Source organism: Sinohyriopsis cumingii, chromosome 1 (genome assembly GCF_028554795.1).
Source record: "Sinohyriopsis cumingii isolate HCF-2022 chromosome 1, ASM2855479v2, whole genome shotgun sequence".
Lineage (NCBI taxonomy): Eukaryota > Metazoa > Mollusca > Bivalvia > Unionida > Unionidae > Sinohyriopsis > Sinohyriopsis cumingii.
Genome location: NC_142961.1, coordinates 65,504,798 through 65,634,046, shown reverse-complemented (window position 1 = coordinate 65,634,046; position 129,249 = coordinate 65,504,798). Strand labels below are relative to the sequence as shown.

General features: G+C 36.3%; 2 protein-coding genes across 4 annotated transcripts; one reads left to right on the top strand and one right to left on the bottom strand.

Moving 5' to 3' along the window:
• The first annotated feature begins 60,266 nt into the window (after window positions 1–60,266).
• LOC149807026 (lysosomal-associated transmembrane protein 4A-like) lies at window positions 60,267–89,234 on the top strand. Its single transcript, XM_089960863.1, has 7 exons — window positions 60,267–60,437; window positions 65,209–65,416; window positions 68,916–68,992; window positions 76,312–76,440; window positions 79,263–79,358; window positions 84,655–84,756; window positions 87,937–89,234. The coding sequence occupies exons 1-7, from the start codon at window positions 60,339–60,341 to the stop codon at window positions 88,018–88,020; spliced, it is 795 nt and encodes a 264-aa protein (XP_089816989.1). The 5' UTR covers window positions 60,267–60,338; the 3' UTR covers window positions 88,021–89,234.
• Window positions 89,235–96,961: 7,727 nt separating this feature from the next.
• LOC149807025 (uncharacterized) lies at window positions 96,962–114,972 on the bottom strand. 3 transcript variants are annotated; one of them, XM_089960842.1, is made up of 6 exons: window positions 114,856–114,972; window positions 113,293–113,554; window positions 108,421–108,508; window positions 105,674–105,824; window positions 99,848–99,927; window positions 96,962–98,283 (listed from the first exon to the last, which is right to left on the bottom strand). In XM_089960842.1, the coding sequence occupies exons 2-6, from the start codon at window positions 113,544–113,546 to the stop codon at window positions 98,155–98,157; spliced, it is 702 nt and encodes a 233-aa protein (XP_089816968.1). In that variant the 5' UTR covers window positions 113,547–113,554; window positions 114,856–114,972; the 3' UTR covers window positions 96,962–98,154. The 3 variants fall into 3 exon arrangements, with proteins under 3 accessions (XP_089816968.1, XP_089816976.1, XP_089816980.1); XM_089960850.1 differs by having other exon boundaries at window positions 113,293–113,609; window positions 114,856–114,967; XM_089960854.1 differs by lacking the exons at window positions 113,293–113,554; window positions 114,856–114,972 and adding an exon at window positions 112,997–113,251.
• Window positions 114,973–129,249: the final 14,277 nt, after the last annotated feature.

Sequence of the window (129,249 nt, the reverse complement as noted above, 5' to 3'; positions counted from 1 at the left end):
CTCCAGGAATCTCTCCTAGTGTCCACGTAACCTCACTATCCAATAGCTCGTTTGGAGTGTTTTGATCCAATAGTTCGTGTGGAGTGTTTTGATCCAATAGCTCGTTTGGAGTGTTTTAATCCAATAGCTCGTTTGGAGTGTTTTGATATGTCAAAGTGGAATATCAGATAAAGTACTCTAAATTCTTTGATTGAAATTTGAGATCCGCTGATAAATTTGCGTAGCTTCCATATGATACATATACGCACGAGATACGTTTTTATCTGCGCCAGCTGCAAAATTACATTCGATTGCGCTTGCTCTGGGTACTGTTTAGAATTTGTTCTGACAAACGTCGTTCTTGTTGCTGAAACACGATAAATACATGACACGGCAACGTTTCACTTGGCGCGGTTGTTATTCTCCATGTGTTGTCAGCTGAATTAAGTACTGCGGTTTGATAAATCTTGTCAAAATTCAAAGTATCTGTTTTTGGTAAACGTGGTCAACATCGCCTCAAGTTCGATTGTTTCAACTATAGATGCAATAACTCGTGGCATCCACAGCGCTAGTCGTGAAATTTCAAACTGATACATAACACACCTTCAGCTCTCATCAGACAATCGTTCTGATCTTCCAGTTAAGTTTAAGTGTATGTTTGATACCACGAAACACTTTGTTGTAGTCGCGGCAAAACCCAAATATTTTGCTAAATGGTAGCATCATTATCATTTGACTTGAGCTAGTTGCTAACGCTCTTCGTTTAGCACATCCCTCATTACAGATTTTATTTCTGGTATTTGTTATTATGTTCACGATGACTAGCAGTGCAGTTGCATCACCTACAGCACCTAGTGCAGTAACACCAAGAATATTACACTCGGCAGTCAACGAGACTCTTACAGCATCAGCAGCTACTAGTGCATCTAGTGCAGCAATTCTAACTGCAGCAGCATTTGCGATAAGACAGTTTTTAACAATTATAAGATTGGCAGGAGCATCAGCGTGATCTGCAATTGCGGTATTATATATAAAACTGTCCGTTGCAAAAGCTCCAATTCCAGTATCTTTAAACCAAAGCATATTTGTTGCAACAGATCGTGAATAATATTCACAAAATGACACAAGGGTAAGAGTAGTACTCGCTACTGCCAAGTGCATAAGAATATATTCTACTGTTTGATTAGCTAGTTGATATCTTGTGCTTTTAAACAAACTCTAGCATTTTTTTAAAAGTGCTATTTGTGTTTCAGCAGCAATATTACCACCAGCTGTAGTTTTCATGCTTCCTCGAACTTCAAGTACGGCTTTATGCGGCAGAGGAAACATATCTTCAACACGTGTGTTAAATGTTCGTATAACCATCTTATTAGGCTCGTTTGAATTTTCATCGAGGTACTCAACACACTCAAATTATGTTGCTGAGTTTTCTGCAGTTATTTCTTTGTTAAGGTCAGGATAATTTTTCACAGACATTCTTTATCTGTTATTGTTAGACAAAGTCGAGAGCGTTTTACACTCAAACACGGCAATTTTATACCACATTCGAACTGGAGGTTTTGTTTGTTTGTTTTTTCTATCAATTTTCCCATAATTTCTTCGCCTGACGGTGATGCAGATGTATATGTGTATATATATACATGTATATATATGTATATGTGTATATATATATATGTATATATATATATATGTATATATATATATGTATATATATATGTATATATATATATGTATATATATATATATATATATATATATATATATATATATATATATATATATATATGTGTATATATGTATATATATATGTATATGTATATATATATGTATATATATATGTATATATGTATATATATATATATATATCTATATATCTATATATATATATATATATATATATATATATATATATATATATATATATATATATATCTATATATATATCTATATATATATCTATATATATGTATGTATATATATATATATATATATCTATATATATATATGTATGTATATATATATATATATATATATATATATATATATATATATATATATATATAGATATAGATATATATATATATACATATATACATATATATATACATATATATATACATATACATATATACTTTGATTTATCAGCAGCCTTTGGACCGCTAGCGTTCTGAGTTCATCTTTAGAAAATACTCCAATAAATCCGTTGATATATTTCAGTTTATCTAGAATCTTAAAGTTGTTTAGTGGAGCTATCTCCGAGTTCCGGGTAGCATCAGACCTTTCCCTTTCGTTTGCATCCCACGTCATATCCCCAACAGACGGGGAAGTAAACTTCCCGCTATTCCTGCTAGCATTGGACCGATGAATCGACCTTGTTTTGTCTGTGAGCCGCTTTGCGTACTCCTTTTTTTAGTTGTTGCTCTACGTTTCATTGCTGTTTTACGTTTTCGAATACTTCGTGTCTCATGCATTTTTTTAAATTACTGTTTTAGAACAAATCACACAAGTTGTTTTATTCCATCACCGGAAACAACCTTTATTGTTGCACCTAATGTTCCTAGTACTGGCAATAGTTTTGGTAGTACCGCTTTTGCTATAGTTGCGAGTGCAGATCACAGAAATTCTCAACTTCGTGCAATTGCAGTAACTTGTGCTGCCAATAAATTCAAAATAAACGGCTTGTGTTTTTTTTATATTGATTTGAATTTGTGTTAATATCAATTATGTTGGCTGTGGATCGCTCTGTGTTCAGAAATATATCTTCAACGAAACAGACTGTCGTTTAACGATAGCCTGTATTAGTATTTTTTAACCTGTCCCGGCGATAAGGTTATTTCGTGCATAATATATTTCATTGTGTTTTATTTTCCTTTTATTTGATAAAATTGTGCCACTTGCTGTAAAGTGCAGAGCACTTCACACCTGTATAGTCATTCTACCGTTTGGAGAATCTGTCGTTAAGAATATTTTAGATACAATTAGCTCATATGCATCATACGTAACAGCTCCAGGAATCTCTCCTAGTGTCCACGTAACCTCACTATCCAATAGCTCGTTTGGAGTGTTTTGATCCAATAGTTCGTGTGGAGTGTTTTGATCCAATAGCTCGTTTGGAGTGTTTTAATCCAATAGCTCGTTTGGAGTGTTTTGATATGTCAAAGTGGAATATCAGATAAAGTACTCTAAATTCTTTGATTGAAATTTGAGATCCGCTGATAAATTTGCGTAGCTTCCATATGATACATATACGCACGAGATACGTTTTTATCTGCGCCAGCTGCAAAATTACATTCGATTGCGCTTGCTCTGGGTACTGTTTAGAATTTGTTCTGACAAACGTCGTTCTTGTTGCTGAAACACGATAAATACATGACACGGCAACGTTTCACTTGGCGCGGTTGTTATTCTCCATGTGTTGTCAGCTGAATTAAGTACTGCGGTTTGATAAATCTTGTCAAAATTCAAAGTATCTGTTTTTGGTAAACGTGGTCAACATCGCCTCAAGTTCGATTGTTTCAACTATAGATGCAATAACTCGTGGCATCCACAGCGCTAGTCGTGAAATTTCAAACTGATACATAACACACCTTCAGCTCTCATCAGACAATCGTTCTGATCTTCCAGTTAAGTTTAAGTGTATGTTTGATACCACGAAACACTTTGTTGTAGTCGCGGCAAAACCCAAATATTTTGCTAAATGGTAGCATCATTATCATTTGACTTGAGCTAGTTGCTAACGCTCTTCGTTTAGCACATCCCTCATTACAGATTTTATTTCTGGTATTTGTTATTATGTTCACGATGACTAGCAGTGCAGTTGCATCACCTACAGCACCTAGTGCAGTAACACCAAGAATATTACACTCGGCAGTCAACGAGACTCTTACAGCATCAGCAGCTACTAGTGCATCTAGTGCAGCAATTCTAACTGCAGCAGCATTTGCGATAAGACAGTTTTTAACAATTATAAGATTGGCAGGAGCATCAGCGTGATCTGCAATTGCGGTATTATATATAAAACTGTCCGTTGCAAAAGCTCCAATTCCAGTATCTTTAAACCAAAGCATATTTGTTGCAACAGATCGTGAATAATATTCACAAAATGACACAAGGGTAAGAGTAGTACTCGCTACTGCCAAGTGCATAAGAATATATTCTACTGTTTGATTAGCTAGTTGATATCTTGTGCTTTTAAACAAACTCTAGCATTTTTTTAAAAGTGCTATTTGTGTTTCAGCAGCAATATTACCACCAGCTGTAGTTTTCATGCTTCCTCGAACTTCAAGTACGGCTTTATGCGGCAGAGGAAACATATCTTCAACACGTGTGTTAAATGTTCGTATAACCATCTTATTAGGCTCGTTTGAATTTTCATCGAGGTACTCAACACACTCAAATTATGTTGCTGAGTTTTCTGCAGTTATTTCTTTGTTAAGGTCAGGATAATTTTTCACAGACATTCTTTATCTGTTATTGTTAGACAAAGTCGAGAGCGTTTTACACTCAAACACGGCAATTTTATACCACATTCGAACTGGAGGTGTCTCTGATTATTTTGTTTGTTTGTTTTTTCTATCAATTTTCCCATAATTTCTTCGCCTGACGGTGATGCAGATGTATATGTGTATATATATACATGTATATATATGTATATGTGTATATATATATATGTATATATATATATATGTATATATATATATGTATATATATATGTATATATATATATGTATATATATATATATATATATATATATATATATGTGTATATATGTATATATATATGTATATGTATATATATATGTATATATATATGTATATATGTATATATATATATATCTATATATCTATATATATATATATATATATATATATATATATATATATATATATATCTATATATATATCTATATATATGTATGTATATATATGTATGTATATATATATATATATATATCTATATATATATATGTATGTATATATATATATATATATATATATATATATATATATATATATATATATATATATATATATATAGATATAGATATATATATATATACATATATACATATATATATACATATATATATACATATACATATATACTTTGATTTATCAGCAGCCTTTGGACCGCTAGCGTTCTGAGTTCATCTTTAGAAAATACTCCAATAAATCCGTTGATATATTTCAGTTTATCTAGAATCTTAAAGTTGTTTAGTGGAGCTATCTCCGAGTTCCGGGTAGCATCAGACCTTTCCCTTTCGTTTGCATCCCACGTCATATCCCCAACAGACGGGGAAGTAAACTTCCCGCTATTCCTGCTAGCATTGGACCGATGAATCGACCTTGTTTTGTCTGTGAGCCGCTTTGCGTACTCCTTTTTTTAGTTGTTGCTCTACGTTTCATTGCTGTTTTACGTTTTCGAATACTTCGTGTCTCATGCATTTTTTTAAATTACTGTTTTAGAACAAATCACACAAGTTGTTTTATTCCATCACCGGAAACAACCTTTATTGTTGCACCTAATGTTCCTAGTACTGGCAATAGTTTTGGTAGTACCGCTTTTGCTATAGTTGCGAGTGCAGATCACAGAAATTCTCAACTTCGTGCAATTGCAGTAACTTGTGCTGCCAATAAATTCAAAATAAACGGCTTGTGTTTTTTTTATATTGATTTGAATTTGTGTTAATATCAATTATGTTGGCTGTGGATCGCTCTGTGTTCAGAAATATATCTTCAACGAAACAGACTGTCGTTTAACGATAGCCTGTATTAGTATTTTTTAACCTGTCCCGGCGATAAGGTTATTTCGTGCATAATATATTTCATTGTGTTTTATTTTCCTTTTATTTGATAAAATTGTGCCACTTGCTGTAAAGTGCAGAGCACTTCACACCTGTATAGTCATTCTACCGTTTGGAGAATCTGTCGTTAAGAATATTTTAGATACAATTAGCTCATATGCATCATACGTAACAGCTCCAGGAATCTCTCCTAGTGTCCACGTAACCTCACTATCCAATAGCTCGTTTGGAGTGTTTTGATCCAATAGTTCGTGTGGAGTGTTTTGATCCAATAGCTCGTTTGGAGTGTTTTAATCCAATAGCTCGTTTGGAGTGTTTTGATATGTCAAAGTGGAATATCAGATAAAGTACTCTAAATTCTTTGATTGAAATTTGAGATCCGCTGATAAATTTGCGTAGCTTCCATATGATACATATACGCACGAGATACGTTTTTATCTGCGCCAGCTGCAAAATTACATTCGATTGCGCTTGCTCTGGGTACTGTTTAGAATTTGTTCTGACAAACGTCGTTCTTGTTGCTGAAACACGATAAATACATGACACGGCAACGTTTCACTTGGCGCGGTTGTTATTCTCCATGTGTTGTCAGCTGAATTAAGTACTGCGGTTTGATAAATCTTGTCAAAATTCAAAGTATCTGTTTTTGGTAAACGTGGTCAACATCGCCTCAAGTTCGATTGTTTCAACTATAGATGCAATAACTCGTGGCATCCACAGCGCTAGTCGTGAAATTTCAAACTGATACATAACACACCTTCAGCTCTCATCAGACAATCGTTCTGATCTTCCAGTTAAGTTTAAGTGTATGTTTGATACCACGAAACACTTTGTTGTAGTCGCGGCAAAACCCAAATATTTTGCTAAATGGTAGCATCATTATCATTTGACTTGAGCTAGTTGCTAACGCTCTTCGTTTAGCACATCCCTCATTACAGATTTTATTTCTGGTATTTGTTATTATGTTCACGATGACTAGCAGTGCAGTTGCATCACCTACAGCACCTAGTGCAGTAACACCAAGAATATTACACTCGGCAGTCAACGAGACTCTTACAGCATCAGCAGCTACTAGTGCATCTAGTGCAGCAATTCTAACTGCAGCAGCATTTGCGATAAGACAGTTTTTAACAATTATAAGATTGGCAGGAGCATCAGCGTGATCTGCAATTGCGGTATTATATATAAAACTGTCCGTTGCAAAAGCTCCAATTCCAGTATCTTTAAACCAAAGCATATTTGTTGCAACAGATCGTGAATAATATTCACAAAATGACACAAGGGTAAGAGTAGTACTCGCTACTGCCAAGTGCATAAGAATATATTCTACTGTTTGATTAGCTAGTTGATATCTTGTGCTTTTAAACAAACTCTAGCATTTTTTTAAAAGTGCTATTTGTGTTTCAGCAGCAATATTACCACCAGCTGTAGTTTTCATGCTTCCTCGAACTTCAAGTACGGCTTTATGCGGCAGAGGAAACATATCTTCAACACGTGTGTTAAATGTTCGTATAACCATCTTATTAGGCTCGTTTGAATTTTCATCGAGGTACTCAACACACTCAAATTATGTTGCTGAGTTTTCTGCAGTTATTTCTTTGTTAAGGTCAGGATAATTTTTCACAGACATTCTTTATCTGTTATTGTTAGACAAAGTCGAGAGCGTTTTACACTCAAACACGGCAATTTTATACCACATTCGAACTGGAGGTGTCTCTGATTATTTTGTTTGTTTGTTTTTTCTATCAATTTTCCCATAATTTCTTCGCCTGACGGTGATGCAGTTTCTTTATTGTTGTCATCAGAGCTCGTGTTGTTTCTGATGGTGCTATTTCAGAAATTACTTATTTTATATCTGTGGCACCTGGTGCAATTTGCTGCTCAGATTGTCTCTTGATTTTATCAACAATATTTTATCCGACAGTTGTACTTGCTGCAGATGCAAGCTCCTGTTGCAAAAGCTTTTAATGCGTCTATTTCAATTGGTGCTACTTTATTTGCAATTCCATGTACATTTTCAACTGTTTTAGTGAATATATTTCCAAAGAATCCTCCTACAATTTTTCTGCGATAAAAATTGTTTCATCTTGTTATACAAAATTGCACGATAAAATTTATCCCGGTGAGCAGAGCTCACTGCGACCTCAAGTGCAGATAATATGTTACAATTTCGTTGTTGAGATTGAGCTGTCCCCTTGATTGATCAGTCAGCTCATCGTGATAGAAGATATTTGATTTTCGACGTCTATTGGATAATATATTATTTGCCGTTAACTTACTTGCATCAGCGATCCGGGTGGAACACCAGGAGAAAAACTATAGATAGTTTGTCCTCTACTGCCACGTACCATATTTGATCCGCTAGCAATCAAACAGTTTACTAAAATAGTATTTACCTCTGCTAATGCGACTGGTAACTCTCCTTCATACGAAACTGAAGCAGCAGCTGGATCGCTTTGCGATCTAGAACCGTACTCTGATGCTGTTAGCCGTACGGAAATCAATAGGAAAATTCAACGTAATTTTGGCACGTAGCGTATTCGGGGAAATTTCAAAATTGTCGGCCGCGGACCCAACTCCACTTGTAATCGACGACTTTATTGTTTTGTTTAGCTCTATAACGTTGTAAACGCCTTGTGGTATCTTAACAGTTATCCAAGCCGAGCCAGCTGGCTGGCTCGATTGAAATGTAAAATCGTCATTTACGTTATTTTTTATATTTGCCATAGCATGCCAATTAGTAGACGAAACCAAATATATTTCCTATTGTGTCCCTGGGCCAAGTTCAATTGGATGACTATAAATAACACACAAGTTTGCGCTGTCCGACGTAGTTTGAGATGAATCAAGTAATAGTGTAGTGGATAACATTTTTATTTTATCTGATAGATAAAACTCGGATTTATTTGCGGTTAATAAATCAAATGCTGAGAATTAATTTACCGCAATAAGATCACTATGTAAAATATAATATTCGTCGGATGTTAGATAACCTTTGATCGCAAATAATCTAAAATTTCAACAATTTCGTTGTGGATTTCTGTGCTTACATTTCCAGCTTATTTTGATGAAATTAGTAGCGTCTTAACTCCGTAACCCGGTCGCTCTTCACGATTTAATTTACAATGAGTAAAAACTTCTGAACGTCCACGATTTGTCGTATTCTATTTCCCTAGTTCTATATTTATCCGCAGTATACAACATAACACCAGCAATCATCCCAGCACGCATTTAATTATACGAATTTTAAAATTCTTCGTTGGTTCCTGCTTTATCGATATTTTCTTCAGCTTGTTTGCCTGTTTTACCAATTTTCATCAATACCTGAGTCAAATTATTATATTTATCGCCTGGCCATCTGCGAATTTTAGAAACATCATGCTGATCTTGATCTATATTATCTTTCAAAACAAATTTAAAATCTTCATCGCTTATTAGTATTCTTACATTTTTAAAAATAAAACTTAATATATTTGGCGGACATCATTGTACTCACAGTATCAGCAAAATCATTTCTTTACCTTACTAACTCCTCCTGTCGCCGCATTGACTCAGATACAAAATATTTTAGTTCTTCGGGATCTGCAACTTCTTCAAAAATTTTAGTTTTCCCTTCTTCAATAGTACCTGGCATTATTTTTTCTTTCAATTTTTCAACAACTTCTGGTGATACCGCAAAAAATATCAGGTTGCTTACCAAGTAGAGCTTCGTTACTGGCTTGAATAGTCGTACGGTTTCTTCTGCTGTTTGTTTTTGTCCTCTGTGTTCTTGCTAAACTTTTTTCTTAAATGCAGCTCTTGTTGCAACAAAGTTTCTTTAGAACCTCTATTCGTTTCGCGTCCATTTTCACAGATATATTAGATTAAGTTTTGGATTGCTCTAAAAATTTAAAAACTTGTTTATTCCACATCTAAACATGTAATTGTGACCTCGTACAAGTTTATCAAACAAGAACAAGTTGTGCTTTCCCTGTCCAGTAGAGTCATGATGAAGTTCAGCAAATTTATCTTTTATTACAACTCCGCACTGTTCTCGTACTATATTTTGTACATCAACGTTGTCGAGTCTAGCAAATAATATAAAACAACCTGTATTTAGCGTGATAAATCGATCGACGTCATGGAAACCTGTGCTAAACTGAATTACATTTTCTGTTGCGCGACAATGAAATGTATGATTTTTTCTTATTCATTTTGTTGCTTAGCGGGAAGTCATCAAATACAATTATCTTATGCTCATCCGAATCTAGCTCAGCAACCGGAATGAGATCTTCAGGTTGTCTTATGATAAAAATATCATGGCCAACTCGTAGTTCACATTTTAGATATTCGTCATACTCGCTAAGCAGCTCGAATTTGTCCTGCTGTTGGTTGAACGTGTAAATATTTACCCTATCGTAGTTGAAGATGTCGTTAAGCAACAAATTCATTAACAAGTTAGTTTAGCCCAATCCAGTTCGTCCTACTATCAGATAATGACAACCTGGTAGGTTGTGGTTGTCTTGATGTTCGATTAATCGCTCCGTGTCAAAGTTAATTATGCTAATTCTATATTAGGTATTCACAAAATTTTATCAAACGTTAAGAATAAGAATGAGCTATTACAAAAAAGTTGGTACGTCAATCGGAAGCTCAACAGAAGCAAAAACAACAACTGCAGCTGGCGCAGATTTAACAAATTACCTCAAAAATCCGAAGATACAATGACAGGTAACTTAAGTATGTCAGCAAGTGCTACACCTAGAAACAACATGTCCTCCTGTCAACGTAAATAACACACAGGCTGTAAGTTATGCCCATGTTAAGACGATCGATAGGAGCAAGTTATCTCTGAGAGGCAAATCAATGACTGGATCAATAAACATAGCAGGTAATAAAATATTAAACCTGGAAACGGAATACCCTCCTGCTGGCTTAAATAACACAAAAGCTCTAAGTTATGCACAGCTTAGGGCGATCGTTAATAAGTTTTCACTGGTGGAACAATGGCTGGAAACATATATATATATATATATATATATATATATATATATATATATATATATATATATATATATATATATATATATATATATATATATATATATATATATATATATATATATATATATACATATACATATATATATATATATATATATATATATACATATACATATATATATATATATATATATATATATATATATACATATATACATATATACATATATATATACATATATATATATATACATACATATATACATATATATATACATATATACATATATATATATATATATACATATATATATATATACATACATATATATATATACATATATATATATATATATACATATATATATATATATATATATATATATATATATATATATATATATATATATATATATATATATATATATATATATATATATATATATATATATATATATATGGCAGGTAAAACAATAATAAATCTAGAAATTACATATCCACCGCTGAATAAAATTCCAGCTCGAGCTGTGAGTTTAAATCAATTTAGCACTGTATCAAGCTTAAAAATAAATGAATCTGGCGACACTGTGGTTGGAAATCTAGACATGGGCGATAACAACAATGTATGTACCTATCAATGGCTCTGACCTAACAAACAAACTGTATATTGACGCAGTTATTGCTGCCGCAAGGAAAGCCAAAGATGCTGCTTATCTTTAATAAAAACAGGTGGTACAATTCCAGATGCGATCGACATGGTTGCCAATAAGATAACTTCTACGTATGTACGTGTTGCTGCATCTGATCTTGTAAATAAACAGTACTTGGATATTGATGTTGCTTTTAGTACAATGCGAGTTCAGAATAGTATCGGTTGCATTCCATATCTCATTGATGCAAAAGATAATCGCTGGGTTTTTGTTACAAGTATGCGAATACAATATCCTTGAAATAATCCAAATTGCTTTTAACAGTGCTATATCTGAAGGATCGGAATGGACCACAACGGAGAAGCAAGTCACTTTTGGATTAAAATGCAATGCCCGGCAGCTGTTACGATTCGGAAATTTCAACTGCGAGGTAGATTAAGTGTTAATGTCGAGCGTATATACAACTGGAGATTAGAGGGATCGACAAATAATACAACCTGGACAACGTTGTTCACAGTGATAGATGTTTATATTTCAAGGAGTCAACAATTCACCATCGCTGATGTTAACACTGTTAACAAATATCCTTACTTTAGGATCTATATTGTCAATGATGAAAGTCCTTACCCAGGTCTTACAATGTTTCACATATATACAGATGACGATTTTATGTAATTGTAGTCTATATTGTCACAAGCGATCTCATCAGACCCACCATCGATCAAAGTAGCTAAAGAGTTTTATAATTTTATACTTGATCCTATATCAAAATAAGCGGTAACTGATGTTGATCAGCTAGGCCTAGAAAGTGCTAACGAGGCTCGAGCGGTGAATAGAATCGAGAGAATGAAAAGTGTAACACTCGAATCCCTTGATCTAACTGAGAACTAAGATAATTCTGTTAGAGTTGCAGGAATGAGAGGTCCACAGCTTTAAAAAAGACTTTAAGAGCTCTTGATATTATTAGCAAGTACTGTCATCCAAACGATTGCGAGGAACAGCGATTAAAAGTTGAGTCGCTGTTATCAAATACACTGCTTGAGATTAATAAAGAAAATTCTGTGATAATTAACAGATACAATCTTATAAAAACAAAATCTCATGGTAGTAAGAAACCAAAACAGGAACGAATAAAGAAAGTTCATGATGAACTTGACGAACTAGGTGAAACAAGGAAAAATAGACTAACAAAAAAATCGCAGGATAAGAGACACTTTTGCTAATCGTCGTATATTTCGTGAGTCAGGTATGGACTATCATGATAGAAAAACATGATTTGAGGAGCTGATTATCCTGATGACGCTAATCCGCTGTCGAGAGCATATCTGATTCTAGCAGATTCCCTGACAAAAAGCGATTATAAAAAATAGTCTGGTCAACAGATAAACGCCGCATCAATAACAGTAAATGCTATTGAGTCAAAGATTGAGTCTTACGGCGATGCTAAACGAGATGTATTCTATCAACACGCTATGATATGACATGTTTTAGTAATATTATCCAGCCTATTGCATACGATATATTCAATTATGATCTCATCAGAAATATTTCACTAAAAGACTATAAAAAGGAAGCTGAAAAGTTGCTGACGGAAAACAAATATAAAAATATTACAGATCCGACTTTGTTTGGTATCTAAACTTGATAGAGAATGCCATTAACTTTGACAAAGATAAACACCGACGTCTTTTGCAACTGCATATGCTATACTTGCACAACGTCTGGTACTTAGTAATTTTAGCTTAGGAGATAAAGATTTGTATTAGGTTATATTAATTACACAAACGATTTTATCAGGATAGTGTGAATGATATCACTGAAACACCAACGAATTTTGATCCTCCTACTAACGTGATTCTATGATGATGTAAGTTATGGAGATACATCAAGATGCGTCATCAGTGGCATATAATGAATATAAACATTTTATTACTGATCCTGTTAATAGCAAATTTCGTCTGCTGATTGATAAAGCTGCTGAGGGAAAACGTTTACTTTTAATCAATAAAATTAATAAAACAGATTCATAATGACAATAAGAAATAGTCGATTTCAATCACATTTCATCTGTTCTCTCAGAAACGACACGGATGAGCTGATCAAATGCTACAAGTACTAGCATGAAAAACTTTACTGCGTTAGATGCCAGAAAATATTACTGCAAAATAAAAGGCATGCTAAACTACATTCCAATGATACTAACAACAACTGGAATAGCATCAGCAGGTGAAAGAGCAATTCCACTACTGTTGATACTGTATTATCAGCAATTAATAAAATAATCGAGCCAAAATAGGAGAATAAAAATACTTCGTGTAAAATAGCAATAGCTACCTACAACAAAATTCTCAACCAATTTAGAGCTTATCTCAGAGGGGAAAAGTTTATCATGTTGGATCTGATACAAGAACGTTGATGATACCGAACAAAATTGTGAAAAACGATATTCAGTAAATTTTTTGTAAAAAGATATAATTTGGAAGATATTGCACTAAAGGATACTATGTTAAAGATGAAGGAAAAAAATATTTTCCGGGGTAACGAAATGACGATTAAGCTTGACAATGAAAAGTACAGCATGTTGTTCAAAAACAGAAACAAAATCAAGTTGTCTCTTGTTCGTAAAGATAATAATTCAGATTATCTTGATCAACTTGCTTTGATCGTAGACGCACTTTCTGATACTGTAAATAATCTTTACAGTCCAATATAACAGGATAAAAAAACTAAGATCACAGTTGACGATGAGCTTAAAAATCTTATGTCGAGAAGACAATAATCTCACGTGGAAATTTTATTAAGACGCTGGAACCTGGTTCTCTTATCAGTGGCAAAAGTAACTCTTACATGCTTTGTCATGATGATTAGAGTTATATAATAGCAAAAGCTGAGACGCTAAAAATATCTCGAAAGTTACTGTGTAAAAGTTTGTGTGTGAATATTACAAATAAATCGCTAGCGATTTCATCTAAAAACCGCAGTAGTCTTATATAAGGGGATTGTTTCTGAGCCAACCACGACGATGATGATTTTTCATGATGGTCCCATGTGGTAATCAACGATGTAATCGATTTTGTTGCCTCAATAAAAGTCGCTTTCAAATTGAAAGTTCCAATTTTTATGTTTCATTTAATACAATAAATTTTCATTCATTGAACTTAAAGTGATACTTTAAGCATATATTTTTAAGAAATCGAAGATTCGATCTCTTTCGAACATGCGTACAAGAGTTTTAATATTCATTTTTGGGATATAATTAACGTGTGTGTGTGTGTGTGATTTGGATTTTTAACATAGCTTTTAACAATTTTTCAGTCATATCGCTACGATGTCTGCAGTGTGACAGTTTATAGTGATGTCTAGCACTGGGACATCATGCCGCAGACATGTAGCATGATGTCCCACCCAGTCACATTATCCTAACACCAGGCCGACCAGTTCTAACCCTAACCTCTTAATGCTGAGCGCCAAGCGAGGCAACTATTAGTACCATTTTTGTAAGTCTTTGGTCTGAGTCAACCGGGGATCGAACCCACGACCTCCCGCATCCGAGGCGTACGCTCTAACCACTAGTGCATTCTAACCAATATTGCAGTATGTTTCCATTTTCTTCTCTTCATTTTATACTTAAAACAATCGCAAGAATGTATAATGTAATCATTAACCCATGAATGAAAAAGTCTCAAATCATTGTAAAAAGATGTCATTTTTTCTAAATTTACGTCACAATCAAAAGAGCTCCAGCTCTCTGTGATGCGGATACCTTTATGTTGCAAATGTTTGACAGTTTTATCGTCAGATCTTTAAATAGATTCGATTCCTCCGCAATTTTAATAGACAAATTGTAAATCCCTCCACTTAAAATTACTCTTGAACAATTTAATTCTTCAGACCATGTTTTTAAAACTTTAAAACTGAAATGAAATTTACCTACGTTTGTTCGCTTAGATGACTAACATTGTGGGTTGTCTGTTGGGAATTAAACATGGTGTAAGGGTTTTCCAAACGTGGGTCATTTCTAACCATGCCCTGAATCTTCACATGACTACCTGTATCTCTTGTTTTGACTGGGTTTTAACAAAATTCAATACAATATTTCAGCGACAAAGTACTCTCTCTCTTTCTCTCTCTCTCTCATGTTTGATGTCTCTTTGCACACTAGCTTCAACTGATCAATATTTCTTTCAAAACGGTGTTGTAAACCTCAGCTAACTCGAATTTCTAGATTCTGCAAAACCGAAATAATAAGCCCGTTGCTATGTCTCCTTCTCTGAGTTCCTCTCTTCAAAAAATCAGAAATAGAATCCTAGTGGAAATCTTTGCTGGTGTTATGTGTTTAACGTGTCCCTAAAAATCAAATCGTTTTTTGGGGGGTGGGGGCGATATCTTTGTTGTGTATTTGTCATCGGAGCAGTCACTGGAAATTTGAGCTTGCAATTAGGAGACAAACACATGTCGACAAGCGTAATCATCATTTGTAATGGTTATCATCTTCCCAATTCGTTGTTGAAATATACCGACGATAACAACTAAGATAGCCTTGCTGCTAACGCTAGTCGCCAATCTTTCAGCGCTCCTCCTTTGGAACATGTTGGAAAATCATTCTCCATTTACCACGAATGGTTCTGCAGCAACCAGAACCATCCAGCTTTGAATAACGAATTTTATTTAACCTTACCCACTGACCGTTGTATGGACGTATTTCCCAATAACACATTATGTTTTTGCATGGCCAAATTATCTGTGTCTATACAGTTGGATCAGGAAACTCATTCCGAAGTAGCTTTGGTAGAAATTATTCGTCCTACTCAAGCGCTCAGTATCGACGAAGGTCAAAATACCTCCATCGTTGGTATCCTGTACAAACAAGTTCAAGAACACTTGGGAAAATAGAATCCTCTCATTTACGAATCCACCCAAAAAATCGCCAGACAATTTTAAGTCCAACACCTATACCAGGAGAATCCATAATGGATTAACATCTCGTCTAAACGATTTCAGCTAGATTCAACTATCCGTTTGACAAAGCAGTGGCGAAATCTCATCGAATCCTAATGATCGAGTACCTAAAAGTTATTCATCTTCTTAAAATGTATTTCTGAAAGCGAAACACAGTCAACTACTTTTTGGCCCTTTTTGTTTGCTATTCGCTCGTTTGAAAGAAATTCAAAACAACGATGGATTTGACAAATATTTTCTCTACAATATGGAATTGAAAGAAAGATTAAATTAACTCTCTAAACTTCGATGTGGTCGAGTACAATATCATTGGAAACAAAGTCGCACCGTTGCTGAGAGTCAGTCCTTTCAACGTGAATTTTGCCACAGCTGTTTAAGAGGAAGGAGAAAACGCGTACCTCGTTTTCGGAAAATGTGTACATCCTGATTATCTTCCTGTCAGTAAATCGTATTTTGACAACAGTGCCAGTGTAAAAGCGACGGTGTAAGTACGCTGTCTCCATTGAATTGTAACAGGTGTATCCTGTGGACAAGTAAGTTGCTAGACAACGAGGACATTTTTTAGGAGATATGTAAAAAATCAGCTTTCTGTAAGATAGAACCATTCTTAAAACCGATGATGACTCGAGGATTGCATGCTTTAAGACAAGCAGATCTGACGCAAGGAATTTTTTTTAAAATGTTATCATCGAAAAGCAAAGTTCTAAAGTAACCTTCATGGCAGCAGGTAAAAACAAGTGTGTTGCCTTTCCTATTCGGCATACCAGACACCACTTTATATTCACCTTGCACTTCTATCCAAAGCCTTATATCTTCCTGTACGCCACAGCAAGGACAAGGCAGAAAGAAATGCAGGAAACTGTTAAAATCTCATAGACAAGCCCAGAAGATGAATGAGAAAAGAACATAATCTATCATAGAATTGAACGTTTTTTTATTACTAACTGGAAAAATATATGATGCAACGAGAGTCTTTGCGAATATTTCATGTCAGATGTCGATTCGCTTACCATGCCACTGATGATGATGACCATACAAGAATCCCAGTAGATATAATTTCATCCTTCGTCGTCTTTGACTAACTCAGCACGTATCGACAGATCTGAGAATCAGTTTCTTGTATCTCAAAGTCAAAGTTCACAAAACGGACCATACCAATCCAGGCGTCGATGCCAGCGCAACTCTCGCCAATAATTTCATGCATTCGTTGATTAGCAAAGTGGATTTGTGCTTGAGCAACAAATATGTCAACAGCAGCACTTACACTTCCGCTTACGGAGCTTACCTTGAAAATTTCTTGGTGTACGGATAAGACGTCAAGAACACGAATCTATATAAATCGGCGGTATGAAAACCTAACACGTTCGATATGTTCAACAACAAAGAGTTCACTGCTTGTGACGATTCTCACAATGTTTGATTTAACGAGCGTCGAATGAAAATCAAGTAAGGACGCAGCGTAGAATTTTTTTATGATGGATCGTTTCCATCTGGACATGGGGTTAGAATAGAAGAAATTGTTGATTTCAGAACAGGTGCGTTTGTAACTGAATTGAAGTACTTCCATGTTCATTTGATGATTAATGCTAACGAGTACAAAACAAACATTGAAGAAGTCAGACTTAACGTGCGCCATGCGGAAGTCTTACCTCAACTGGGAGACAACATTAGTCAAACTTTGAGCAGAACGATAGCCATGTGTCCTCTACGATGAATGGAAGTGAAAACTGCCACCATTGCTTCTAGGCTCTGATACAAGATCGCGGATAATGTTTCCAAGAACAGCTGCCAAAACGTTTGGTCATTGGCATCGGCAGCAACGTGACCCTTAACGGAGCAGTCGATCAAAATCATTTCTAGTTCCAACGCTTCAATTTAGTCAATTTCGAGTGTGCCTGCTCGTATCTCTCTGCCATGCTGGCGATCTCTTGGAACGTCCGGTGTTCTCTCTCTCTCTATGTTAGAAAGACTGTCAACTCGCAACGGTAATTCCTCAGGACATGCCCCTTGAGTATGACCTCGCGTAGTCCGTCGTACGATCGTTCGACGTCGGCCATCTTCATCCACTTCTCAAATAACCCTCGAACACGGGTGTGGAATTGAGAATGGGTTTCCGTTGTCTTTTTCGTCGAACCCCGAAAAAGTTTACAGTACGTTTCGGCGGTCAGCCCATAATGGCAAAGGAGGGCCTTCTTGAGCGCGCCGTAATCGTCAGCGTTGTCTGCATCTACGCTGTGGTAAACTTCGCGAGCTGCACCTTGCATAAAGGCTGAGATGTTAATCGCTCAATGCTGCGAGGAAATTTTATGAGCGACCGCGAGTTTCTCAAATTGCACGAGGAAATCGTCAATGGACTCTTCTTTGTCATTGAACCGCGGAATACTTATTTGTACCATTCGGTGATTGATAAAGGTCGTACACTCCCTCCAGGAATCGTACTGGGGTCGTCCCTATCGGTGTCCCTAGCTGCTAACCTTACCTTCTCGATTTCGAGAGCGTGAGCTAGTCTGGCCAGCTCTAGCTCTTTCTGTGTTTCTCTGTCCGCTGATATTTTGGCCAGGTTTTTCTGTGTTTCTCTGTCCGCTGTTATCTTGGCCAGCTCCAGCTCTCTATCCGCTGATATCTTGGCCAGCTCTCTGTCCGCTGCTTTTTTCTGCCTTCCATTTCTTGATTCTTTCCTCTATAAACGCTGCCAGGCTATCTCCCTCGTACCCGAGATCTTCCGAGCCTATGACACGGTACTCATTAATCATCTGTCTTTCTGTAGCCATTTTATTATGATACTAATAGTAAGTGATACCTTGTCTCGACTTACTAAACAATTGACAGATGTTACACGTTCCTAACCAAATATTTACCTGTTGCCACCATTAACTTCGCTCAGGTAAGATAATTTGCCCGATATTTGCTTCATAATTACTGCAAGTAATTAAAGATCTACCCTGAATGCTAAATATCAAATATAAAATACACAAGATGAAAAATCATAAAAATTCAAAATACACAGGATGGAAAGTATCTCACAACTATCTCACTAATACTTTCTAACAAATAAACTTTAGGTCGTAAAGATAATATTTATGTCTAATTCATACCCCGGACGAAGCGCCCACTGTGGCGTTTGGTAGGTTGGGGTGGGGTGCTCCCAATATATTATTTATACTACTTATGATACAGAAATCAATAAATTGCGTCACATCCGTATATATATATTCTTAATCTTATCATACTGAACAATATCACAGCAATCAGACGCATCTCTGTACATTACACTCCCACAAGTGTACACAAATATTTAAAAATATCCATATTAACTAATTTTACATACTGCAACCATTTTCCAAAGTTACAATTCAATTCAACAGTTGCAAATTCTAGAATATCACATGAATAAATGCACTAGTTTACTACGAATTAACCACATAACGAATTACAATATTAATTCTAACAGCGAGCTAACAATCTGCATGATTCTTTACATAATCAATCATAGCTCATTTCTCAAATACGCATGTAAATTAAACACTACAAAGGTAATTCTACGTACTAACGATTCTAGTAATGAAGCATACGTACTGCACATAATTACAATTACAATGCCGTAATATTCTGCAACAATCGAGCAAATAACTCACCGACCTTTACGAAGCTTTTTCGTTTCTTAGAATTTCCTAAGTTTTCCCGCAAATTCACGAGTGCTTGCTACAACTTCTCAACACGATGTTTCACAACGACTGGGGTTTATAGTCTAAAGTACTCAGTTAAATTCGGGTTGAAATGGTGACAATATCCTCTCTCAATTCCGATTGGATATCGATTCTACCCTGTTCTATTCAACTTAGCAGACAATGCTCTGGCCGTCTGTCAACGTGGTGAGATTTACGAGGCCAGTAAGGTCCTTTGTTCTTGAACAAAGCTTTCAGCGTCCACATGTGATTTTTGACACCCAACAAAGCTGGGCTCTCGTAACAAATACGAACAGGACCACTATAGCCGCGGGGTCTAACATATATACATGGATTCTAACCAATTCCTTTCTTCTTGACTTACGTAATCGCGGGCAGGCAACGTGACAACTACATTGTTGGTATAATAAATTATGTCAGAGAGTTTAACATCAATGGCTGGTGGACTTACAACAAATTCATTAATGGGTATATTTATGTTTCTGCTAAAACTCATAAACAATTCTACATGATTAGAATAATCAGTTCTAAATGAGGTCATTTCATTATTAACTAAAACTAACGAGTTCATCATTGGAATGTTCTTATTATCAATGTATTTCTTCGTTACAACGTCACTGTCTGATTCTGGTTCTCCAATATCAGCACTTTTTTATTAGACATATTGAGAGAACCAGTGATTGTATCACCGGATTTTGGTACTCGACCACGAATACTATCCATTATCGCTGATATCATAACACCGGTTTTAATTTTTTCATTATTATCAAACACAGCTACGATATTTTCGGTTACTCCATTAATTCTAGCAATAATATCTTGCAATGAAAGATTGTTCGTTTTTTAATTTTCCTTGCTTATCCACTTCATTTGGATCTATATTTGCAAGATTTAATAATTCGAATATTTCATATTTCATCTCCAATCTGTTTACTCGCATTTTCATGGGTTATTCTGTCGGTTTTTTTTGTTTTTGTTTTTGTTTAGATGATGATCTTCCGTAAATATCAACCATTATTCTTTAAGATCTGTTTAAAACGATTAGCTGTTTCTTGTATACTCGTGTACGACGTTATGAGGCGGTAACGCAGATGAAGATATAGCGTCGAGTACAGCAATTGCTTCACGCCGGCATATTGGCGGATCGGTTATTGTTTGTGTTTGTAATGTTGAATACCAGACTAGAGTTTTTATTATGTCTACGTAAATAAAAAAAATTATTTTGGTGGAGCCAGTCCATACGAATCAAAATAAATAATTCAACGTGGATCAATTGCGTATGCAACCCATTGAGTACCAGGACCAGAACTTTTATCAAGATTTTCAATATTGTTTGGTTGTTTTGGTAATTGATCACGCATAAACACACCTTTGAAATTGTTTATATTTAATTTTTTTAGCAGCATCAAGGAAATCAAAATTTGACATTGGAAAGATTAACGAAGTGTTCCTGGAAGTCTAAGACCTTTTCCGCATCGATAAGGAGTTCCTGGTAATCTTAGACCCTTTACCCTTTTTTAAAATCCTTTTCCTGTTGCTTTCTTTAATGCCATCCAAGCAGCAGTTTCAACAGCACCAAGTACATCTGCTTTTGCAATGGCTGGGGCTGCAAAGGCTATTAACGCTGGTATAGCTACAAGAAGTTGAAATATACAGCCTGTTTTAATTGAGTCTTTAACCGCACCAACAGAGAGATTGAGTTTAACGCCTGTTTTTTTTTTTTTTTTTTTTGGCGCTATTGAAATGATTAAGTTGGCGTTCACTTATTGATAATTTATTTTGGTCACCTGTGATCTGATCTTTTTAGTGATGTTTTTATTCCACATTTCTTTCCTGAATTTGACTGAAGATTTTTAATCTGACCAGGAGTCAGACTGACACTAACATGATGATATGATATTTTTCTAAATAAGTAATAGGTTACATTCAACTGAAAATGTTACATGTTTTCCAGCGCCTTCATGTAACATTGCTTTATCACTGAGTATAACAGCGATTGCTCTATAATTAACACCAAGTAGGTTTACACGAGCTCGAAAGTGAATATCAACGAAAGATTGTTTGAATAAATCATTATGATCCAATGAAAAATAATAGATCGGATACAGTGTTGTAAAATCCCTCTGTGATATTTGTAAACCAGCATCTATATTTTGATCACGTCCCATGAATGTCATCAAACGACGATACGCACGTGCTACATGATTTCGGTCAAAATTTAACAATATATCTTCAGATGGTTCTTGATGTCCATTTATCCGTAAAGAAACTTCACTAACTGCAAGTGTGTCAAATATCATATGGGTACGTTCTTGTGAATCTTGTCGATTAGTATTTTGTAAAGTGATAAATATATGCCTCTGTGCAGAAACTCCTTGTTGTGATGCTGTATGCCATGTAAATAACTCATTGTTAACCATAATATCAATGATGTCCACCTGAAGTCATAAAACTAATTAACTTATCTTCTTCAGCAATTGTTGGAGTCATTACTGGCATCCACAGTGAATGTTTTCTTAGTCTTACCATACAACTGTGAGTAGCAGCAGGACGCCATATTGCATCATTGTCAGTGGTTTTATCTTAGAAGTACAACTGTATGTTTAGCTCTAAAAATAAATTTTCTGACATTTCTACAGAATCCAAATATATGTGATAGTGCAAATGCGCATGAAAAAGCTTCTTCGTCATTTAACATTGATCGACGTACATCAAAGCCTAAGTTGAAATTTTTATTCATGTCCCCACATGCATTCATTCTAACGTTTAAATGTCCAGGATGGTTAGATGTATATTTAGCAAACATCATTGATGGGCCTGCTGATCTTGTATAATTATCTGAATATCTTGCAAGACCAAGCATTGTTGTAGCAACATCAACGCCCTTTTGAATTGTTTCGACATTTCTTCCGTCAATCACGTACGTAGCGCTGTCAAACAACGCCATAATACCATTGTTAACAAACCCAACTATGTCACCAATTGCAAACTCCTGTAACATCGTCTTGCTAAATGCTACCTTCTACTTCGATAAATGCTTCAGTAAGTAAAATAATTATGTTTGTATCTTGAACTTGTAATTCGATTCGATCACGTTGGTCTGGTACACGTGCGTCATAAAATAATACTGATAATCGCGTATAGATTCATCTCTAAGAATTGGTGCGTCCATATCAAACGCTGGATCGGATATACGCTTAAACATTTTATTATAATTGTTATAGTCTAACACGAAGACCACTTACTGCTACTAAACTGAATGTTATATTTTTATCTTTCTTTTTCTGACTGGGGTATATTAGCCAACTCTGTTAGCTTCTGATTTGCAGCTTGATTTATTATTATTATTATTTATTTTATTATTTTTCTTCGTACTAATCGATCTAATCTTTCTTTGATTGGTGAAAATGCTTTAGCGGCAATATTACCAACAGCACCAATACTTTTATCGCTAATAGCGTCAATATCTTTAATTCCTAATTGTTTTTCAATCGGTATTGCTTTTAGAGCTATTCTCTTAAATAAACCTTGAACAACATCACCAAGTCCATCTCCGTAAATCGCTTTGTATGTTGGCAATCGTGAGTTTACTACCCTATTACAGGACCACGTTGAGCATTGTGTATAATCATTTTTAAATTACATGCTGATTAATTAATTGTTTTCAGTCGCTGTGATAATCATCGACAATTTCTTTAATGAGAGAATATTATTATGTATTATTGTGTACGGTCCATAACACCGCCTGTAAATAATCTTAAGCATATATCAGATATTTCATTATTAACTTGTGGAGAATTATTTCCTGGGCATTTTCATCCGATCAGAATTTCTAATCATCGGCAAGAACATTGTCAGGACAAAGTCCCATTCCACTTCCGGTTTTTGGTTCAGGTTTTCCAACCAGTTGAATATAAAAATCTTCATCTTCTTCTTGTTTCAATTCTTGTTCTCTTTCTAGTACACTACTGCGAAATGATTGCTGAAATATTTCATTATCTGCAGCTTGAGGAATTAAGCTGATTAAAGATATATTTTTAATACAAATATCTTTTGTCAAAGATCTATATTCAGGTTTAAATAATTATCTTTTTAATTACAGTTTGCAGCAATATATATTATCCCAGATTAATCTGCGTCCTTGATAGTTTTTAAAGCCATAGGTGTAAATGTACTGATAGCTTCAGTTACAACTTCTGGTTCAGGTTCAGACTGTGGTTATTTTTGCGGTTGAGAAGGTTGTTGTCGTGGTTGAAGAAGTTGAGGAAGTTGCCGTGGCTGAGGAGATTGTTGAGGAAGTTGTGGTAATTGTCGTTTTTGAATTTGTTGTAATTGCTTAACATCTTCATACTTAATTACTTGTCTCATAAATTTATCAAGTTTTTCAACTAAAGCTTGACCTTCCTCATCATGTACACGAAATACTCATCTACACCATTGATTATAAGGTATACCTTTAACATATTCAGTTTTTAAGTATTTTTTTCGTTCTTCATAACCATCTACAACAATTTTATATAATTCTTTACTCTTTCTTATCTCTTGAATACCTTCTTCGGTAAATTTATTAAGAATTTCGATTCATTTTTTTAAAAATATATTTTGCTTTTGATTCTTCTTTCGATTCTGGTTCTCCACCAACAGAGCCTTTAAGTTCTTCTTCAAGTTGAGTAGGTGGAGGTTGAGCGGCAACTATAGCTGGAAGATCTATTAAAATCTTTTTATCTGTTTAGTTCTTTTTGCTATCTTTTCAGTTTGCTCAGCAGTTTTTTTAACGTTGGAAGAAGCCTTTCAGTAGCTTCTGCAACTCTTTCAGTAACCTTTGTAACAGGTTTAAATATTTGTTCTTTATCTTCTGCATTTTCAACTTGTGCTTCTTGTCGTTCTTGAGATCATAACGAACAGGAAGATATCTTCTAATTGCTTCTAATCTTTCTCGAGCTAATCTACTATTATAAGATTCTATTATTGATATAATAATGATTTAATTAATAGCAACAGAGGAGGTAAGACCTCAATGAAACGTCTGGTGGGTAAACGAACGCACATACAAATTTAGAAAAAGCACAAACGACAAAGATAAAGTAACAAAAAAAAAAATAGCCCAATTAGAGAAACTCTCGGTAAGTTAGAGGCTTCGGTTTGGCGTTATTAACCTTATATTTTTCATTTTCGTAGGAAGCCTTATCTTAAAAGAAATGACGTTCCAGTAAAAGGTATGTTTAACTCCTCTGCTGCTGATTGCGTATCCCATATGAGGCTAGAAATTTGTTGTTGCTGTTGTTACAGAGTTGAACGCCATTTTGCAGCACAAGATAGGCTATACATGGCGGCCAGTATTAATGGTGGAGGAAGAACCCGGGAAAACCCCCAGAAAGAACCACCGACCCAAGAGAAGCTACCGGCAAGCTTTTTCATACATCCACGATGCAGAAATTTTTAACATGGAATAGACTATAATAATCCACAACTCATCAATGTCATTCCGATGTGATGTCTGGGTGCTCCCCCACCATGTTAAATTAGTACCAATGCCCCCTCCTAGATCAGCAAATTGTTCACTCCCTTTTTTTCTGGTTTACTGGTTGCCATCAGTAATGTTTTTAAAACAAATGGCGTTGAACAACCGGTTGGTCTATACTGCCCCTACCTCCGAACACACATCTCATAGTTCTGGTTGACCCTATGAAACCGATTGAGGCCAATAATATTTGTGGTCAACAATTCCTAACATGTCTACATACATACATACATACATACATACATACATACATACATACATATACATATATATATATATATATATATATATATATATATATATATATATATATATATATATATATAGATATATATAGATATATATATATATAGATATATATAGATATAGATATATATATATATATATATATATATATATATATATATATATATATATATATATATATATATATATATATATATATATAGATATTATATATATATATATATATATATATTATATATATATATATATATATATATATATATATATATATATATATATATATATATATATATATATATATATATATATATATATATATATATATATATATATATATATATATATATATAATGACGTTTTTCGAAATAGGAACACCAGCTGTATTTAACATATTGGACACGCTGAATTAAGCATTCAGATTAGTTCTCTTGATTTGTATTGTAGCCATGAAATAAACTGCAAGACGGTGATAAGCACATGCTCGTGTTTCAACAGTGTGGATGAAGCATGAGCAGCAGGGAGGGCAAACAGCCTCTAATTGGTTCACCTATATTTCGCCGAAATACGACTTCCTGGGGGATCGCAAAAATCGTTAAAAAAATGCGATTATCCAGCGTAAGACAACTCCGTCAACGACAAACTGGCTTACTTGTTATTGATGGTTTTTTTTTTTCTTTGTTGCGTCGAAGGAAAAATGCGCGATAGTGTTGGTGACAAGTTGGAGGTTCGCCCTCACTGCTGCTCAATTAAATTTTTTTATCTAACCCGATTCGATACCGTGTTCTGGGATCGTATAAGTTTATTGTTATGAACCCATGCGGGGTTATTTTAGCACGACTAAAGAAATTTTTTAATTTTTTTATGTACATATCGCCGCTACACCAGGTCTGATGAATATTTCGTAACGTGTGAGTATCAACTCCGTTAAAGACAGTAAGAATATTACAGTTATCCCTGATCACTTTAGGAATTTGTGTATACCTCTGGGTTACATAAATTACATCTGTGTTTTTGTGTCTACCTCTGGAAAATATCCTGGCAGGATTTGATTGTTTATCCAACATCACATCATCGTAAGCAACTAAATTGTTAATTGACCCATCAATATCATCAATACTTGGCGCTTCATTAATGTCGGTTATAAATTCAACAACATTATCGCCGTTTTCATTTAACGATTTTGCCCTTTCATTAAAATCTTTTGTTACATCATAGCATCGTTGATCATCAACTGATGGTGCTACCAAATACAACTTATCCCACTTCATCCACTTCATTTTCAAGTTAAGTAACAGCTGTGTCTGACCGCTTCCAGATGGGCCTATAATAATCATATGAACAGAATTTGGTAGCGCTGCGTGATGCTTAACTGGTTCTCGTCGTTTTGTAGCAGAAAAATCAGTGATCTCCTTTAGAATAATATAAAATAAATATGGATTTATATTGTGTGAAATGCAGGACGCGCACGCCAACAAGTGATCTAACAACCATTACAACAAAATACAACAGATCTGCGGTTACGGGCAAGTGTGAGCGATGCGGTACAAAGAAATTTAAATTTATCTCCACTGACAAGTCAGTGCAGTCAGGTGAAAAACCAAAACCAAAACCAAAGTCAAAACCAAAGTCAAAGCCAAACCCAAAGTCAAAACCAAAACCAAAGTCAAAGCCAGCGTCAAGTAAAAAAAAAAAAGCAACACGGAGGTGATATTGCAACAAAATTAACAAAACTATCTGGAACTCCGTGGGCTAAATATCCATAAGAAAAACACCTCCCAGGATATAATTTCTGTGGCCCTGGAACCAGACTTGATATCAGACTTGATGACCAAGATCAACCAAAACCAGGTGAGTATCCGATAAACGCTATTGATAAGGCGTGGCATGCTCATGACGTAGCTTATAAAAGTGAAAGTCTACAAGATAGGCATCTCGCGGATGTGAGATTAATTCACGCGTAAAATTCCATCACTGATAAATCTTTCAAGGAGAGGTTAGCTAGTTGGTTAATAAAATCCGCAATGAAAGGTAAATTAGCGTTTGGTGCTGGTAATTAATTATAATGGAGTCGATTTATTATTCCCCAAGAGGATACTGGAAGGGTAGCGCAGCAATTAGTAAACTCGCTGAAGCAGCAAATGTTACACGTGTTACTGCTAAAAATTGGTTATCGCGACAGGCAATATTGCAAATTTACCAACCACCGCCTAAACAAATTCACTTTACACATTTTGATGTTAGTGTTCCTAATGAAGTTCACCAAGCTGATATATTATATCTGTCACATGTTACTATTAAAATCCGAAGACGTCAAATTACATACAAGTACGCGTTAACTGTAGTTGATGTTGCAAGTAGATACAAAGATGCAGAATCGTTAACGACTATAACAGCATCTGATGTTGCTTCTGCTTTTGAACGAATTTATCAACGAGGTGGTCTACGATGGCCACAGTTGTTACAAGTTGATCCTGGCAAAGAATTTCAGGGTGCAGTGTCATCGCTGATGAAGCAACATAATGTCAACATTAGACGAGGACATACTGAAATTCACCGTGATCAGGCAATTGTTGAGCGATTTAATCGAACACTTGCTAAGCGGTTATTTGGATATCAATACGCGAAGGAATTCATTCAGGACAAGAGATCACGCGAATGGGTTGCAAGATTACCAGGTGTGATAGCTGCATTAAATAATGAAATTACTCGAACAACCAACATGAAACCCATTAACGCAATTACCAAAAACATAACCACAGCGACGTGATTTTTCAGCACAACCAATACTGGGCGATGTCACTGTGAGATATTTATATGAATCAGGTGAACTTGAAAAGGGTAAAAAAAGAGCGACTGATCCTATTTGGAGTATTACCACACACAAGATATCTGGTATAAATAGATCTACTGGTAGACCATCAATCTACAAACTAGATTCAACTGCTCCTCAACGTGGATTTACACGTGAAAAACTACAAGTAATTCCCGAGGACACACAATTACCGCCCAGATCACTTAACTAGCACCCCGACGTCGATTGCACTCAAGACAGGTCAACATCACATTCTCTCGTGTATGACCAAGACGATTATCTTTTCTATCTACGGTGAATTGTTTTGGATCATTACTCAAATACTACCACAACATTATACAATTACAGCCTGCACAGTGATTATTCTGCTGTTGCTTTAGTGTCATGATAAATTCAACATCAAGGTCAAAATCGCGATTATTTTTTGTCACTCTGTTTGTAACTAGTTAATTTTTTTTTATTATATCGACTTGACATTTATCGTTCTCATCAGCCATTGACTCATCCAAGACAATCCTTCGCAGTTGAGATATTCTTCTGACTCTGGGCACAGCCAAGTAAACTAAGTTTGACCACTCGATACGATCATCAATGATCCAAACAACTGTATCCGAGATAGTCAGTCCTTGAGATGAATGTATCGTCATTGCGTATCCTAGTGTCCACGGGGATTTATCGGCGCGCAGTACATCTTCAACAACATTAACATCAACTGCGACAATATCATTTAATACGAGATTTTGTTTTTCGGTCTGTCCTGGTATATCAACGTCGATATTCTGTAACCGCGAATCAGCTGGTCTATAACACAATGGCAATGGCAGTGTTAGAAATTTTTTCTTATGTAACTGAACTAACTGCTGTTGAAGTGTGTCTCTGACTATCTTTCTACTTGCCACTATCAAATCGTTTGGTTTCCACGTTTCCCAAAAGTCGTTCAAGGAAGTTTCTGAAATCACCTTGCGCCTTATTTCACATTGAATTTTATTCGGTTGTAGTCTGATTAATGTTTTAAATTCCTTTAATTCTGCATCAAGGGGTCTGTGATCATCAGCCACTACTTCGTAATAATTAACAAAATTCTTCAACCAATCGTGTGGGGATGGTCCAACAAACGGAGGTGGCTGACCGTGATCGCCACACATAACTACTGCAGTATTTTTTGTTAATAACCAATCAAGAAATGTTTTTAATGTTTCTAACGGCACTGTGCACACTTCATCCCAAATTATAACTTTTGGAATATATTTCTCTCCCATTCGATCTGGAGTCCACACACCACCGCTGTATTTGAAAAAAATGTGATAAGTACAAGAATTGACTCGTTGTTATTTCATTTCCCTGGAAAGTCTGTGTGTTCGTGTTAGCACAATCATATCTGAATTCTGTCGAAATAATTCAATCACTCGACTTGTCTTACCAGAACCTCCCGACCCGTTCAAACCCGTTCAAATAAACGGTTTTGTGTCTGGATACTGGATCATACACAGACGGCGCCGACGACATTTCTGATAATTCTGATTTGCAATAACTATCTTTAACCGCAACATTAGCGGATTCACAATAACAATGTAACATTTCCTTTTTTATTCTCCACGAACTCCATGATTCGTCATTGCTTGTGAAACGAGCCAGTAATTCTGAATATCTTTTATTGATATAAAATGAATCCGTTGCAACTCTAACTGCAGTGTCAGGAAATCTATTTATCATCGATAGCAAATTTATAGAAACATAAGCAAGCATTGAAGATGTGTACTGAGGTGATTCTCCATTAATGTAACTAACAATTGTGCCCAACCGTGTTCCGTCAGACAAGTAAGCATCTTCCCGATTACAAAGTATATTTCTCGCAGTGGTATCATTAATTATAAAATCTAATTCAACATCATCCATAATGAATCGTGAGTGATGCCGTTTATGATCATATGCACCACCCTGAGTAAATTTACCGATTATTCTTCTACCGAGATCTTTTGTTGTTTTTTTCATTGTTGTTGAGCTGAATCTTAAGAATATTAGGAGCATCATTAATAATGACATCCGCGGACATGTCTGGATATTCCTGCGCATATTCTGCGATGACCTCATCGAGACTGATACGCTCCGGTGTTGGTAACCAAACCGAAGTCTGCGACCGATATGATATAATTGCTTCACTGACAACCAACGATATCAATATTTTACTGTCAAGCATACATCGTAATAACACTATTGGCGCCCAACGTTTCTCCGAGAAGTGTCTGCCAAACCAAACATAACAGCAAGGATGAAGATTCGTAGTGAATTCAAACGACACTACACGAGCAAATCCTGTCAGATCAAAACTGGGTAATGGACCATTAATTGATACTCTTACCATCTCATGACAAGGATGACCAAATCTTTTAAAATATCCAGCACACTCACCCATCCCAAGAAAACTTCCGGGATAACACGCGGCCATGTCCACGGAAATCATATCGCTGATATTATACTCGGTGTTCCACAAACCACCATGTCCGTATTCGATACAACTATCCTGGACATCTTCAAGGAATTCAGCGTGTGTTGGTCTCCATGAATTTCTCTCTCTCTCTCTCTCTCTCTCTCTCTCTCTCTCTCTCTCTCTCTCTCTCGGCGTGGGCAGCAACTCACGGAACTGTAAAACAATTAGTTAATAACTGCTCAGTATTTTCTGAGTGTCTCTGTGAGATTTTTCTCATTTCTTCGTGGAGAGATTCTTTACGATATAATTCGCCATTAGGTCTTACAAATTGATCATACTCGCCATCTTCGGAACTTTTAAACAACCACACTGACACAAGGTCGTTTCTGCTTATTCGGCTGATAGCATCGAACATTCCACCCCAAACGCTCTCTGACGAGTAATATCTCACAACACGATTTCGTGGAAATATTGTTTCTGCGTTAGTCCAAGCGTGAGCGTTATGGTCAATAATTTCAATTGGTGCTCCCTTTGACTTACTGGTTGATTCATATAAAACCTCCCCCGTTAACGTTTTTACTACCATTGGAAATTTTAATTTACTTGATAACTCAGCGACATCGTTTATTGACGCTCCTGCATCCTTAACCGATTCAGCCCACTTCGCTATTTTTTTCACGTCGCAGATCTGTTAAACCGTTTCCACGCTTCGCATTTTTAAAATGTTCCATTATTCGCTCGGCTACACAATTCAGCTTTGAAAATCTCATCGGGGTAAGATCGTTAATGTTGGGTCTATCATTTAGCTGATAGATTCCATAAATGACCGCTGTTACAGGATACGCTCGAGCGTAATATGGTCTGTCAATCCCAGTTAACATTCCTGGTTTGGAATCTTTACTTAACAGAGCGGTTTTTCCATTAGCAAGGACAGGGTCACGTTTGTCACGGATAATCCACCTGTCATCATCCGAACGTACAATAAACTTTATTCTGAAATGATATTTCTGATTGAGGTAATCGATGATCGTTTTAGCTCGTGCATCGCTCATTATGGCATCAATAACTTCTTCCTTGACTCTGTCAAGGTGTATAATTTTGAATGGAGACCACACGTGAGATGGTCCATCATTACGAAATTCTTCTTTGGCATCTCTGATAATATCAAACAGACCAGTCAGGGCTTGCCTCCGCAAGTCAGGGGTCAGTCTGTCAAGATCAAATCTAGAAGCTTTCCGGGGCTTGATTGCAGATAATCTCTCAAACGCCTCCATATTATATTTAAGACAAACATTTAAATAAGAAATATTATATATATATATATATATATATATATATATATATATATATATATATATATATATATATATATATATATATATATATATATATATATATATATATATATATATATATATATATATATATATATATAATGCCTCAAACCAATCAGTGCAAGTGGTTTAAAGTGGGATCCGTAACTCCTTGTAACAAATCCTGCAGGAAAGAATTCTGCGGAGAACATTCACAAAGCATCCGAAAAGGGAGTTTAGGACCAATACCGTGTCTGCGATGTGCTATTGGAGTCAGGGGTAAAACACAGTTATGTGCAAGTTTCGGTGGTAAGCGATACAGGAAAGTAAAAAGATATTATGATTAAAAAAATAATAATGATGCGCTGAAATGTGACCGCGATTATATAACTAAGTTTTCAGACAAATTATAAATTAGACAAATACATTATTATATAAAATGAACCAGAAATTTGTCAGACACCCCATCATCAAGAATTACGAAGCGAATCGTGATGGAATAGTTAGGCATTGCAGGTTGAAAAAACAGTTGGTGTTGTTACTAATACTGCTTATCTCCAATTTACCGCTTGGGGTAAGAACAATTATCTCTGTCATCGTTTTGTGTTTGATGTTTTTCATTGGGTGATCAAAGACGGTCTTGTGATCGATCATATTAACGGAGATAAACTTAATAACTCTATTCAAAATTTACAAGCTATCACACAAAAGGAACATTCTCCACGTGGGAATGTTGGGGGAAGCAGAAGGCCTAAGATGGTTCAATCTTTAAATATAGCACCCGGTGAAGAGAGAATTTTTCAGTCAATGGGCGCGGCTGGCAAGTACTTCAGTATTCAGTCGCGATCGGTCCGATTTGTTGCAGATAAAGTGCAAAAATCATCGTTTTCATACAAGTTTAATAACTGGATTTTATTTCGTTATGTAGATGCAGATAACGGAGATTACTCTACAGCGACTGTGTAAAAGTCAATGATGCAATTATCTCCCCCTTGACTCGTCAAGGTGACTTTGTCAAGGTAATTGCGCAACACACTACCTTGCAGGTATTATTATCGAGCTGGCAGAACTGTATACAGTTTTTTTTATATTTTTTTTACAGCTTATTATAACCGTCTTATTGTATACACACTGCGCCGCAGTCTATTTCAATAACACTTCCGCGTTTGATAAAATCAAAAATTGTCAGTACAGGTAAGTGTTATTTTCACAGTAATGCTTAAAATCCAGTTCAGAACTTAAATTCAGCAGTAATATTCAGAATCTATTTCAGAACTTAAATTCAGCTGCAGATTGTTGACTGTCTGTCAATAGTTACCTATATGATAATTTTTAAATCCTATATCATTAGATTAGACTATAGTGCAGTGGTAAATCAGCTGACTCTCGTCCCCGACTCTGTCAATGCCAGTGGACCGAGCCTCGTAACGGACATTATGTCGAGGGTACCGATTAATATGGTTTTAATTGGGGAGCGGCAGCAGAAGCCGTTCATGTACATATCTCTCCCACGTCAAATCGTGGGGGTGACGTTTTTCAACCCTGGGATTTGATCTCGGGGGGGGTATGTACATGAATACAATGCACAAACAGCCTTCTGAATACTCTAACATTTCGCTTCACTTTCGCTTAGAGAATTCGCTGGAGGTATGTTTGTGACGCGCCCCCCAAAATAAACAATAGCCGTGGATGCATAAAACTCTACGTCACATGGGTCCCACAAAAACAAAACATTCAGAAAGAATGCGCCAAAAAGAAACGATCACGAAGGATGCTGAGAATCTATAAGAAAAGATCTGTAAGAAAAAAGTCTCAACCGAGATAAAAGTCTAAAAGGACCTCGTGGAGTATACATAGGCCAGTGCAAGACCCATGATTGATAACCGCTCATCATGGCTACTGTTTATTTTTGGTTTATTTTCTTTTGAATATATAATTATATAAATAATGAATTACGAAAATATCAATGAGGTAATTTCTGGTATTACAAAATTAGAAGAAAACGGAATTAATATATATGATGAATTAAATCCTAAAAAAATTATTACTGATTTTGAAGCATTGTATGAGGCTAAATTGGAAGGCGGTATATTTTGCCTTCCCAGTATAAATTTATAAATAAAATTGAGACGGAGTTATATAAATCACTGGCTGCAAAAGAAGAACGGCGACTGGATGAATTTGTCTGTCTGTGTCGTGCAATCGAAAAAATTAGATCAGCATTATCTGAAGAATACGAAGCCAGGAGGGTAATTCATAATCGTGTAAAACAATTGAAAATAATTATGTCAGATCGTGAAGCGATTGAGAGTTAGATTGGGAAATGGAAGTCAAATACGTGGAAATGAAACTGAAAGTAGAATGTCAGTCTAGTTGCACTGACAGTAAAAAAAAAAATTTTTTTACCTGCATCAATCTGATACAGATAATATATTTTTTACCTGTATCAATCTGACCTGCATCAATCTGATACAGATAATATTTTTTTTACTTGTATCAATCTGATGAGTTATTTTTAGTTGTATCATGATTTAAATAATATTTCCTTAACCAATCAAATTTAATGCAGGAATGGGCATAATTTAAAATCTGGTCTCTGTCACATGTGATCATAGAAATACGTTTTTGCCGCAGTTCATCTAACTGTCCCTGCGTTAACGAAAAATCTTCATTACCGAATACATCAATAACTAAATCAATTGTACTACCGGGGACTGCATAAACACCTCTTTGATGTAGTTTTCAAGTGCTTGTTTGTCTTGCATGAAAACCTTCACATGGTGGTACATTATATAATACTCGCTTGATTAATTAGAAATCAGAGTCTGTCAGTAAAAAATAAATTTCTTTGCAGATATATTTTTTGTTGCTTTTTACTGAATTCGCATGATTTTGACTAGCTAAGTACCTTCAGAATTAGCAAATCGGACGATTTTTATGATTTGACCAGTAAACACTCCTATGAAATTAGCAAATCGGACGATTTTCATGATTTTGACTAGTTAATTACCCTTCAGAATTAAAAATCAGTCGATGTGTATGATTTTGACTAGCTAATTACCCTTCAGAATTGAGAACGTTGACAGATTTTCAGTAAAAAATAAATTTCTTAATAATTCTGAGCGACAGTAAAAAATATCCACCTTGACTGTCAGGAGAATTTTTTTTTTTAATGAGATTTTTAGGATAAAAGTCTTAAGACAAAATCCTTAGGATTTCACAAGTAAATTAATATGTAATGTTTCATGCCTTAAATCCAGAAGGTGGCCAGATTGGTCTGTTAATCTGAAATTTATTCTTGATAACAATGGACTATAACACCTTAAATAAACCTGATTGTTCGGCTCTTGCACAATCAGATATCCAGGTGGTTCTTTCGGGGTGAATGAATAAAGAACAAATCCTTGCTGGGCTTGATTTGATATTGTAGTGTCTGTGCTGTAGCTGCCATCAATGACATCACACACAAGATTGACCGCGACCACAGGGGTTATATTTACCATTTTCCGGGGATACATGTCTTCCTGTCCCTTCTGTGTCATTTTTGTGCCGGAGAATAGTTGCTGGTGGTAGTGTTTTTCTCCATTATGCGAGTATGTCATGAAAGAACTCATCAATGTGATCGCTGACTGACTTTTTTTGTTTGGGGACACTATACTGAGGGAATTTGTAATTTGGCAGATCTGCTTCTGTTAACAGAGCGCGCAGTGAAAAATCGGTGCTTAAAATCATCGTTATCTGAGAGAGAAATCATTATCTGAATTACTCGATAGTTGATATATTCCATGTCGGATGCGAGTTGATTTAACATTTCTACGTGTTTAATAATCTTGTCGCGTGAAGTTATATCGGAAAGATGTTCTTGAAAGAGTTGCCGCAGTTGCTGTAGTTTTTTTTAAATGTTCTTGATTAATTTCGCTGAAGTATCTAAAAATTTGATTTGGACTAAGTAGGTTTCTTTCAGCACCAAATGACCAAAATTCGGTTCCATCACTCTCATCCATATACTTAATAGCAATTCCATCCTCATCCAACGGTGAATTTCTTATTCTAAGTAAAAGATCCTTGTACGATGGTGCCATATCGTGATACGAAATCTTATCCGTGACATAATCAGACTTTTTAGGTTCTGGTGGTATCGATGGCGCTTCAGGTGGAATTTCAGGCCATCCTAACACTGTTCTGATCGAACTCTGATATATATCCACAGCGTAGTCGGGGTGCTTATTTCGATTGCAGAAGACAGGGTTGGTTCATGAACGGTTATTTTTATCTTGGATTCTTTTCCTGTGATATTTTTTATTCGACGTTGTAATTCCTCATCGATTTCATCAATTTGATAAGACCCGGTTGGTATCCCAATGACGTTCCAGTCGGGTGTACCATCTCGTAGGTTTTTATTTGCAAACACAAACGAATCATTCGCTGGCAATCCACCAAATGATTTTGATCTGATATTGGGCCAACTGTGATATGCTTGTAATTGTGCTAGTGCGATTTCTTTCACGGGAATTGCAGTTGGAAAATTAATACTAAATTATGGTGTAGTCGAGCTTACCGTTATCATTGAAGTTTTTTGGGGGTTTGTATTTTCGACTATGTCGAGCAGAGCTCGATGAAGTAATTCTGTCATTATTTATCTTTGTTGTTTTTAAATGGCAGGTGCAGTCTTCGTATATCTTAACCATTAACGCGAATTCGGAATCTGATCTTGTTTCGTCGTTGAGGCTTGATGATATCAGCGACGATAATTTTGAGTATGCGGACGTGGCTGTGTTTATTTGTATGACATAATCGTGCAATTTTGCGCTCGTGCATGAGGATATTTTTTTCGCGCTTATGTTAAAAACACCTGCAATTGCCGCTGATGAAGAGACGCATATTGTTAGTGCGATTGCACTTGTTACTGGCGTTAGTGCTGATAATACTACTCCGGTGGATGCAACTAACGCGGATACTGAGTATGCTAACGCATCCAGGATGACTGCTTGTCGTTTATATTTTTTTACTTTTAGGTTGTATTTGTCGATGAGGGTTTTTAACTCTGATTGTCATTCGCGTACTCGATCATATCTGTATTGTTGCGCATCTAATGTTGTCGTTGATGCTGTCAGGGCCATTTATTATTTTACTCAGTAATCAATTGAGGTGTTTCAGCTACGAATTCCAAACACCACCAGTAAGATGTTGCGTTTAATATCTTATCGGCTGCTTCCAGTATAAATTCTTCTTCGGTTCCCTTGTTTAATATGATAGTAACAACCCCGGAAAACTTGTCAGTGGAATGCCTCCAAAGATATGTTGTGAAAATCTCAAATTTTGCAGCACTGAACACAGACAGACTATACACACCAGTAACTGTTGCGGTGTATTTGATAGTTTTATTTTTGTTTAGACCATGTTGTGAATCCAGATGATACCATGTATACTATGTTGGTAAAATGCCCGGGAGTAACTCCAGGTGGGATTTTAATCAAACTGGTTTTGTTAACGATATCAGGAATCCCACTTACGATATCTTGCTGTGTTTGTTTGATCGTGTCAGTGTTGGTTTTGATATCAGTAAGTTTGATGTCAACGGTGAGTGGATCACCAAAAAATTCCTCTGCGGTTTCATTAATTTTTCTAAAGTTTCTACGAAGATTTGTAAACGCGTTTACGTGAACGTCATACTCGGCCCACAACGTGGATAATTTATTGTCAACGGTGTCAACATATTTTTTTGTTGCCGCATCCTCGTCAGATATTGGATCTCTTAAAACAACTATTTTGTTCCCGTTCATGTTGAGTTCACCTGTCATTGTGTCACCGGTGTTTTTTAAACGATTTGATAATAACGCTCCGAGGGCTGCGAAATGCGCGTCAACATGTTGTTTATTTGAGGCATCTTCCGGGGATGTTGGATTTCTTAACACTGTTATCTTGTTTCCGTTCATGCTGAGTTCATCTGTTATTATGTCGCCGGTACTTTTTAAGCGATTAGCAACGCTTTTTGCAATTTCATTCCTGATAGTTGCAACGTTTTTTGCAATTTCATCTCTGAGACTTGCAATCGATATACTTGAATCCCTGATTTTTCCGTTGTCAGTAAACACAGGAATGTTGTCCGGAACAGCTCCAAGAACCCTGCGAACTATGTCATTCCATTTGATATCACTGGTTTTTAGTTTTCCGTTTCGGTCCTGAAAAATAACAACCTCATCTGGGTCTATCCCGGATAACGATAAAAGATTGTCGATTTCATCTTTGGTCGCTTATTTTGATAAATGTATATCGCGTTTTTTTGTCTTTGTTTCGATGAGAGATCTTCCGTAAATATCTACCATTATTCTTTAAGGATTGTTTAAAATGTTAAATCGACCCGCGGTATACTCGTGCACGACTTTATGAGGCGGTTTGGTTGATTTTGATATCACGTCAAGCACATTAATTACTTCACGGCCACATATTGGTGGATCGGTTAGTGTTTGTGTTGGTAGCGTTGAATACCAGACTGGAATGGGAATGTTTCGTGCGTACCTGAGGAATTCAACTGGCGGTGCTAACCCATACGAATCGAAATAGATAATTCCACGTGGATGTATCGCGTAAGCAACCCAGTGAGTTCCTGGACCATCGCTGTTATCGAGATTAATAATTCCAGTTTCAGGATTATTCGGTTGTCTCGGTAACTGATCTCTCATAAAAACACCTCTGAATTTTTTTATTTTAAGTTGTTTAGCGGCATCGAGCAAGTCAAAATTTGACATCGGTGTGAGACGCTTTGCGTCTGTTAGCGGAGTTTGGGATACCATGAGGGTGGAGTTCCTGGAAGTCTTAAACCCGCTCCTCTTTTTTTGTATCCTTTTCCAGTTGCTTTCTTTAATGCTATTCTAGCAGCGGTTCCAACAGCTCCTAACGCGGATGCTTTTGCGACAGCTGGGGCAGCAGCAGCTATCAGCGCTGGTATTGCTGCGAGGAGTGGAAATATACCACCGGTTTTAACCATATCCTTGATGGCTTTTGGGGCGAAATCAAGTTGAACTCCGGTTTTCGCTATCTTTGCTTTATTGACATGTTTTAGTTGAGTTTTAGTCAGCGATAACTTGTTTGGGCCGCCATTAGCAATTTGATCGTTTTTTAGTATTATCGTTGTCCCAAATACACTCGCGCTCTTTGACTGTAATTTTTTTATCTGACCAGAAGTCAAAGTGACATTAACGTGACTGTATGACATTTTATAATTAATGAGATTGATCTAATTGTCTACATGTTTTCTACTGGCGCATCAATGATTCTCATTCGGGCACTAATACCTTCAAGTAACATTGCCTTGTTACTACGTATGACCGCGATTGCTCTGTAAGGACCATAAACAATTGGCGCGCCTTCAGCAGAAGTAATTGGTGGAGTACCGACACGAGCTCGGAAGTGGATATCGACGACAGATTGCTTGGATAAATCAAGATGCTCCAGCAGAAAGTAATAAATCGGGTATAGATGTGTAAAATCAAGCTGTGATATTTGCTTCCCAGTATCTATATTTGTGTTACGCGCCAGGAACGTCAGCCAGCGATAATATGCGCGCTACATGATTTGTAAAACTTAATGATATATCTTCGGATGGTTCTTGTTGTCCGTTTATTCACAACGAAACTTCGGTAACGTGTAGTTTGTCAAATATCATATGAGACCATTCCTGTTTATTCACCCGACGAATATCTTGTAGCGCAATAAAAATATGTCGTGGCGCAGAAACACCCTGCTGAGATGCTATATGCCAAGTAAACACATATGTGGTTACTGTTAACCACGATAGCAATGATTTACCACCTTGATTCATAAAAGAAAGTAGTCGCGGTTCTTCTGTGATTGATGGAGTTAATACCGGCATCCACAGTGAAAGTTTTGTTATATTTACTTTGCCAGCATTAGCATCACCAGCAACACCAGCTCCTCGCCAAATCGCATCATTATCATCGCCTTTTCTGTAAAGCACAATTGTGTGTTTAGCTCCAAAGATGACCCTTCTAATATCCCTGCAGAATCCGAAGATGTGAGTTAGTGGAATCGCACACGAAAACCTGTTTTTATCTTTTGAATTTAACATTGCTGGGCGTGTTGAAAATCCTAAGTTGTATTTGGGGTTAGCATTTTGTACAAGATCAAAAATAGCTGCTGGTTTATTTACGATTTCAGGGTCAGCATCAGCTGGTCGATCAGCTGCAGAATCTGCTTTTATTTTCACTTTAGCATCCAGAAAATGGTCGGCGTTGTCGGTAATATCTTTAACAAACATCATCGATGGCCCTGCTGATCTTGTAAAGTCGTCAGAATATCTTGCTAGACCGATTATTGTTGTAGCAACATCGACATCACTTTGAATCGATTCGATAATTTTTCCATCAATCATGTAGGTGACGCTACTGAACAGTGTCATAATTCCGTTGTTGACAAAACCAACTCGGTCATGTTCACCATATGCAGAATTATCCGCCTTTACAAGTTCACCTTCTAATTCAATAAACGCCTCACAGGGCAGGAAATATTTACTTGTATCATGAACTTGAAGTTCGATACGCCCTCGTTCTTCCGGTTTACCTGCATTATAGGAATAAAATTGATAATCGCGCACTGAGTAATCTCGCTCGACCGGCGCATCTATGTCAAAGTCTGGGTCGGATATATGTTTGAACATTTTATACTATTGCGTATTTTTCCAAATGGTGATTATCGTCGTCGCACACGAAGTCCACTTCCTGCTATTAAATTCGCTGTTATATTTCTTTGTGCGTCCTGATCTATTAACGCTGCTAGTTTCTGATTTGCAGCTTGATTTATCACCTTACTGACATCCGCGGAAATAATTTCGGTGCTTGGTAATTTTACCGGTGGCGATTTTCGTCGCATTAATCGCGCTAGTCTTTCTTTGATTGCCGAAGGCGCTTTACTAGCAATATCAACAATTGCACCAGGAGCTTTTTGGCCAACCACATTAATGGCTTTCATCGATAATTGTTTTGCGAGGGGACCAGCTTTTGGTGCTAACCCCGCAAATAACCCCTGAATCACGTTGCCGAGTCCGTCTCCGTAGGTTGCTCTATAGATTGGTAATCGTGAGTTTACTGCTCTGATCTGCATGGGCGTATGTCTGTTATATATGACCATGTTATGTTATTTACTATTGTTTAATCGGTGTAATCATCAACGAGTTCATCAACGAGTTCTCGGTATATACTAGCATCCATGACACCACCTTGAAATAATCGCCGACAAATATCAGCTGCTTCATTAATTATTTCTGGTGAGTTATTTCCACTCGTTTTCCTCCTATGAGAACTTCTAACCGCGAAACGTCATTGAAAATACTATCAGGACAGGGAATAAAACCACTTCCCAAACCCTCGCCGGATGCTTTTTTTATGCTAGTCGGCCGTGTTGTTATCGGGGTTGTTTTTAATGGTGTTTTTAACGGTGTTGACAGATCTGCGGTCACAATAGGGCTTGCAACGTACCTTGCTTTAACATCTTTCTCAAATTGTTCAAACTCATTTTCGTATTTTGCCGTGGCCCGCTGAATACCTTTATGTGTAGTAAACACAACCATCGCCATTGGTCATAAGTTAACGATGGCGAACCCGACTTCAGGTAGTTTTCATGATCATTAAATTCACCTACAAGATCAACCGCGTGATCGTAATTTTTCGTCTTAATATTTTTTCCACATCCTCGCTGATTTTTGCTTTACAGGGTTTGTATTCCGGCGGAGCTTCGGCTCCAGGTAGCGTTTCTGACGCATCTACAAAAACCTCTCCGGGCGGTCTTGTTGCTGCTATGTCAATTGGAAGATCTCGTAAAATCTTTTTTGTTTTTTTAGTTCTCGCAATTTTTTCAGCTTGCTCAGCGGTTTGTTTTAATATTGGAAGAATACCTTTTTTTCTTTCCTCGTCCACCTTAATATCATCCTTAGGATCTCCCAATAAAGCTCTTTCAGTAACCGCCGCATCCTTTTCAGTAGCTGTTGTAACGGGTTTAAATAATTGTTCTGTGCCAGCCGCGAATTCATCTTGTGCTTGTTGTAACGACTGTACTTTTTTTTTAACTCACCTTTTACGGGGATATATTTTTTAAGTGCCTCTTCTCGCTCTCTGGCTAGTCTAGCTGTGTAAGATTCCGAATGTACCATATTATTATATAACAATTTTTTAATTCATAGCAGTAGGGAGGGCGAGCCTCCAACTTGTCACCAACACTATCGCGCATTTTTCCTTCGACGCAACAAAGAAAAAAACCCATCAATAACAGGTAAGCCAGTTTGTCGTTGACGGAGTTGTCTTACGCTGGATAATCGCATTTTTTTAACGATTTTTACGATGCCCCAGGAAGTCGTATTTTGACGAAATATAGGTGAACCAATTAGAGGCTGTTTGCCCTCCCTGCTGATGCATGAACACCCATACTGGACAAAGTCGTTTGTTACTCTCTGTCTCTCTCTCTCTGTGTGATTAGGATTTATAACGTAGCTTTAACAATTTTTTTGTCATGTCGCTAAGATGTCTGCAGTTTGGCAGTTTATAGTGATGTCTAGTACTGGGGCATCATGCCGCAGACATGTAGCATGATGTCCCACACAGTCACATTATCCTGAGACCAGGCCGACCAGTCCTAACACTAACCTCTTAATGCTGAGCGCCTAGCGAGGCACCTGTTAGTACCATTTTTGTAAGTCTTTGAGCAGCAGAGAGACTGAGCCCACCAACTATTCGTTCCAACAGAATCCTCTATCGAGAACACTCTTGATAGAGAATCTTATTTCACAAAATAAACCCTCTATTCAGAAAGCTATGATAAATAAGCCTTCTCTGCTGACTAGAAGAGTTATTTCATGAAAAATAACTAACTATAAAAATACTTCTTGACTCCGTGGTCTACTAGACAAAACACTTGGTGGCTCAGTCCCTCTGCTGCTAAAAATGTAAATATTCTAGGATTTCTGTTGTGAAATAAAAATTTAAGTTAACAATAATGGCCAACATTGGAGAAGCACATTCTGCTAGACTAGCTCGAGAGCGACTAGAAGCAATAAAAAATTTCTTCCTGTGCGAGACAGTGTCAGAGAAAAATTGCAAGCGAGACAGCAAGCAAAAGTTGAATTTGAAACAGGTGCAGAAGAATTATTTTAACCCGTAACAACAGCTACTGAAACCGTTAAAACCGCTATCATAGGAAAACCCGATCCTACTGATCCTGAACAACCACAGAAAAGTTTGCTTCAAGCGATAGAAGAACTTAAGCGGGCTCAACCTAAACCGATTAAAGGATTTAATTATAAAACAGACTTTATTGAACATTTTGTGGATGAAATCAAAAATCGTCCAGTCAGAAACAGAGATGAAATAATTGCTTTTGGCGTTGACGCTGCTAGGGCTTATCACTCTCGAGAAAAGTTTATCCTAATCAAAAGGTATCTAAACAACAATTTCTCGATGGAATTTATAAAATAAAACGGGGTATCGAACGGTTAGGTACCAGTGATGTATTTTATCGAGAGTATATGTCAGGATCAGATCGATTTGATGTCCAAATGCGACAGACAAAACGACATAAAAAGCAAACTCCAAAACAAATGGCTAAGCCGCAAGTCGTCACAGATCCGGAACAGCAAGAACAACAACAAGAAGAACCCGGAGCTCTCTCTCGAGAAATTAAATATCCTCTGCAACAACAACAATTAACTCCTCGAGATATGTTTACAAGGGCAGGTCTTGATAAATTAGATAGTGCTATGTATCTTCCCGCTTTTGCTTTAAATAATTTTGATAATAGAAAAAAAATTTTAAGAAAAAAACAACTAGACAAAATAAATACTAATGAAAAATGGTTACGTGCGGTATATTTTGGTAGATATGATTCACCCGTTGATCCAAATAATTCTGGTTATATAAAATTTAAGGAGCAACTGGCAGAGTTAAACAAGCAACAACAACGACCACAATCACCCGAGGAGGAAACCATTCCAGAGGGATTTTTCGATGAACCCAAATCAATATCAGGAAAAGGTTTAGGGTCTGGTTTTATTGCCTGTCATGATAACATCATCAATGATGTATCACGGCTAGAAGTTCTCTTAGGAGGAAGGCGTGCCGGAAACAACTCTCCGGAAATAATTAATGAAGCAGCTGATATCTGTCATCGACTATTTAGCGGCGGCATCATGGATGCTCACATCTATCGAGAGCTCATTGATGAACTCGTGGACAGCGACTGAAAGTCGCCGCGATTGAAAGTCGATTAGAGAAATAAATAATTAAATAAAATGATCATACATGACTCTCATCATATGACCCGACGAGTCAGAGTGGTAAATTCGCGATATCCTGTTTACAGTGCATATTATGGAGATGGACTTGGAAATGTTATTCAAGGATTGTTTACAAGAATAGCTCCAAAGGCGGGGCCAATTGCAAAACAATTATCGTCAAAAGCTATTGATGTTATTAGAGATAAAGCTTCTGGTGTAATCGGTAATGCTGCCGGCAAAGTGTTCTTGACAATCAAAGATAGACTAGCACGATTAATACGCAGAAAACCTCCGCCGGTAAAATTACCAAGCACGGCAGACATGCCTGCAAATGTTAGCAAAATAATAAATGAAACTGCAAATCAAAAACTAGAGTCACTGATACCTTCCAAAGAAATAGAAAAAAATATAGCTTCAAGTTTAATAGCGGGAAGTGGTCTTCGTTTTAGATAATAATACATTATAATAAGATGTTTAAACGCGTATCCGACGTAGCATTTGATATGGATAAACCAGTCAGAAGGGATGAATCCTTGCGCGATTATCAATTTTATTCCTATGATGCAAAAACACCTAACGCGAAGGGAAGAATTGAATTTCACATTCAAGATACAAGTAGATATTTTCTACCCTGTGAAGCTTATATTGAAGTCGCAGGTAGAATCTTAAAAGAGGATGGTACTGGATATGGAATAGGCGAGCGTGTTGGCTTTGCTAATAATGGTGTGATGGCGTTATTTAGCAAAGCCCCATACTCGATTGATGGAAAAGATATTGAGTCGTGTTTGGACAATGTTGATGTTGCCACGACAATACTTGGTCTTGCAAGATATTCTGATGATTACACAAGATCAGCTGGTCCAAAAATGATGTTTGTAAAGGACACATCTGATCATCCCGAAAATAGAAATGTAACGATGAACGTGGCTGGGGATGCAGTTGCATCCATGAATGAAAATTTCAACTAGGGTTTTGCTGCGCATCGAGCAATGCTGAACGGCGAAGAAGAGTTTTCCTGTGCTATTCCACTATCTCACATTTTTGGATTTTGTAGAAATGTCCGAAAGGTTATATTTGGTGCCAAACACACAGTAGTGCTTGTCAGAAAAAACTCTGATAATGATGCAATATGGCGAGCTAATGGAGTTGATCCTGGTCAAGTAGTGTTAAGAAAACTATCTCTGTGGATGCCAACAATGACTCCATCAATCACTGAAGAATAACGGCTACTTTCTTTTATGGATCAAGCTGGAAAATCGTTGTTATCATGGTTAGCAATGACAACAGATAACACTCCTGTCAACGCTCCTGGATTGTTTACGTGGCAATTGGGATCACAACAGGGAATATCAGCAGCGCGATATATATTTATCGCGTTTCAGGCAAATTCTAGAATAAATAACCAGGAAGCAAATCCAATGATATTTGACACATTTGGAGTTTCCGAAGTTTCATTAAGAATAAACGGACATCAAGAACCCGCTGAGGACATCAATCTAAATTTTGAACAAAATGATGTTGCACGGGCATATTATCGATTGATGTCTTATGATGGGCGTGATCAAAACGTTGACACTGGGTTGCAGATATCCCAGCGTGATTTTACAACGTTGTATCCGATCTATTACGTTTCGTTGGAACATTTGGATTTATTCAGAAAATCTGTCGTTGATATAGTTATTCGTGCTCGCCTGGCTCGAGTACCAGCTGCTGTAGTTGGTTCACCAGCAGTTCCTGGAGGTGCTAGAGCAATCGCGGTCATACTTTCCGATAAAGCAATGTTACTTGAAGGTGCTGGTGGTCGAATGAGAATCGTTGATGCACCAGTAGAAAACCTATAGGTTTTCCGAAAATATGTAAGCAATTAGATCAATATCGTATTAAATAAAAATGTCATACAGTCATGTTAATGTCACTCTGACTCCTGGTTAGGTGAAGAAATTACAATCGAAGAACGCGAGCACATGTGGGACAACGATAACACTAAAACACGATCAGCTAGCGAGTGGTCCAAACAAGCTGTCATTAACTAAAACCCAACTAAAACATTTCAATAAAGCAGCGCAGGCAACGACTGGAGTTCGACTTGATCTCTCTCCAGCCGCGGTCAAAGATATGGTTAAAACCGGCGGTATATTTCCTCTTCTCGCCGCGATACCAGCACTGATAGCTGCTGCTGCTCCCGCAGTCGCAAAGGCAGCCGCGTTAAGGGCTGTTGGAACCGCTGCTAGAATGGCACTAAAGAAAGCCACAGGGCGAGGATACAAAAAAAGGGGACTCGCGGATCAGGGCTAAGACTCCCGGGAACTCCGGCGTCATGGTACCCAAAAAGGTTCTAAAAACACAAAGTGTTTTTACACCGATGTCCAATTTTGATTTGCTTGATGCTGTTAAACAATTGCGTATAAAGAACTTCAGAGGCGTCTTTATGAGAGATCAATTACCAACACGACCGAATAATCCAGAAACAGGAATTATTAATCTTGATAACAGCGATGGTCCAGGAACTCACTGGGTTGCTTACGCAATCGATCCACGTGGAATTATCTATTTCGATTCGTACGGGCTAGCACCGCCAATTGAGTTTCTTCGATATACTAAAAACATCCCCCTGACAGGTAAGGTTTGGTACTCAACGCTGCCAACACAAACATTAACCGATCCTCCGATATGCGGTCGTGAAGTATTAAATGTTCTTGATGCGATCTCGAAATCAGCGAATTCTCCTCACAAAGTCGTGCATGAATATACTGCAAATTTAAATAATCCTGTAACTAATAATGGTTGATATTTACGGAAGATCAAGCAGAACAAAGGAAGAAAAAAAAGATATCGATTTATCAAAGTATGTGACCAAAGATGAAATTGATGATCTTTTAAATCTGACCGGGATAGACCCAGATGAGGTTGTAATTTTTCAAGATCGACATGGCAAGCTAAGAACCAGTAACATTAAGTGGAATGACATAATTCGCAGGGTCCTTGGAGCTACCGCGGACAACATCGTTGTATTCACTGACAGCGGCAGAATCAGAGATTCGTCGATATCAATTGCAGCTCTCCGAGATGATATGCAAAAACTTGCACTAGCCCGTGTAGCGAAGACCGGTGATACAATGACAGGTGAACTCGGCATGAACGGTAACAAAATAACCGTTTTAAGAGATCCAACATCCCCGGAAGATTCCGCAAACAAACAATATGTAGACACCATTGACGGTAAACTAACCACGTTGCGGGCAGAGTATGATGTTCACGTGGGCGCGTTTACAAGACTTCGAAGAAACTTCGCAAAAACTGATGAGGCCGTGAATAAGTTCTTTGGGACTCCTCCAGTCATCGACATGAAACTTTCTGAAATCATACCAAATCTTGTTAATAACGCCAACGATATCAAAAAGATTAATACCCGGTTAGGTGTGGTCAGAGCAGATAGAAGTTTTTCAGATCAAATTCAGATAATAGAAAATAACATTAACACGATCAAACAAACACAGCAGAATATCGTATCGGGAATTCCTGAGATCGTTAACAAAACCAGTCTGATTAAAGTCCATACTGGAGTTACCCCCGGGCATATCACCAACATCGTATACACGGTATCATCGGGATTCGCAACATGGTCCCGACAAAATAATACTATCAAATATACAGCAACAGCCACTGGCGTGTATAGACTGTCTGTATTCAGTGCCGCTAAGTTTGAAATCTTCACAACATATCCCTGGAGACATTCCACTGACAAATATTCCGGGGTTGTGACTATCATATTAAACAAGGGAACCGAAGAAATATTTATACTTGAAGCCGCAGACAAGAAATTAACTGCAACATCTTACTGGTGGTGTTTGGAATTTGTAGCTGAAACACCTCAGTTGGTCACCGCGTAAAATAATAAAATGAAATCAGCATCAACGACAACATTAGATGCTCAACAATATAGATATGATCAGGTACGCGAATGGCAGTCAGAGTTAAAAAACAATATTGACAAATGCGCAACAAAGATAAAAAAAAATACAAACGGCGTGTAACTGTATTAGACACAATAATGTATTCGGTATCCGCGGTTGTTGCATCCACGGGTGTGCTATTATCAGCGCTGACACCATGACAACTGAAATCTCGATTACATCACAATTTCAGCATCAACGACGATTGCAGGAGTTGCTAATATAATTGCAAAAAAAATATCCTCGTGCGCGCTAACAAAATTACACGAATATGAAAAGTTAAACAACGCGTCCACAAGCACCTACTCGAAATTGTCCTCGTTGATATCATCCAGCCTTGACGATACAGTTATATCCGATTCCGAATTCACATTGATGTCCAGCGCATACAACGATTACAAAAACACAAAGAATTTTAATTTGAAAACGATGAAGATAAATAATGACGGAGATACTTCAAGAGATATCCGCGAACACAGCTCCGGTAAAAACATCAATGATAACAATATCTTCGACGCAACCAGAGTTTAATATTAATTTTCCAACTGCAATTCCAGTAAAAGAAATCGCGTTGGCACAATTACGAGTATATCACAGTTGGCCCAACATCAGGTCGACATCATTTCACGGACAGTTGCCAGATAATTCATTTGTATTTTCGTATCAGAATAACCCCGACGGCACACCAGATTGGAACGTCATTCATTTACCAGCAGGGTCTTATCAGATAGAAGAAATCAACAAAGAAATACAGCGTCAAATGAAGCGTATCACCGGAAAAGAAGCAAAAATATCAATAATCGCACACGAGCCAACGTTGTCAACGATCATCGAAATCGTTTCACCGGGTTACCACGTAGACATTTATAACAGTTCAATCAGAACAGTATTAGGATGGCCTGAAAATCCACTACCGACACCACCGATACCACCAGAACCTAAAAAGTCTGATTATATCACTGACGCGCAGTCATATCATGAAATTTCCCTGTCATACAAAGAACGACTGGATAAAGTAAAAGGTACAATGGTGAGTAGCTGGATTTCCCCACCTAAAGATGGCAGCGATATTGAGTGGCATTTTACTCATAAAATACAACGGGGGGGGGGGGGGGCGCATGAATCATTTCTTGTTCGTCTAAGCGAAATTACTGAATATTTTAAAATTGTTAATGTGTCACATAGAGCGCAACTAGCGCATCTACGGCAACGCTTCCAAGAACATCTTTCCGATGTGACAGGTTCACGTGAAGAAATTATTAAACGAATTGAGATATTAAATCAGATTGCCGCGGATATGGAATATTATAACCAGCGAATGATTCAGGTAGTAATTGACAGTAAACCCAGCGATAAACAAAAATTTCTAAATAAGTACTCGCTGAAAGAAGCTGAACTACCGAATTATAAATTACCAGGATACGTTTCCCCGGTCATATTAAAAAAATACGTCACTGATGTCATCGATGAATACTTCGATGACATACTTGAACACCACAAGCGAATATTGCCATCGCCAAATATTCTCAGATATGACAATTCCACAGCGAGCGATGGCAGACATATTTCTCCGGGAATCGTAAATATCACTGATGTCGTCGCGGTCAATCTTGTGTGTGACGCAATAGATGGCAGTTACAACATAGACACAACAATATCAAATCAAGCCCAGCAAGGGTTTATATTGCATTCATTTACTCCTAAAGAACCACCTGGGTTTTTGATTGTGCAAGAGCCAATCAAACCAGTATTTCTGCAGTGTTTAAATCCAGCGCTGACAAGGATGAATTTTAAAGTCACTGACCAACAAGGTAGACTTTTGGACCTAAGAAATAAAACTATTAGTATTAATTTGCTGGTGAAATCGTAGACTTTCAATTAATAATATCATATCATAATAATGTCCAAAAAATCTTCGAATTTCCGGAAGTACGATGATGATGATGAAAATCTCTCTGACAGTGATTTTATTGTTAGTGATGAGGATGAAAATGTCTCTGACATTTCCACTGACAGTGATTTTATTGTTAGTGACAGCGACGACGATGATGGCACTGTTGGTAACATCACCATCAATGACAGCACTGTCACAATAAATTATATTAAATGATAAAAAAAAATATAGCATGTATCAGCACGTGAAATGTTTCATATACGACAAACAAACACTTGAAGAATATATCAAAAAATTATTCAGCGGATCGTCGTCGATTTCATCAATGATGAAATTAGGTGAAGTTAAAATAGTTATTGATAAATACGGCAATGATAATTTTTTACTGACAGAATCGCAGTTGAAACAACTACAAGAGAATCATGTCATAGTGATCACATGTTTTCCAGACCAAATCATGAATTATGCTCACTCGTGTATTTCGTGGGATCATCTTGATAAGATACTGCGGTGAAAGTCAACGGGGAAAAAAATCACAGAAATCGGACGATTTCACGATATTTTTTTGTGCAGTAAAAATATTTGAAAATTCTAAAGAATTTTTACTTTATATATATTTTTTTACAACACTGACAATTTCACTGATTTTGATAGGGTATCAGCTAGTGAAAATCAACAAAACAGTCCAAAGTACTCAATTTTATAGGGTATTTGCTAGTAAAAACCAACGAAATTGTCCAAATTGCTGGTTTGGCAGGGCAATTGCTAGTAAAAACCAACGAAATTGTCCAAATTGCTGATTTTGATAGGGTATTTACTAGTAAAAATAATAAAAATCGTGCAGTTTGTATAAATTTCATATAATAATTATTTTTTCTGCGGGATTTTATTTTTTATTATAGTATTTTTCTGAAACAGTCCAAAGTCGCAGATTTGATAGGGTATTTGCTAGTAAAAATCAACAAAACAGTCCAAAGTCGCAGATTTGATAGGGTATTTGCTAGTAAAAATCAACAAAACAGTCCAAAGTCGCAGATTTGATAGGGTATTTGCTAGTAAAAATCAACAAAACAGTCCAAAGTCGCAGATTTGATAGGGTATTTGCTAGTAAAAATCAACAAAACAGTCCAAAGTCGCAGATTTGATAGGATATTTGCTAGTAAAAATCAACAAAACAGTCCAAAGTCGCAGATTTGATAGGGTATTTTGCTATGGAAACCAACGAAATTGTCCAAGTTGCATAATTTGGACAGTAAAAAAAGTAATATTTTTTTTTACTTTCGATTTCACTTCCTTGATTTTATCAAGGTATTTGACTTCAATGACGAAATCAAGGTGAGGTATTTACTTCCTCGTCAGTGACAAAGTCAGCGGACATACAATACTTTAATTTTCGAACGCGATTATTTATTATCTTTTTTGTTTCATACTCGGCTGCCAGTGCCAGCCTGATCTTTTCGATTGCACGAGACAGTGGAACAAATTCATTTATTTGTTCCTCCGCTACGCTGGCCAGCGATTTATACAAATTATTTTGGATCATCTTTATGAATCGATATTGAGCAGGAAGAATATAACGCCCTGCACATTTAGCTTCATATAATGATTCAAAATCAGACAGTATTGTTTCAGGATTTAGTAATATATTAAATCCTTGTTTTTCTAATTTTTTAATAGCATCAATCACATTATTGATATTTTCGTGATTCATATTTATATATATTTTTATATATTTAAAATAAAAAAATCACATCTCCTGAGCTTCTAGCTTATCATATGATAGGCTACCAAACTCAGGAGCGGAAACACTACCCCCAATGAGCTCCTAAACTATCAAATAACAGTCTAGAAAGCCCAGAGGGTGTGTTTGCGAACGACGAGACATTCCCCATTTGTGAACCTCCTAGCTTACCATTTGATATACTAGCAAGGTTCATATAGGGACAACACATAACATATAACTTATCCTAGTACTTAATTCTAACTTATCCTAGGGACGGTACAAACACATAGTATTTACAGTAGAAGCATATTTACAGCAGTTGTATACAGTAGAAGCATATTTACAGCAGTTGTATTTACAATATTTACAGTAGAAGCATATTTACAGCAGTTGTATTTACAATATTTACAGTTGCATATATAACTTATCCTAGGACGGTACAAACATATAGACAACACAGACAGATGCAGGGTTATATTCTACGTCCAACGAAGTTGCACCCCAACCCCGAAATCAATCAGGAATAAAATCATTCTTGACGCTGTCACCTTGATAAAATCAAGGGTGATAAAATAAAGGGAAGTTATTTACTTCCTTGTGCAGAAAATCGTCTGCTGTTACCTGTGAAGTGTTATAGCGCGCTGTCAAGGTGACAAGGGGGAAATAATTGTATCAATGACTTCAAAAATCCTTCGGATTTTCACACAGTCGCTGCAGAGTTATCTACATAAGAAAATATAATCCAGCTATCAAACTTACGTGAAAAAGTTGATTTGATAATATTTTCTGCAACACGTTGAACCGAACGGGGGTTAATACCAAAATGCTTCGCAGCTAAGCCCATTAAGCGAACTATATTTTCTTTATTAGTATTTTTGTTGAGAGATCTGACAGCTCTGGAAATTTTTACATATGTACCAGTGCCACCTCGTGCAGAATTCTCGCTCTGCGTGATGGCTTGTAAATTTTGGAGAGAGTTATTAAGTTTATTATTATCTTTGTGATCAATTACAAGACCGTCTTTGATCTCTCCGTTAAATACCTCAAACACAAACCTGTGAATGTTATAACTTTTTTCCAATAGTAAATCGGAGATAACCAGCATTATTAACAACACCAACTGGTTTTTTCAATCTGCAATGTCTCACTATTCCCTCACGTGATGCTTCATAATTTTTGATGGTTGGAAGTCGGACAAATTCTTGATTCATTTATATAATAATGTATTTGTCTAATTTATAATTTGTCTGAAAACTTAGTTATATAATCACTCTCGGATTTCAGCGCTTTTCCGTTATTTTTTTTATTGTAATATCGCTTGAGTTCCCGGTATCGTTTCCCCCCGCATCCCGCACATAATTGTGTTTTACCCCTGACACCAATGCCACATCGCAGGCAGGGAATAGGTCATGTGCTTCCTCGTTTGATGCTTTGTATATGTTCACCGCAGAATTCCTTCCTGCAGGGCTTACCACAGACCGTTACGGATCCAACTTTTAACCACTTGCAGTTATTCATTTATATATAATATTTCTTATTTAAATATTTGTCTTAAATATAATATGAAGGGTTTATTTGGTGCTGGGAGATTCGATCTTGACAGGCTAAACAGAGACTCACGACGACGGAATCTAACTGATCTGTTTAATATTATCAGGGAGGGTAAAAAAGAATTCCGCGACGACGGCGCTTCTCATGTATGGTCGTCATTTAAAATTATCCACGTCGTTGACGAAGTCATCGATGCTACAATGACTGATGCCCGAGCAAAAACAATTATTGATTACCTCGCTGATGGACATCAAAGTGATGAACACAGCAAGAAATATTTTTTCAGAATAAAATTTATTGTGCAAACAGATTCCGATGAATGGATTATCCGTGACAAACTCGACCCTGTTCTTGCTAACGGAAAGACCATTCTGCTAAGTAAAGATTCCAAACCAGGAATGCTGACCGGGATTGATAAACCATATTACGCTCGAGCGTATCCTGTAACCGCAGTCATTTATGGAATATATCCGGTAAAAAAATCAAAAATTGATAAACTCACCCCCGATGAAGACGTCATCAATGACTATGTTAAACTGTGGAACCGAGCGAGTAATGGAACACTTTAAAAACGCAAAACGAGGAAACGGTTTAACCGATCTGCGACGTGAAAACCTAACAGCATGGGCTGAATCGGTTAAGGATACTGGGGCAACAATAAATGATGTTGCTGTGCTATCAAGTAAATTAAAATGTTCAGTAACAGTAAAAACACAAACCGGGTAAATATTATGTAATTCCAAACATTATAAAAAGTCAGGATCACCGATTGAAATTATTGATCATAACTTTGCTCGTGTGACTTCGTTTGAATTCGCCGCGGGACTTCATGCGTGCTGTTATGTTTGGTTTGGCAGACACTTCAGTGAAAAGCGCTGGGTACCAATAGTGTTATTGCGATATATGCGCGACAGCCGAATACTGGTATCGTTGACTGTCAGTGAAGCAATCATATCATATCAACCGCAGACCTCAGTTTGGTTGCCAACACCGGAGCGTGTCAGTGTAGATGAAGTTATCAGCGAGTATGCACGAGAGAGTCCAAATACCCCGATGGATGTCATTGTCAGTGAGGCTCCTAAAGTTCTTAAGATCAAACATAGCAATAGTGAAAAAGCAGCAAAAGATCTTGGACGAAGAATAATCGGTAAATTTACTCAGGGTGCAGCATTTGATCATAAAATGCATCACTCGCGGTTGATTATCGATGATGCTGAATTGGATTTTATAATTGCTGACGCTGTTGCGAGAAATATATTTTGCAATCGGGAGGATGTGTTCTTGTCCGACGGGAAAAAGTTGGGCACAGTTGTAAGTTATATCGACGGAGAATCGCCTCAATACACACATCTAAGATCTTCAATGCTGGCTTATGTTTCTATAAATTTACTATCAGTGATAAATCGATTTCCTGACACCGCAGTTAGAGTTGCAACGGATTCATTTTATCTAAGTAAAAAATATTCAGAATTATTGGCTTGTTTTACAAGCACTGATGAATCATGGAGTTCGTGGAGAATAAAAGCGGAGATGTTACACGAATATTGTGAATCCGCCGATGTTGCAATTAAGGATGATTATTGTAAATCAGAAATGTCAGAAATATCTTCCGCACCATCTTTGTATGATCCAATCACCAGACACAAAACCGTTTATTTAAACGGGCCGGGCAGGTCTGGTAAGACAACTCGAGCGATTGAATTATTTGGAAAATCGGATATGATTGTGCTAACGCCTACACACAGGCTTGCCAGGGAGATGAAACAGCGAGGAGTCAATTCTTGTACTTATCACAGCTTTTTCAAATACAGCGGCGGTGTGTGGACGCCAGATCGAATGGGAACAAAATATATTCCCGAGAAAATAATTTGGGATGAGATATGTACGGTACCACTGGAAACATTAAAAACATTTCTTGATTGGCTGCTAACGAAAAATACTGCAGTGATAATGTGCGGCGATCGCGGTCAACCACCTCCGTTTGTCGGAGCATCTCCGCATGATTGGCTGAGGGATTTTGTTGATTATTACGAAGAAGTGTCTGATGATCATAGAGCATTTGATGCAAGAAAGAATTTAAAACATTAATCAGATTACAACCGAATTAAATTCAATGTGAAATTATACGCGAGATGATTCCTGAAACTTCGATGAGCGACTTTTTACGCGTATGGAAACCAGACGTTTTGATAGTAGCAAGTAGAAAGATAGTCAGAGACACACTTCAACAACAACTATTTCAATTACAACAAGAAACGTTTCCAATGCTGCCAACGCCGTTATGTTATAGACCAGCTGATACGCGGTTACAAAATATAGATGTTGATATCCCTGGAAAAACAGAGAAACAGAATTTAGTATTGAATGATATTGTGTTAATTGATATTAATGCTGTCAAAGATGCACTAAAAATGGATAAATCTCCGTGGACGCTAGGATACGCAATGACCATTCATTCATCTCAAGGACTGACTATCTCTGATACAACTGTCTGGATTGTTGATGATCGAATCGAATGGTCAAACTTAGTCTACCTAGCGGTGTCCAGAGTCAGAATAATATCTCAACTGCAAAGAATTGTCTTGGATGAATCAAACGCTGATAAAATTAATAATGAAAACAACAGCGACATAATAAGAAAAAAAACTCTCTGGTTACAAACAGAGTGACAAAAAAAAAATAATTGCGATTTTGAAATTGATGTTGAATTTATCAGAGCGCTGAAACAGCAGCAGAATAATCACTGCGCGAGCTGTAATTGCATAATGCTATGGCAGTATTCGGAAAAAAATTCAAGACAATTTACCGTAGACAGAAAAGATAACAGTCGTGGTCATACACGTGATAATATCATGTTGACCTGTCTTGAGTGCAATCGACGTAGAGGCGCCAGCGCTAGTTAATTCATTGAAATCACTGAAGTGATTTTGGCGGTAATTGTGTGTCCTCGGGAATTACCTGAAGTTGCTCACGTGTGAATCCGCGTTGAGGAGCAGTTGAATCCAACCTGTAGATTGCTGGTCTGCCAGTGGATCTTGTCACAGTGGATATCTTGTGTGTGGTAACGCTCCAAATAGGATAAGTTGCTCTTCGTTTACCACCTTCAAGTTCACCTGGTTCATATAAATATCTAACTGTAACATTACCCAGTATCGGCTGCGCTGAAGAATCACGTCGTACGGGTATATATTTTTTTGTGATCGCGATGGCAGGTTTCATGTTGGTTGTTCGTGTGATCTCGCTATTTAGTGCAGCTATCACGCTTGGTAATTTTGCAACCCATTCGCGAGATCTCGTATCTTGAATGAATTCCTTCGCGTATTGATATCCAAATAACCGCTCAGCAAGAGTTCGATTGAATCGTTCAACAATTGCCTGATCACGGTGAATTTCAGTATGTCCTCGTCTGATGGTGACGTTATGTTGTTTCATCAACGATGATACTGCACCCTGAAATTCTTTGCCAGGATCAACTTGTAATAGATTTGGCCAACGTAGACCACGTTGATAAATTCGTTTAAACGCAGAAGCAACCTCAGATGCTGTTTTAGTCGTTAACGGTTCCGCATCTTTGTATCTACTTGCAACATCAACTACAGTTAACGCGTACTTGTATGTACGTCTTCGGATAGTATCATGTGGCAGAAATAATATATCAGCCTGATGAACTTCATTTGGCACACTAACATCGAAATGCGCAAAGTGAATTTGTTTAGGACGCGGTAGATAAATTTGCCATATTGACTGTCGGGATAACCAATTTTTCAGCAGCAACTTTTGTAACTTTTGCTGCTTCAGCGAGTTTACTAATTGCTGCGCTACCTCTCCAATATCCTCTTGGGGAATAATAGATCGACTCCATTATATACCAGTACCTAACGCTAATTTACCTTTCATTGCGGATTTTATTAACCAGGATGCTAACCTTTCTTTGAAAGATTTATCAGGGATGGCATTTAACGCATGAATTAATTTAACATCCGCGAGATGGCGCTGTTGCAAATCCTTGCTTCGGTAAGCTACATCATGAGCATGACACGCCTTATCAATAGCGTTTATCGGATACTCACCTGGTTTTGGTTGATCTTGGTCATCAAGTCTGATATCAAGTCGGGTTCCTGGACCACAGTAATTATATCCTGGAAGATGTTTTTCTCCTGGGTATTTAGCCCACGGAGCCCCTGGTAATTTTCCTAACTTGGCTGCGATATCACCTCCCTTTTTAAAAAAAATAAATTTAAACTTTTTTATACCGCATCGTTCACACTTGCCTGTAAGCGCTTGTCGATTATTTTTTGTTGTAATTGTTGTCATATCCGCAGTTGGGGTATGTGCTCGGCATTTCACACAATATAAATTCATATTTATTTTATGATATATCTAATGGAGATCACTGACTTTTCTGCGTCAAAGCGACGAGAGCCAATTAAACATAACTCAGTGCTACCAAATTCAATTCGAATGATTATTATAGGTCCATCTGGGTCGGGTAAGACACAGTTGTTACTTAATTTAATAATGAAGTGGATCAAGTGGGATAAATTATATTTGATAGCCCCATCTGTGGACGATCAGCGGTGTTATCAGGTATTAAAAGATTTTAACGAAAGTGCAAAATCGATAAGTGAAGAAGATGTTATTGATTTTATAACTGATATCAATGAAGCACCGAGTATCGATGATATTGATGGGAGTATTAATAATTTAGTCGTGTACGATGATATCATGTTGGACAAACAATCAAACCCTGCCAGGATATTTTCACGCGGCAGGCATAAAAACACCGATGTGATTTATGTAACTCAACGTTATACACAAATCCCGAAAGTGATCAGAGATAACTGTAACGTTCTCGCGGTATTTAACGGCGTTGACGCACACACGTTACAAAATATTCATCGGACTTGGTGCAGCGGTGACATGGACATAAATAAATTCAGAAATTTCTTTAGTCGTGCTCAGGCAAAACCATACGGATTTGTAACGATAAATTTACATGATCCTCGGACACGGTATCGAGTTGGGTTGGATACAATTTTTAGTTAGAAATCCTGAATGATTAAAAATATTTACATTTTTAGCAGCAGAGGGACTGAGCCACCAAGTGTTTCGTCTAGTAGACCCCGGAGTCAAGAAGTATTTTTATAGTTAGTCATTTTTCATGAAATAACTCTTCTAGTCAGCAGAGAAGGCTTATTTATCATAGTTTTCTGAATAGAGGGTTTATTTTGTGAAATAAGATCCTCTATCAAGAGTGTTCTCGATAGAGGATTCTGTTGGAACGAATAGTTGGTGGGCTCAGTCTCTCTGCTGCTCTTTGGTATGACTCGGTTGGGGTTCGAACCCACGAGCTCCCGCTTCCGAGCCGGACGCTCTAGCCACTAGGCCACCGGAGCGGTCGTTTGTTACTGCTGTATTCTCTGCAAAGCCCGCATTAAACTTAAAAATAGTATCTCCCTTCCCAAAATGAAATGGCTAGTCTCAGTGGTGACGTATATTCCTTTTTCTATAAAAACAAGCATATTTCATGATCAGAAAACATCTTGGACACCTGCACATAGGGTCAAGGGAAGGGGGCAAGTGACCCTCATTTCATCCAATTTCATGGCTCACCACTACATGCCCGCCCCCCCCCCCCCCCTCAATTCTGCGAGCGCCCCTGGACTACATCAGATACAGCTCTAACAACACTAACGTTATGGTTGTCAAGAACAACTCGGTTCTGATCAGGATTCGAACGGAGCATCCAGCAGAGACGTTTAAACACAAGTACCATTCAGTCTTCAGTTAATGCAGTGATTAACACTTTAGGCACTTGGATTACCTTGAAACCCCGTCTGGAACTATTGAGAGTAGCAAATACTACACCTAATTAAACATATAGTTTGCCCTCTAATATATTCTAAAGACAAAAACTTTGTGTTTTTATTTAATGTTAGTGTGGTTGTGATTAGGTGAGTTTTGCACATATGTCAATGATGATGTTTGTCAATATTAAGTCAACTATTTTGCATTGAACAAGATAAACAATGTTATATAGTTTCTTTTATTCAGATTTGAATTACCAATCATTTCTATAGGTTTATATGAAAAGCTAAATTATTCCTAACTGGACGACATAACTGGGGTGGGGGGGCCTCAAACCACACTTGCTGAGCCTCAAAATCCCCCCAACACTGAGAAAATATCAGGCACATGCATTCACTGAGTCAATGACTACATTATAACATCACCTTCCTATTTTACCCATAATGACGTAATTTGCGCATTAATATTATTTGAGTATTGGTCAGGTAAAATAGTTCTAGATTTTCTTCTACATACATTTTAATTATATTACTCATACATGACTTTCAATTCGCTTAATAACTGTTTAAAACAAAATTAAATTTAAACAAAATGCATCAAGAGGCTTTACAGCCAAAAGTAATTTTCCGCGTGAGAAACAACAAAACGTTTTACTTCCGTGTCTAAGAAGGTGTTCCAAATGAAAGAACTATTTTTTCTTCATCCATAAAGAAATAGAAGTGATATTGTGAACTTAAGAATTTACAAAATGAGAACGAAATTTGACATTGGTGATCCCAGAGCTTTCAAATGCTGTTTTTGTTGTCACGTTAAGACAGGAACTATCATCCTTGGCTTTTGGCATTTGGTAATTACAAATTAAGAATGTTTTGTTGACATCAGAAATGACAGAATGAAATGGCATGTCCCATTGTACTAACATGAGTGCAAACATTCCTGAAATTCGTCATTAGGCTTACAACCGACCAACTTCGCTATATGTTGTTTGCTTGGTTTTATCTTAAACTGCGTTGAAGAAGTAAGTTGTTTTTTTTTTTAAAGTACCTGGCCTGTGTGAAATAAGGAGTAGGTAAAAAAAAAGTTTCATTCGGGGATCCAAACGGAAAAAACGAAACTGGTATTGTTGTTGTAGGGTTTAACGCCATTTTTCAGCACACGATAGGCTATACATGGCGGCCAGTATTAATGACGGAGGAAGAACCCGGGAAAACTCAGGAAAGAACCACCGACCCACGAGAAGCTACTGGCAAGCTTTCTTATGTACACACATTAGCCGAATCCGAGTCCGAACCCACACAGACAGAGGTGAGATGGCAGTGATCCGAAACGGAGAGCGCTTTAGACCACTCGGCCACTCGGGGCCCCTCGAAACTGGTATAGCCCTAGCCCTACATGTAAGACCTCGACGCTGATATTTATGTTTTGGGCATCAAGTGTAGCACTAAAACAAAGTTAACATGTGATATGCCTTACATTGTAGGACTAGTAAAGCCCTGACAAGAAAGAAAGTGTCCATTTGAATTGTATAGTTGATAAATTAGTAGGGAAAAGTTCATCATGTCCGACCTACTATCTGATGAATCAAAACAAGACATGTTAAAAAGTATGATAATTTGTATTGCATCAGACTTTCAGCTATGGGTAGTTCCAGTGGTGTAGTGACCACCCAAGCAACTCGGACAACTGCTGGTGGCCTATTCCATTTGGGCTCAAAACTCTCCTAAAACTTTTTTATTGGAAGGGGGTCAAGAATTTCTTGGTGTTTAGTTTAACCAGAAATAACAAGGTATAGCTGCTTTCTAAACCCAGTATGTTAGAATAACACTGCAGGCATACATGCCACAAACCTAGAGGTCCAGGCTATCTCAGCTGGTTAGTAAGTGCCCTCCCACATATGGGAGGTTTTGTGCTATAGATTTCCCTTAGGGTTTGAAACTGAAGGTTCTTTGACTCTTGGACTGAAATTTCCAGGAGTGAAAATTTGAACTCTTGAGTCAGAATCTTGAACCCAAGTCATGAGAATGATATGGAGAAAGAAATGTATTGTCAAAGACAAGGCATCAAAATGTCTTGTTGAATAAACATACTTTATTGAAATACAGTACTATAGAATACATATTTGGCATTGAAAATAATGAGTTAAAACTTGTTTTGCTTGATAGAGCATAATCTGTATCAAGAATCATGCATGCTGCTAGGCAAAGTGGGTAATTGTGTTGCTTGCAAAATGTAAACATTGCGTTCTTCTATTAGGAAAGAGAAAATTACTTTGCGTTGTCATTTGCTTTAGCTGTACACTGAGTGATGATGGTTTATGGCTTTTGAGATGCTCCCAAAACCCAGCCAAGTAGCTAGTGTTATTGCCTTAGGTGGAAGGAATAGCATGTGTTCATATCAGTTGTGCGAACAAACACTCTTTCACATTCACAGCTGTTTTTTAATAGCTGACTGATCATTAACTACTGCAGAATATCGCTGCATGATTCCATCATGTGAGGTTTTGATGACAATTTGCCAACTTGTGGTTCAAAACTAAAATATCTATATGTACATGACAGTGTTTTTTAAGACAGAATTGGTCAAAGCACTTCCAAAATATATGTTTTGAAGATTTTAACTGCTGTGCTTGCATTATTTTCTTCATAAAATCAGTTTGAAATTGTAAGTGAACTTGCCATAGGTTGAAATAGCAAACATAGTTGAGTCTTGGAAGTACATCTCCAGTAGACTATCTATATTCCTTATTCATTAGGCACATAAATTAAGGAAAATGTACAATTTGTGGAAAGCAAAGTCCAAATATGTGGTAAATGATTTGACCTAAAAATAAATAAAAGATTAGGTCAGAAACATATGGGACATTACTTTGTTGCGTAATTTAAAAAGAGCTGTAAGGTTTTGGTCATTTTCTTCTCTTTTTTGTGAAAATACAAACAAAGGCAGCAAAGTAAATAATGCAAGCAATTTTATTTTCAAACTTATAAAAACTTGAAAATGACAGTCCAAAAGATTTACATTTAATTTAGAATAAACTTCTCGACATGCAGTTGTAAAATTGAGTGGCCACTATGGTTTAAATGGATGAACACTAAGGTGTGGTCACATACACATGTTCTTGTATGTATGTTATGGTGCTTTAAAAAAAAAAAACTCAATTGAAATGTTTTGGACTGCCATATTCTTGTGAAGTTTAAGAAAGTAACAAATTTTAAATAATGTGACAGTTGGTTTAAGTGTTTTTAAATCTTTGTAATTACAGTACTATTATCTGGGTACTTCTGAGTTAAAATTAATTACAAGGCATGTTTTGTTGTGTGCTTTTGAAGTCATGGCCAAAATGCAATGCATATTTCTTTCTATTGAAACATACACACTTTCAGGTATGAATACGTGGCATATGTTGTTGTTGTAGTAGGGTTTAACGCCATTTTTCAGCACACGATAGGCTATACATGGCAACCAGTATTAATAGTGGAGGAAGAACCTGGGAAAACCCCGGAAAGAACCACTGACCCACGAGAAGCTACTGGCAAGCTTTCTCACATACCCACATTGGCTGGATCCTAGACTCGAACCCATGCAGAGGTGAGATGGCAGTGATCCATAACGGAGAACGCTTTAGACCACTCGGCCACTTGGGGCCCCTTATGGCATATGAGTATGATACATTCATATGCTTTCAAAATGTTGTTCCTGTGGGTTTAACATCCATTTTCAGCACATGATAGGATATACTTGGTGGCCACTGGTGGAGGAAGAACCAGGGAAACCTCCGGTGAGAACCACTGACCCATGGAAAGCTACTGGCAAGCTTTTTCACATAATGTCAGTTAAGTGTATGTACTTTAAGTGTAAGGATGTAAATAGCTTATAAGTTGTGAATCAAGGCTGAATTGGATGGGGCAAGAGAGATCCAGGGGAGAATGATTATTGTATAAATAACTTTGTTTTTGTGCTGTAATAGGGAACCAGTATATGTATATATGTCATTGGAAAGAAAGTTAAACAGCACCAATACTAGCACACAGTATGCACTTGAATTTGCAGTTTGAAAAAATGACACGTGTCAACTGTGGAAGTGAGTAATATCAAGTACACTTGGGTCTCAATTTAAAGTTGTGCCAGTTTTTCGTATTCAGTGTCTATACCATATGTGATAAATCCTTTGTGTGCAAATAGCAGGTTTCTCAATATTATTTCAAAACTGAAAACATTTGACCCTTGACCCCATAATCTCAGGAGTTGAAACTGTAGGCAAATGTAGAAATCATTTATTGTTTTTTTTACTGACCTGAGCACATAGCTGGGATTGTTTATTATTCGTGGAGCAAACTCGTGTTTAAGATTTGTTATTTCATGTTAGACGAAGACAAAATACTATTACAATTTTTCTAAGAAACAAACAAGCAGATGCTGAGACAGACGAGGCCATTACTAGTTTTAAACCATGGAAATTCACTTTTTTCTGCTTTTCCCTAAATTTCCTTACAACTTTAGCAGATTTATTTTCCTTTTTCTCAGAATAATTACTAATTTTTTGTTTCTTTTGAATCTGAAGGTCAGAATGATGATCACTGACAGCTCGTTTCTGAGAGTGGAATAGAACTTCTTTGATCCATTATGATGTAATAGTTCATAAATACATCTTATATAATAAAATTATCGCTGAGCATAATGTCCAGTAAATTCTTACTGAATGACACATTAATTAAGACACATTAATGTTTAAACTTTGAAGCAAAATAATAGCCAATGAAATAATTAAAGTTTGTCTGCTTACCTTTGGCAATGCCAGTATTTGGTAAAAAAAAGTTAATCCAGTGACGTTTCATTGTTCATTCCCTCTTCCCCATGATATCATACATATCAAAGACAATATCAAAACAATCTAACCTTAATTCAGTTATGCACACCTAAGTCTGTCATCATTGACCTGATAGCTCTGCCCACTTCATGTTGATTTTACGTGGGTGTGATTTTTGGCAAATACAGTGTAAAAAATAGTCTTGCAAATGACAATTGCTGGAGTTTACATTATGTACAGCATGATGCTCTAGTCCAACTCGACATGTGTCATAAAAATTCCCATGCATCAGAAATGGCTCACATTTAAATTTCAAGTGTATGTGTCTATTGAAAAACTTGAAATAGTCCTACAGCCTTTAATGAATCGTGCTGAAAATTAGCAGACATTATTGCCATCATTTGAATATGTTTTCATGTTCCCACGATTTTGTAGAGTTGCATCTAATTCATTTTTATAATCCATGTTATGTAATCCATTTTCATGTTCATACATAAAGGCATATGTTCTGCCAGCTGCACTGCACTTTTTTATTTGTACCACTAATTTAAGCAGTGGGAGAGGCATGGGTATCCTTGTCCTATGGACACATTATATTATACCCATTCCATACATTTGGATAGAGCATATAGTGGTACACATGTTCCACCATGGGGTCATGTCGTATCTGTCATGAATTTTGTTTGAGGTTTTACATTAAGAAGAATTGGGTCAATTTTGACGGGAACTTTGCCGTCTACTTGTATTATATTAGTGGAGACATCTCTGCCATATTAATACATTTTAATTCATTTTAAAATTTTCTTTCTTTAAGGTGGTCCATTTACTGGTGATTGGCTTCCTGATTGTGTCCTCTATTCATCCAGAGGTCCTGAGAAATGGATTGGAGCCAGGAACTTCCATGGAAATGGATGGCATACATGTCATCACACCAGAGAAAAATGAGATGAATGAGTTCAAGGAATCACCAGCTATCATTTATGAAACACCAAATGCCACAGCATACAGACAGTGGAGAAAAGGTTCTTAAACATGAAATGATATTCACAGTTCCATTTAATAGTGACTAAGTTATCTTGCCTTCATGTTCAGAGTATAATTTTGCACATTGTAGCCAAAGAATAGCTAGGTTAATCAGTTAGGTCATGTGATTTTGAAACAGTGATCTTGTTTTCTCTGTGTTGCAGAACGTTAATTTTGTTCTCACTTTTATTACCACAACTTGGTTCAAATGACTAAAAAATAACCCCATATAAAGCATTTGAGGAGATGTGTATTCTTATACAACCGGATCAATGAATGTATGAGAGAGGGTGAATTTTCCCAAAAGAATGCATGGATTACCTACAATTAGTGCACACTTGGTTTTAGCATGCGTGTGATTCTATCAGTGGTAGGACAAAAGTTCTGTTTTTAAGACTATTGTACATACTGTTTTATCATCAAAAATATCATTTTTTCGTGCCCAGAAATTTGAATCTACATCCTGAACTTTTTTCAGTAAAGTCATGTTTTGTTGAATTTTTTATTTCAGTCATTTTTAGTACACTGTAAAAAGAAATCCCAAGATTCAATGATACTTCAATCCATGAAAATGTCAGTAGTGCCTACTGGTGACAACATTTAAAAAAGAAATACCAGTGAAATAAGTTTTGTCAAATGAAATTTGTGTTCTAAGTTCTGTCTTTTAAGTTGGTTTCAGTGTAATCACAGTCAAGAAATGCCTGATTTAATTTAAACGTGTAAAGCTATCTTCACACAGTGTCAGTGAGCATTTATGAGGACCTAATTAAGTGCCATCTGGATTTTGATCTCTGATTTATAGAAGTGTTTGTTGTATTTTTTCAACAAATTGAAAGTATACATAATTAAAGTATCTAACATCAGTAGTTTATCCAACTAATTAGCAAACATGAGCAAGGATAGAAAGAGAAACATGTGAAAGGAGTAGTTGATGCATGAGAAACTTTGTTTACAATACATTATGGAGTAGTGAGCCCCAATGTTTGTAGAAAACTTAAAATTCTCAAATTGACACTGAGAGATTGGCTCAAGGATGAGTGGAATTTTCACTATTTTACTAATAGAACAACAATAAAAAAATAGAGTTTTAACATTGATGGCAGTTGTTTCACTTATACTATGCAAGTTGTTTTTGAACTGAAGGAAATTTTATTTTCTTGTGAATCAGCAATAACACTCGAATAGATTGATGTTCATATGCAAAGCAGTGATGTAATGCACAGTGTTTTCACACCAGTAACTGTGAAAATGTTGAAACCTCATGGACTAATATTTTTAAAGGTAGTTCAGTGGTTGATTATCGTGACAATAAAGGTAGTTTATTTTGAAAGTGAACATCTTCACATGAAAAGCTTTCTACTGATAATGATTTAAAAAATGATTACAAATCAAGTATTAGACCATTAAACATCCCTCTCCTGCCGTCTTTTTATTGTTGATGTGCAATGGGGATGGCATTCCCTTCCTAATTTATGAGAGGTCCCTTGTAACTCACTCCCTTGTTTATTCAGCTGTCTGTTTTTTTGGACCCCATTGTGCACGAGTTATCAAAGGAGAGGTAAACCTTACTTACCTAAGATAGTAAGTTTAAACGGGAAAATCCATACTTGACCTTTAAAGCATGGAGTATGGAGCTTTTGACATTTAGAATGGGATTCTTAGAATATAATTCTGTCCGATATTTTGTGATAGAAGGAGATAATGTCAAAAATATTTCCTGGATTACCTCAGTTTGTTTTCGTCTTAAGTCTTGCAGAACTAGGGCACTGATCTAATTTGGTAAATTGCCACAGGTTGAAATGTCTTGTGACTGATTGGTTGAAGCTTATCTTATATTACTGTGAATTAGATGACAAAAAAGGAATTTGAAAGAAATTAAAATAATTCACAAAATTCCTGATGATTATTACAATTACATAATACTTGTACTGTTTCAGATGAATTTAAAGAAACAATCTAACTTGTTAATACATATGAACAGATTTTTAGCATTTAAAGCAAGTGATACAGTAGAATGTGTCATGTTATCTGCAGTACTGTTACTTTTGTCAAGCCTTATGAAAAGATGTTTATCTCAGCAGTTTTCCTGGTTTGGCTCATTCAAGCAATTTTTTTGGACGCATTTTTTGTACCAATCGTAACATCATGTGTTGTCAGTCTATCAACATCTGCTTTTATTTGCTTGTCAGGAACTGTTGGCTGAATTTTGTATTAAAATTGACCTAGAGCATCCTGGCATGAAGGCCTTTAGAAAATATGCCGGTTGGATGATTGGTATAATTGCCTTTGCTAAAACAAAAAAAAATGTAAACAGCATCTTAATAAATGCTCAACAGAAGTTGTCCAAATTTGACAGCAAGCATGTGTACCATTAAAATGTGAAGTTACATGGCCCCATTACCAAAAATAGAAAATCTTGATCAGAATTTGACCAAATTATAGTTTTGAAGTTTGTACAAAAATGTTTCTGACCTTATATTCAGCATGTTTTAGTCAAATATATTTCAAATTCCATTACCATGGGGAAATAACCTCTGCTACCAGCCCTCCCAGAAAGACAAAAAAGCGTTATTTATATTAAGGGAGGTAACTCTCATCGATACAATTTTCTTGACCCCACTAGGTGGCAACCAGTAGACCAAATCTGCTTCCATTTTAAACTTCTGCTCCGACTGTTGACAATTCTTCCGGAAATCCATTGCATTTTATCTTCATTTTACATCAACATTTATTGTCAGTGGTGTAATAAGTCAAAATGTTGATATACCTAGTGTACACAGTGGTTGTCTTTTTCAGTGAATTTGTTGATATTCATATCGATGACACAATTTAAATGACATCCAAAAACAGCTGTTCAAAATTTGACCACACATCATTCCATTTTGTTTGCCTTTTCAATTGTTGACAAATAATACTGAGCTGCAGAAGATAATTAAAATAGAAAAGCTTCCAAACTTTTTTCATAACCAATCAATAGAATTTGAAGAAATCTTGGCAGAAAACATCCTGCTAACCCATATTTTGGGCTATTATTTGTTGCATTTGGCTATTAGGGAGAAATTTACAAACTGCAATCTCAGGCCCACATGGCTATTAGGGAGATGTTTGCAAACTGTGCAATCTCAGGCCCACATGGCTGTTAGGGAGATGTTTGCAAACTGTGCAATCTCAGGCCCACATGGCTGTTAGGGAGATGTTTGCAACTTTGTAATCTCAGGCCCACATGGCTATTCGGGAGATGTTTACAAACTGTGCAATCTCAGGCCCACATGGCTATTAAGGAGATGTTTGCAAACTGTGCAATCTCAGGTGCACGTGGCTATTAGGGAGATGTTTACAAGCTGTGCAATCTCAGGCCCACGTGGCTATTAGGGAGATGTTTGCAAACTGTGCAATCTCAGGCCCACTTCAACCTAGTTTTTATAATGACTTTTTACTTTTTTGCAGGACATACAAAAATATTTTCATACTGATCATTTTTTCTTTTTCTTTTTTCAGAGGACATGTGTCTGGCCTTTGTCTTGACACTTTGCAGCCTGACTCTTATCATCTTCCTGCTGTATGGTACCATCAAGGTAGGTAACACTGTCAGTCATTAAAGCTGTTTGAATCAGACAGCCAAAAGGATGCCTGGAGCATATATCTAAAATCATTACAATTTACCTTTTTACCATGTAATTTATGCAGCAGTTTCCAAATCCAATTGCCTGTCGTTTGGGACACACTCAAGTTTCCAAGATGGCTCAAGTTTCCAAGGTGGACAAGTCCAAAAAGTTGAGTTGGGGAAGGGGTCGTGTTCTATTCATAATGCTTTATACTCAGGTCTTATTGGGAATGAGAATTTTCCTAAAATTTGCAGATTTCCATGATTTCATTGTCATCTGGGTCATTTCTGAGATTGATGTAAATTCATTGAGAAAATTGGTCGGAGGGTGGGGTCAATTATTTAAGTGTCCATTTACTGGACAGTTCCATGCCTAGTCATAGGTTTAGACATATCAGTTGTGCATTTCCTAATATTGAATTTCTGATACCAGTCTAATCAGAATCACTTTGTTTTCTACAATGATTTAGACATATTACTCAAATGGCTTGACACATTTAACAAGTTTGTCGTTTCCTAATAATGAATATTCAATAGCCATCTAATATAATTTGGATCACTTTGTTTCTTCTGTTATAATAGCAGTTTGTAATGCATCTGTCAGAAAAGTATTGTACATAACTCTAATTGCATCAAATTTTGTTGGCTTGGTTGGATCATTATGTTGATATCTTAATAAATCATGATGTGATGTCCTTGTCAGAGTTTGTTACAAAAGTTGACATATTGAGAAAGTCATTGTGCTCTGTGTGTTAATGCAAGTTATGGAGGCAAAGGTGTCAGGGCACCAATAGAACACTAGAAACTCAATATAAAGGAAATGGTGAAAGCAAAAGCGACAAACTATCCTTGGGATTGTCCCATGAAGGAAGCTAGTCCTCCTTGAGACTATGCAATCCCTCACAACAGTGAATCCTTCTATTGTAGTCAACAAGACATCAGTTCGTGTATGTGACAATTTTAAGCTAACTTTCCAGGGATTTTCAACAAAGTCCATTCTCATCTTTGTCTTGTACCCTGTGATTTAACCACAGTGTAATATCAGCACCTTTTATTTAATGTCTCTATGTACTGCATTCTTCTATTGTATGTCGATTCAGATCTTGTAGCCAAGCTCAGTCTCCCATTTTGTCACTCAAGCAAGTTCTGACAAATAAGGAATGAATATTTTATATTATGTTTGGCTGTGGATTACTATGCTTTCTCAGAGAAATAAATTTTCACTGGAGTGAAAAAAATCACTGGCTTTAATTGACACAGATAACATTATGACCAAGAAATATGAAGTTTTTCTCTGACACTGACATTATGATTGGTAAGTATGGCCGACTTCCATTAAAGACTATTTAAATTAAAATCCAACAAGGTGCAAATTTTTATTTTCCTAATGTGCTGTTTTACTTTGAATTGGGTAGGAGAATTATTTAGTTTATATTTTCTGTGCAAATAGTCACAGAACATAAACGGTAAACAACTAACCTCCATTAAGAAATACTACTTCATAATGTTATGTATTTTGCTACCCAGTATGTTTGAGCATAAAATAGAAAGAAAATTTGCTTGCTGCAAGTGAATAATATATTTAATCTCACATGTGAAAAACTTCATTGTTTTCACCCACTGAATGAAATGTATCCATTATCCACTCATTTCAAGCAAATATCGTCACTGTATTTAACAGGTGGATTTTATTCAAAGCCTGGTCAGTGTACTGAAAATATACTGCTAACAGTGTTTATGATTTTTTTTGTCTGGTGATGTATATTGGAGTCTGATACATGCTTACTGCTTGGTAACAGTTAAATGGATAAAAATAAGTTTTCAGAGTTGGCTTGTCAAATATTTTGATGTTGCCAATTTTATTTTAAAGTATGCGAAACTTAAAGGCCTAGGTTAAAGGAGTTGAATGTTTATAGAGGAATGCTCCATTCAGTTTTTATTACTGTACCTTTGGTGGAAGTACAGTATGTGACGACACATCTCCTCCTTGCTAGTGCTGATCTTAATAATTCCACATGATTTCACTCTCAGCATAATGGGGGGGGGGGCAGAGAAACCATTCATTGATATCTGCATACATATAAATGTATTAGAAAATGGGCAACTTAAGTGTAAATAGCACATGATGATGTTCTGTTACTGCATCACTCCTGTTGTGGCATTTGCACATATCTAAGAAGTCATGAATATAATCTGATAGAGGCTCTATTTCCCATCAATAACACATTTGATTTCATGTAGTTATGAAATTTTCCATACTTCAAGAGAGATTTTTGTGTGTTTGCTCTGTAGTAATGCAGTAATAGACATACTGGCCTTTGTGTACTCATTCACAAGCTGTATCAGTAATAGTAATTTCATCAAAAATGTGCACAAAGAAGCGTAATTTTTAGAGTTTTGCAGCTTGATGCATTGGAATCCAAATATTTAATGCCTCTCAAATACACTAACTTATGCAAATATATTTTCTTAAATCTTCATATTTACTGTACATGTCCAAAGGGTCTGATATCTGACACAGTGAAATGCAGACATTGGGAGTTTCTAAAACATGTTTAGGTTTGAAATTCATACAGAATGTCACATATATTTAGTTGTAAAGTTCCTGAGATGAGAATTCAGCAGGTGTGTATTACTTGCCTGAATCCAGTTTGGGAATAAACCAATCAGTTTATATGTGTAAAGAGGGAGTTCCATGAAAACAGTTTAATCATTCTCTAAATAACACAGGTGTAATAAATTAAAAAATACCCCAAAATATTCATTAAAATGTTCATTCAGAACTTTTACCTTGCACTGCTGCAGAGCAAAATCAGGCAGTAATCAGTGTGTTCTTTAATTTTACAAGTACAAGGGTTTTCCACAAAAAAATTGGAGAGCTTTAGTTTTTATAGCTTTTGTCTTCAGAGGCGATTACTTATTTGCTGAATATAGGTGGGGTAAATCCCTGGACCCCATCACCTAATGACACCCGAGTAATGTGATTATAATATCAGATCTGTCCACTCCTATAACTTAAATGATTCTGTTCCAGAGTTAGCACACAGTCACAAGTAGGAGTGATTTAAAGCGGCTGAGTAGAAAGTAAAATGGGTGAAAATGTGTGTGTGTATGAGGGTACATGTATGTTGCAATAACCAAAACTGCTTCTGACAGTTCAGGGATCAACTTGTTTCATTGGGTGTGAATGCTGGTTGATGAAGCATACATTTGTGGTCTGTTGTTTTTCCCTAAATAGTTAGGTAAAATTCATTGATTTATTCAGGTAAATTAATTGATTTATTAATTCAGGAAATGTTTTTAAAGCACTGCATTGTTTGACTGAGCATGCTAGATGACTGAGCAAACATTTGTTGGCTGTTGAGAAACAACTATTGGATGCATTGAAGACAAAACAAAGGAAAGACTTATTGGCTTTATTATTGTTGGTTTGACAATTATTAGATGAACTATTTTTCAGCTTTTTATGGAGCTGACTGCTTTAATAAATCATCAAGATTAATATTTTTTCTTCAAGAATATAACATGTTGCCAAGTCATTAAATGAAGCACTTGTTTATTTTTGCACTCAAGCTGTAGTACTTAAGGCAGCTGGTGATATTAGTATAATATTTTGCAAATATGCCATGGCCATACTATATCCAAATTCATGTTATGACAAAACATGTTATAGTGGGATTTATCTGTACCATTATCTTGCATCAACATTTGCTGGTTTTAAGCTTTACATTTTCATAATTGACACAATCATTAAAATATGCAATGATTCCTATAAAATTCTTGTATTTTTTAACATTTCTATAATGTTTCTATATTATAATGGCAAAATTCCTTTATTCCTTTATTTTTTCATTAAAACTGATGTGACACCCAACAGTTTTCAACAATGGTCAGGGTTGAGGTTAGACCTCTTGCAGCTTTTGAAACTACTTGCTATAAAAACTCCATAACCATCAGTATGTACATGTTTTCAAACTGTTCAGAGAAACACACAATTGAATGGCCAAGAACTCGTTTAATCCATTTAATTATTTTCCAAATAGTAAGCAGGTAATGTATGGGCATACTGTGATTATGTATAGCGCAACCATTTAAATTGTACAAAAAAGTTGTGCCCAGGCTGGAACTTTCTTTTCAACCAGGATATATTTTTTCTTTTATCTAAATATACAGATCAGAGCAAGAGTATTCTTATGAAGTTATTTGGGGTCCAGAAATATATTTTAATAAATTCCAGCCCCCTTTCTGAAAATTCAATGGTTGGCACCTAAACAATTGACAATAAACACAATTTGTGGGTATATTGATTGTGCTTTTAAAGAATTACAGATAAGTCCCTCCAATCAGACCAGTTAAAGAAATCTCAAGTTATATTTTTGACAGTTATTACAGAGTCTCCTTGATATTGGTGATACGCATGAAAACAATCTTTCGTTAATCTGACTTTTGAGAGCGAGCAAGCTTGTCACGTTATTGAGGTTACTCAAACTGTCTTTGGCAAAATTAGGTATGAAAGTCAGAGATTCTTGTATACTTAAATATTAGGATTAAAATATAACTGGTTAGTTAAAATATAGAAATTTGTCACAAGTTCCTTCAAATAGTCACATTATCTTATATGTATGAGAATATGTGAAATTGGCCGACATTGGCTGCAAAGTGGAAGTGATATACTTTAACAGAGTACACCTCTTCCTTGATAACTCGTGCACATCGGGGTCCAAAAACATCGACTGCACTATAAGTGAGGTGCCTGTTATCGAGGGACCTATATTTAAAAAAAGTCAAAACCAATAATGGGATAGACATAATGGCAAAAGCGGGGTGAGTGAGATGGCAGGTATAGTGTTGACTACTCAATTTATAATCATGCTGAGATTGACTGTGAATAAATATCTCTTCATAACGGAGTACTTTGTTTATTTTTTTCCTCATATAGCAACATAAATTACAGTATATTGAGGAGATAATCTAAAACATTGTTCCACATGGTTTCCGTTTGCTTAACACATGTACCACTTTCCACATTGTGTACTATATCACTAATTTGTGTGTTGAATTGGATACATTCTAGTTTTATTGTTTGATCCAACTTAGACATGTTTTTTTAATACAAAAGATCGACACTCTTTTCGAGAAACATTGTCAATCGAACGATAGATTTGAGTGTGGTAGAAGTAAAATGAAAAAAAATGACAAGGGTTAATCATTACCAGTATGAATTTAATGGGTCTACAAATTTAAAACAACATAAATTTGAACACGATAATACTTGTTGTTTGTGACACACTTGACAAATATAACTTCACATTTTGAAAAAATCTGTTAATTTTTTTGTGTTACTCCATGATTTCTCTGCTTCTGAGCAAAGTACACAGATTTCTCATTTTGGGTCTCCAGCCACCGTATGATTTGATTGCTTCCTGTGCAGAAGGGGGGGGTGCAACATCTGCATCTGCATCACTCTCAACACTGTTGGTACTCATGTTGGAATCATTTTCTGCTGCAAAATATTTCGTTATAGAAATGATAATTCTTTCATCTGACATGTATTTGTCTGTGGGACAGTCATTGTCAGCACAAATCCACTCCTCCATATCATCAGGAGAAACATCCATCTCAGCACCATGAGTCTGTACAAATTTCTCTCAAACAGCTTCTGCATTAATGACCTCAGTTTTACTGAAACCTTCAAAGTCACTATCATCGTCACTGTCTCTGTCACTGTTTTGCTTATGTCAAAGGCAGCTCCAGGACCCTTAATCCAGCACTCCTCTATGATCTTAGGAGTGATTGCTTTCCAAACCTGACCACCTATGAATACAGCCTCTTTTAAATTCACACTCTTGAGAAAGTTCGGCTTGTAATTAGGTTGTCACAGAAGAACACAGGTTTTGATTTGATGGTCGATTGACTCTTTTCATGTTTTCATAGAACAGAATATGTTGTGATTATAATGTTTACACTGAAACGGAATGAAAGGATTAGAATGTGACTTTCACATAGCAAGACATTTAATAGGTGTTTATTTCATTCTTTGTTGCCACCTGTTAGCATTTATCAGAAGTTTTCATTGATCAATATTTCACCAGACTGTTTATTACATTGTATCGTGGGTCGGTGGTTCTTTCCGGGGTTTTCCCGGGTTCTTCCTCCACCATTAATACTGGCCGCCATATATGGCCTATCGTGTGCTGAAAAATGGCGTTAAACCCCACAACAACAACAACAACAACATTGTATTTACAACTATTTATCATAAAAAAATGTACATAGTATATATCTTACTTAGAACTTGCAAATTTCACAATATGGATTCTATCTTTACGGCCATTAATCACCATTTTCGATGATTAAACATGCGATGTATCAAGGTTTAATTTACTAATTCTTATTGTAATTTTTTCACATTCAGCATATTTTAAAGATATTTAAAATATATTTTCTTTGGAAAATAATTGGGAGCCACACCGGACATCGTGTTATAAGCAGGATCATGAGTTATCAAGGAAGTGGTATATTGTGCAAAATGAAATGCAGGTCAATTTATGTAATAAATTTCTGGTTGATAAATGCAAAACAGGTGCATATATGTGTAATGCGGCAGAGTATAAACTTGCAGAACACAAAGCATTATGAAGTGAATATGACCCGTCTCTCCAATTTATGGACCTGCACATACCAGTACCTTGGAAGCTTGGACTGGCCCAAAGTTAATCTGAGTTTGTTCTGCACATTGGTCAAGTGGATTTGCCATGCCCTGGCAATGGACAATTGGATTTATTCTGCCTTTTCAGTGGGAAGCTGCTTATGCACACTGTAGGCCAAAGCTTAATCTTGCAATCTGGGTAGCATGTACGTGTTTCAATGCTACAATCATGCATACTAGTTTTGGTACCACTGTATATAACAGGGCACAAACATGGAGGTAAAGTAAGATGTCTCTTCGATTAAAAATTGACACCATGAATAATCACATGAAACTGTTTGGTGCTACTTTTATTGTCATGGTAGTGTTTGCAAGTACTGTGCAATTATCTAAAATTGAATCATTTTCATACTGTTGCACTTATTCAGAGAACAAAAGCCTCAAAAGAATGCTTTTCAAGAAGTTTATTGTTGTGCCCCACTACGATTGTGATAAGGCATGTGTTGTTATATCCATGGACATTCATCTGGTGAAGTTTGTCATTTGGATTTGTTTTTTTTGTAATGAGCTGTTAGGACTTGACTAATAAAGTTATAGTTCCATTTGTTTTTAACTACCAAGTGTATTCTTGAAATTTTCAGAATCGTCCAGGCTACCTGATGCCATTCTTCTGCCTGCAAGTGTTTGACTTCTGCCTGAGCTGCCTCAGTGTGGTGGGATATTTCTCCTATGCACCCAACATCAAGCTGTGGATACAGCAGCAGGGATTGGTAAGATCTAACAGATTCAAGAGACAGTTCCAGATATATAATTATTAGGGCCCCACATTAAAATGTGGATACCTTATAGTAATCATCATAGCTCTGCAACTTGCAATTAAATAACATTTGGTTGATGAATTGCCTACTGCAATGCACATGCAACTTGTATACAAAATTTTATACAATATGGTTGATGAATTATCTACTGCATGTACATGTATCTTTTACAATGTCCATCTTTTTGTGTCTCAATTTTATGACCTTATTGCCCTTTTTCAGATCAGATCATTGTAACATGCTTAGATGAACCATTAGCAATATTTTGCTTTGTTTTGGTGTGAACATTGTCTTATAGATGTATATATACCCGTTACGGGTTTTATTTCATCAGCTTCATCTTTAGCTCACCTAGCGTAAGTCAGATTACAGCATGGCCTTTAGCCTGTCAAACACTGCTTGTGAATGCTAGAGATCTCATTTCTGATCACATTTCTTTCATCACCAAGACCTTGAATGAATTAGCATCATGTGACATCCTTGTATGGTAATGAAGGGATTTTGCATCCTCTTGGTTAAGCTCATGAACATTTTAGAGCCATAGTTTTGGTCAGATTTTGATGAGTTTTGGTATGACTACTTTTATCATCAAGATCCAAGAGAAGTTTGATTATGAGCAACATCTGATAATGAAGTCATATTGCATTTGATTGACTGAGATTGTAAGCACTCTGGAGGCCATATCTGTGATCAGATATCGATTATTTTTTTCTTTATATACTGGGTTTTAATGCTGAAATAATTTATATTCAAGAACTCACATTTTAATGCTGAAATTATGTATATATTCTAGGACTCAAATTTTAATGCTGTAATAATCAGTATTCAATGACTCAAATTTTAATGCTGATATAATATATATTCTAGGACTCAAATTTTAATGCTGTAATAATCAATATTCAATTACTCCAATTTTAATGCTGTAATAATCAGTATTTAAGGACTCAAATTTTAGTGCTGTAATAATCAGTATTCAAGAACTCAAATTTGAATGCTGAAATAATATATATTCTATGACTCATATTTGAATGCCTTAATAATCTGTATTCAAGGACTAAAATTTGAATGCTGTGATAATCTGTATTAAAGGACTAAAATTTTAATGCTGTAATAATCTGTATTAAAGGACTCAAATTTTAATGCTGTAATAATCAGGACTCAAGAACTCACATTTTAATGCCAAAATTATGTATATATTCTAGGACTCAAATTTTAATGCTGTAATAATCTGTATTCAATGACTCAAATTTTAATGCTGTGATAATCAATATTCAAAGACTCAAATTTTAATGCTGTAATAATCAATATTCAAAGACTCAAATTTTAATGCTGTAATAATCAATATTCAAGGACTCAAATTTTAATGCTGTAATAATCTGTACTCAAGGACTCAAATTTTAATGCTAAACTAATCTATATTCAAGGACTAAAAGTACCTTCATGGTCAATTTACTAATCTCAATATCTGGTTATTGAAAGGGACAATACTTGGCTGTACTTGACAACATGAAAAGCATTCAGTAAATAATCTTTATCTGTTAGCATTTTATATTTCCATTATATTGTTCTGTGTCTACCACATTTGATGTTTGTAAACCATAATGTTAAGCTTGGAAACGAAAAAATGTTAATAGTCTCAGAACATCTTTCACCAGCATACAGTAAATCACATACATAGAAAATCTATAAATAGTATCCTTTTTGAGCCTAATGGAGTTTCAAATAGTATTTATTTTCTAAACCAATATTTATCAGATTTTTGGACTGAAAAAAGTAAAAGTTATGGGTCAGTATAACTTTGACCCAAATAAAAATAGGGCAGAGAGAAGCAATTATTAGTGAAGGTCAGTATTTTCTCTGCCTGAAGTTTAATATTTTGAGTAAGAACTGGTTAAAATAAAATGTAATCTTAAACAAATATATGGTAAATCATGTCATGTAAGAATTATTAATTACACAAGTTAAAGTATTGCTGGCAGGAAAGCAGCCAGATAATGCATCAGCACATAATTAATGAGTTCCATTTTTAAAAAATCATTTAACTGAATTAAATTTTTTGTGGGTTAGTTTTTTAAAAATTAAGAATAAGAAATTGAAGTTGCATTTAAATTTATTTAGGTAAATGACAAAATTGCATTTAATTCACACTCATAGTTTCTGTATTACAAACAAGTCATTTATTAATAAGAGTCAAACAGCTAAGTAATGTGTCCTGAATTTCAGACAAGCTTCAAGGCAGTCATCTTGGACATAATCTGAACCATGTGAAACACTGATATCTATTCGGTTATAAATGAAAATGGCACATATTTGACATCCAAAATGACCACTGTCTTTAAGTCTTGTTATTGCTACTCAACCTGAATGGATGGCCATATTCACAGTAGAACAAACAACATAGACCCTGATCTGCCATGACATCATGTACTGATATATTAGAGTCTATGATGGAGTTGGACTTGCTTACAAGTGTGTATAAATGGTATTTCATGGAAAATAGTAATTTTACCGTAGTTGTTTTTTTCATGGTTGTATAACATTTAGTAGTTAGAGTAGTATACTTATATAGGATTGTAATGTTGCTAAAAATTAATGTTAATTGTGTGCTCATGTATTATTAGATTATGTAATATTTAGTAAAGATTATTCCTTTTCCAGTTCAAGTCACAAAGTCTGCAGTATGTTGTATTCATGATTTCAACTATTTGCAATGTTTATGTTTTAAATAAGAAAATTTGCAATTAAATTGAGTTGAGCACTGGGTTTTTTTCTAGGGTGACTGTGCTGTGTCTCGGCGCCTGATGGAGATGGATGATCAGTGGCTGATGTTGCTCTTTGTCCTTGTCTTCTTCCTCTTCCTGTCCCTCAAGGTCTGTGGCTATCAGTAATATGTCCATACTTTTATTATTGAATCTAAATATTTATTATAAACATTTTGTCCAGCAAAGCATCATTTCTGTTGCTTATGTAACTATCTCTGGAAGGTACTGCATTAAGAGGAAGAAATTGTGTGTGTAGCATAAAAGTTTAAATGAGAATGCCATAGGATTAAATGTCAATCTTGGAGTTATGGGTTAGTTCTAAGGTCCATTACAGTTTTTAATCTTGCAGGATTCCCACATTGTACAGATCTGAAAGTTTCAGATTTGATAGATTACCTGGTTTGACATGTATCACCAGGAAATACCACAGTGATGCTTCAGTTCATTTTTTGGCACATTTGTCAAAAAAGAAGAGCTTGCAGCCGATTTTATTTACCTTGTGAGATTCTAAAATCAGTGTGTACAAGTAACAAATGCAGCAGGCAGAATAAATAAAGCTCATTTTGCCAGTTTATTTAGCTGTTTATGTCCAAAAGAACAGTCTGGAAATCTTTTTAATGTTTTGGGCCTTAATGCTAAAAAAACATCAAAAACAAGAAGGCAAAGATTGGTTTTAAGGACTATGGCATCATCTTCTTAAAAGTTTAATATAGAACTTTCAATTCATATCACATGTATGTACATCCATGTACTTCTCTTGAGCAGCCACCTGAGGTCACTGTAATCTTTCAGAAGTTTGCTCTGTATAGCTTAAATGTCGTGTCCTACAAACTTGTGCTGTAAAGGCATTGGTATCTTGTATTTGAATTAAAAATAAAACAGAAACAACTTCATTTTGCTTGAAACTTGCAGCAGTCAGTTTGAGCTGACTTTATAAATGGTCCTTTGTTTTCCACTAGTATAACCTTTAGTCTTATCCATTGAAAAATATACAAAAATGTTGACTTGTTAACTTTCCTGGTCTTTGACCAAATAGCTTAAGCAGTGGTCTGTTGTCCATTGCCTGTCTGTCATCCATCATCTGTCCATTACCACAGATATAGTATCCCTACTCCTTACAAACTTTAGGACAATTACCTTGAAACTTGACATATTCATCCTAAGGTCTGATTGTTCGGTGCCCCTCAGTCAGCCATCTTGAAACTCCTTTTCTTGTTACACCTCCTGAATGGATGGTCATATCAACATGGGATTTTCACTTAAAGACATTTTCTGATATTGAGTTGGTTCTGGATCAAAATGTTCCTGATCTGACATCCAATATCTTTCAAGTCTTGTTTTTGCTATTCGTCCCAAGCAGATGGTCATATCATCGTAGAGCTTTGAAGTAAGGACGTATTATTTTCTTGAGTTTATCAGAATGGTGCAAAATCTTGCATCCATTATGGCCATCATGGCAGCCATTATGAAAATCTTGCAACTACTACTCTTGATTGGAAAGTTGTATTGCCATGGTTTTTTTTCAACAAAAAAAAATTTTCCTATGTTGTCAGATTGCCATCAAATCAAATGGTACCTGGCAGAGATATAATCTGACCACCTTTATGAACACTACACTAATGCTAGTGAATCAGGGGAAACTATTTCGTAGGTTTATTACATTTTCATACAACGGTACCAATCGGACCTCCAATATAGCCCTCATGGTAGCCATCTTGAAAATTCTATTCTAACTACTAAACAGATCATTTATAGGTATGTGATTTTCACAAAAAGAAGTGGTGTGATGTTGATTGTAAATGAAAATTGTGCTGACCAGAGGCAAACAGTTAAAAAAAGATAGTTGGTTCTGAATGAAAAAAAAATCCTGTGTGACCTCAGAAAATTGGAAAAATCTTGTAATAACTACTACTTCTTGCAATATATAAATGTTTCCATAAAAAATAAATGCTTATTTGACCTTGACAGCTATCATGAAAATCTACTAACCAGACCAGATGATCGTATTAACATGGGATTTTCTCTAACAATATGTAGAGGGGGCCCTGAGTGGCTGAGTGGTGTAAAGTGCTCACCGTTACGGATCACTGCCATCTCACCTCTGTCTGCGAGGGTTCAAGTCTCCGGCTCGGCCAATGTGGTTATGTGAGAAAGCTTGCCAGTAGCTTCTCACGGGTTGGTGGTTCTTTCCGGGGTTTTCCCGGGTTCTTCTTCCACCATTTATACTGGCGGCCATGTATAGCCTATCTTGTGCTGAAAAATGGCATTAAACCCAACAACAACAACATGTTGATTATTCTGAATGAAAATAGTACTTATGTGACTTAGAACATGGCACACCCCTCCAGTGGACTAGTGGTTAGAGTGTCTGCATTGGATGAGGGAGGTCATGGGTTCAATCCCCAGCTGATTCATACCAAAGACTTTTAAAAATGGTACTAGCAGCTGCCTCGCTTGGCATTAAAAGGTTAGTGTTAGGGCTGGTTGGCCTGGTGTCAGTATAATGTGACTGGGTGGGACATCATGTTACATGTCTGTGGCATGATGCCCCAGTGCTATACATCACTATAAACTGCCACACTGCAGACATCGTAGCGATATGACTGAAATTTTTTTAAAATTATGTTAAAAATCGAAAACACACACATTAACATGGCATCATAGTGGCCATCTTAGAAATCTTGTTATTACTACTCCACTTTCAAGAATTGTAGCATTGAAATGAAACACATAATGCTATACCTAATTACTTCTGAATGAAAACTGTACCCATCTGAACACCAACATATCCACACTTTGTGAAGGGGTTTTGAAAACCAGACCTAATTGACCTTGAGGTCAGGTTGAGATTGCTTGCATTTCTTTCATCACTGAGTTTATGAACACAGTGATTGATGCATGGTCAATTAAATTTTGACCTGACTTTATGTTTAGTTTAATTCATGTGAACAGGATCATAGTTTGTACTCTTGACATTGATTTGAGGTCAAGGTCTTCATTCTAGCAATGCCTATATGACAACAGAAAGCAAGTAGGAATGGATGTTTTAAAATTGAACCTAGGTTGTGGATATATTAACTGATATAATTTGAATTATGCCATGTGAATAACATAATATTTTTTTCCCATCTGAGACAAATTTATTGAGATTCTATCCATAATATCAAGTTCAAGGTCAAAGGTCATGACAGAATTTGTTTTTGCTGCATTTACAGGTTGTTTGTGAACATGTTAAATTTGACATTTAAGAAAATATTTTTGTTGCTGAATTTGGTATGTTTGAGTTTCTCTATCTTCAGTAGCCAAGGCTTCAATATGGCAACCCTATCTATACCTTGGTGGATCAAACATATATATATTGGTGCTTTAGCCTAGCAATATCTATTGGGTTTTATGAGTTGCCTCCTTTAGTATGTAATGTCAGGTAACCAGTAGCATGGTGCATTCATACATGCCAACCATTACACTTTTGTCATAATCATTATGCTTTTTTTTTTAGCAAATTACGTTTTATGTGAGACTGCAAATGGATTATGCTATTTTGGTACGTTAAAAGATAAAAATAAACAATAAAAAGTTGTTTTTCTGATTTTATTATTATCTCTTTAATTCCATTCGTATAAATTTGAGAATATTCCTTAAAAGGTGACGTCTGTGTAAGAATAGCTTTAGAGCACTTTCCTTATTTGCTATTTATAGCAACTTTATGTGACCAAGGAAAAAGACGGGTTCTTCAAAAGTGAACTTTACCGAACAGATTCATTTTATTGATAAGCTAGTTAGTTAATTAAACCTATCTGCATTTTTTAAAGAAAATGGCACAAGATGTTAAGTGAAAAACTCTATGGTGTGAGTTGTGGATGTTTTAAGATAGAAAATGTTAGAGCAGATAGATCCTTTCAAACTTGAAAACGTGTCAGATCAACACCGCTTTACAAACTTGAAAAAAGAATATGAGCAATATAATACAGGATTCAGAGCATTGCAGAATTCCAGTTCATGGTCATTCAGTGAAAATTACACGTGTAGACTAGTTGAAGTGAGTGCTGCATATAAATCATTTTTCAGTATATTTTATGTTTTGTAGTCTGATTTTAATCCATATGGTTTTTGCTCTTTATGACACGTTTTTACCAGCTGTGGAACCAGATTAGGCATAAAAATGTATTTTTTTCATACATGTTGTAATTTGGCATATTTTTTATATAGATTACACTTTTTGCGCCCAAATTACACCTTCTGTCACTTATAATAGCAGAAATTACGCTTATTCCTCTTGGGGGTGTAGCAAGTATGTGTATCAGCCAAAAATGGTGGAGGCATATGACCCAAAAAGGATACTTTGAAAGTTTAACATCGAAATTATGACTATGTGCCTGGGGGAAGCCATTACAGGTCTATTTGAGCGAAAGGTATTTGTGAAAACACAGACCAGCAGTAGAAAATTGCATATTAATCAGTCTATTCAACTTGTGTGCTTCCCTTGTCTCGATTATGTAGGATTAGTGTTCAAATTTGAACGACTTAGTTTTGATTGGTTGCAGTGGCTTGCCGCCACATTCAATGAAATTCACAGATCCAAAGCACAGAAATACCTGCTTGATAGGCCGTTGTGTAGATAGGGTTATCACATCTGAACCTTGGCTGGTGAAGATGGAGTTTTCAGGAACATCCAAGACTTTTTAAAATACTGAGCCAGAAAAAATGTAAAGTACAGAAGAAACCAACTTATCTTGGATTCCTGGATATTTTTTTCCAGCAGTAATGCTTCATACCCTTTGACACAGATTTACTGCTAGGGAATCATTTATTATCTTGTCTGAAGCATATCATATGTAATAACTGAAGCCTTCAAATACATTGGTGTGGAATAGGGAACTCCCACCTGGGGGTCATAATTTGTTGCAGGAACCAGGCTTTAGAGAGTTCCTGCCACCAAATTTTGATCCTGCATCTGGTAGGTCCCTATCCAATGCCAAGGTATATCTCCCGTTTTTGGCTAAGAAATATTGTAGCAAAAAAAATTGTATGGTCATCATCGATTTAGCTTTAGAAATACATTGTATATTCCAAGTGTTTTATTTTTGTAATTAGAAAAGTCAAAGTTTATTTTAAAGAAAAAATATTAACAAGGATTGCTGTTTATAGGCAAGCAATTTTTTTCATTACTAAAACATTTGAGAACGTTGTGGACATTCATGACACTATAAACATAAAGGTGACAGCAAATGTACTTATTTGGGTTGGGTGTGTTCCACATGTTTCTCTTACAATGGCATGCTGTGTCACACATATAGGAATAAGAGAAAAATATTCAGCAGAACCAATGATGTGAAGCATAAAATGTATATCTTCAAGCAGATGTTATTATTAGTATTACTATATATTTAAAAAATATTTTCAGGCCTACCTAATTGGCATGGTCTGGGCCTGCTACAAGTACCTGCAGCTTGTGAATGCAAATAGAAATGTGGTGCGTGAATATCGAGTTGACCCAGACTCTGAGGTAAGTTTAAATGAGTGATAATGGTTGACGCTTCTTGGGCATTGATACTGAACCACAGAAAAAGATTTGCAAGATGTGACCAGTTTTTTCTACTGTTAAAAAATTTAACTCATTAGGAAATATACATCGAGACTGGGGCATCATCTTTTTGGGAACCCAAACAAATAGTTTCTAAGTAGAGATGATCCTTCGATTTAAAAAAAGAAGTAACCCTCTAAAGTGACTAGTTCAGGAAAAAACGTGGTTTTATTGTAGCTTTAAAGTCCTTGATAGATAATAAGGACCAAGTCCAGCCTTTTGAGATATTGTTAAGTAATATATAGTGATGCATGGTAATGTATCATTTGTAAAAGTAAAGAAAGAGTAAGGACATGAAAGGGCTAATGATATGACAGATCCAATGATATAGGCAACTAATAGATGTTATACGACTCAAGGTGCTTTAACTTGTCTTGGATGAAAAATGAGTAAAATGTATTTCAAATCATTTAGCATATTCAGCATCCCTAAATGGACACGTGATTACCTAGGGTTGTTCTGTTTAAACATACATGGTGCCAAGCAAAGGCATTTGAAAAATATGCCATGGTACTCTGGTTACACAGAGAGTTTCTGTGAAAATCATACAAAGTTTTAAATTGCATCCATGGGTTTTAAATTTGAAGTTCCTTCACTGGGTACCTAGTATATTTTACTGGAACAGCTCTTACAGAATATTATGTCATAATGAGACTGCACCCTGCTGTTAGATATGTCATCCCATTTCAGATATTTTAATTTTTTGTGCTGATTGAAAAACCTTTGTTTCATAGGTAATTTATAAATTGAAAAACCTTTATTTCATAGGTGATTTATAAATTGCTGATAAGTTTGATAGTTGATTTTGCAAGAATAACAAGGATTCACACTTTGTCATGATTAAACATTTGCAAGAGCACTAGAGGGGTAATTGTGAAGCTTTCAGACTCACATCCAGGTTCCAAATTTTTCCCTGTATTTTGGTTAAATGTTTGAGCTTGGCTGACCATCTATGATGACTACACTTACACGTTTAGACTGCAGACAATGCTACCAGTCAGAGAAGAGACTCCTACCATATCCCAGAGGATTGTTGTCTCACTTTTCACAAAATTTGTCCTACTTGTCAAGTTCATTAAATTCTCTTTAGTTTTGAGGAGAGCTATTGTACTATGCACAGAGTCCGAGTCTGCATCTGTGTCCACGCATTTAAAACAAGCCTTTCTTCATGTGTTCTAGATGACAGTTTTGTGGGGGTTTATTAGCACCTATTCTCATCAGAGATGCTGACTTTGTACACACGTTTACATTAATTATTTATTTTTAGTTAGGTTTTTGCATTAAACTAAGGTTTTTTGCACACTGTATACATACTGTTATACCAGAAATCATGAAACTTGGTGATGCGATGCATCTCGACTAGTATTATCCCCTCATTACAAAAGTGAATCACTGTGACCACCTATCATGCTTCACTGATTGATAAATTGTAATTTGTTTTCCTCAAGGTATGTTTATGACTGAATTGTCAAACTAGATGATTGTATGCATCTCTCTTAGAACCACACCTATCTAACAAAAGAGGTCACTGTGTCCTCCATTTCACATTTTACTGGCTTAGGTCAAGGTTTTGCATTAAGTTAATGACCATATATGTTTTTGGGAGACCATATACGTATTATTATACTTTCTGAAACTTGGTGATGAGCTGCATCTTGACAAGGACTACAGCCTCCCATAGAAGTATGTTGCTGTGATCCATATGTCACATTTAATTGACTTTGGTTAAATGTTGTAGTATTTCTGAAGCTCTGTTCATGTCAGCATATCAGACTAGATAATTGTATACATGTCTTCCTGTACCACACACAAAAAAACCCAGAATGTCACATCATACTGGTGTAAATTTTCTGGTATTTAGCTCACGTTCAGATGTTTTTTTTTATACATTTATATACATACTGTTGTATCTAGAATCATGAAATTTGGGGAGGGGATACATCTTGAGGGCACCATATGACATATGTTTCATGTTACTGATGGGGTTCAGTTTTGTGTTTTAACTGTCTATGCTTGAATCATTCAGTTAGATGACTATATGCATATTAATATTACACCTATATAAAACAGTTTACCTTATCCTATATTTTTCATTTTACTGGCTTTGCTTAAGATTTTGCATTTAGCTTATGACCACTGGTTTTCTGGCTGTGTGTGTGTACATATTGTCTTATCCAGAATAATGAAATTTGGTTTTAATTTAAATTGACTGGCAGCTTTCAGGTAATTATTCGGATGTTGCAGCGATTTTGTGCCGATAAGGGCGAGAAGCACACTAGGGAAATACTCGTGGCAAGTGGAGAAATAAAAGCTAATCATACAAAAAAAATGTGGAAGGAAAGTTGCACTCATAATAATAAATCATTTTAGACATCATTCTCTCATACGATATCAGGCACATTGTAGGGTGGGGATTCAAATGGTATTTGATAGAGAAATCTCAGGCACATAAGTGCCCTTGACTTCTCTGCCAATACCCTTTTCATTATCCAACTCTATGATCTCTCTGGTATCCCTCTTGCACATACCATGTAAATTATGCTTACCCTCAACAGGGTAACTTCATGGTACATGTAAATGACTTGATAAATCTGATGAGTGTACTGCATACTTTATGCTTTACATGTGAGGCTGCAGTTGTAATGACTAGTCAAGGCAATTATTGATGCCTGATCTGTGCTTGAAATAATGGCTGTCACTCTAGGCTTGCTCAAAGCCAGTGACTTTGACCCAGGACTTGTTGGGTGGACAATGGTAGTAGGTTCTTAAACAGATTTTTAAAATAATAATTTTTAAATAAAAATTAATGATTTTTTTTCTCAGCTCTTTTTGGTACCTTCACTTTGATATCATAGAAAAGAATATAGTATGTCTTTATGCCCTGTCATTGTATGTATGTATGTATGTATGTATGTAAGCACTGTATTGGCTGTATAGTGCCACATAAAAGTTAAGTTCTTCAAAAATGTTAAGATTTCATTTCATTGTCAAGGTCACTTGACTCTCAATATATGTTCTGTTTGATAGTTAATGTTTAAAATGACTACTGGAGTTTTCATAAAGGTGAGCTTTTCAGTTTTTGATTACAATTTTTTTTTATAGATGCTTCTGCCACCTAAGTATGAGGATGCTATCAAGATCCCAGTGGACCAGCTTCCCCCTCCATACACAAACTCAGCTAACTAGGGGAGATAACTGCACTTGGTCATCCTTTCGATCAGTGTACAATAAGTAACATATACTGATACAGGTCATCTACTAATGACAACAGTGATTTCCTTATTTACGGACATTGTGTCAGTTTATTAGTGCCATAGGTTTTGCCCTTATTTTTCTTTTTTTAACATGATAAATATTGTTGATAGAATTTGCTAATGCTTGTGAAGTTTCACACTCAAATGTCAGTGTAAAATTTGTTTTGATAGTAATTAATTGCAGTATTTTTTCTTATATATGCCTTGAAATTAAATGCATTATCCTTACCAGAATATAAAATTTGAACTGTACGCTTTTCACAAAAGATGTTGCAATGACAATGACCATAAGATGACAAGTTTATCCAAATATCCACATAAAATTGAGGTCTGCATGTGCAGTCATCACACATCTGTTTCAATATAAAATCTGCAAATTATTAATTTGTAAAGTAATTGGTTGGAGAGATCAGCCAAATCTCTTTTCTTCTATTTGTCAGTTTTACCCAGAAAGCTAGACAAGTTCACGAAACAGGGATTGATACAAATTTATTATAATGAAAGCAAGCCTTACTGTTTCACAGAGATTTTGTTTTAAATGACAAGATTCAACATGACCAGAATTCAGTAGGAGTGGATTAGTCAGTATGTTACTTGTTTGTACTAAAGGTATGATTGTTTTATCTTGTCAAATTTAAATTTTTTTTTACTCAAGATGTAATTTAACTTGTGAAGCACTTTGTGTTTTATTCAAATATTGTGATATTTTAAGCATTTTTTTCCCTTGATATAAACCAAAATATATTGTTGTTTTAATAAATTGGAAAACTTGTCTATTTAATATTTAATTTAACATGATACAATTTCAAACTTAATTCTTTGTTGTGTAGAAATAATTGCACTTTTTGTCTGAACCTGTTATTATCTCCATTTAAATCAAATTAACTTTGCTGTGTCTATTGTTTTCCAATTTTTTAGATCAGTATTTAAATTTACTTAAATTGCATGTTCTTTTTTTACTGTAAAAGAATGTGATGAAATGTTCAGTGGTATGACTTCAGATAAGATATTACAGTTTAACTCGAATTTCATTAAAGATTTAATATCGATTTTTTAAATGTGGGATTCTTTCTAAAAATGTATTCTATATTAAGTATAGGTAACGTGTTGCTGTCTTTTGATGAAATAAAGCAAATACTTGTACTACATTGTGTTATGTTTTTCTGCTTTTCTGAGATGGAGGTTCTGGAGTAGTGGTGGTGGTAGGAGTTACTACTGTCGAATCACCATGTTTTTAGAGGTTCAAATTTATATTGTTTGGTTCCTGCAGACCAGGAGATTTAAGACCGAATGAAACATGATCCATCTGTGGAGAAAAAACCCCTCACAAACCCACAAATTTAAGTACAAACTAAAATGTTATTGGTGTCTAGCCCACATGAATGGGAAGTGAGATATAGCAGACTCTTTTGTGATGGTGCAACCAGCATCATCAACAATTAAGGTTTTGTTTAAAGTTGTTCAGCAATGTTCTGAAGAATGGTTTGGCATGCAGGCCCTGGCCTTGTTTTTGCAAGACCATGAAAATTTGTACTCACAAAAGTCACTGAATCTACAGTTTTCATTTCCTCCTTAGTTGAATTCACAAGATTCCATCATATATTGCCTCAGGCTGTATAACTAGTCAAAAAGTGCAGTAACTTTTACAAATACGAGGCCCGAGTGGGCAAGCTTACAAAAGTTTACCATTTCACAGAGTTGGCTTATTATTATTATTAGGGCACAACATAAGAATATTGTCTCCCAAACTTTATATCATGCTGAGCTTACCTATTTTACTCTATACTTATAAAAATGTGTTCTAAATTGTATAATTAATATGCACACTATCTTGTTCATAATCATCAAAGTTGTGCAAGATCTTGATATAAACCTATTTATCAAGTTCTGTAGTAATTGGATCAGAAATATAGTCCCAAGATTTAAATAGGTAAGAAGCTTAGTAAATCAGAAGCAACATGTCTCATTAATATGGACAGATCTCACTTGTATGACAAGGATAACATAAGCTTAAGGTGGAGCAAACTCCATTTGGAATTCAGTCTCTAGACTGGTAGTATGCTCAGGCAATCAGATAAATTAATACCACATTATTCATTTAAATCTTGCTGATAATGAAACTCATCCAAGAATACAAGATCGTTAACAAGTTTAACCAAAATCTTGTCAGAAGATATAGCTGCCTTGTTGCTGAGCCAAGGTTGTATCGAATTGTATGCATGATTTTTCATGTTCAGTCAAAATATTCTACACAGGCTGTTGACCGAATCTGATAAAAACTAGAATGGCAAAATAAATTTTCCATATTGGTCATAATATCACCTCATAAATACATAGGTCTTCGTTGTAATGAAAATCATTCAATGTATTGACAATATTAGCCTATTTAACTAAGTTTGATTAAACTCGAACAAAATATGGTCTTTCAAGTTTTAAAAAGTTCAGCTAATCATATGAAGAATCAGCGCATTAATATATGAAGATGTTACTCCTAAAAATTTGTATTTCTTGATGATATAAGATAAAATCGTAACAGAATTAATGGCCTCCTGAATGGTGATATAATTGTACAATCAGATGCCAGATCACCTCATTAATAGGCATGGATCTTGCTTATCCCATCCAAGATCTTGCTGATATAAGCATATATTCCAGGTCTGACCAAACTCGGATCACAAATATGGTAACAAGACAGTCTATTAGATGCAAGATTACATCATTAATATGCTTGTATCTTGCTCATTATTGGACCAATCCATTATCTTGAGGGGGCCCCGAGTGGTCTAAAGCGCTCTCCATTATGGATTACTGCCATCTCACCCCTGTCTGCGTGGGTTCGAGTCTCGGATTCGGCCAATGTGGGTATGTGAGAAAGCTTGCCAGTAGCTTCTCGTGGGTCGGTGGTTCTTTCGGGGGTTTTCCCGGGTTCTTCCTCCACCAATAATACTGGCCGCCATGTATAGCCTATTGTGTGCTGAAAAATGGCGTTAAACCCTACAACAATAACAACCATTATCTTGATATAAACCTATATAATATATCAAGCCTGATCATGGATCAGAATTATGGCTTCCCCAGTGGTAACAAGCTCAGTCAATGAGATGCACGTGTGTGCATTTCACTCATTATTGAACTTCTCTTTGATTTTGATGATGCAACCATATATTCCAAGACTGCTTAAAAACATCAGAAATACGGCCTCCAGATAATGAAGCTTAACCAATCAGATCCAAGATCACGTCATTTGCATTTTTGGCTCATGCTCATTATTGAATATGATTGAGATAATGAATTCATGCAATCAGCTGCATTATCACCTTATTAATATGCATGGACCTCACTTAATATTGAACTCCTCTTAGTACTTGCTGATAGAAACATACTGTATATTCCAAGTTTGGTTGAAATTGGATCAAAAATATGGCATTCAAGTGGTATCAAGCTCAGTCAAATAGATGCAAGATTATTTCATTAATATTCCTGGGTCTTGCTCATTGTCAAACTTATCTGAGATTTTGACAACATAAGCATATATTTGAGTGGTAACAATAAAAGCCCATGTTTCAAAGGATACCTGTTTTCAAGGTTGCAATTTTTAACATACCATCATTAATGTAAATATTTAGACCCTTAAACTTTCTGGAACCATAATTTCAAAATTTGTAACAACTTTCAGTAGTGCAAAAAATTTGTAAAAGTATATTGTTCAGTGCAGATGAAAAACAGCTGGAATGTAAACAAAGAAATGTTTTACTCCTACTAAAAAGATACAAGTCAGTGAAAGATTACCATTAGACTATGAAACTGCTTTGAAGACCCTAATTATCACTTGGATTAATTGAAGGTGTTGTTGATTGGAAAGATGAAAAACGTAACACATTCCATAATTTGTGATTTTGCATACCCCTAAATGTACAAGTTTCACAAGATCTTGCCCTCCCAGTTTTATTCAATGGCAGTTCCAGGATTAGCTCATTTTGGACAGAGTATGTCAATTTGAGACCAACAGTAGCATTAACAATAGCCCCTCAGAGGGACTGATACTCCATTGGCATTTCCTGGAATCCAAAATAAAACCATTTCTGTTGACCTTTTATTCTTTTTAACTTATAAGTATTCAAATTCTCTCCAATATTTTGTTGAGACTCCAACACGCCAAATTTGGAAACAAAATTATTATCATGTATAACATTTACAAGATAGCTGTAAGTGTAGGATAAAATTATTTGACCTTGAACTTGGTATCATTAATAGAATATCAACATATACCCAAGTTCGTTAAATCTATTATATCTTTTAGAATTTGCTTTTTAAGTGCCACTATTCAAGGTATTCATGAGATATATCCACAAACTGGCTTTAATAAAATTTCATACTTGTTTTCTTATTAGGACCATTGGCCTTTCATGGAGAGAGTGCTGACCATTGGAATTCAACTAAATACAAATGTCTGGTCAAAATTCACTTTCTATGAACATTTCATTTTGTTCAGAAGCTCAGTAAAGTATAAAAATGCAAGAAATGACCTCTCGCTGAAACCCATGGTCAGTTAGGTCTGTTTTTCAAAACTCCTTCACAAGAGTGTGGATATGTTTGTGACCAGATCAGCACAATTTTCACTCAGAATTAGTTAATTGCTGCAAGAAGTGTTTAATTGAAAACCTCATGTTTCTGCCATTATTCATGCAGTAGTAGCAGCAACAAGATTTTTTGGATGGCCACTACTATGCCATGTCGGAGGTCAGATGAGCACCATTTTCATTCAGATGACCACTACTATGCCATGTCGGAGGTCAGATGAGCACCATTTTCATTCAGATGGCCACTACTATGCCATGTCGGAGGTCAGATGAGCACCATTTTCATTCAGATGGCCACTACTGTGCCATGTTGGAGGTGAGATGAGTACCATTTTCATTCAGATGGCCACTAATATGCCATGTTGGAGGTCAAATGAACACCATTTTCATTCAGATGCAGCTAAGTATTACTGTAATAATGTGTAGTCTTGTCCATCCATTCAGGAGCAGTAGCCATATAAAAATTTCAGGATGGCCATCAAGGCAGCCATTTTGGAGGTTAAATCAGCATAGTTTTAATATTGGAAGAATATGTTAATGACATATGGTATGTTTGTCCAATGATTAATAGCCCTGTATGTCAACAGTCAATGACGCATGATATGTCTGTCCAATGTTTAAAAGTCCTGTATGTCAACAGCTCAATGACACATGATATGTCTGTTCAATGATTAATAGTCATGTATATCAACAGCTCAATGACACATGATATGTCTGTCCAATGTTTAACTGTCCTGTATGTCAACAGCTCAGTGACACATGGTATGTTTGTCGAATGATTAATAGTCATGTATATCAACAGCTCAATGACACATGATATGTCTGTCCAATGTTAAAAGTCCTGTATGTCAACAGCTCAATGACACATGATATGTTTGTCCAATGATTAATAGTCCTGGATGTCAACAGCTCAATGACACATAATATGTCTGTCCAATGATTAATAGTCATGTATATCAACAGCTCAATGACACATGATATGTCTGTCCAATGTTTAAAAGTCCTGTATGTCAACAGCTCAATGATGCATGATATGTCTGTCCAGTGTTTAAAAGTCCTGTATGTCAACAGCTCAGTGACACATGATATGTCCGTCCAATGTTTAAAAGTCATGTATGTCAACAGCTCAATGACAAATATGTCTGTCCAATGATTAATAACCCTGTATGTCAACAGCTCAATGACACATGGTATGTTTGTCGAATGATTAATAGTCCTGTGTGTCAACAGCTAATTTTTGTGCAGCAACTATTCATCTTTCAGTTGGAGTGACTTTAAACCTTTTGACCTTGAAATTTATTTGGTTTTTCCTTGTGCTAAGTGCAGGATATCCTTAAAGTTTACAACTGTAGATGGTAGACAACTAAGGTTATAGCAATTGGTAACAGACAGGCATATGGACAAACAATATAATATAATACATTTTCTTTTATGGCTGATCTATAAAACTATATATTGCATGAAAGGAGGTGTTTTTTTCTCCAAATGTGGGTGTGGCTGTTTGTTTAGAAGTAGCCATTATGTTTTTCAAATTTTGTGAGGTTACATTGGCTTAATTTTCATTTCGGCATATTGTAGTATGTTTTAGTGAAAACCCCATACAATCATCCATTCAAGAAGAGACATTTCAAGATGCCACTCTTGTTCAGCACCATTTCTATTTAGGAGTAACTAGATATCATAAAAGTTTTTCTGGGATATCTACAGGACATTCTGTTTAGAAAATGTAACAAGAGTTTCAATAGTGCTAGCATGGTAACCATAATGTTGTTGTTGTAGAGTTTAATGCCATTTTTCAGCACATGATAGGCAATACATGGCAGCCAGTATAAACGGTGGAGGAAGAACCTGGGGCACCGGTAACCATAACGTAGGTCTCAGCACAGTTTCGTTTGGAACCAATTACATATAAGCCTGTTAGTGAAAACATGTAGCTTTGACTATCAAATCTGCAGAAGTAGCAATAACAAGCTTTAATATATGGTCACCATAGCCAAGAAATTGGTCTGATTAGCACCATTAGGACCCAGTTGATACCATTAGGACCCTGTAGACATCATTAAGACCAAGTATACACCATTAGAACCCAGTAGACATCATTAAGACCCAGTAGACACCATTAGGATCCAGTAGACATCATTAAGGCCTAGTAGACATCATTAAGACCCAGTAGACACCATTAGGAACCATTAGACATCATTAGGACCCCTTAGACACCATTAGGACCCAGTAGACATCATTAAGACCCAGTAGACACCATTAGGACCCAGTGGACATCATTAAGACCCAGTAGACACCATTAGGAACAAGTAGACATCATTAGGACCCAGTAGACACCATTAGGACCTAGTAGACACCATTAAGACCCAGTAGACACCAATTGGACCCAGTAGACACCATTAGGACCCAGTAGACATCATAAGACAAATCTTTATTAACAAAATGTTCAAATTGCTTGTTAGATTTGCACCTTTTGTACTTAGGTCCCTAGTCATCCGAAATATTAAACGAAAACCCTATGTCAATAGCATCATCTATATGGGAGGGGTAGGGTTAAAAAGATTTTCAAGTTGGCTGATATGACAACCATAACTGATGTCATATGTCCATTTAGTATCAATTAAACATTGTAATGATTCTTTTGGTGAAAACTCTATACCGATATGACCATCTATTTATTAGGAGTAGCATTAACAAGATTTTCCAGATGTCAGATTAGTACAGTTTTTGTTTACGTACACTATATTAGTCTTTAGTGAAAATCACAGGTCAATGTGACCATTCATTATGGAGGTGTTGTGAAAACCTTATCATGTGACCATTCATTATGGAGGTGTAGTGAAAACAAGAATTTAAAGATTTGCCACCATACTGGATGCACTGTTGGATGTTTGAGGTGTACTGTTTTCATATAGGACCAAGTAAACATCACAAGAAGTCCTTTAGTGAAAACTTTATGTCAGTGTGTGACCATTCATTATGGAGGATTAGTGAAAACCTTACGTCAGTAAGACCATTCATTCAGGAGGAGTGAAAACCTTATGTCAGTAAGACCATTCATTCAGGAGGAGGAGTGAAAACCTTATGTCAGTAAGACCATTCATTAAGAAGGAGGAGTGAAAACCTTATGTCAGTAAGACCATTCATTCAGGAGGAGGAGTAAAAACCTTATGTCAGTAAGACCATTCATTAAGAAGGAGGAGTGAAAACCTTATGTCAGTACAACCATTCATTCAGAGGGAGGAGTAAAAACCTTATGTCAGTAAGACCATTCATTCAGGAGAAGGAGTAAAAACCTTATGTCCGTAAGACCATTCATTCAGGAGGAAAAGTGAAAACAAAATTTTAAAGACTATCATTGCCATATTGGATTACCAAATGGCACTGTTTAGAACAGAGACATCATAAGATGTCTTTCAGTGAAAACCCCATATTGATCATACCATCCATAGGAAGGAGTAGTATTACAAAAATTTAAGATGGCCACCAAGGTGGCTATATTAGATGTCAGAGCAGCACCATTTTAATTTTGGACCAATTAGATATCATAAGAAATATTTTAGTGAAAACCTGCTTTTGATTTATGCCCATCCATTAAGGAGGAGTAGAAATAGCAAAATTATCAAGATGTCCACCACCTTTTAACCATAGCCAGTTTCTGGGTTTTAATGATTAACTGGCCTGTATTGCTATCAGAAAACAAAAGACAAATCTGCCAATTATAAACAAAAGAAATGCCAAAACATCCAGCTTTCCAATGTGTGGAAAATTATGATTTTGATCAACCAAAACACAAAAGTAAAATAGAATGACGATGCTCTTAGTTGATCTATATTTAGAATTTTAGCCTTTATTATTACCATTCTTTCATAAACATGTAACAGTTATGCTGGTTATGTGCCATGCACAACTGATCATGTATACCTTTCCATAAAGGTTACCTTAATTTGTAGTATCGCTTATATCATTGAAAAAGAGTAACTCATGAGCATGTTGATTAACATAAATGAAACAGCTATTATTAACTTGCTGAAATGTTATCTGGAAGAATGTGACTTGGTCAAAACAACGAATAAAGAAAAATCTCTATCTAATATGTTTGGGAATAAGCATAGATTAAAGTGACACTAAGCACAATTTGCTCTGTGTAAGTACTGTACATTATAGTATAGCATGGCCTCCCGGGTAAACTCTAACCGGCCCGTGAACTATGAAGTCATCATTAACCTTTATTTAATTTCATGTTGGGGAATCAGAAAATATGCACAAATTAAATAATAACAAAAGCAATCATAGTGCTTTGTAACAGTTTAATAAGTGTTGGGACACAGAGAATGTGTATCTTTTTTACATGCATAAAGGTCTTGGGACATCATAGTCAACAAAAAAGATCTTAAAAACATTCAAGTTTAGATCTTGGCCCACAGATAAGCTGTGCCCCCCCTTCCCCTTCTTAAAGAACTTTATTTTTTCTTAAATTAATCAGTTACACATGAGTATATATGGTACTGTCATGCAAGTGTTTTTCGTTGGCAATCACGGATAAAATACAATCTAGTTTACCCAGCCCAAAGCAATAAACTTGTCAGGTGCATCCTGACAGTAGAGATCTATTTTTAGGATAAAATATTTGGAAAAATTATCATATTCAAAAGCACATAAATTATTCAGACAGACAAAGGTAAATATATTTCAATGTCCAGATATTTCCATTAATGATGGTAATTTGAAACTAACTTTGAAAACAGTTGTTTATCTCGTAAAATCGATACCTCATTTCAAGTCTTAATTTATCCAGTGAAATTTAAACCCCTTTTCAAGTTATAATTTATCTAGTGAAATTTAAACCCCTTTTCAAGTCATAATTTATCTAGTGAAATTTAAACCTCTTTTCAGGTCATAATTTATCTAGTGAAATCGATACCCCTTTTCAAGTCATAATTTATTTAGTGAAATTTAAACCCCTTTTCAAGTCATAATTTATCTAGTGAAATTTAAACCCCTTTTCAAGTCATAATTTATCTAGTGAAATTTAAACCCCTTTTCAAGTCATAATTTGTTTAGTGAAATTTAAACCCCTTTTCAAGTCATAATTTATCTAGTGAAATTTAAACCCCTTTTCAAGTCATAATTTATCTAGTGAAATTTAAACCCCCTTTCAAGTCATAATTTATCTAGTGAAATCGATACCCCTTTTCAAGTCATAATTTATCTAGTGAAACTGATACCCCTTTTCAAGTCATAATTTATCTAGTGAAATCGATACATCTTTTGATCAATTATCTCTTTAATCATCCATACAACATAAAAATCTTCCATGAAAAATTTTTCCATGATACTATCATAACCTTTTCATATGATCACTAACAGCTTTTTGTAGAAACTGTAGAGATTAAAAAATGCAGCATCTAGCACAAATAGCCATCTTGCTCCATGACAGTTTCTAATTTGAATTATGCAGACTTCAGCATAAAAATCAAACTCCTTTATCTCTTTATGGCCAGCTCAAGACTCTTAATTTCCATGGATATATTTTCTCTTGCCCTCTGTTCCAGTTTATCTCGGAAAAACTTTGTTGCATAAATATTGGGAACTGCCAAGAATTTCTTCAGAACCTACAAAGAAATGGGTACTTCTGTGTTTACTTTTGTTTTTGTAAATTATGTCACTTATTGATAAATAAATAATTAGTAAAATATTCCATAAACTCTCCTGTAAAAAAAATCCCATATCGCAACCAAAATAGAGAAACTAGTTTCTCACTAAAAATACTAAAATTATTTCAAAAACACCTTGTAAGCACCTTAATTTACTCCCTCTATTACCACTGTGTCATTTGCAATAAACAGGCAGTTTTAGAATCTGTCAAAAAAAACACCTCACCATAATGACCTTTGGGAGTTTCCATGACAAACATGGCTGGTGATATAATGACTTGGACACAGCTTCATTTAAGCAATAATGATTTTTGTTTATATCAAAGGTAATAGTTGTCAAAGCTGATTGCAGAAATTATTACAGCAGTGATAAATAAAAAAAATCAAGACATTTATTTAGTTGATAAGATTTACTGGAATGAATTTGTCTGCAATGAAGTATTTTTGACTTGTAGTATCCATCCTGTGTTAGGACCCAGCATGTACACTACTCAAACCCTGTTCCTGGACCCATAATCAAAACCTGGGGACTGGTAGATGATAATCAGTCACCAGTAAAAAGAAAAACAACCCAGCAATGAGAATCTAATGGGTGAATCCATATCAGATTGAGATTGCTGCTATTCCCTCTCAAATCCAATCAATAATTCACTTAAATTTCCGAAATGAATAATTCACTAAAATTTCATGTCGTTAACATGCTCAAACTAAAACCTCTACAACTGAATGATGGTTAGATATTGTGATTTACAGTATCGACAAGCCAGTTTCATATGTCACTTCCCAATAAATGCAACAGGCACTTGAGCTCTCCATCTTCCATTTGTACTTTTACAATTTTACATCCCTCTGCTAGACAGCTTCTGACTGTTAAATCCTTTTGGTGGCAATGGATTTACCATTTTACTTCCATGATTAGACTTGGGTCCAGTGAAATTTTGTTTGTAATAGTGCGTAGGCTATATCAAATACAGCTATCCTTAGCAAACACCTGCCAAAATATTTTTTTTGTAAGTAGAAGTAGGTTTATCATCAAGCATGGTCTATTGGTCAGGTAAATTAACAGTGTTTTTCAAAAAGACAGTTCTAATTTCTTACAGCGATTATATTTTAATGTGTTAAAAGTTGTACATTAAAGAATTACCAACTGTTGCTCTCCCTGTACACTATAGGATTACCAACCTCTGCTCTCCCTGTACACTAAAGGATTACCAACCTCTGCTCTCCTTGTACACTAAAGGACTACCAGCCTTCGTTTCCTATGTACATTAAAGGATTAACAACTTCTGCTCTCCCTGTACACTAAAGGACTACCAGCCTCCGTTTCCTATGTACATTAAAGGATTAACAACCTCTGCTCTCCCTGTACACTAAAGGATTACCAACCTCTGCTCTCCCTGTATACTACAAGATTACCAACCTCTGCTCTCCCTGTACATTAAAGGATTACCAACCTCTGCTCTCCTTGTACACTAAATGATTACTAACTTCTGCTCTCCCTGTCTACTAAAGGATTACCAACCTCTGCTCTCCCTATACAAAAATCTCCTTCTGGCAAATGATGGTATTCCTGCCTGATTTGGGATGCATACTCTTGATAACCTGGAACACAAAATAGCAATCAAAACATCAGAAACACCTCCAATATTACAATATGCTGTTGCCTCTTTTGCATCTGTTGCTATACATGAATATTTAGCTTTATACTGAATTTTTTTTAAAGAAGAGAATTTGGGCTTGAGATTAGTAAACTATTTATGATCAAACTCATCACCAAATCTAGATGTAATATTGTAGTAATTAGCTATGCTATATATTGAGATAGATACTTCTTTTAAGTCATTATTTCCACTGTTATCTGAAAACTGATTGCATTGTTCTACACCATTTCTATAGCATATGATGTGAAAAGTTATATCATACTATGAATTACTGTTGCTGACATGAAACCTAAATTACGTCATTCTAAGAATTACTGTTGGTGACATGAAACCTAAATTACATCATGCTATGAATTACTGTTGAAGACATGAAACCTGAGTTACATCATTCTAAGAATCACTGTTGGTGACATGAAATCTTAGTTACATCATACTATGAATTACTATTAGTGACATGAAACCTTAGTTACATCATACTATGAATTAATATTAGTGACACAAAACCTAAGTTAAGTCGTACTAAGAAATATTGCTGGTGACATGAAATCATAGTTACATCATACTATGAATTACTATTAGTGATAAGAAACATAAGTTACATCATGCTATGAATTACTGTTGAAAACATGAAACCTGAATTACATCATACTAAGAAATACTGTTGGTGACATAAAATCTTAGTTACATCATACTATGAATTACTATTAGTGACATGAAACCTTAGTTACATCATCCTAAGAATTACTGTTGGTGACATGAAACTTTAGTTACATCATACTAAGAATTACTGTTGGTGACATGAAATCTTAGTTACATCATGCATGTACTAAGAAATATTGTTGGTGACATGAAATCTTAGTTACATCATACTATGAATTACTATTAGTGACATGAAACCTTAGTTACATCATACTAAGAAATATTGTTGGTGACATGAATTCTTAGTTACATCATACTATGAATTACTATTAGTGACAAGAAACCTTAGTTACATTGTACTATGAATTACTATCAGTGACAAGAAACCTTAGTTACATCATACTAAGAATTACTGTCAGTGACATGAAACCTTAGTTACATCAAAAAAAGAATTACTGTTGGTGACACAAAACTTATAAAGAGATATCTGCTGTAAAAGTGTCCCCTACCCTTTAGATCCTATATGCAACATTGATGCCATCAACTTTAACAAGATGAATCTATCGTATGCTTTGAACTCCAGACAGGAAATTTGCTTTGAAGAGGTCATATTAAATATTTAAACAAGTACAGGGAAACCTGACAAATCTTGAAGGTGGCAGGCAGAAGCATTTTAAGCACAATCTTAAGGACAGGTGCATCAAACTGGATCATAAACAGACGTTAAAACATGAATATATCCTTATTCCTTTTTGACTCAAAGAGACAGGGACAAAGATCACACTAGACTACCCATGCCAGAAAAAGCTGTCTTTAAGGGACAGGGGCAAATGTCACACTAGACTACCCATGCCAGAAAAAAAAACTGTCTTTAAGGGACAGGGACAAGGGTCACACTAGACCACCCATGCCATAAAAAAAGCTGTCTTTAAGGGACAGGGACAAAGGTCACACTACAATACCCATGCCAAAACAAGCTGTTTCATGCTGGATGCAAAGGCTCTCACACTATCCATAGAAACCTTTCAATGCAAAGGCATTTTGAGATTTTTTTAATACATATTTGTTGTGTATGTCCTTGAAAAAAATCTGAAATTTAATCAGAAAGCTCTGAATTATCTAGTAAGCTGTCCATCAAATTCATGTAGAAAATGTTATACCTTTCCTTGCACTGACTGATTGCAATTACAACAACTCATTAAACTGGACATGACAGAAAGGCAGCTTTGGTAAGTTTTATAGCAGAGATATTGACAAGCACAGGAAATGGTCAGAACTGAAGAACACTTGTACTGATGGATGACATACTCATCATCTCTGCAGGAAGTCATTCACCAATCACTGGTACCCTTCAATGTAATATCAAGGGAGTGCATTACCAAGTCATGGTGCAGAGCCAATCATGCTGTACAAATCCTACACCTCCATTTTCGAACCTAACAGCAACTCACTGATGGATGACTAGTACTATCTAATATTCTTGACATCAATACCAGAAGAATACCACAAGGCATATGGCAAAAATTAGTTATGCAGATCAAGAAGTCAAATCTAAGCTGAACTAGTGCATTCAAGCAGACAAATGAAACTGATATTTGAACAATCATGGCACAAATGCAAGTAGTGTCTGCAGATTACCAAGAAATATCATACTGTGTTGGTGCATTAATAATGTAACTACAGTGTTCTCTCTTTACAACGAGGGGACCCGAATGGCCGAGTGGTCTAAGGCGCTCTCCGTTATGTATATCACTGCCATTTCATCTCTGTCTGCGTAGGTTCGAGTATCGGAATTGGCCAATGTGGGTATGTGAGAAAGCTTGCCAGTAACTTCTCGAGGTTCAGTGGTTCTTTCTGGAGATTTTCCGGGTTCTTCCTCCACTATTAACACTGGCCGCCATGTATAGCCTATCGTGTGCTGAAAAATGGCATTAAACCCTACAACATCAACAACTTTACAACGATGATCATGGAAGTCACAACAGTAACTAACTTTATAAGTGAGAGAGCTTTATACCAGGGGATGTCCAACAGGACTGTCTTTCTAGCGCATACAAACACTAAAATTAGGTATTTAATGAAGTCAAATTATATTTTTTGTAATTTGTTCTCATTGGCCACGAACTTAAATTTAAAAAAAGGACATTCAAGGTAAAACTGATAAAATAATTCAAGCAATTTCATGTCATCATACCCACATTAGAAGAGATCATCAATATAATGAGGGACTTTATAGTGAGAGACCATTGTACAATATATCTGTAAATTAGCATTACTAGTCAGTGTATTATATCCAAGCATAGAAGGACTGGCTGAATTTAAAAGTGATAACAAAATATTCTGATTTAAAATGAAACCAGAGTCCGTAAAGGGACTAGTGCTCTGATGCCTATAAACAAATGAATTTCCAAGAATTCAAGATGCGTCCATTTCTTCTCTCCTTCCAATCTTTTTTTTTGCTGAGTACGGAAACCATTTTCAATTATTCTAAAGAAACTCCAACATACCAAATTCTGCAGCTGCATTTCAGAGTTAATGTTTAATTGATAATGATGACACACAATCTATTTTGTAATGATATTTCTTAGTGAAAAATGAGAGAAATACCTTGGAGATGCAGAGGGACCTCCCATTTATGGGATCAAAATTTATTTGCAGGAACTTTGTAAAGCCTTGTTCTTGCTACAAATTTAGACTGTCAGGTGGTAGTTCTCTATTCAACATCAATGTATTTGAAGGTTTCATTTATTACCTAAGCTTCACAGACAAGATAATAAATTATTCTCTAACTGTGGCATGATTATATCTGTGATGAAGGGACTGAAGTTCTACTGGTGGAAAACAGTTCTTCAGTTGAGTACTGAAACGATCGCTGACATTTCTAAGAAACTCCAACATACTAAATTTTACAAGAAAAGTATTTCTTAAACGTCAAATTAATTTACATGTTCACAAGCTACCTTTAAAAGCTGTACAAAACTCTTGACCATAAACCTGATATCACTGGTAGAAAACCGCTGAACTTGTCTCGAACAAAATCAACATATACCAAGATACTAAGTTTGGTTAAATCTATCATTAAGATATAAAAAAAATTAAATGTTGTTTAAGTGGCATCATTCAATGTATTCACCAGATAAATCCACAAACTTAGTTTGATAAAAATCCATGCATACTTGTTAGTACAGAAAAAAAAAATTGTCTTGAAAGACCATTGCTATGAGACCACCTTTCTTGAGAGACCAGGTTCCCAAAGCACAAATTTGTCAAATTAAGTGTTATGACCTATCATGAGACCATCTTTCTTCAGAGACCATATTTTTTGGCAGAACGGGTTGTTTTTCACAACAGGTTCAAATCCCCTTTTTTATTATGCTCCTAAGGCAGTGCAGCTCAAAATTAGAATCAAAACCTTTGAATTTAATCTCAGGTGCTAACTATCAACTGGTTAATTGGAATGCAATACAAAGTAAGGTTAAAATCCACTTGTATGTGTGCAAGTTACTGTGTTTGAAATAACGTACAAATCTGCAAGCTATGAGCTTTAGCTTGATGCCAAGGTTAGTAATATCTGGTTTTTAAAACTCCTTCACAAAATTGTAGATACATTGCTCAGATCTGCACCATTTTCATTCAAAAACAATCTGATATTGCAATAAGATTTTTAGTGAATCCACATGTCAGTGCCACAATGTATGCAAGAGTGGAAGTGATCAACTTTTTTGAGACGACCACTATGGTGCCATGTTAGAGGTCAGATGAACACCAACCATTTCATTCTATACCAGATAAATATTACAATAACATGTCAATATGATTATCTGTTCAGAAAAAGAAGCCATAATAAAATGTTCAAGATGACTGTCATGGCAACCATTTTGGATGTGAGACTAGATGCGATTGATCAGCTCATCAATGTCATTTTTATTTTAAAACAATGATATCTCTTTGGAAGTCTTTTACTGAAAACCCCATGCTACTGCAACTATTAAGTCTAGAGTGCTCTCACTAACAAAATATTCAATATGGCCACCATGACCAAGAAATTGTAGATCTGATTAGCATTTAGGACGAGACGCACATCATAAGTGAAAACCCTCATATCACTATAATCATCAATTCTGGAGGTGTAATCTGGTAAAGATGGCTACCATGGTGGCCATAATGGATTCATATAGACATCATTTTCATTTAGAAGCAGCTAGACATCACAAGAAGTCTTTTAGTGAAAAACACCTATGTCAATATGACAATCCACTCAGGAGTTGTAGAGTTTCACCATGATGACCATATTGGATATCCAAGAGGCACAACTTTCAATTAAGGCCAGCTAGACATGTAAGTCTTTTGGTGAAAACCTCATATCAACAGGACTATCCAATGTAAGATTTTTAAGATGGCCACTGTGGTGGTCATACTGGATGTAACATGAGCACCATTTTCATTATAATCCAGCTAGACAGCCTAAGAAGTATTTAAAGGAAAACCACATGGTATTGTTGTTGATCATCCATTTAGGATGAGTAATGATAATATTTTAAACACTGAATGGCAACAATATTAAAGGTTCTTTTTTTAATACAGAACCAACAAGACTTTGGGATGAATATGTCTCTAAAGTTTCCTTCCATACTATATTCTTTTTCATCTTATTTCCCCAAAGAAAGGGGGGCATTCTGACAATACTGACAGTGAGACATTTGACAACATCTTTTCAGATTAGACAGAAGTTTGTGAAGTCTGAATGATGTAATTTATCAATAGCATGTGAATTAAAAAAAAATACCAAGTAAATTTCATCTAACAGAAGTTAAAAGTAATGTAAACACTTTGCAACATGTACATGAGCAGTTACCAGTGAAATTGGGACTAACTGTTGGAAACTAGGTGACAAGATGCATTCAGATGTGTGAAAAGATTTGTATGCCTTACATTTAATCCACTCTAACAACATACAACTTTAAAAATAAGCTAAAAGAGATATGAATCTTGAAAACATTGAGTAGAAGGGTGGAGAGATTAGAGTGAATGGTTGCCAAGCAACTAACCCTTTGGATCTCTTCCAAGGACAGCCATGTCTAGATCCAGAAAGTAGTGCAGATCATCATTTCTGTACAGATCTGGTGTCATGTGAACCTCTGTCTTGTGTGTCTTTGTTGCCAGAATCCACTCTTTTACCTTGTGACAACCATCAGGAAACTGCAAATGTACAAACACCTAAATCAGCTATCCTATATTGTCTTGTAATATATATGCTTCCAGTTCATTTACATCCATCTTGTCCAACTCTTTGTCCTTGCTAAATGTCAGTGTAAAACTATCCTGCTATAAATTCATCTGTAAAACTATCCTGTGTTAATTTTCTGCACAAAACTATCCTATGAATTAAATTTCAATTAAAACTATCCTACATGTTAAGTAATAAAATAAATTTAGATTATGAACACACAGAATGAACCAGTTAATAAGAATGTCAAATCTGTGTAACCAGTTCCAGGAATCAACCGTGTTTAACTGCGGCAAGGTAATTATTACCAATTGTTAATCTAAACTTGAAATGTTATTAAGATACTACAAAATGTTCTTAGGATACTACAAAATGTTATTAAGATACTACAAAATGTTATTAAGATGTGTACTTTATAACATGAATTCAAATTATAATTAAATTATCTGCAAACATACTAAAATCTACCAATACTCTGAGTCACTTTCAACCAACGGTGTGACAAAACTGTATTGACTTGGTACTGTCATGGTACGAACTATGACTACTTTCACAGATGATAAACGTACAAATATGATGGCATCATATTCAACTGGAAAACTATTGATTGCAGAAAAGAAAGTGAGAAACTATCTTTTACACAAGTGCAATAAACCCCACAAAACTCAAGACCAGTTTTACTGTATCAACATGGGTATATGACCTTGACCTTGATGATAAGAAAATAAAAGTGGCATATGACACACTTCTCTGTCATGATGTAAGAGTACACCATTACCTTTATTAATAATGACTGTGTAGTTACACTGATGAGACAAAATTCCACAGAATTATGTCTCTCACCTGCTCTGCAAGCATTTGATCTTTACCCATTAGTCACCAGACCATGAAATATAGGTCACTGTGACCTACTTCTGCCTGAGATGTACAATATCCTTCATTATGAACAACCTATCATGTTTCATGAATGTGCATGCAACAGTGTCAGAGAAACTCAGTTAAATACAAAAGCTTAAACACTGACACCAACAACAATGACAATACTGTCAGAAAGGTGATGCCCGTGTCTTGCAACGATGACTCTGCAAACTGGATTGTTATAATGGTGTAAGTCATGATATCAACAGCTTCTTCTAAGCCACATCAAGGGCAATTAAAAATGATACTGACAAGTGACCTTGACTGATAAAAATGGGACAATAAAAAGTGATGCAATCACCTTCATGATGTATAAGCAGCCCTTTCATTTTATCATCACTAGTTTTGTTTCCTTAGGAGTTGGGACCTAACTGTGACAAGTTTCACTGACACATAAAACTGACTGAAAATAATCTTATAAAATAGGTATTGATACAACCAGTGTACATACACACTGCCTTTAACTTCCTCAGTAACAGTTAAGACAAAAAAGGTTGGTAACCTTGGCCTTTAATTTTGACCTTTGTAATAGAACCAATATAGTGTTAAGTTTAGGTAAAGCTCAGACATGTAAAAGATGACACCAACTTGTGAAAATGACCTTGAAGATAGAACCAGTGATAAATAAGATCATCTAAGTTACACCTCTGAAGAACACTAACATCAACCTGTGACCTTGACCTGGAATACAGCTCTGTGAACGAGGTATTGCATAATACTTTCTTAAACACCTTTAGATTTACAGCCTGGGTACAAAAACATGACCTGTTACCCTGAATCTGAAGGAAAAAGGTGGCATGCAACCAATCATTTTGGTAAGGATTCATAAATGTACCATTAATTTCACATAACTATCAATAACAACAATACTGTTTTAGCCTGGACCTGAAGAGGAATGGCTACTGTGGCAAACAAAATGACTGGACAGTGGATAGAATCATTCCAGCATACAGTAGCAAACAAAATGGCTGGAAACTGGATTAGACTGATTCCAATATACTGCAGCAAACAAAATGGCTGAACATTGGAAAGAATGACTCTTATAATGTGGCAAGCAAAATAAATGCATACAGCCATAATCAAAGTAAATGAATTATAAGGATAGAAAATGTATTAATGGAACAGGAATGCACCACTACATTGATTTAAACAAAAACTCATCCTGACGCAAGGATGAACAAAAGTAAAAATATATGCCCCTTTCACTTTTTTTATGCGACATAGACTAAAAATTAACTTGTTAAACAATACAAGCTATATAACATACTCGCTTATAAGTAGGGTCCATCCGCAAACAACATACACTCTGATCTACCATAATGCAACAACATACACTCTGATCTACCATAATGCAACAACATACACTCTGATCTACCATAATGCAACAACATACACTCTGATCTACCATAATGCAGTGCCAGACTATGGTCTATGCTGTTTGTTCAACTGATTAGTCCTAACAAACTCCTAGACCCAGATATGCCAATGCATTATTTATGGCAGATCTGGGTTTATGCAGTTTGCAGTTGACTTAAACAGTGTAACTGAACTGAATACATATGGTAAATAAGACTGTTTACACTATGAAAAACCCAATGAATCTCGGAAAAGATATTAAACAGGAAGTTTACATTTTGTGTTAACATTAACCTTCTTTTGAAGCTCTTCTGCTGCAAAATTATCAAAGAGTCCTGCACTTTTTTCTTCATTATCTCTCGCTTTAGGTTCATAAATAATACTGAAAATAGTGAGAGAAAAAAATAAATTTCTTCAAAATATAAAATTTAATTTGCTGTAAAGACATATATTATGTGTGCTACTTCCTGGCAGACTCAGGAGCTTAACAAAAAGAAAAAAAACACTGTGTGACTATGAAATTACTTTTTGAGCAGGAATAATAATGACAATAAATTCATGCCAAAATAGTTGGATAGCCATCAACATATAAATCCATATCCACCATTTCTAAAAGGAAATGGACCTATAATGGCTTCCTTGTTAAGTCAAAGGAGCAAATAATTGATACATATTTAGGGTTCTCAACATATGTATACCCTCAGGTTCTGATGCTTTGGAATTTAAAGCTGACCCATTTCGGACACATGGAACCAGTGCATTTTTATGACATGCCTTGATTTAGGCCAGGATGTTAGTCTTAATTACCCTTGGTTTGCCTCCAGCTTAATTTACTTCTGACCACATGCTGTCTGACAAACTGACAAATTTACTGTATGAGCCAGTGATCAACATTTGCTGCACCACTGTTTTCACCTTATAATGTCACACCTATATAGAGCCAATATGAAGTGGGTGGAACTAACAGGCCACTGATGTGATATTGTGACTACTCAGGAAGCCAGATGTCAAAGGTAAGTTGTTGTTGTTGTTGTTGTTGTTGTTGTTGTGGGGTTTAATGTCATTTTTCAGCACACGATAGACTATACATGGCAGCAAGTATAAATGGTGGACGAAGAACCCGGGAAAACCCTGGAAAGAACCACCGACCCATGAGAAGCTACCGGCAAGCTTTCTCATGTACCCACACTGGCTGAATTCGTGACTTGAACAGGCGCAGACAGGGGTGAGATGGCAGTGATCCATAACGAAGAGCGCTTTACACCACTCATCCACTCGGGGCCCCCAAAGGTAAGTAGACAAACTTCAATTGTGTTTAACTGGCAATTCATATGATTCAGTTGGTAAAGCATTTAAAACTTTGGAATCATTTATAATTTGATTTTGGATTAACTTTTGATCAAATATTGGTGTTTGTTTTGTTGCCATTTAAACTGTAATGAATTAGACTAAACTAAAAAATATGGGTGACTCACAAAGCCAGTTGTCTAAGGTAAGTGAAAAAATCTTTGAATTGCGTTTCACTGGTGAATAAATTGTTTCAATTGGCGAAACATTAAAAATTCTGGTGTTTTGATTAATGTAGCACTCAGTAAGAATATATGTATGAGTTTATCTTTATTCAACATAAGAAAAGAAATCTTAAACATCAGTTTTCTCCATGACTTACAAAAAATGCCAGCAAAGAGCTCATGACTGAAAACAAGCAACTCTTCAGTTTTTAAATCTACTGAGAACCAGGTAGATTGCTGTTAGAAAAGACTGCTGACAGCCTGCCTTAAGATTAGCACTGTCTGGGTCTAATTCAATTTTAATGTCATGAAGATTTTTCACATGAAGCACAAATACATACATTACACCATCGGACTCTTTGTAAGTTTAAGCCTAATTTGTCGTCATCATCATCACTATCAAAACTCTTTAATAATTACAAAAAATCACGGTCAATTCTGCAGGTGGTCACTCATGGCATTGAGTTTATATAATAAGTTGTTATAATTATTATTAATATTATTACTATACAATTAAGATTGTGATTTCTAATGAAAAATAAATTAGTCACTATGTGAGTATATTTTTGTCTGTTTTCTTGAGAACTTTTGTGTGAATTTGAAGTTCGGGAACATTATTTTGACTACATCTGAAAAATGATCTGCTACTAGAAACAGCTATAAAGGTGGCATGTGTAACTTTATCCACATTTGGATTTAAGTGATGACCTATTTATTGTTGCCATTGCTTTTATAAGACGGGATTTCTGCATGGTGCATAATGTCATTCTTAACAACATGATAAACTTTAAAATCAGCTTTACAAGAAGAGCAGAATACATATGTATGTCTCTTTGAACTTGCCTGCAACCACTGAAATTCTCATTTCAATCCATCACTGAATTTCATGTCATATTATGGTTGTTTGGATTTTGGTGTTTTGGGAGATCATCTTGTCCAAATATCTTTTGATCAGACATATTATTACTTGTCATATTTCTGGATTTCCAGACGGTTTTTCTGAGAATCAGAAAGTCTCTTTTGAGGTCGGGGTGGGGGTGGGGGGGGTGCAGTGCACATGACCCCAAAAAAGCAAAATTATCCAATTCAGAATAAGTTTTCTTTCATACAATCCTGATCAGAACTGAGTTGTTCTTAATGGATAAACAATTAGCATAGTCATAACTGTATCTGATGCAGTTTGACAGATAGATATGCTTGTTTTTATAGAAATAAGAAAATACATCACATCTGATACCATTTCGTCAGGAGAAGGGGGAGAGAGAGAAGGGGACATAATATTTTCAATTTGGGTAAAATGATCCTGAAAAGCATGAGTCAAATAAAAGTTTGTATTTTAGCAAGTTTAAGATAACAAATAATAATAAAGGGAACTAATCCGAATGTTCAATTCAGTGTGTAGAATATGGTCAGGTGTCCCGATGTTACATACAGGTGTCCCGATGTTACATACAGGTGTCCCAATGTTACATACAGGTGTCCCGATGTTACATACAGGTGGTGCTGCTATACTGAGAGATGTTATGTACTCAAGAAATGTTATATAGATAAGTTGCTTGTAGTATGTGCAAAGAATAACTGCTCCCCTGTACTGCTGTGCTTCAAAAAGTCTAACTCTGTCAACCAGGAGTTCTGAAATTGAGTTTTGATGGGATCTACTTGTTTTGCTGATAACTTATTTCTTCCTGAATCACAGGAAATGTGTTTTAACATTTTGCCTTAAAAATGAATCACATTTGAACACTATTCTAACAACTGAAATAATCATGCATTGCATTTTATACATTGAGTAAAATCCAACTTCTATTGCCAATAATATTTCATACAGATGATTAAAACATTCTTATTCAAGACAATGATGTTTAATAACTTAAAACTTTTGTTCTCCAACATGCATTTCTGTTATTTATCTACAAGTTAAAATTACTTGGGTTGTTCCACTCTGTAAATTTACCTATGCAAATTAGCAACATGGACTCTTTCACAAGTCTTCAAGTAACATATCACTCTAGCTATTGTCAGCCAATAATGCATTACCTGTATTTGCTGGCCTATAAAATGATACTTTTATAGTAAGGTATAAATAACATAAAAACCAACAGCTGGAATCTCTCTCTCGAATATATTGGGCATATTTTATATTGAACACAAGGTGCAAGAAGAAGAATGTGATGGAATACATATGCATGTTTCTATGTATCTCTCTTCCCCCAAAATTGTAGAGAAAGGATTTTAGCATTAATGATGCAATTTTCCCTATTGTTGGTAATCTAAAATAGCATACAGTGATACTTTTAATATTTGAAACTGGAAATTATAGTTTAATTCCACACAGCACCTCAATTTTATCTTATCTGTTACTCAAACAATTTTCAGGTCAGCATCATTATAAGTAGCTAAAAGTAAATAATACATTTCAAATACTTCGTGTGAAATGAACTAGTAATGATCCAGACCGGAAAGGTTACTGAGTTACAGCTAGGATAAAATTGGCAATGCTGTGTGGAACAAAGTGAAAAAGATGAAGCCAAGGTGTTGATCTGGCCTTGTCTTATACTCAGAATTAATTTATATATGGATGAAGGATGGAGAATTTACCAAATTTGCTCATTTGACTTATACTCTGCATCAACATTGGCCAGCAAATACGGTATGTGAAGTGGCGTTTTTTTTTATACCTGACCACCTTACCTTCTAATTGCCTCAATAAACAAACAGCAGTATAAACTGCCCCATACATGAACTCTAAGGATGAATGTTTACTGTTGAGACATGTTACATAATACACATATATTGTTGTTTTTTTAGTTAAAGATTACTAAACACTGTGTTTTTCGAAACATGACCATGTCGGGGGATTTGCATGCAAAATAATTTTTTAGCATGTCATGTCATAGTGGGTGTGCATAGTACAGACTCAATTCCATCTCAACAACTTTAAGTAGAACATACCTTCTGAGTGATTCAAAGTAATATTTATTTTTTATACTGATCAAGCTCTTAAGCAACACAACCATAATCAATTAATATCTTTAATCATTTCAAAATTCTTTCTGCTCACACATAATATAATCCAACTTGACAAACTTCAAACAATGAAGCCAGCTGATCCTGCTGACATGATCAATGGGTGAAATCAGCAACTATACTGTCTTGCCCTGCTTAAGCCAGTTCACAATCACATGATCATAGGCAGTATTACCAGAAATATACTAAGCTGGAACCAATATATTTAAAAAATGGAAACAATTTTCAATAATAATTTTGCATATAGGGGAGATTTCAGTGAGACAACCCTAATCTCTGTGCAGGAGGTTCATATGTATGACATTTGATTATGATGTTGAGTGTAAACATACATGATAAAAAAAGAACAGTGAACATGATCTTCATGTGCCTTGCTGTGTTTAGTAGGACTGTGAATGAGTAAGAACATGTGATGCTGGAGAAGAGGGATGTTGTACATATCTTGCTAAAATATCTCTTAGCTTTATTAATTCTGGTAAAAGTTATCACAATCTTGTGAACTATTTATCATATCACCACCACTGTCACAACAATATCCACAGAATTAAGGAAGGAAAGATGGGTTAGGTTAAATATATTGTGTCAATTTTGGTATACTCTCATGAGCTATGACTTTTTCATCACTAACTCGTGAAAGAAAACTGCTAGTGACACTAGTTCTGGTTCTTGTAGGGCAATCCTGCACTGCTCCATATTCCTGAACATTTCCTCCAGGTGTGACAGTGTATGGTACGCACGATGCTCCTCACTGTATTTCTCTCTAATGATACTCCACCATTTTGCTGCAAAATTCTCTTGCATCCCAAGATTCATGTTGCATTCTAACCACGTATCTTGAAGTGAAGAGATCATCTCTTGAAGTGAAGACAACACTGTTGACATCACAGGGACTTTACAAATGAAATTAAAAGTATCTATCAATGGATAGTGGGAAGGGCTCCAAACCTATAACAATATAACAGGCTAATTTAGGCCATGGCTGATTCAACCTGGCTTATTCGGACTAAATTATGGGCTGATTCAGACCATATTATTGGCTGATTTGGACCACATTACAGGTTGATTTGGACCATGTGAAATATTAAGCTTCGTCTTAGATTTATGTCTAACATTTGCAAATGTTTCAAATAAGATATTTCTCATTATTTCTATGTCTTTGAGCAATTCAAAGCTGTTGCACTTAAAGAAATAAAATTATGTCAGCATCATATATATTCTGCTAATCTTGTGGACCTTCTATTAATCATAACAAAGAATATGATAAAGAAAATGGTGGTGGTATTACCTCTTTGGAAGGTAAATATATATTTTATGTATCTTTCTTTAAAGTACTATATTTGTTTTCTCTAAATTCACTATGTATAATTGAAATTTATGCAAATTATTCGAAATAGTAAACAATCTATTCCGAAATCAAGATTTTATAGAGGTTTTAAAAAAAATATTTATGTTCATTTAATATTTGCCATATTTTCAAAGGTCAGAATTAAAAAAAAGGTTTACTTCGTTCAAGATTTTAATCACAAGAAAAAATTAAATGACAGTACCAAGGTATATTTTAATATTATGTTATTGATAAATAACTCTTCACACAAGATTACTGGTAAAAATAATACAACACAAACATTATTTACATGAGATACCTATATATAAAAAACACGGTTCTGCTTATATACATTGATAAATGTCAAAAGTTTACCATAATGGCCTGATATATGAAAAGTTTCAAAATGTTTGTCAATGATAATAATTAAAAAGTCCCTTTGTTTTCTTTATTATTAACACTAAATACATTCTTATGGGACTTTTAAAAAAATTATGTGCTATTTCAAATCTATTTTGTTCTCATTTCGGCTGGACAATTATAAAGAACTAAATTTAAGAGCTGAACATAAACCCGGTATGCTTGTCTTACAATAAGACATCAATCCTGATATTAGTTTGTAGGACTACCGGTATGTGTATTCCATTGTGTTCTTACAATATTTTACATGGTCCGAATCACAGGGGCTCGTTACAAAGAAAATCAAGGGATGGGGGTTCTAACCTGTAATAATATTATTACAGGTTAGAACCCCCATCCCTTGATTTTCTTTGTAACGAGCCCCTGTGGTTTCTGGACACGTCAACCCTCTATCCATTGTCCGATACTCTTAATTTCATTTGCAACGAGCCCCTGTGATTGACATACATAACTAACGCAAACACAAGGCCGCCTTTGTTCAACAGTGTCTTGCAGTGCACATCCGCGAGAAGAACCGGAAGTCCACAGCTAGAACCACTGCCAAACATCCACGCTGAGAACCAATTCAAGAGTAATTTCCCTTTATTAGCAATTGTACGAAGAAGAAGAACTAGAACAAAAAAGATCATGTGTGAGTGTGTGTAAATAGGATTCTTAACAACAAAAGAGATAATAAATGTGTTACCTCTGTCTCTTCAAGTAAAGTGAAATAACAGTATTTCTTCGTGCACGGAGTACTGTAATAAAGCGAAGGCATATGAAAACACACATCTCTCTCTCTCTCTCTCTCTCTCTCATATTTGATATTTCAATTCAACATGACTAAGTCACCACATATATTTCTTACGTTTACAAAGAACATTTCTTTCCAAAATATTAACCTCAAAACTTATTTCTGCTACTAAATATGACATCATCAGTAACTCTCTCTCTCTCTCTCTCTCTCTCTCACACACACACACACACACGTCACACAGAGCAACAGTGAATCTCACAAATTTCTCTCTCTCTCTCTCTCTCTCTCTCTCTCTCTCATTTAGATACACTCGCGATATGAATTAAATAAGCGCACGAGCTACCGCACCTTAACAAAATTCAGGTGAAATTAAGGGACCTTTTGGAATCCTCGATTAATATGGGTAAATCCTGACAACGAACAAACGATTCGTAGTACAATGGACGTAATTATAAATCGTATTGCAGTCTCCCTTACACCATCCTCACCTCGAACTAGCCCCACTTCTTTCAGAATGTTTAAATTTCTTGATAAGTCTCGCATACAGATCTCAAAAGAAATGTCAAAGTTTCAGATCTCTATATCACTGAACAAATTCAGAACATTTTTTTTTTTTGGCTGGGGGGTTGTATTTTTTAAATCCTGTAACCATTAAATTGTGGAATACGAGCATTTACATCAGCGATCATAACATTTTCACCAGTAACCCAAACAATTAAAGGCATTTTCTAGCAATACTCAAAATCATTCCTAAGTTTATTCAAATTCTGTGTCCAATAATCAATCTAGTCAATCTAGGAACTTCACGAAGCGCTTTTGCTCTGTCATGTAGCGCCTACTAATATGGGGTATGTAATACCACTCAAATATTTGCATCCGTACTTTAAACCAGCCACTAGATTCGTGTTTCTCTACAACACAATAATAAATATAGTCTATTCTGCAAATGTACAGAAATCAACGAATATCATGGAATTCTATTGTTTCGTGTTCCTGAGAAGATATATGGACATGTGCTATGAAGTACCATATGAATTATAGCACCAGTATAAACAACCAACTTATTCATCTGTGTTTGTATGTGTATAAGTAAAATGTACTGGGCTTCCTTCACATCAACCTAACATTTCAATTTTAGCATACCTGGTCAGAACCAACTTGTGTATTTCTCTACGAAAATGACTAATATATATTGAGTTTCTTTCTCATTTGTAGACGTAAATTTATCTCCACGTAGAATAACGACATTCACATCATGAATGATAAAATCCCCACTGGGAACCAAAACAGCTTCACGTATGTTTTATCATATTAGTTAGCACATCTGAAATTCTGCGTGCTGAATAAATCAACAAATTTCATAATGTTGGTGATTTTCATGTTATTTCACTTACATCAAAGCACCAGACCTAAGATGTGACGTATCAAATTTTGCATCCGTGCTAAGAACCAATTTAAATATTTCTCTTTCTAAAAGCCTGAGTCGTGTATATTTCGTTTCTTACACATCTGCACACGTCACATTATTTAACAATTTGATGCCTTATGGAAACTAATCAGCAGTAAATGAATGGACTATTCCTTATTTTAGAAACAAAACATCGTACCACGAGGGTATGTAGTGTAACAATCGACCAAAGTCTACTCTTGACTGCATGTTCCATTATAACATCCGTGCCTAGAACCAACAATTCATCGTAAAAAGCAAATTACACAAAAGTACAATTCCGATATTCATACGTCTTTCAGAACAAAGGACAAAATGAATAAGATATTTACAGTCGCATATAAATTCAAGTCCTTTTCCCAATCATGTGCCGATAACATGTCGAATACGGGCATTTACTTAGTCGATGATAACATCACCGCTGGGAACCAAAACAACTTCATATATGAAATACCATGCTCTAAGTAACATCTTTAACAGCATATTTAAAAATATGTGTCCTGTATAAATCAAATAACTTCACACTCTTCGTGCTTTTCATATTATTTCAATTACAGCAATGATTCATGCATCTGACCTATAAAGTACCGTATCAATTTTTGCATCCGTGCTCAGAACCAATTTATATATTTCTTTTTGTCAAAGCATGAGTCATGTATATTTCGTTTCTTACACATCTGCACACGTCACATTATCTCCATGTTTATCATCTAACATCTCTTCGTCGTTAGGTATTATAATTTAGCAGCTTCATTCTTAAATAATTGACCACAAGAAGTGATTCCTATGCAAGGTTCCTACACTCGTTTCTTTGAAGCGATGCATCTGCGCTCAGAACCACGTCCTTCTTACCACTGCCTGTCACAGCACAAGTTGATGCCTAAATAAACATCAGTAATATTATTGTCTCCAATAACCATCTGATACTAATCAGCAGTAAATGAAAGGACTATTCCTTATTTTAGAAACAAAACATCGTACCACGAGGGTATGTAGTGTAACAATCGACCAAAGTCTACTCTTGACTGCATGTTCCATTATAACACCCGTGCCTAGAACCAACAATTCATCGTAAAAAGCAAATTACACAAAAGTACAATTCCGATATTCATACGTCTTTCAGAACAAAGGACAAAATGAATAAGATATTTACAGTCGCATATAAATTCAAGTCCTTTTCCCAATCATGTGCCGATAACATGTCGAATACGGGCATTTACTTCATCGATGATAACATCCCCTCTGGGAACCAAAACAACTTCATATATGAAATACCATGCTCTAAGTAACATCTTTAATAGCATATTTAAAAATATGTGTCCTGTATAAATCAAATAACTTCACACTCTTCGTGCTTTTCATATTATTTCAATTACAGCAATGATTCATGCATCTGACCTATAAAGTACCGTATCAATTTTTGCATCCGTGCTCAGAACCAATTTTGTATATTTCTCATTGTAAAAGCCCGAGTCATATACATTTCGTTTCTGACACAACTGCAAACGTCACATTATCTCCATGTATATCATCTAACATCTGTTCATCTTTAGGTATTATAATTTAGCAGCTTCATTCTTAAATCATTGACCACAAGAAGTGATTCCTATGCAAGGTTCCTACACTCGTTTCTTTGAAGCGATGCATCTGCGCTCAGAACCACGTCCTTCTTACCACTGCCTGTCACAGCACAAGTTGATGCCTAAATAAACATCAATAATACAATTGTTTCCAATAACCAGCTGATACTAATCGCCAGTAAATGAAAGGACTATTCCTTATTTTAGAAACAAAACATCGTTTCACGAGGATATATAGTGTAACAATCGACCAAAGTCTGTTCAATGCTGCAAGTTCACATATAACCACCGTGCTTAGAACCAAGATTTCCTGGTGAAATTAAATTACGCAAAAGTAGAGTTCCGATACTCATACATCTTTCTAAACAAATGACAAAATGAATAAGATGTTTACTGCCGCATGTAAATTCACATACTTGTCCCAGTCATATGCCGATAACATGTTGAATACGGGCATTGACTTCATCGATGATAAGATCCCCTCTGGGAACCAAAACAACTTCATATATGCAATAGCATGCTCTAGGTAACATTTATAATAGCATATTTGAAATTCTGTGTACTGGATAAATTAGGAAATTTCATTCTGTTCCTGATTATCATGTTCTCTAACTTACATCAAATATTCATGCATCTGAGCAATACTATAACGTATCAATGTTTGCATCCGTGCTCAGAGCCAATGCATGTATTTCTCTTTGTAAAAGCCTGGGTCATGAGAATTATCATAATAGTGAACATCTTTGCTTGCATATTTAAAGTTCAGTGTTCTATAGACAACTACAAATTTCTTATAGTTCGTTCTTTTCATGTTGTTTTACTTACACCAATGATTCATGCACCTGAGCTTTGAAGTACCGTATAAATGTTTGCATCCGTTCTTACACGTATATTTGAAGATATGCATCCGCGCTCAGAACCTCGACATTCTAAGCAATGCTTATCACTACCTAAGTCGATAGCCAAAATACATATCTGTATATTATGATATTTTACACTATGCACCAGTAAATTAAATAAGCACTAGTCCTTGTTTTAGACAGAGAGGATATAACGTTAGTATTTACAGACGTGTAACAATCCACCTAAGTCTATCCATGAGCACAAGTTTCGAATGGCATCCGCGCCCAGAACCAAAACCTCTTCTTGAAAGAGAATTATAATTATTACATATTCGTCTCCTATACATCTATCAGAACAAATGACAAAGGAACAAGAGCTTGAATGCTCCATACAACGTAACGTCCATTTTCCAATAATGTGCTGGTAATATGTGGAATACGGATATTTACGTCATCGGTGATAGCATCCTCGTTAGCGTCTTCGATGACAACATTCCCGCTGAGAACCAAACCGACTTCAAATATGTATTATCATGCCATAGCATCTTTAATAGGATATTTTAAATTCAGTGTGCTGTATAAATCATCAAATTTCACAAATTTCTTTCTTCTTCTTTCTTTGTTTTTGTTTCAATTACATCAAACATTCCAGGACGTGTTTGTTTCTCGACGAGTTAATGTTGACACAATCAATGGGTCATGACGACTGCAAATTAAACATAACAGAGTCATATTTTGTTTTACTGCAGGGACGATACTTTCTTACAACTACAGAAAAGGAAGAAAGTCATGGATCATTAAAAATATAAACTATTTGGTCTTACAGTGTTGACATGTCACAGACCCAAATCACATGGGTCAAGAAGAAGATAGAGATCAAATGTGTGAACATTGTAATTCATGCTCTGTTATCCTATCCATATCAAACAGATTTCACACTGCTGCCAATCTAAACAGGGAACTCAACCAATCTGTAACAAGATGCCTCAACACCATATGATGATCAAACGTTTATGTGAAATCATTCTAATGAGAGAGAGAGAGAGGAGTTTATGACGAGGAAGGTAACTTGGTACTGATAATAATTTTGCAAAAAGCAATATATGATTAGCGAATAACATACTTAAAAACATAAGAATCTTTAGTTATGAGCGCATCATACAGACATTGATAAACAGCAATGGCCTATTTAGGTAGTCTACCTTCTTGTATAGGAAAAACCCAAAGAGATATTAAACAACATATTTGTTGAGACCACTTTTCCTTTAACGAGAAAGAGCTCAATCCAAACAGTTTTAGCATGAACTGTAATCTGGCGTGTGGATGAATGGATGGACACAAGACACGTACACCGACACCATAATGACCAATAAAATAGATCATGTTCCTGCCAAAACAGGTATGACAAAAAGGACCTGCCATAAACCTGATGAATATTAGTTTATGTTCTTATTTTAGAGAATACTTCGGAATAGAAACAGACGAATTTGAATCTGGAAACATAACCAATAATGAAGAATAATTTTAATGCATAAACATTATTTATTCAGAGAACATGAAAGTAGTTAAGTGGGATACCCAAGCGACAATGTAAATTAGCATTACAGACCCCCTTGGGACAATCTGGCGACAATGGAAAATTAACATGGAGAAAAATCGTGGGACAATCTGGCGACAAGGGAAATTAACATGGAGAAAAAATCGTGGGACTGTTGAGCGACAAGGGAAATTAACATGGAGAAAAATAGTGAGACTGTTGAGCTACAAGGGAAATTAACACACACCACAAGGATTGTTTTTGTAAATCTTGCACAGAAGAACTGGGTGAAGGAGTGGTCGACGTAGCTGCGTCTGTGTGAAAGGGCATGACGGTCACTTCTTTTTATAGTCGATGACTTGCGAAGCGTCGATCCAAGAATCAAAACTGGGTGGATATCCTTTCCAACGTACTTTGACTTCTTTGACAAGTCGTTTGCCCACTTTACGGGTTCTGCGTTCAAGAATGCTTTCGATGTCGTACACGTCGTCTTCTTTTTTGGTCACACGTTGTAACTCGGGCAAATAAAACGTTCCTTTGAGCACTTCTCCGTTCATGTCTTCCAATTTATAGACGGTAGGATCACGGCCATGCACTCGTCCAGTGACGCGAAACAATTCGGTCGTCCAGTTAGGTAAGTAACCTTTGTCAAAAGTGCGTTTGGTTTTGCCAATGCGCACCCAATCTCCTACTGTCAGCTCTCCACTTTTCGTGGGGACAGCCCTCGTCGGGGACGTACCAAACAGACGCTCAAACACCAGCACTTCGTTGTCGGGAGTCACTTCTTGCGGGGCACGTCCGATGCTTCGATGGTAAGATTGGTTGTACGCTTGCACCAGGTGCGGTAAGATGTCGATGTACTTCAGAGTGTGGTGATGAGTAAAATATTTCCACATGCGTTCTTTCAAAGTGCGTTGAAAACGTTCCACGATGCTGGCTTTGGTTTCGGGATTCTCGGTGGTAAAAAAATGAATGTCACGTTTCTTTAATTCTTTTTGGAAAGCTTGGTTCAGAAATTCGGTGCCTTTGTCCGTTTGCCATCGAAGAGGGTGACGACCGCTTTATTTCAACACCCGTTGCAGGGCTCGCACTAACTCGCTGCTCGATATGGAAGTCAAGGGCACGACCCAGGCAAATTTGGAAAAGACGTCGATGACACAAAACAAATATTTGAAGCCACGATTGTAGCTGGCCAAATGAGAGACATCGGCTAAATCGGCTTACCATTGATGATCGATGCCTTCCACTCGGGTGCGACTTCTGGCAAACTTGCGTCGAATGGGTTTATGTAAAGTGTAGGTAGCTTGTTCTTGTAACCATCGTTGCACTTGAGGTAAACGGAGACTTTTCAGTCGACTTTTGGCAGCACGATACAATTTTTGAACTCCTACGTAACCTGCAGGATGGGAGGGATCGTAGTAAATGCTGGCTAAGACTTTTTCCATTTTTTTGTGTTTGTGTGTTAATAAGACACCCACTCTTGGAGGATGCTACTCTTTTTCTCTTGGGGTACTTTCTTGGATTGCAATGCTTTGCGTGTGCGACCGGCAATAGGTGTTGAAGAGGAGGATGTCTGAGCGGGGGATATCGGTTCTTGTTTCACTTCTGTCTTCACTTTCTTTTTCTCTTGTGATGAAGAAGGGGTGACCATCATCTTTTTAATCCATCCAATTCTGGAGGTAGGTGGTGTTGTTAACTTGCGTACTTTTTCTGGTGGAGTTTGAAACCCTTCTTCTTCTTCTCCTTTTTCTGTCTTGGTCACTGGTACTGGTACTGGTACTGGTACTGGTGATGGTGCTGGACTTTTCGTCAAGGTCTTAAAATCTTTCAGAGTGGGTAGAGCTCTTTCGTCTAAAGCTTTTTGGTGAAAGAGTTGCAGTCGTTGCAAGAGTTGACCGTACTTTTTCGATTTTTCTGTTTCGGACAAATCTTGGCGATCCATCAAGGACTGCAGTTCGTGTTGTAACTGGGACATCTCGCTCAAATTGGGATTGGGAGGTAAATGCGGGGTGCGTTGTTCTTGCCACCGATGGTATTCCATCCATCGTTTGTAAGGCACTAAAGCTAGGTTTCGTCCTTCCATGGGGTTGTCAGGGGTCGATTCTGAGATCTTGGGATTTCCGAGGGTCTTTTTATCTTGCTCCCACCAGCCCTCCCAACATGGTTCCCAAGACTCCTTTCAGCAAGGGACCTAACAAGAGGGGTAAAATGCCTCCACGTTGGACCAACATCTTCTTCTTTTGACGAATGAGAATTTTCTTTTGAACCATTTGGCGAAGAACGTGACGATGTTTGCTTAAGCATTGTTTCTGGTGTTTGGACAAAGGGATCGTGCCTTTCAAGACGTTCAAACAACATTCGCACACGGTATCGATGACCTCTTTGGAGGCCGATTGAATGAGTTTTTTTCGTAGAGGTGGAGAAGATTTGGACAGGACAGATAACATGTCCCCATGTTTGACTAAACGTGGTGATAGTCCTTTCCTTTTCTTTCCTTGGGGTTTTCTGGAGGGTGACATCTTTGAGTCTTCAGGAGCACCAAAAAACACTGATACCCCCGACTTTTTTATACTGGAACGCGTCGCCACTGATTGTCTTTACGTCGTATCAGTTTGAGGACAGGCATGACACGTCGTGGAGGGGTTCGCAACGGACTAAATCGAGCCAGTTCTTGCTTGGACAAATCCAGTAAACTTTGTAACATGCCCGATCTTTCTTGGACTTTGATTTTGGGAGAAGGTACTTTGTGAGCAGCAGCCACTGCCACTAAATTGGAGGGTCCTGCCACTGGGGAAGTTCTTTTGGGGGTCATCAACGGAGAAGTTCTTGGTGTGATCAACGTCTCCAAGTACTCTTCAGTTCTTCAGTTCTTGGTGTCATCAACGGAGAAGTGGATGAACGTGAGGCTGCCGGAGACGCTGTCACCGCCGTGGCAGGTCGTGGTTTGCGAGTGTAAGGTTGCGTCCTGGCCGAAGAAGAAGTGCCTCTCTTGCGACTAGTTTTCTTCTGTGACCTTTTCTTTTTCTGGGGACTTTTTCTCTGTTTCTTTTTCTGGGGGCTTCTTTTCTTTTTCCGGGGTGGCGTCTGGTAAGAGGAGGGTTTCGCCACTGGAGAAGTTCTCCTTGGGGACCTGGTCTTTTTCTTCTTCTTCTTGGAGTTTCTTTTGACTTTTTTCTTGGGTAGAACTTTGGGGGCATTACGGTCTCATCTTAAGAGAGAGCGAATGATGACCCCTCCTAGAGTACCGCTCCCTCCAGGTTTCAAAATGATTTGTTTTTTGGTTTGAGTGTCGATGCGGGGATCGGCCAGTTTTGTCAAAGCAACTTTGTTTCGATCGAAAAAGCGTTTGGTTTGATGAGGAATCTGAATGATTCCTTGGAGTATTTGACGTGCCGTCACCGTGAACCATCGTAAGACTTCTTTGAGACTAGCTTCAAAGACACGAGCTCGTATTTGTGGATTTTCTTCTCGACTGATGCCATACAAGGCACGAATCAATTTGACGGGAAGATGCGACTGAAGGGACGTCATGTTCAAAATGTGTGTGAGACAGACGAAAAGGGTCTGAGGTTTTCATAGATTTTTTTGTGGAGTGAAATTAAGTCGAGGACGGAGACGTGTACAGGACAGGCCCTCCGTCTTGACACCAGTGGTGAAACAAGTGGGTACGAAATCGCAAATCCTCGGGGGTCGTAGGTTTCAAATCGACGAGTAAATAGGCGTGTGGCGTTTGAGTGGCATCGTCGTACGCCTGAGTCAGCCAAGGCGTTCCTAACTGTTTGGCTAAGACTTGCACTTGCGATTTATCTCGAGGGCTTTTAAACAAGACCACGTAATGCGCATTGAGACTGATGGTGCGATGGGCTTTACTTTGTTGAAACAAATGTTGGGTGATGTAAACGACACTGGCATTACGGTGATGCCCTTTGCGCGTGAACCACAGTTTAATTTCTTCTTCGTCTTCTCCTAACATGTCGTCAAAAATGACCAAATGGGTTTGACGGGAGTCAAGGAAGATGCCGTCGTCTTCTTTAGGAATGCCTTCCACAAACACGATGGAATCGCCTTGACTTTCTCGCAAGAGGCTGTACGCCGATTGCCACTCTTTGTAACAGCACACGATGCGCTGAGGTGGTCGATCGATCAAATGATGTTTATGTTCGATCAAACGTTTGACGAATTCGGTTTTGCCTGAACCGCTAGGTCCAGCATTGAGCATGTTAAAGGGATGGCGAAGATACAAAGCCTCCCAACTGGCACGATCTAAGTGTTCGTCGATGACTTTGACAGTAGAGGAAGAGGGAGCAGAGACAGCAGAGGTAGCCATAGTGTGAGAAATGTCACTTGTGACACGAAAACAAACAAGACAAGAGTTTATATACTTTTTTCAGAACACGTTTATTGAATGTTTTAAACATGAATACGAAGGACAACATACATAAAAGCCAAAGGCTTAAGTACAAGGATAAAAGGCACATGATAACCATTAGCGTGGAATAAAAACAAGTGTCTGTACAACATGTTTTGGGTAAAGTTCTGACCAGTTCTATAGTAGGGGGTAAGGTCACACAAGTGTCCTCCCGAAAGGGTCTTTCAGGCCTGTCCACGACAGTCCCGTCCAGTGTGACGGGTTCTTCTGGCACCGTCACTAACACGGGTTGAAAAGTAACTTTTTTCCTTGAACAACTCTCGTGCATACTGGGCCATTTCTTGGGTCCAAGCCTCAAAATCCCAATCTTTCCAGGCACGGACATCTGTCCAATGGGGGTTTTAGTCACAAGCTACACACACATCGTCATACACGTCTTCGGTAGCTAAAAGTTGACGAATCTTTTTTTCCTGTTGAGGTCGAGAAGTATCCAGATGAAAACGCAAGGCTTTGAGCAAAAGGAGTTTTTCGTGACCATTTAAGGCCATGGGGGGTGTGGTAAGTACTGATCGTAAAGAGTCCACAAAGAATCGGCTGGTAAACGAAATCCCAGAAAACAAGTCACTAAGACACACACCACTTGTCGACCCAAATTGAATGGATATAGTTCTTGTAATAATCGATGGTAATGATCCACGGTTTGAATATGGTCATTGAGTTCCTTCCACGGAATCTGTTGGATAACATGTGATAAAAGTTGTGGCATGGCAACCTGATTTTATAGTCTCTTTGTTTCGGAAGCAATACACGTAATTTCTAACTAGACATCTTCGTTCTCCAGTAGGGAATCTAAATCTTGCATACTGTAACCGAAACGCCAGACTTCGTTTAGGAGTTTCCTCTTCCGCTAAGTAGATCCCACGTAAAATATGTCGGTAATCCTTTAACTCGTCTTCCTCAATGCGTTGCAGTAGGTGAATCTCGAAGTAACCAAAATTACGAACGTTTAGTTCATTCACTAACTCAAAGTGTTCAACAAGGTCTGACCACTGAAACAATTTCTGACGAATCAGTCCTCTTATACCATTCAGGTACCAGTGGTTAAAGATCTGGTGACGTAACGGATGCAATTGTTCTTTACGTTTGACTTGTATTTTGACCAGCTCTCGGTAAATCCTTTCTCTCAACTCCTCAGGCAAGCCCAAAATGTTCTCTTGTAAAGTATCCATAAGTATATACACTGTTTTTGGAATCCTTGGGTGGTGGCCAATAGCCTCGTTTACCTTTGTGTCTGATGTAATATCCACTCATAATCAGTCTTCTTATAATTTGAAACAGAGCATAATTTAAAAACGGTTGAATAACTTTGCGTTTGCGTTTCACTTGTATTTTGATCAGTTCTCGGTAAATGCGTTCTCTCAACTCCACAGGCAAAGCACAAATGTTCTCTAGCAACGTATCCATGAATAGGTCATACTAAATCCTCTTTTGTCTGACACAAGAAATGTATTGTTTGCACAGACATGGTTTTACTTCAGTGTCGAATTTAAATCGTTTAGTTACTAATTTACACGTTACAATTCGTTCAGAAGTTTCCTGTTTCACTAAGTTGACATTGTGAACAAGATGTTGGTAATTCGTTAACTCTTCCTCTGGAATTCGATGCAGTAAGTTTACAATGTAGTAGATAGAATCATCAATAGCAAACCAATCCTTTTTAAAACTAGGGGATCGTTGATCAATGTCTGTCCAATGGAACACTTTGAACTGAATCAGTCCTTTTATAGCATTCAGGTACCAGTGGTTCAAACACCGGTGACGTAACGGATGCAATTGTTCTTTACGTTTCACTTGTATTTTGACCAGTTCTCGGTAAATGCGTTCTCTCAACTCCACAGGCAAAGCACGAATGTTCTCGTGTAAAGTATCCATGAACAGATTATGGTAAGTTACTTCAATGTCTCGGTCCCACCAAGGGTAAGTAATGACAATTCGGTGACTATCGAGCATGTTCTACGTAGGCCGAATCTTGCGGTTCCCAGTGGTGAAGTGACACATCGCAACTGAAGCACTTGACTTTATCTCCTTCGCCCAAGTAGAAAAATCCGGCTTTGGCTAATTCTTCGGGGGTCGGTCCTCCCAGATGCTTAGGCCATTTTCCTTTGAACGATTGAAGACGATTTTCAAAGTCGCAGTATTCCAACAAACGCACAGGCAACGAATATTCGTCTTTCACAGGTTCGTTTCGATGAGGGTTGGGTGACATGAACAGGAGTTTGCTCAGGGCTGGATGACATCCGTAGGGGGGTAGACGTGAAGGTGAACATTCCCCTTTAAAACGAAACCCAGTAAAATGTCCAAGAGGACGAGCGGATCGCTTTCGCATCCTTCAGGTTTGACACGCACAGCATCACTTTCCATAATAGGGTAGTGACACTAAAGTTCCCATGATGCTTTACGGCATCGCTAAGGTCACAACGTACAGCATCGTACCCATCGCAAGGCTCACAATCACATTCCACTTCAGAAGCCCCACACTTGAATTGTGCCTTTCTAAATAACTTGTTTTGTGTTTCTCTGAAAGTATTCATCTTGTTCGCTCGGTCTTGGTAGTTACAATGAACTATCGATCTTGCCTAGGGTTCCTTTTTATATACAGACCAATACCGACGTGTCCATACGGTAAGGTGAAATGATTGGGAAGTCGCAATCGCTTCTGGTACACGATTTGATAGACTTTTTCCAAGGGTCGACTGACGATGTGGTGAGTGGGTAAACGTACAATCTTGTTCGGTTGATAGGTAGTCACTTTAAAGTGTTGATCTTTTCCAGACTGCAAGGCTTCTTTCAGTACCCCAAAGTTGACCAAAGTTGGTACGATAATTCAGAGTGATGGATGTAAATGCAACTGTCCGTGTCAAAGTACAGGACGCGTTCCCCTAACAGTTCTAAAGCTTCGTACAATTTTAAGCGAGCATGAGCTGTCACGTAAGCCGCAATGATGACATTTCCAAAAGGGTCGTCTTGTACAAAGTCCAGATCTTCTTCGTAATTGACCAAGATCAAATCCTCGCGAACGACGTCCACGTGTTTCATGTATTTGGTTTTGTCGTGAATCATCTGGAAATAGCGGGAAGGTTCTGTCAAATATTCCGTCTTGGGTAAACACGGTCGTTGTGCCATTTTACCCCACAAGCAATTTAACATCACTTTGGCAAACGATCGCCTGCCTTCGTTTTTCTCGATGTGCTCTAAAGAGATGCCTTCTTGTTCATAGTATTTCTCTTTGAATTGTATTTGGTCTTCGGGAGTGTGACACCAGGACGGATAGCAGCTGGCTTCTTGCTTCAGTTTCAAAAAGGCATCCACGTAGTCGGCGAAAATGCCTTTCTGAGTGGGTTCACCCTTGTGGTATTGTTGTGTCTTGGGAAAGTGGCAAATTTCGTACACTTCTAACAGTTGGTATCCCATGTCCAGAGCTTTGAACAATTCTATGCTGACCCAGGTTCCCGTCAAGGCCCGTTCTTCCTGGCTGTGCTGACAAGGTTGGTCTTGGTTGCACGTTTCGGCACAAGTACGGCACAATGGAGACATCAGTTTGCCTTGACAATGTTGAGGTAACACGGGATGGTATAGGTTCGTGGGAGGCAAAACTTTACACTTGATCAAGCCTTCGTATTGTCGAATGTTTTTCAGGTCGATGTGTTCCGTGAACAATTGCGGGTGCCCTACAGGAAAGCGACAATATTTGCACACGTAGGGATACAGCGAACACACGTCCAAGTATTTGATTTCTTCTCCTTTCTCTTCGTCGGCTTGGTACAGCAAACAGGTGGCATTGGTCCTTCCTCCGTACAAACTATCCCTTGGGTTCAGCGGGTCCATGAACTGGTAACTTTCCACGAGGCGTTTAAACTCGGGATCGGTTTTCAAACGGTGATCGTACTCGTGTTCCCACATTTCCACCACTTGGTATCCTTGCTGTTCTAACTTTAGGCGTCGCTGACAAGTGGCCTGGTACAAGTCTTCCATGGTTCGTTGCAAAAACTGATTTTTAGTGCTACGGTCAGGGTAACAGACGGGACATCCGTGAAATAAGCAACCGTTAAACTCGTACACGATCTTGGGGTTTTCTAAGTCCCAGCCATCGACCGAATACGTTCCGATGGTCTTTTCACCCCCTCCGTTGCGAGCATGCTGAATCCACTTGTCTTCATTGTCGCACAAGTAATGTAACCAACGTAGGGCTTTGACCGAGTATTGACGTTTGACATAGTTGGTCGTTTGAGGACTGATGACAGCTACGGTGTTTTTAGGCATGAATCGTTGC

Bases quoted from the DNA above. Each gene is read 5' to 3' on its own strand.
- LOC149807025 (XM_089960842.1), bottom strand. From the start codon at position 113,546: ATGTCAACAGTGTTGTCTTCACTTCAAGAGATGATCTCTTCACTTCAA. The intron at 105,825-108,420 runs GTTAATGTTAAC...GTACATTTGCAG, and splicing joins CAGAAGAGCTTCAAAAGAAG to TTTCCTGATGGTTGTCACAA. The intron at 98,284-99,847 runs GTTGGTAATCCT...ATTTCTTTGTAG, and splicing joins TTTGTATAGGGAGAGCAGAG to GTTCTGAAGAAATTCTTGGC.
- LOC149807026 (XM_089960863.1), top strand. From the start codon at position 60,339: ATGAGAACGAAATTTGACATTGGTGATCCCAGAGCTTTCAAATGCTGT. The intron at 60,438-65,208 runs GTAATTACAAAT...TCTTTCTTTAAG, and splicing joins TCCTTGGCTTTTGGCATTTG to GTGGTCCATTTACTGGTGAT. The intron at 79,359-84,654 runs GTCTGTGGCTAT...AAATATTTTCAG, and splicing joins TCCTCTTCCTGTCCCTCAAG to GCCTACCTAATTGGCATGGT.